Source organism: Hyperoodon ampullatus, assembly GCF_949752795.1.
Source record: "Hyperoodon ampullatus genome assembly, chromosome: 12".
NCBI lineage: Eukaryota > Metazoa > Chordata > Mammalia > Artiodactyla > Ziphiidae > Hyperoodon > Hyperoodon ampullatus.
Genome location: NC_136925.1, coordinates 46,868,754 through 46,985,801, shown reverse-complemented (window position 1 = coordinate 46,985,801; position 117,048 = coordinate 46,868,754). Strand labels below are relative to the sequence as shown.

The window sequence follows — 117,048 nt, the reverse complement described above, 5'->3', positions numbered from 1 at the left end:
GTACATTGTACATTTTAGGTTTTTTAGAAGAAATGCAGATGAGTGTAAAATATCTGTTCTCAATTATGTTGATCTTGTGTGCATGGTATTGGAATATTACGTTATTAATGTTTAGTCACAAATGCTTTTTTTCTGGAATCCACAAAAGACAGTTTTATACATTTTGAGTTGTTCATAATGTTTGTCTTATGATAGTCCTGGCACTTAAAGATACATCTTTTCTGTCAGTAAAAGCTCAAATTTATTACCATATCAATGAGATACATTCCAAAGCAGTTTTCTCTGAAAGTACCTAACTGATTTGCCAATCATCCAAAAAGCTGAGGCACTGGAGGGTAAGATAAGGTGAACATGTTTTGATATGGTAATTGTTTTGGTTGGCTTTTCTTGTTTGTGTTTGTTTGACTAAAGTGCTTTTCATATGCAAACTAGATTTGCTACTTTGCTTATCCCAGGAATAAGCATGGAGTGCCTGCTCTCTACTGTTCCGAAGGCCACTGTACTGGGCAGGGGAAAGTGAAAACATTGCATTTAAAGAGATGATAGTTTTGCCAGTCTCATTGTTTTAAAGGACATACGTTGAAGGGAATATTGATTGGGAGAAGGCTTTTAGAGTATTATCAGTATCTCTTTCTAATATTCAAATGTTATGTGATATAAAACATGTTCTTTTATCTTTCCTAGATGCACTGTATATTTGTTCATAGGTAAATCTATAAAATGTATATACTTTATTTGGTGGTTTTGCTATTTATAAACTTTATGTTTTAACTGTTGCTCATTTATGGTTTGTTTTGGGTGGTTTTGTTCATCTGTATATCACCCTGTTAATTTGTAATAGAAATGCACTTCATAGTATATATGGTTACTGATATTAAAATACCTTGTAGCATAGCGTTGCCTCTAAGCAGAAGCTAGTATTTAATTGTATAATTGAATAAGCAAGCTACATGTTATTGTTTGCTCCTGGCAGGCTAGGCCTCTTAAAAGAAAAAAAGTCTTCTCCTTATGCATCCCCTACTCTAACACATGCCCCCATGCATGACATGAGATCTGCAAACTGGATTTTAGCCAGTGTATTTATTCATTTAGTCAAAAAAATTTCCATTGTCACGTATCTGAAAACTTTTTGTTTTGACTTGAAACCATGTTATCTTACCTTTTTAAAACACAGCCTGGGATGGGATGGCCATGGCAGTTTTTCAGAGAGTATCCTTCATCTACTAAGACTGATTCCTTAGGAAATATTAGCTAACACCTTTTGATTTTCAAGAACTAATATGTCTATAAAGGGTTTTTTTTTTAGAGCCTTGAATTGGCATTTCTATGAGGACGCCGTGTAATATGAAGAATTGTATGAGATGGTTGTGATACAAACTTTCTTGGGCTGGTAAGCAGAATGAAAAATTTCCCAGGTAGTTTAAAATTGCAAAGGTCAGTTCCCATTTCATTCCTGCCTCACCTTGGTTTTGCAGGCCTATGTGAGAGCACTGTTGCTCAGATGCTACTATGAGATTCCCATCAGGTGTTTAGAAAGTACTCAGTTAAAAGTTCATTTTAGAATATGTAGTCTTTGGGGGATGAACTAAGAATTACAGACTTTTCCCAAAGGACTGAATGAGAAAGTTTTTATGTTTTCACATTTACAGGAAAGAAACTCATAACGAGTTTCAAGGACAAAACCAAACAGATAAGGAGAGAACTGTTGCAAAGCCATTACAATTAAAAAGGAAAAAGAAGAATATACATATGCACACACAAACAGAATAGCTGAGAAAAATTTTCAAGAGTGTGAGGGTTGTATGTATGTGTGTATATATTTACATTTAACTTCTAAAATTCTAAGTGTCTGTTGTGAATATGATGGCAGACAACATTTGGGTTATGAGACTTAAAATAGATTGAAAAGAGATGATAATTTTTTGATCCTTGGTAATATAACTGAATGGTTTTAGCTGAACAGTTGTCAGAAGTTAGCCCAGCTTGTCATTGGTGCTGGTTCTGTTCCCTCCACCGTGGACTTATTTTGTTTTCATGTTTAGAAACAATATATTGATTTCATGTGTAAGTTGCACATTTCTGACATCCTTATTACGTAATCACTATCCCACCTATCCAGTCTTCCACATAGGGTCCGCCTCAAATCTATAGGATTTTTGACAAATGTATTATATCTAGTTGTGATGAATTTAGTATTTTTTTATTAGCCTGTAAATAAAGATGGCCTCTCCTACATTAAAATGGTATTAACTGCATTAAAAAAATAAACATTTTGCAATTCTTTCATGTTATATATTTTACTTATTATTTATTTCTAGTAGCTTCTGTTATTTGTACCAGCAAGTCATAAAGTCCATGCAAAGGCTGAATCTAGTTACTATGGTGGAACAGGTTTTTTTTAGTAGGAATTAACTGTTTGATTTTAGGAACTATTTAATCTGAATTAGTTAAAAGCATATTGGTTGGAAGGAGCTGCCAGAGCAGCTGTGGGGCCAGTTTTCTGTCGAATCGTAGCAGATGCAAAAACTCTAGTCTCCTTGGGTGAGTTTTATGTTACAAATATTGATGGCGAATGTTGCCTTTGAGGATAACATTGATAAAAATTAGAAAACAAATCCTATTAGATACTATGTAAGAAGGTATTTATCCATTTTATCATCTAAGCATATATGATTTAGAAGTTCCCAAATTGTATATAAAATAATTTTAGAAATATCTATAAACATTGTTCAGTTTGTTTGCCTCAGAAGTTCTACATGTGGCCATTTATAGTCAACCTAAGAACTAGGTGTAGAATGTGTAGGAATGCTTTTTCTTTATCAAGGGTATCTGAGGTCAGTCAGGAGGAAGAACTCACAAATGGTATTTTACTCTAAGTATTAATTAATGTAAACCATATTTCAGAAAATTACTTGAGTTATGAACAGTTAGAAGTATTTATTTTTTTGTCATTGAGTAACTTTGATTTAGTCCTAATACAATATGCTGTGTGTCAGCTTCCAATTCACCAAGCAATTTGGAAAAGTCTTTTCCCCAGAATTCACCCACATAGGATATTGTTCTTTTTATTAAATTAAAAAGATTATTTTATTTAAGGGGTTTTATAATTAACCTTTTTAAAAAATTTTTAGCTGAAAGGTATTATTGCAAATTACCATGTGTTGTTGGTGCTAAATATTTGTCTGATCACAAATCTTTTTCAGGTGTATTTTGAGAGCTACAGTCATGGTCGTGGCAGCCAGGAAAATGCACCCCTCAGCTCTCCAGCAGGAAGGAACATAAGGGACTGAAGGCTCTCCAGCCTCTGCACTCTGGTCATCCCCACATTAATGCACAGGCTCTGCCTCATGCTGCTGCCAACCAGGGACTGAGCATGGCAGAGAGTTGACTCCTTCACTTTGGCTTGAAGACTACCTGACAGTCTTGCCAGACTCCTTTAGGATTGCGTTATAGTCTCTAAGTCACTTTCACCCAACCTTCCTTCTTTCATTTACCTGGGGTCATGCCTGCATCAGGGGCTGGTTGCCTCCCAGCCTCCCACCAACCCCAGCTCTCACCCTGCTTTTCCTCACCAGCACTGCCCCTAGTAAGTCTGTTCTGTAGCTGATCCCTTCTTGGTCTTGGTGTCTGCTTCTTGGAGGACCCAGACTATCACAAGTGGACCAGGAGTGAGATCTGAGAAAACAGGTTAATAGGATTTTAGGAGCTGGTTCATCTCCCTCCCAAAGGATGAAGAGGATGACATCCTGGCCGGTAAGTGGTGTACATATAGGCCTTGGCACAAGGTTATGGCTCAATTACTAGATATTTCACAGATGGTGTGCAGAAAAGAGTTACCAAAGCAGGCCTGAACCTGTTATCCTTAGAAAGGCCTGCTTTTGAGGTTCACCTGTGGCTACTGTCTAGCAGTTTGGATTTCACGGGTGTTCCCCCCATTCCCTAATAAGAGTGGTTTACTGTGCCTGAAATGTTTGTACAGACAATAGGGTTTATGTTGAACACCTGCTTTCCTTCTGGGAATCATGAATTTGGTACATGCTAGGCAAAGAGTGCCTACTTGACTGGGCACAATAAAAACCCTGGACTCCTCCTATGCCCAGGCTCAGGCCAGCTTCCTGGTGGACAGTACTTTATACATATTATACATCATTGCTGGAGGAATTAAGCTCATCCTGTGTGACTCCATTGGGAGAAGACTCCTGGAGCTCATGCTCATTTCATCTGGACTTTGTTCATGTGCCTTTTCCCTTTGCTGATTTTGCTTGGTGTTCTTTCTCTGTAATAAATCACAGTTGTGAGTACAGGTCTATGCTTAGTCCTGTGGGCCCTTCTAGCAAGTCGCTCAACCTGGGGGCAGTCTTAGAGACCCCAGAAACAGGTGGTAACTTAGGCAAATATCCCCATGGAGAGGAATTCTCTAGAAGTTCAATGAGGCAGGCGTTTGATAAATACAGAAAGGACAGTGTCTACAAAAACAGAATTGGCTGGTTACTGCTTGGTTGTATTGATGACCTAGAGAAGGATAATGAGAGACTGAGGGATGTTATCAAGCTGTTAATACTGAAATGTGAGAGCCAAAAGACCTCTGGGGAGCTTATAAGGAGGCCTTTTCTCCTGCAATGGAAGGATTGAAACAGCCGAGATTCAGGCTGAGGATCTAATTGTTACAGTCACAAAGCTTCAGAGACTTGACTTAAGTGTTCAGCCATATTATACTTTGTGAAATTCAAGGTGTTTGTAGGGAAAACCTAGAACCTTGAAACATGCCATGGGGACACCTGGATGGATGCCCCTGAAGATGTTGACTCTGCAGTCCCTACTGCATCCTATAGTCTTGCAGAAGCAGCCCAGCCTTCCCTAATAAGTCACCTCTGCTTATGCTGGAAGATGCTGCAGAGGTTGCTACCCACCCCTCCTCCTCCCACCCTTTTCCCTCTCTCCCCCACAGCCCAAGACAGTAACTGCCCCTCTCCTCTTTGTTTGCTCCTAGGCCTATAACTAGGGTTAAATCCTAGCAAATCCTGGCTGCAGATGTGCTGGGCCTGGTAAGGGAGAAGAAAGACCACACATCAAAAAAGGTAAGATTTGGCTAGTGTATCCTGGCAGAAGCCAAGGAAGTGCTACTGGGATTAGATTTTTGACAGTGCTTGATAAAGGGCTAAACTCTCCAGTTGAAAGAAAGGATTCAAACTGGAAAAAAATCCAGCAAAAAGTTATTTATGAGGAACATACCTAAGGATACAGAAAGTTTGAAAGTGAAAAGATAAAGAAGATACACTAGGCATATATTCTCCAAAGGCAAGCTGAGATAGTTATATTCATATCAAAGAGAATAGACTTCAAGGGAAAAAAAAAGCATTATCAGGCATGGAGAAAGCTACTTATATATATATATATATATATATATATATATATATATATTTTTTTTTTTTTTTAATTAAAGTAGGTTTACAATATTGTTTTAGTTTCAGGTGTACAACAAAGTGATTCAGTTATATATATTTTTTCTTCCGATTATTTCCTATTACAGGTTGTTACAAGATACTGAATATAGTTCCCTCTGCTATACAATAAATCCTTGTTGTTTATCTGTTTTATGTATAGTAACTTGTATCTGTTAATTCCATACTTCTAATTTATCTCTCCCCACTCCTTTCCCCTTTGATTACCATAAGTTTGTTTTCTATGTCTTTGAGTCTGTTTCTGTTTTGTAGATAGATTGATTTGTATTATTTTTTAGATTTCATATTTAAGTGATATCATATATTTATCTTTCTATGTCTGACGTCACTTAATATAATATTCCCTAGGTTGTTTCATGTTGTTGCAAATAGCAATATTTCATTCTTTTTTATGGCTGGGTAGTATTCCATTGTATACATATACCACATCTTCTCAAACCAGTCATCTGTTGATGGGCCTTGGGTTGTTTCCATGTCTTGGCTATTGTAAATAATGCCACTATGAACATTGGGGTGCATGTATCTTTTCAGATTAGAGTTTTCATCTTTTCTGGATACATGCCCATGAGTGGGATTGCTGGATCATATGGTAGCTCTACTTTTCGTTTTTGTTTTTTTGTGTGGTTTTTTTTTTGCGGTACGCAGGCCTCTCACTGCTGTGGCCTCTCCCGTTGCAGAGCACAGGCTCCGGACACACAGGCTCAAAGGCCACGGCTCATGGGCCCAGCCGCTCCGCGGCATGCGGGATCCTCCCAGACCAGGGCATGAACCTGTGTCCCCTGCATCGGCAGGCGGACTCTCAACCACCGCGCCACCAGGGAAGCCCTACTTTTAGTTTTTTAAGGAACCTCCATACAGTTTTCCATAGTGGCTGCACCAATTTACATTTCTACCAAGAGTGTAGGAGGGTTTCCTTTTCTCCACGCCCTCCAGCATTTATTATTTGTACACTTTTTGACGACATCCATTCCGACTGGTGTGAAGTGATACCTCATTGTGGCTTTAATTTGCATTTCTCTAATAATTAGCAGAGTTGAGCATCTTTTCATGTGTCTGTTGGCCATCTGAATGTCTTTGGGGAACTGTCTATATCTTCTTTGGAGCAATGTCTACTTACTTCTGTGCATTTCTTGATTGGGTTGTTCGTTTTTTTGACACTGAGTTGTATGAGCTGTTTGTATGTATTTTGGATATTAATGTCAGTCGTATTGTTCGCAAATATTTTCTCCCATTCCATATGTTGTCTTTTGTTAATGGTTTCGTTTGCTGTGCAAAAGCTTTTAAGTTTGATTAGGTCCAGTTTGTTTATTTTTGCTTTTATTTCTTTTGCCTTGGGAAACTGATCTAAGAAAATACAGCTGCGATTTATGTCCGAGAATGTTTTGTCTATATTCTCTTCTAGGAGTTTTATGGTGTCATGACAAACCATTTTGAGCTTAGTTTTGCATGTGGTGTGATGAGAGGTTCTAATTTCACTGATTTACATGTACCTATCCTGCTTTCCTAGCACCACTTGTTGAACTGACTGTCTTTTCTTCGTTGTATATTCTTGCCTCCTTTATCATAGATCAATTGACCATAGGTGTGTGGGTTTATTTCTGGGCTCTGTTCTTTTCCATTGATCTATATGTCTGTTTTTGTACCAACACCACGCTGTTTTGATTACTGTAGCTTTGTAGTATTGTCTGAAGTCCGGAATGATTATGCCTCCAGCTTTGTTCTTTTTCCTCACAGTTGTTTTGACATTTCTGGGTCTTTTGTGGTTCCGTATAAATTTTAGTATTATTTATTCCAGTTCTTTGAGAAATGTCATGGGTATTTTGATAGGGATCGCGTTAAATCTGTAGATTGACTCCCTCTTGCAAGAGCACTGGAATCACAACTAACTGCTGAACAATCATCGTCAGGAAGACACTGGAACTCAGCAAAAAGATACCCCACATCCAAAGACAAAGGAAAAGCCACAATGAGACAGTAGGAGGGGCGCAATCACAATAAAATCAAATCCCATAACCGCTGGGTGGGTGACTCACAAACTGGAGAACAGTTATTCCACAGAGGTCCACCCACTGGAGTGAAGGTTCTGAGCCCCATTTCAGGCTTCCCAACCTGGGTGTCTGGCAATGGAGGAGGAACTTCCAGAGAATCAGACTTTGAAGGCTCACGGAATTTGATTGCAGGACTTTGACACGACTGGGAGAAACAGAGACTCCACTCTTGAAGGGCACACACAGGGTAGTGTGCACATTGGAACCCAGGGGGAAGGAGCACTGACCCCATAGGAGACAGAGCCAGGCCTGCCTGTTGGTGTTGGAGGGTCTCTTGCAGAGGCGGGGGGCAGCTCTGGCTCACTGTGAGGACAAGGACACTGGCAGCAGAAGTTCTGGGAAGTACTCCTTGGTGTGAGCTCTCCCAGAGTCGGCCAAGCAACAAACAGGGAGGGAATGCAGCCCCACGCATCAGCAGACAAGCAGATTAAAGTTTTACTGGGATCTTCCCAGCAGAGCAACACCCAGGTCTACCCACCACCAGTCCCTCCCATCAGGAAGCTGGCACAAGCCTCTTAGATAGCCTCATACACCAGAGGGCAGACATCAGAAGAAAGAAGAACTGCAGTCCTGCAGCCTGTGGAACAAAAACCACATTCACAGAAAGACAGACAAGATGAAAAGGCAGAGGACTATGTACCAGATGAAGGAACAAGATTAAAACCTCAGAAAAACAACTAAATGAAGTGGAGATAGGCAACCTCCCAGAAAAAGAATTCAGAATAATGATAGTGAAGATGATACAGGACCAAAGAAAAAGAAAGGAGGCAAAGATCGAGAAGATGAAAGAAATGTTTAACAAAGACCTAGAAGAATTAAAGAACAAACAAACAGAGATGAACAGTACAATAACTGAAATGAAAACTGCTCTAGAAGGAATCAATAGCAGAATAACTGAGGCAGAAGAACGGATAAGTGACCTGGAAGACAGAATGGTGGAATTCACTGCTACGGAACAGAATAAAGAAAAAAGAATGAAAAGAAAGGAAGACAGCGTAAGAGAACTCTGGGACAACATTAAACACACCAAGGTTCGCATTATAGGGGTCCCAGAAGGAGAAGAGAGAGAGAAAGACCTAAGAAAATATTGGAAGAGATTATAGTCGAAATCCTTCCTAACATGGGAAAGGAAATAGCCACCCAAGTCCAGGAAGCACAGAGAGTATGAGGCACGATAAACCCAAGGAGAAATGCACCAAGACACATAGTAATCAAATTGACAAAAATTAAAGACAAAGAAAAATTATTGAAAGCAGCAATGGAAAAATGACAAATAACATACAAGGGAACTCGCATAACGTTAACAGCTAATTTCTCAGCAGAAACTCTACAAGCCAGAAAGGAGTGGCATGATATATTTAAAGTGATAAAAGGAAAGAAACTACAACCAAGATTACTCTACCCGGCAAGGATCTCATTCAGACTCAGTGGAGAAATCAAAAGCTTTACTGACAAGCAAAAGCTAAGAGAATTCAGCACCACCAAACCAGCTCTACAACAAATGCTAAAGGAACTTCCCTAAGTGGGAAACACAAGAAAAGAAAAGGACCTACAAAAACAAACCCAAAACAATTCAGAAAATGGTAATAGGAGCATACATATTGATAATTACCTTAAATGTGAATGGACTAAATGCTCCAACCAAAAGGCACAGGCTAACTGAATGGATACAAAAACAAGACCCATATATATTGCCATCTATAAGAGACCCACTTCAGGCCTAGGGACAAATACAGACTGAAAGTGAGGGGATGGAAAAAGATATTCCGTGCAAATGGAAATCAAAAGAAAGCTGGAGTAGCACTACTCGTATCAGATAAAATAGACTTTAAAATAAAGAATGTTGCAAGAGACAAGGAAGGACACTACATAATGATGAAGGGATCAATCCAAGAAGAAGATATAACAATTATATATGCACCCAACGTAGGAGCACCTAAGGCAAATGCTAACAGCTATAAAAGAGGAAATTGGCCGTAACACAATAATAGTGGGGGACTTTAACACCTCACTTACATAAATGGACAGATCATCCAGACAGAAAATTAATAAGGAAACACAAGCTTTAAATGACACAATAGACCAGATAGATTTAATTGATATTTATAGGACATTCCATCTGAAATAGCAGATTACACTTTCTTCTCAAGTGCACATGGAACATTCTCCAGGATAGATCACATCTTGGGTCACAAATCAAGCCTTGGTAAATTTAAGGAAATTGAAATCATACTAAGCGTGTTTTCCGAGCACAACGCTATAAGATTAGAAATAAATTATGGGAAAAAAACCGTAAAAAACACAAACACATGCAGGCTAAACAATACATTACTAAATAACCAAGAGATCACTGAAGAAATCAAAGAGGAAATCACAAAATACCTAGAGACAAATGACAACGAAAACACAACAATCCAAAACTTATGGGATGCAGCAATAGCAGTTCTAAGAGAGAAGTTTATAGCAATACAATCCTACCTCAAGAAACAAGAAAAATCTCAAATAAACAATCTAACTTTACACCTAAAGGAACTAGAGAAAGAAGAACAAACAAAACTGAAAGTTAGTAGAAGGAAAGAAATCATAAAAGTCAAAGCAGAAATAAATAGAAATAAATAAAACAGTAGCAAAGATCAATAAAACTAAAAGCCGGTTCTTTGAGAAGATAAAATTGATAAACCTTTAGCCAGACTCATCAAGAAAAAGAGGGAGAGGACTCAAATCAATAAAATTAGAAATGAAAAAGGAGAAGTTACAACGGACACCACAGAAATACAAAGCATCACAAGACTACTACAAGCAACTCTATGCCAATAAAATGGACAACCTGGAAGAAATGGACAAATTTTAGAAAGGTATAACCTTCCAAGACTGAATCAGGAAGAAATAGAAAATATGAACAGACCCATCATCACAAGTAATGAAATTGAAACTGTGATTAAAAATCTTCCAACAAACAGAAGTCCAGGATCAGATGGCTTCACAGGTAAATTCTATCAAACATTTAGATAAGAGCTAACACCCATCCTTCTCAAACTCTTCCAAAAAATTGCAAGGGAAGGAACACTCCAAAACTCATTCTGTGAGGCCACCATCACTCTGATACCAAAACCAGACAAAGATACTACAAAAAAAGAAAATTACAGACTAATATCACTGATGAATATAGATGCAAAAGTCCTGAACAAAATACTAGCAAACAGAATCCAACAACACATTAAAAGGATCATACACCATGATCAAGTGAGATTTATCCCAGGGATGTGAGGATTCTTCAATATACGCAAATCAATCAATGTGATACACCATATTAACAAATTGAAGAATAAAAACCTTATAATCCCAATAGATGCAGAAAAAGCTTTTGACAAAATTCAATACCCATTTATGATAAAAACTCTCCAGAAAGTGGGCATAGAGGGAACCTACCTCAGCCTAATAAAGGCCATATACGACGAACCCACAGCAAACATCATTCTCAATGGTGAAGAACTGAAACCATTTCCACTAAGATCAGGAACAAGACAAGGATGTCCACTCTTGCCACTGTTATTCAACGTAGTTTTGGAAGCCCTGGCCACAACAATCAGAGAAGAAAAAGAAATACAAATTGGAAAAGAAGAAGTAAACCTGTCACTGTTGGCAGATGACATGATAGTATACATAGAGAATCCTAAATATGCCACCAGAAAACTACTAGATCAGTGAATTTGGTAAAGTTGCAGGATACAAACTTAATGCACAGAAATCTCTTGCATTCCTATACACTAACAACAAAAGGCCAGAAAGAGAAATTAAGGAAACAATCCCATTTACCATTGCAACAAAAAGAATGAATTACCTAGGAATAAACCTACCTAAGGAGACAAAAGACGTGTACTCAGAAAATTATACGACACTGATGAAAGAGATCAAAGATGACACAAACAGATGGAGAGATATACCATGTTCTTAGATTGGAAGAATCAATATTGTGAAAATGAATATACTACCCAAAGCAATCCACAGATCAGTGCAATCCCTATCAAATTACCAATGGCATTTTTCACAGAACCAGAACAAAAAATCTTAAAATTTGTATGGAAACACAAAAGACCCCGAATAGCCAAAGCAATCCTGAGGGAAAAAAACGGAACTAGAGGAATCAGGCTCCCTGACTTCAGACTATACTACAAAGCTACAGTAATCAAAACTGTATGGTACTGGCACAAAAACAGAAATATAGATCAGTGGAACAGGATAGAAAGCCCAGAGGTAAACCCACACACCTATGGTCAACTAATGACAAAGGAAGCAAGGATATACAATGGAGAAAAGACAGTCTCTTCAATAAGTGGTGCTGGGAAAACTGGACAGCTACATGTAAAAGAATGAAATTAGAACACTCCCTAACATCATACAGAAAAATAAACTCAAAATGGATTAAAGACCTAAATGTAAGACCAGACACTATAAAATTCTTAGAGGAAAACATAGGAGGAACACTCTTTGACATAAATCACAGCAAGATCTTTTTTGACCCACCTCCTAGCATAATGGAAATAAAAACAAAAATAAACAAATGGGACCTAATGAAACTTAAAAGCTTTTGCCCAGCAAAGGAAACTATAAACAAGACAACCCTCAGAATGGGAGAAAATATTTGCAAACGAATCAGCAAAGGAGTAATCTCCAAAATATTAAAACAGCTCATGCAGCTCAATATTAAAAAAACAAACAACCCAATCAAAAAATGGGCAGAAGGGCTTCCCTGGTGGCGCAGTGGTTGAGAGTCCGCCTGCTGATTCAGGGGACATGGGTTCGTGCCCCGTTCAGGGAAGATCCCACATGCCACAGAGTGGCTGGGCCCGTGAGCCATGGCTGCTGAGCCTGCGCGTCTGGAGCCTGTGCTCCGCAACGGGAGAGGCCACAACGGTTAGAGGCCCGCATACTGCAAAAAAAAAAAAAAAAAAGGGCAGAAGACCTAAATAGACATTTCTCCATAGAAGACATACAAATGGCCAAGGTGCACATGAAAAGCTGCTCAACATCACTAATTATTAGAGAAATGCAAATCAAAACTACAATGAGGTATCACTTCACACCAGTTAGAATAGTCATCATCAGAAAATCTACAAACAACAAATGCTGGAGAGGGTGTGGAGAAAAGGGAACTCTCTTGCACTGTTGGTGGGAATGTAAATTGATAGAGCCACTATGGAGAAGAGTATGGAGGTTCCTTAAGAAACTAAAAATAGAATTACCATATGATCCAGCAATCCCACTACTGGGCATATACACAGAGAAAACCATAATTCAAAAAGACACATGCACCCCATTGTTCATTGCAGCACTGTAGCCAGGTCCTGGAAGCATCCTAAATGCCCATCGACAGACAAATGGATAGAGAAGATATGGTACATATATACAATGGAATATTACTCAGCCATAAAAAGAAATGATATTGGGTCATTTGTAGAGACATGGATGGACCTAGATAGAGCCTGTCATACAGAGTGAAGTAAGTCAGAAAGAGATAAAGAAATATCGTATATTAACGCATATATGTGGAATCTAGAAAACTGGTACAGATGAACTGGTTTGCAGGGCAGAAATAGAGACACAGATGTAGAAAGCAAACGTGTGGACATCAAGGCGGGAAAGCGGTGGGGGGGTGGGGATGGTGGTGTGATGAATTGGGTGATTGGGATTGACATGTATACACTGATGTGTATAAAATTGATGACTAATAAGAACCTGCTGTATAAAAAAATAATAAACCTGTAGATTGCTTTGGGTAGTATAGCCATTTTAGCAATATTAATTATTCCAATCCAAGGGCATGGGATATCTTCCCATTTCTTTGAATCATCTTCAGTTTCCTTTATCAATGTTTTATAGTTTTCTGCTTATAGGTCTTTCACTTGCTTGGTTAAATTTATTCCTAGGTTTTGGGTTTTTTTGGTTTTTTTGATGTGATTTTAAATGGGATTTTTTTTTTTACTCCCTCTTTCTGATATTTCATTGTTAGTGTAAACAAATACAACAGATTTCTGTATATTAATTTTGTATCCTGCTACCTTCACATTCCGATGTGAAAATAATGCTAATCTTGTATATGCCAATTTAAACTAGCCTCAAAATTTATAAAGTAAAAATAGAACCATAAGAAAATTATAAAAGTCCCTCACAATAGTGGAGATTGCAAGAAAACTTTCAAAGAAACTAGGAGAGAAGGAAGATTTAAACAGCGAAAGTAACAAGATTGTTTTAAAGTTCAAGTTAAAGAGGGTATTTAGTTATCAAAGAAAGCCTTAGCCTTTAAGTAGGATGATAGATGAATGGACTATAAGAAGGAAAATTAGATACACAAAATGTAAAACAGACAACTAAACTTAGACTCCATGCTTTGGAAAGGTAAAATTTGCAATTTGCTAAAATGCCAGCAGGGGGCAGAAGATTCCAAATGTGATATTTTACTGCCACCTATTGTCAGAGCTGGAAGGCTTTATAAAGATTATCAAATAAAATACTGTTTATATGAGGATGAACAAACTGAGGACTAGGAAAGATATTACTTTCCAGGGTCACACAGCTAGTAAGTGTCAGAGGCAGAACTCAAATCCATCTCTTGGTTCATCTTTAATAGACCATATTCAAAGAGGGAAAAAGGAAATACAGATGAAATCGTTGGTTTTTCAGTCTTGGTCTCCCAATAATTATTTTTATTTTTCTTAAATGGTGCAAGGGTTGATGAAGCCTAGGATTGATTCTGTTTTGATTTTTTTTTAAATAATTAATTAATTAATTTTTTGGCTGCGTTGGGTCTTCATTGCTGCACGTGGGCTTTCTCTAGTTGTGGCCAGCAGGGGCTACTCTTTGTTGTAGTGCGTGGGCTTTTCATTGCGGTGGCTTCTCTTGTTGTGGAGCACGGGCTCTAGGCGTGCAGGCTTCAGTAGTTGTGGCATGTGGGCTCAGTAGTTGTGGCTCTCGGCTCTAGAGCACAGGCTTCAGTAGTTGTGGCACACGGGCTTAGTTGCTCTGCGGCATGTGGGATCTTCCCAGACCAGGGCTCGAACCCGTGTCCGCTGCATTGAAAGGTGGATTCTTAACCACTACGCCACCAGGGAAGTCCAACTGTTTTGATTTTTAAAAATGATGGTTGAGCTGGATCTGGATTTCAGTAGAAATAGTTTCTTTGTAGTTGAGTAACTGTTAGAATGCAAGAACTTCTCAAGTTACGAGTCCTCCATCCTTGAGACCGTAGCATTCCCCCTCCCCACACACACAAATTTTGTGTGTGTGTGTGTGTGTGTGTGTGCGCGCGCGCGCGCGCCTGCCTACGGTCCCCAATTCTTTAGTAAGCAATGTTCGTGACATTCAGGGAAGTGTCATTGTCACTAGGTGCCTTCCTATTGTCATCCTCACCATTGTTAAGGGCATTTTTACCTCTGCCTATGGCTGGTAACAAGTGGATTATCAGCTTCTGAAAGTGGGAAAATAGTAGAACTAAAAAAAAATTAAAAACTGATTTTTCAGGGGAAAAAGACAAACTGTTGGCTATACCAGTCATGAAGAGGCGAGTACTAAAGGCAAGTGCACAAAATAGGAAATAAGGGAGAAATAGCCATAAAAGCAGAGGGAACTAAAAGGATAATGAAAGACTGTTTTGTTCAATTCCATATGAATAAATTTGAAAACTTTTCTAAGAGAATACAATTTACCAAAACTGAAGTTTTAAAATCTCAACAGATTTCCCTAGGAAAAAAATAGAAAAAAATGGTCAGATCGCTGCGAACCCTGACAAATTACTCCAATATATAGTTTCACAGGGTAATACTACTAAACCTTTAAAGGGCAGATAATTCTAATGCCTAGCAAGCGAAGAACCTAGGAAGAGAAGAAAACTTCTAAATTGTTTTTGTCAAGCTAAAAAAACCTGATAAAGATTGGCACAAAGAAAAAAATGAAAGGGTATCTTGAAAAAGAATATTAATGCAAAAATTCTAAATAAAATATTATCACTGTGAATTCAGCAGCACTTTAATAGACTCATACACCATAACCAAATGTTTAACGTTAGGGCATCTGTTGGTATAATTAATCATTTGGCTGGGTCTAGAGAGGGATCCTAGGGAAGAAAAATCATTTGCTTCTAATTCCATAGATGCTGAAAAGGCATTGGTCAAATTCAATACCCATTCTTGGTGAGGGAAAAAAAGGGACATAATCTAATAACATATACCCCAACATAATCTATGCCCCAAAGCCAGCATCATGTTTAGTAGGGAGATACTAGAAGCATTTCATGTGGCACTGGAGGAATTAAATGTACATATAAGTATTATAAAGGAGGTTGCATCAGCACTATTTGCAGACATTATGATCACATTCCCAAAAAACTAAATCAAATAAAAACTACTAGAAATAAGGAATTTAGTAAAGGAACAGTATGTAAACAAATCAATCAGGACAAAAAATTAATTATATATTAAAATATATATGTCTGTAACTGCTAATACCAACATAGTGCTTATTATGGGTCACTGTTCTAAAGGTTTAAACATGTATTAACTCTTGCAGTGTTCACCATAACCCCATGAGGTATATACTATTATGACCTTCATTTAGAAATAAGGAAATGGAGTCAGAGAGAGGTAAAATAACATTTTCTTAGTCACACAACTAGAGGAGAATTTGAACCCAGGCAGGCTAGTCCCAGAATTCATGCTTTTTTCCACTAGGGCCATAGTGGTTCTTGATATATAAAAGGAGGGGTGTGGGATCATTTACAATGACAACAAAAAACACCTAAGCATAAATTAAACCAAAAATGTGTATTAGTTATATGAAGACCATTTAAAATGGCCTGAAGGGATGCAAAAGAAGGCTTGAACAAATGGAAAGGATTATTATAGAAAATAAAAATTCCATTAGAAAAAAGAATGGGAGATAAAGCATATGAAAATTCTAGGCTTAGATCGCTCTTGGAAGAAAGAGGACAGGTAATTAGAAGGGCTTGGGATATTAAGGGAGAATTCTTTACATTTGTGAGAGATCTGAACAAGTTTATAGGTCGAGAGGAAGATACCAGTTCAGAGGGAGAAGTTGAAAATAAGGGAAATGGAAATAATTGGAGGGAAATCAGAGGTGAGGGGGAGGCAGTGGCTGAAGGTTTCAAACACCTTTTCCATCGACACAGGAGGGAAGGATTGGAGGAGATACAGCTTTTTGTGGGAAGGGGGATGGACAGGTAGTTGTAGGATCTGATTTTAATGACTTTCCCAGGTGAAGGAGGTGGCAAGATCTCAGAGTAAAGGGAAACTGTGCAGAGCGGCATTGCTTTGGAATAGCTGCTGAGAGAGATGGAAAAAGAAGTGGATCCAAGATAAGTGAAGGGGCTGAGGAGTAATGAGCCCCAGGTAAACTGGAAACTGGGAGTTGGTAAGAGCCCCTGTGTGAACAGTTACGCAGTGTTTTTCTGCTGCAGTGATGGAGATGTGAAGATGGTTTCCTGAAGGGCACTTACGTTGTCGGGGCCTCAGGTTTGGCAGTCCAGGAGAGATTACAGAGTGAAAATGCTCAGACAAAACAGTTCAAGTGACGGATGGGGAAGAAGAGGCAACTGAAAAAGCTTAGCAACCAGAGGAAAACGACGGGATCTAGGCATTAAAGAAATTAAATTAAATCTCTTAATGAGATCCGTGAATAAGTAGGATAAAAGGGGAGGCATCAGAAGAATTGGAGGTTTTGAGCAGAGACAGAATTATTATTAAGATTTCAGAGCTGGAGTTCTTGCTGATAACAAGTGTGGACGTGTGTGGAGCTGGTTTAAGTGAACTGCAGGTTTCTAGAGTAAATGTCAAAAAATCATACAAGTGACCATGTTGGACACTGAACTGTTCAACATGATTAACAGAGGAAAAACGGAGAAGAATTGAGCTAGGTGACAGTCCTCAGTCAATGGGGAAAATGGCTTGGAAGATATTAGGTGACACACGGAGAAGAAAAGGTGGTAGAGCTAGCTGGCACGAGTATCATAAAGGCAGAGAGTTCTGCATGGGGCTGAAGGAGAGAGTGGATGGGGAAGTGGGACTCGGGAGGAGGGTGTGCATTGTGGGATGGTTGAAGAGAAAAGGCAGCCTCCACTTGAAAAGGACTAAAAGAAATGGTGTTGGTAGACAATTTAGACTTCAGATTGGGCAGAAAGAAAAGGAGGCAGTATTTATTGATCACCTCTTTATGCAAAACACTGATATAATTAGTCTTCACAACAGCCCCTTTTTGTTTTTTTGTTTTTTTTTGCGGTACCCAGGCCTCTCACTGTTGTGGCCTCTCCCATTGCGGAGCACAGGCTCTGGACGCACAGGCTCAGCGGCCATGGCTTATGGGCCCAGCCGCTCCGCGGCACGTGGGATCCTCCCGGACCGGGGCACGAACCCGTGTCCCCTCCATCGGCAGACGGACTCTCAACCACTGTGCCACCAGGGAAGCCCCCACAACAGCCCTTTTATAATCCTTTCCACTTTAGGGATTAAGAAGTGGGTTTAGAAATCACCAGTGTTAAAAGGTACACTGAGGCATATTAAAATTTTTAAGAGTTTATTTGAGCATTTTTGGATTCTCATTGGGTAGAGACAAGCTGTAAGTAGTTAGGAGCACTCCACCAAAGGAGCCAGAAGAAAGACTTAGAGAAAGTATGAAAAGTATGGAAGCAAAGAAAGGAAATTATTTGATTGGCTAGAGCATAAAGACTAGTTCGCTATTTGTGACTGGTTGTCCTTAGCTTTCCATTTCATAACCTTGAGTTATTTACAGGCTTGGATTTTGGTTTGCTTACCTAGGCTGCCATGGCATTAGAGCCACATTAGTCTCATATCCTCCTTGTTTAACTAATTTAACACCAGTATAATGTGCCTGAAATCATGTATTTAAAAAGATTAAATCCCAGGTTAAACCTGAGTTCTATATGGTTCTAAAGCCTGTGCTATGTGCAATAAATATGATCTCTTCTGTCTGTTGGGGAGGTATCATTCCAAGATAAGAAAAACTGTCTATGAATTCCTGGGTAAAATAAAATCAGAATTCTTTAAAAGGCCCAGCTAATCTTAAGAAATAAAGGGAAATACCCAGGTATCAGAATCAAAGAAACTGACAAGTAGAGTGACAAGCACTGACTGGAGCTGAGGCTCTGGGCATCCTGGGGTTGGGGAGGGTTTCAGTTCCTTAGATGCTGGGTATTTAACCTCCAGGAAGGGATAGGAAACAAGATTTGGGGTTAGGCATGGCAGGAACAGTGAAAGACTGAACCTAAAAAAATCTGTCCAGTAAGACAACAAAGGATGAATGAATGACCCTGGGTGACAAGGGCAGTCTCCCCTGAGGAATTAAAACCAGGGGGCTGTGCTGCACACAGGCTTGGGTCTAGACTTTCAGTATAGTCTAGGAACCACCAATCCAATTAAAATACAAACCAGTGCAGGGTGGGTGATACTCCTGGTATTAGGGTTGCCAGATTTAGCAAATAAAAATTAAAGGACATGAATACTTTTTTAGTATAAATCTGTCCCATTGCACAGAACATACTTGAACTAAAGAATTATTTGTTTTTTATCTGAAATTCAAACTTAACTGGGTATCCTGTATTTTATCTGGCAGACTTACCTGGTGTACCTGACAGATACAAATTCGAAACCCCTCAGAAAGGACATTGTCATGAAGTTTTCACAAGGAGGAAAAAGCCCTGCTGAGGGATGGCTCACAATCAAAAGTCTGAGACCACACAAAGACACAAACCATCACAAACAAGAGTCGGTAGAAACAACAAACAGGACAGAGCCTCAAGAACTTCTGCTTGTTCATTCACTGAGCAAATACTTCTTGAACACTGTCCTAAGTGCTGGGAGTATGCAGGAAACAAAACAGACAAAAGTCATTCCCCTCATGGGATATGGTCTAGTGGGAGAGTCAGATAATAAGCAAGAAAATAAAACTGTGCTGGATCAGCGACACACATTAAGGAGAAAAGTAAAGTAGGAAAGGAGATAGAAAATGTGTTAGAGGAGAAATGTGCAGTTTTCTGCCAGGGAGAGGAAGGAAGAGGTCGTGGAGGTTTCAGTGGAGTACAGACCTGAGAGAGGTAAACGAACAAGCCGTGCAGCTATCTAGGGGAAGAGCTTCCCAGGAAGAGAACAGCAAGTGCGGAGTGTGTCCCTGGCATGTGTAGGTGACAGCCAGAGGGCCCACGTGGCTGGCATGGGGTAAACAAGGTGGGAGAAGTGGGAGATGAGGTCAGAGAGGTGACAGCACGATGGGGGGTGCAGATCACAGATTTGTCCTGTCCAACACAGTAGCCACATGTGGCCATCTACATTTAAATAAATGAAAATTCAACAAAATTAAAAATTTATTCCTCAGTCACTCCAGCCACATTTGAAGTGCTCCATAGCCACATGTGGCTGGTGGCTACCCTACTGAGCAGCTCAGAGAGTATTTCCATTCTTGCAAAAGTTTTACTGGACAGTGTTGACAGAGCCTTATAAATCACTGCACAGACTTTGGCTTTTACTCTAAATGAGATGAAGATAACAGAAAAATCAAAGAGAATGTAAAATTAGTAGGTTTCAAATGATTAGAAGGAATCAAAGCCAAAGAAAATACCAAGACAGTGTAGAAAAAGGAAGACTTGAAAAAGAATCAGTAGACCGTCCAGAAATTTTTTTATAATTGACATTAAAACCTCAATGATTAAACAGCCGATTAGATAGCAGAATTGGGAATTAGTAAACTGGAGTGTAATATGTAACCTTATACAGTGCTTCATGTGGGCCAGACGGCGCTCTGAAAGCTTCATTTAATCTTTATAACAGCCATAGGTAGGGGGAGAGTATTTTTTTCCCCCAGGTAACAAGCAAAGAAACAGGTGCAGAGAAGTTCTGGTGCCTTGTCCACCATGCACTCAACAACTGTGCCATGTTGTCTTTCAGGAATTTACCTAGAATGCAGCACAGAACGATAAAGAGATGGAAAATAAGAGGGAGGAAGAGACATGGGAGATAGAATGAGAAGGTCCAATGAGCATCCAACAGGAATTCCAGGACTGAATAAAGAAAACAGCAAAGAGGCAAGTAGTATTGGAAAAATGGGGCTGAGACTTTTTCACAGTTGATAAAGATGAATCCTAAGATTCTAGAAGCACAAGTCCCAAGTGAATACAAATGAATTTATAGCCCAACACAAAGTGGTAAAATTGCAGAATACCAAAAAGCAGAGTGAAAAATCTTTAAAGCCTCTAGGGGAATTTATTCCCAGAATAGGGAGAGGCTAGGCGAGAGACCCATAGTGGGAGATGAGAGATGTGTAGCGGGCCATGAACACAGCAGTGTGGCTTTGAGAAGGGCACTGGGTGACAGGATGGGCTGTGTTTTGGGGAGGGACTGCTAGCTGGACTGTATTCAACCCTAGCTTCTCATTGGTGGGACTCAGCTCCTCCCCGTTCCTGGCAAGAGCCTAGGCATGTGCTCTCTCTTAACTCAGGTAAGTACAGGGTGAGCACTGCTCTCAGAACCTTAATAAATATTTGGTGCATGAATGAATGCAACAGAAGCATTTTGAGAATAGTGAGGCCAAGCTGTTGGCTATACTTGGATTGCTGAACTGATGTATGTATTTATGAAAGGCCTTGTGGTGATGTCTTTATGAAAGGCTATTCATGGTGTCTATAGTTGTGCATATAATATAAATTTGATTTTAGTTTCTACTAAGAATCTAAAGCAGTGTAAGATAAACACAGAAAAATCTCTAGCATCCTTTCCAGAGGTTTTCTACGCTGATTATAAATATTGGTGCAAGTGTAAATCATAGTAGTAGAACCCAGAGCACTTTCAGCAGCCTCTGTGGACAGCATAGTCTTGTCTGTCAGAGCAGTTGTGTTTCCACCACAATTGTAAAAAGTGACAGAATGCAATCTTTGCCTCCCAATAGGATTTGATAACAGAAAAAAAACAGACAATTGTCTAATCTTATGTGCTAATGTTGCAAAACAATGGAAAAGAAAAACATAGTATTTTCCTGCTCTTATCCTCTAGTTTAGGCTTGGCTGTGTTGGGTGTATCAGACAGACTTTTCCACTGCCCATCCTGGGCTACACAGTAGGCCATTCTGAGGAAGTGGTGTTCCAAAACAAAGTCCTGTTCTCCCACTTTCTGTCATGATTAGATCATGTATACAGGGAAGAAATGTGATAGATGGACACAGCCCCACTGTAAAGAAGGCTGTTTTTATGGACTAATATTTTAATGTTAAAAATATATACAGCCCAAATGTTGTCACAATTCTTACCTGTAAGCCTTGGAGGAAGGCACATTCACATCCTTGTTACACATGAGGAAACTGAGGCTCAGGGTTATGTAATGACCAACTGAATATACAAATGGATCATGGCCATACCATAAGTAAAAACGGAACTCTGGCTGGTAGTGCATAGCAGTAAGCATGGGAAACCAACTCATCATCCATAGTCACCAGACCAGAACCCGGCGGCCTGCTGTAAGTCAGACTTGTAGGAAGTCTGCAAGTTGTAGACTGGATTGTTACTTTTTGTAAAAATCCAGGAAGCCAAACTAAAATGCATGAAACAATCGACCCCAAATCGCTAAGATTTTATTAATAACTGACAGCGTCCATAATTTTTGTCCCCAGTTCCAACTTAGGACCAACCAGAGGAAGCCAGATATGCTCCTTCCACTGCACCACCTGCACTTTTATGGAGGCTGAGCCTCAAGTGCCTTCAGTAGCCCAGCAAGCAGGACACCAGTGAGAGACTGAGGTACGTACGTTGGTTTGGCATAGTTTATTGCAATTAGTATTTGTAGAAAACCATGTAAACTCACAAGGTAAATGGTTTAACCTCCACAATAACCACAGATAGTCTGCTGTGACCTTCCAGCACCTCAGTATTCTAAAATTTATGTTTCACAGAAAGTCAGTCATGCAAATAGGATTAAAATACATTTTTAGGGAAAGGATCTTTTTGGTCCACATAAACAAACATACACTTTCCTCTTTGGCAAAAGAGGTTAAATCCCCCCACAGTGAACTCACAAAGCAAACTCAGATAAAAACCACTGAACATGAGGTACAGCTGAAGTCTGGGCTAATCTGGAATTACAGACACATACTCGAGGGGAAATTTTTTCTTACAAAATTAGTTCAGTTTCCAACCATCTCAGTAGAAAAGCTCTATGTAGATTTGGCCTCAGTCACTTTTGTAAGAACACATGTCAAGTAACTTTTTTGTGTTTCAGAGTACAATGTGCTATTTCTGAAGAAAGTCATGAAAAGTGTGGGTGTCTGACCTCAGCAATATTTTTAATCTGAGGTGCAAAAGCATCTGACACAGTAATTTACAGCGTAATTGCTGTGCCACCTTCATTCAGTTTGTTGAGAGAGCAGTTTTGGTTGCCGTTAAGTCTCAGCATTTGGCTTTGCAGACAGTTTGAAAAGGCAGACTTGCATGTGAAAGCAAGTATCTGCCAGGCCTGAGGTGAGCGAGAAGCAGTGTGAAGGCCAGCTGCTCAGGAGCCTGGTCGCACAGGCTGCGGGCAGCGAGGCCCCTGCAGGCTCCAGAGACCGCCTGCACCTTGCACACCTTCATAGGCGCTGCGCGTCCCCACCTGAAGTGGAGTCTAAGGGACTGGCAGCTGCTGAGGTGGTATATTTTGTTTGTTTGTTCTTTTTCATCTACAGTCATAACTGCAAACAAACAACCACCCTGGTGTGCTTTTCTTGCTTCAAGTAATTTCATTCCTTCCAGGAGAAGAATGTTAACAATGCTTTTAGTTCTCGATATCAAAGGAAAGGAAATGAGCCATAATAACAACAAGATAAAGTTTAAACAGACCTGCTGCTAACACACTATCAGATAAAATATCTTTAAAAAGTGAACATACTATTATATACGTTTTTGCAACAGCTGCATTCTCCTACATAACCTCCGTGTAGAACCAAAATCTGCGCAAACTTAAGTTACTTTAATTCTTGTTAAATACAACTCTGTACAGATTGCACATTTTACACCGAAGCAGCTTGGTATCACAGTTAGAGAAATGAAAAATGCCATCTGAAAACTTTCATTTTTCTAGCCCCACAAAACCCAACAGACGCTCGCCCTAAGGGTCAGAACGAAACCAGCTGCACAATTCTGTAAACATTGGGGGGGGCACCTCTACGACTCCACCGCAGGATCCTGTTAAACCACACACGTGCGCGCGCGCACACATACTCACTCACTCTCTCGCGCGCGCGCATCTCGCAGCTTCCAGGGCCGCGCACAGCCCGGCGCTCAGTACCACAGCAGCTTTCATTCACAGTGTGTTCACAGCAGAGCGGTCATGGCCGTCTGGTTGAGGGGTCTGAGGCAGTCTCTGGGGGCCAAGTAGGCAGCGTTGGTCGCGGGGTTGACCTGTGGCTTCTGATAGGCGGGATCGGCACGCCCCGCGGCTGAGCCGCCGCCGCTGCCCTTGGGCTTGTCGTAGCCCGGGTCCGCGGGCGCGGGGCTCGGCGGCAGCTGGTAGCCGGCGGCCGGGGAGAAGGCGCCGGAGGAGAGGGAGTGCTTGTGCGCCGGCCCGGGCCCCGGCACGCGGTAGCCGCTCCGCGCCGAGAAGGTGTGAGCCCGGGCCAGGTGCCGCTCCACGATGGGCGTGGCGTACTCGGGCTCAGGGTTGGTTAAGGGCAGGGCGTACTCGTGGCGGCCGGCCGGGAGGGGGCAGTCGTAGTGGCCGCCAGCCTCGGCGTCCGGCCCCGCCTCGTCGGCCTCGGTGTCCATCGGCCGGAAGGTAGAGCCCTTCCTGGCGACCGTTCCGGTGCCAATCATGAGAGGCTGCTGGTAATCTGAAACCCAAAGGGCAGACGTTTGTGCACCGCCCCCGTACACCCACAGACCGGCTGTCTGTAGAGGGGGTGCTCTGCTGAGGGCCTGACATGTACCGGGCAGGAAGAGAAAGATTAAGATGTAAAAGGCACAGACGCCACACTTAGGGGTTTACATAACTACACAGGTGCTTTAGGAAGCCTCAAGGCTCCGAGGAACCTAGCGAGGCGGAGCTAACCTCTAACCACACCTAGGGATAGGAGGGAACAACTTCACGGGGAGCTCTTAGGCTGACTCCTGAAAGGCCACTCCTGGAGGTGGAGGTAACACTGTCAGGAAAGGGAAAAGTGATTGAACAACCTGTTAAACAACCATGAACATAGAGTGTGATGTGGCCAGAGCATGAGGGACATGGAGGAATTTAATAGGATATGAAGACCAAAGTAATAGGTTGGGGGCTAATGATAAGGATAAAGCTCAAATAAAGCTTTACTGAGTCTTTACTTGGTGCCAGGCACTATTCTAATGACATTAAGATATCAATTAGTTAAATCCTCTGGAAAAAAAGTACTATGAGGTAGGGACTCTCTCTTTTACAAATGGAAAACTGAAGCAGAGAGAGATTAATTTTTCCAAGATTATACAGGTAGCAGCCAGTGGGGCAAGAATTTGAACACGTGTCCCAAGTGCGAGCTATTATCCATGTGCTAGATCATGGAGGGCACTGAGTGCCTTGCTAGGAAGTTTGGTTTAACGCTGTAGAAACCTACAAAGATTCTAAATTTAGAGACTGGCAGAAGAGGTAACCGTGGAGGGAGACTGAAGAGGGAAAGATAAACCAAAAAGCAGAGAAATGAGACATATAAGTCATAAATTAGGGGACTGGCAGCAGCTCTGGAAAGGCCACACTTTGGGGACAGGTATCTGAGGAATTTGTCACCAATGATGTAGGGAGGGTATGACCAAAGAGGACACCTCCCAGATATTAAGCCCTGAGAACTGGGATGCCCATTCAGAAGCCACTTAGAAAAGGAACGCACAGAGCACACAGGTTAAGGGTTAGGAACGATGGGTTCAATTCCGGATGCCCTGAGGACCCGGTGACGCTTGCAGGAGATGACGTCCAGCAGGCAAGAATCACTGACTTACTGGGGAGCGGGAGGGGAGTCTGGATGTGAGCTGCAGAAAGAAAGGAAAGGAATGGCTCTGCCGGGAGCTCTGGAGTGTAGTGCGTGAGACTGCAGATGAGTGGAGGCAAGAGCGGGGCCTTGCATGTTTCAGGTGCCCAGAAGGACCACGCAGTGAGGAAGGAGAAGAGGCTGGACCAGAAGCTGAAGGAGAGTGAAAGGAGAGGGGTTCTGCACTCTCCTCGCCTCACCCCCAAGGCAGAGCTTGAACTGTCCGAGGAAAGGAACAAGAAGATGGATTCTGATTGGAGAATTGCTCCCTTTGCCCCTGAAGCAGGTCAAGCAACCTTCCCATTGGTACCTTTCTGACTTTCATATATAACACACACCACCTGGGAACTTCTGGTTCAGTAGCCCTGGGGCATGGCCTGAAAGCCCACATTTCTAGCCAGCTCCCAGATGCTGCTGCTGGTCCTCAGAATACAGTCTGAGTAGCAAAAAGGTAGAGCAGTGCTACTCACAGTGGTCTGTGGATGCCTACCTGTCTGAGAACTGTTTGTGACAGATCTGTAAAGAGATAAGTGCACAAATGGATAGAAAGTGTTCAGATCTTGCAGCAATTTGAGAGTGATTTTATGTCCCTTGAATCTAATTAAAAAGTTAGAGCTTTGTATTTTATGTCTTTTTAAACATTTACTGATTTATACTGTATTTTACAAAAATTTTAGTCCTTGATGGATTAAAGAAATAAAAGGCAAAAAGTGGATCCTTCCTCACAAATTGTTTGAGAAGCTTGACTCTCAACAATGGCTTGTCAGGGACCTTGAGGCCATTCTAACAGATTCCTTCATCTCCTACCTCCAATTCGTCAAGGGCAGGAGCTATGCTCAATTCATCTTTCTAGTCCCTTTTTCCTAGTGCCTTAATCAAAACCTTAGTAACAAAAACAGATTAGTTAAGGGCTTCCAGACTTCATTGGTACTTCAGGACCATTGCTCTGGGTGTCATTAGAGGCCCTGCAGGTGTAAGAGCCTTGGCTGAATGGGGCTTTTGGGAAATATTTCCGTGTCACTTTGTAACTCTTTGCAGAGCACAGAGAGAAAACGCCACACATTACTGATTTACTAGACCCCATCTAAACAAAAGATTTTGGTCTTATTTCTCTCCCTGGTCTCTCCTCTCCCATAAGCAGCACCTCCTGGCTAACAGCATGGTCACGGAGACTTGGTACCTACCTGCCATATCACTCGTGATGAGATCCAACTTTTGTGTCATCTCCTTTTCATTATCGTAGCTGATGGTAAACTCAGCTGACTGATGCCTGGCAAAGGGATATTTGATCTGCTTCCAACAGTCTGGAATAAAGATAACATGAAACAAACTAATCTCTCAGAAGTGTAACATATTTACTTCACCACAGGTTCCTGGTTAAGTCAGAGGTCAGGCTGCCTTTTGCCAGCTGACTGTGACAGATGCACAACCACAGCTCTCCAGGTATGTGTGGTGGACACAGCATGATGAGGTCACAACAACAACAGCACACACCATCCCAACCATGCTTTCTGCTCTGCAGGTAAAATGTATTTGTGTACCCATCAGGTCCCAGATTATCCCTAGGTTAGACCACCTGGGCAAGGTTTTCCCTAATCGGCACTGACATGGTGTTTGTGACCGTGAGGGGTCAATGCAGCTGGCTGTTTAGAGCCTATGGAGGTGGAGTCCCAGGTGGTCCTTGAGATGCTCAGGGGTCCTGCCCTGCTGCTCGCTCGCTCGCTCTCTCTCTCTCTCTCTCGCTCGCGCTCTCTCTCTCTCTCTCTCTCTCTCTCTCTCTCTCTCTCTCTCTCTCTCTCTCTCTCTCTCTCTCGACTGCAGCTGACTCATTGCTTGGGCATCCCGTGTCCTAAGGATTTTCTGAAACCCGCCCTGCCTAGTCCTTTCCTAGAGTGAAAAATACAATGGAGGCCTGAAGATGCTGGGAGTGCCGGGCAATGTCCAGTTCACAGATGGGGATTTTATAACTTCTCCTTGGTGACAGGCAGCGTGGTGATGTAAATTCCAGTTGCCAAAAAAAAAATAATTAATTTTGATAAATGATGGGATGATGTTGAACAAAAGTAAAAACTAAACTGGCTATGAAGATTCTGAATTAAGAGACAGGATACAATATATTCCTTCCTGGTAGATTTGTTAACTTAAAGCTATTAGATCTTATTTCTTAAACCATATAAGTGTGGGTTTTAATCAGGATCTGCTGATTAAAAGCGCCTAATCATGCTTTTAATCAGCGATTCTGTCCCTTTCTCAAGGACAGAATAAAACTGTAGATAGTTTTTTCAACCAACCTGGTTTCTGAGCCTTAGCTGGTCCATAAGGATTTCCTTTCTTCTTCCTCCTATCAAGACAAAAAATCCCATTGAAAAGATTTCTAAATGATAAGTACTGTTCATAAAATAATACATGATATTTTCTACCTCTATCCAACTTGTTTTTAAAATAGAAGTTCACATTTTATCTTGGGAGAAGTAATGCTGCTTTCTACACATGAACATACGAAGAGTAAACTTTTGTGATTGTTTACATAATTAGAGAAAAAAAATTTTTTAATGTGAAGTCACATACTTTCTAAGGACTACGAAGATTCCCACTCCAGCAACCAGCAGGACGAGGAGAACCAGTGGAGTAACAATAGTTATGACGTTTAACCCTAAGAAGGGGAAAAGACATCGTAATACAGCAGAAATGAACAGCAACCAAATTTCATGATCTAAAACTGAATACCGATTTGAAAGGTCCTCAGTGGTTTAACATGTGGGGGACAAGAATACATGCTAGGCATTTACTGATATTGGAAAGCAAAAAGAGAGGATTCAGGGCTTCCCTGGTGGCGCAGTGGTTGAGAGTCCGCCTGCCGATGCAGGGGACACAGGTTTGTGCCCCGGTCCGGGAAGATCCCACGTGCCATGGAGCGGCTGGGCCCGTGAGCCACGGCCGCTGAGCCTGCGCATCCGGAGCCTGTGCTCCGCAATGGGAGAGGCCACAACAGTGAGAGGCCCACGTACCGCAAAGGAAAAAATATATATATATAAAGGTATGGAATGGAATGTCTCCCTTCCACCTGTTCTTCCTCTATGTGAAATTATATTTCTTAACATTTTTCCAGGTATACTGGGATGAATATATATATATATATATATATATATATAGTGATGCTGTATCACCCCCCCTTTTACACACATGGTTGAGTGCTATGTAAACTGTTCTGTACCATGCTTATTTTTTTAAGTTGTCAGTGTGTCTCAGAGAACTTTATATATTACTAACACACTCCTTTTTTATGGCTGTAGAGTATTCCATGGTATGGATGGCTATTGTTTTATTTTTCTATAAAAGATTTACATAGTGTTTGAAGGGTGCAAATGTTTGTTTCCCGTCTTTTTCTACTTACAATAGTGTAATGAAAAGTGTGGACATATATTATTTTACACATGCGCAGATATCTCTGGACCATCTGCCCCAGACACTTATATGACACAGAAAAAAAGAATGCTGTTGAAGCTACCGTATTATTGGCTGGAGTACAAGTTATTCCTTAAGAAACCGCAAAACGATAACTGCCCTACCTTTGGGCATTTCTTCAGAGGGGATGGGCTTTAAGATTGTCTCATCTTCTCTGTTAGTTGAACCAACAGTATTTAGACTTGTTTTGCTCCACACCAATGAGTCATTACCTGAGCGAGAAGAGATGTTAGAGAAACCACATTAATAACAACAATTTGTGAAAGGAGGTGACCAGAATCCAGTAACTCACTGACTCACCCTGAGTCCTACTTGGTGCAATCTGGCAGCCAAGGAGCTCCACTTTCAAGGCTATCCTCTGGTGCCACGTCTGGGGGATAACACGCACATATCTGGCCACAATGGGAGGGATGAAATTGTTCCGCACAGGGTCCCGAAAATTAGAGTTGCCCTGAAACACCTGTAGGAACAGATAACCTTTACCTGAAGATTCTATTAGTTTCTAGGTCTTTATCAATCCACTCACACCTGGTTATATGAAATCAAAGCAAGGATTCTATGTCTTTTGCTTTTTTATAGACATGCTTGATATTGAAGATACAAGGCTTTACACTCAAAGGCTACGTAATCTGGTGCTGTGCATCTGTTTTTGGAAACACACTGATGAACTGATGAAAATATTTGGAGGCCCACTCTCCTACTCAGTTCCTTCCTCCAGAGTGTCTCTTACCTTTTCTTCATTAGTCACAATTCCTTTATAGGTCTCCCACTTGGAGTTGTTGTTTCTGAAGTTCATTACAAAACTCTTTACATAAAAGTTGAAATTTGACTGTGTGGATCCAGTGGTCCTAATTCCTTGTAAGAAAATATTATTTATGGGTTAGTTTTAAAAATATGTTATACAACATGTATTATAACTTCAGGTTTCTTTTCTTTTTTTCCCTCTCATTTGAAATTGCAAATCATTTTACAGGCCTGCTTTTCTTATCTGCATTTAGAAATGTGATGACAGATGAGTGTTTTCACACTGACAATATGCCATAAAAAGGTTTCAGCACGGAGATATCAGCTCTCTCACCCACACATCCATCCTTACCCCCTGCATACAGGTTCTTCCCACAGAGACAATGTGAAGATTGTTACTTTTAAAAAAGACATGGCAACTGACAAAGGATTAATCTCCAAAATATACAAGCAGCTTATGCAGCTCAATATCAAAAAACAAACAACCCAATTCAAAAATGGGCAAAAGACCTAAACAGACATTTCTCCAAAGAAGATATATAGATTGCTAACAAACACATGAAAAGATGTTCAACATCACTAATCATTAGAGAAATGCAAATCAAAACTACAATGAAATATCATCTCACACCAGTCAGAATGGGCATCATCAAAAACTCTAGAAACAATAAATGCTGGAGAGAGTGTGGAGAAAAGGGAACCCTCCTGCCCTGTTGGTGGGAATGTAAATTGATACAGCCACTATGGAGAACAGTATGGAGGTTCCTTAAAAAACTAAAAATTGAACTACCATATGACCCAGCAATCCCACTACTGGGCATATACCCTGAGAAAACCATAATTCAAAAAGATATATGCACCCCAATGTTCAGTGCAGCACTATTTACAATAGCCAGGACACGGAAGCAACCTAAATGTCCATCAACAGATGAATGGATAAAGGTGTGGCACATATATACAATGGAATATTACTTAGCCATAAAAAGGAACGAAACTGACTTATTTGTAGTGAGGTGGATGGACCTAGAGTCTGTCATACAGATTGAAGTAAGTCAGAAGGAGAAAAACAAATACCGTATGCTAACACATATATATGGAATCTAAGAAAACGGTACTGATGAACTTAGTGGCAGGGCAAGAATAAAGACACAGATGTAGAGAACGGACTTGAGGACACAGGGTGGGAAGGGGAAGCTGGGGCGAAGTGAGAGAGTGACACTGACAATATACACACTACCAAATGTAAAATCGATAGCTAGTGGGAAGCAGCCACATAGCACAGGGAGATCAGCTCGGTGCTTTGTGACCACCTAGAGGGGTGGGATAGGGAGGGTGGGAGGGAGACGGAAGAGGGAGGGGATATAGGGATATATGTATGCATATAGCTGATTCACTTTGTTGTACAGCAGAAACTAACACAACACTGTAAAGCAATTATACTCCAATAAAGATTTTTAAAAAAAGACATGGAGTACTCTGAGGTGGGGGCACCTGTGCAAATTCAAAACATAATTTCAACTGCAAGTCATCTTGTTTTGTGAAACTGCCCTCGTTTCAGTACCTGTTATTTTCTTTTTCTCTCCCAAATCTATCCTCAGCCACTCTCGTTTGTGGTTCTTGCTCCTGTCCCCCGAAGCCCATGACGGGCCTTGGTCCTGAAGTCGGGCTTGGCCAGGAGACCAACGGACCTGATCTCCAGTCTCATTGATCCACTCCCAAGAAGAAGAAGCTCTGATTTGCCGGTCAGGTTCCAAACTCAAGGATCTGCTGCAACCTAGTAAAAAAGGTCAGGGAAATATTTCAGATATAGACACAAAATGAAAACCAAAAAAAAAAAAAAAAAAAAGCACCCCATTTCACCTAGAATTATTCAGTTGATTTACTTCCATTCTGATATTGAATCAACTGTTTAATTACTAGTTTTTTAATGATTCAGACTTGCATTTGACTCGCTGGTGCTGTGGTATCTTGATACTATTGCTGCTTTTCTTAATAGACCTTATATCCCCTATAAGTGACATATCTGTCCCCACTGTAGATTTTCCTTTCTAATCTAAATTCACCATGATTTCAACGAAGTACAAGGTGTCCTAAAAGCTGAAAATGCTGAGGTTCTTCTCACTTGATCAGAGGGAGGACTCCACGCTCTCTACCCTTGAAGAGCAGGTACGTCAGGTGCTCTGAAGATCAGTTAATTGTACCCAACATCACCCCTGGGAGCTTAACTATACCATGTCCAAGACAATGTGGAGGTTACAGATTAAGGCCAGTCCTCCTCCTGGGCAGAGAAGACATGTTTGTATTGTTCTCCTTGAAATATGTTATTTTATGTGAGGGAGAATACTTCCCCAGAACATATTCCATGACAGAGGGGCTAAAAAGCCTTTATGCTATTCATTTTCAATAACTTCATTCCAGATATACACAAATCAAATTGCACTGCTCAAAAGGTTTTTCTGTTAAAATCTAACATAAAGGAATTTATCTTAACTGTCATTTCAGATTTTCATTTTTTCTGGCAGAAGTTTTAGATTATAAAGAAAAATATTTTTTTCCTAATGTTAACTAGGTTTATTGTCTGATATATTTTTAAGTCACAGCATACTTGGTGCTACATGACCTGAGGGGAAAGGAAAAAATTAATCTTTTAAACTATATCATCTGAGGAGTATGGAAGAATAAACTACCCCTGAAGATTTTAAAATATCAAATTCTTAAGGAAAGCATGATCCTTACCATTGGAGGTAAACAGAAATCGCTTGTCTGACAGGGAACCACTGAAATAATAAACACAAAGATGAGGACGTGAGTTGCTTAACTGCATCTTAATGACTGGTACAGCGCTATAGGGTGGGGCTCAGAGCCTTCCCACACCTCATGTGGTCCTCAGAGCACCCGGCAAGGCTACTGTTATTATCTCTGTCATTGGTATTTCATAGACAAAGAAACTCAGGCCCTTCGAAGGTAAGCAACTTTCCTAAATTCATAGAGGTGACAAGCAGCCAGGACTCTTGAGATACTGCTTTTGAATCACAATCCTGTGCTGTTTCCATCACGCCACATTGTATTGGGAAGGAACAGGCACATATACAGTCTCCAGGACACGCTTAAATCCCAATTAATGAATATGTAGTGATGGAGACAGAAAGGATGACTGCCCTGCACACTCCCTTTGCTTCAGAAGGCACCCCTACAGCGCCCCACTCGCTTTAACAATCAAGGACCACTGACACATGAAGATGCCTGATCTCATTCATTCATTCATTCATTCATTTAGCTGTACGCGGGCCTCCCACTGCCGTGGCCCCTCCTGCTGCGGAGCACAGGCTCTGGACGTGCAGGCTCAGCAGCCATGGCTCAGGGGCCCAGCCGCTCCGCGGCGCGTGGGATCCTCCCGGACCGGGGCACGAACCCACGTCCCCTTCATCGGCAGGCAGACTCTCAACCACTGTGCCACCAGGGATGCCCGCCTGATCACTTTTAAAAGAACGAGCATGTCAGTTGCTAGCTGCCTTCCCTACAGACTTCTCCACTCCTTCCCTGAGGGGTCCTGCCCCAGCAGCGTGCCTCCGCCCGGGTCTCTCTCTCTCCAGTCACACTCCTACCTACTGCAGCAAGGACACCAAACCATGAACCAGCTCCTGCTTCTGGATGACAAGGTGCAGCTGGAGCACCTCACTGACAGGTCCTGAACTGCTACAAGACAGGCCTGCACATCTGGCATTGATCCCTGGGCCTCTGGACCCCCCAGTTCTGTACCTTGTATTACTCTCCTGGTGAACTTATCAAATCAGCCTTGCTCGGCAGTTGTCTCCTTCTGTGGAAAAGGGGTTCCTAAGGCCTGAGATCACATGTATCTTTTTGTAAATCCCTCACCAACTCAATGCTGTAACAATATGTAGAATGAATAGAAAACTTGCAATTCTCAAGATTAATCTTATATGCATCGTACTTACTACATTAGATATTACAGGTAAACAAAAAAAGGTAGATGTCGCTGTCATGTTCAGTTATTTTACAATCTGAGAGTACTCCTATTTTAAATGTTTAACTCTGAATTATTGTGGCAATAATGGACAGAGAGGGTGCTGAAATGTGAAATCCACAGAGAACCCAAAACTAGTCTGGACAGAAGCACCTTCACAGCAACATTTTGTTTTTGTTTTAAGTAACAGGTTTTTCTTTCATATTCTTTGTCCACTCTCAGGCAGAGACTCTGTAAGCCCTGGTTTTCCACATAAAGATTCTATTATAATCTGTGCTGAATATAACGCAGACACCAATCATTTCGTACAGGAGAAAATGCAGACCCACTTGGGTCATGGGACCTTCTTCAGTTCACAGTTAGTGGCCAAGCAGGGGTGAGGACCCAGCTCTCCTAACCTTTAAAGAAAGGTGCACACTGTTGCAATTTGTATTTAAATTTGTTAAGATTTTAGAGCCTCTCTTTGACTGATTTTTGCATTTTCTCTAACGTTCCTGCACGAAGTATTACACTTGAAGTTTGGCCCAGATAAGCCCAAATAATACTGCTGCAACCCTGATCACCTAAACGCACTCCCACTACCATGAAACATTAAAATATTTACTTTGTTGTTGTTGAAAAAGAGACGTTAAGGAAAGAAGGTCAGCTTTGGAGTTCATCCTGAGAAGAAAATGCTGGGTAACGTTCTGCTTCTAAGATCTCTCTGCCTGGCTTTCCTCTATTATCAGCTGGAATATGTTTTTCCATTTCACCCAATTAAGCTAATTAAATACAACCACTAGAGAATTCTATAGGTAAATAAGCTTCCTCTTTGAAAACCCCCTAGGGAAAATGGGGTTCTAAGGCATTCACGCATTAGGGTGAATGAATTCGATCAGATTCCAGGAACTGCCAGCCTTCCCAGAGGGCTGTAGAAGCAATCAGGAAGAGCCTGAGGTAAACAAAGAAAAGCCTTCCCTGCAGATGGTTGGAGCCATCATCCTCTGTGTGAGGTCAATCGCTCTTCCTGATTCCATTCTGGTCTCCTCAGATCAAGGAAGTGACATGACCCGGGATGAATCCCAGAAGAACCCTAGATATTTACTTTAGGGACCACTTCTTCCTCAGCTGCAATGCTTCCTTCTGTGTTTCTTCCTGAACGCCAAACAATCATGTGTGGGAACAGAAGTTCAATGACCGCATGTACAGTGCTTCCCCAACAGCGAAACAGCACAGATCAAAACAACTGCTCCCTGAAGATCTGGGAATGGAAACGAGTGGAAGAGACTATATGAGCACACAGTTTACTCTTTTCTGTTCAGTACAAAAAGATGGTGCCAAACCAGAGCCAGAAGGGAGAAGGGGCCTTGATATAATTCTAGACATTCTGTCTACTTCCACCAAAACAAAAATCGGACAATTAGTTCAAATAACTATATGGAATGTGGAGCAAATTTTTTCCTAATTCATTAATGGTTTAGATTTCTGGACTCTTATTTTTGTATCAAAGTTTAATATCAAATTATATAAAGTGACTTCATATGTATTAAGTCCAGTTGATGTAGCAGAATCGAGAAAATTATGTCTACTTTTACTTAATAGTTTAAATAACTTTTCTTCAAAAGTAAAATAAAATCCAAGTAGTACAAGTTAAACTTTTTACTATCCTGTTTTTCTACAAAAGAAGCATTCAAATGTATTCAAACGTAGGCAAGAGAGTCCAAAAACAGATTTAAAGCCAAAGGCCAGTTCTTCGTTCCTATTTGGAGATAGCAGCACCTAACAAATCTAGGCCACAGCTTGATACCTTCCTGAAACAGCACCTTATTATCCATAGAGCAAACACTAAAACACATAAAAAGAAATAGATCCTCCCAATGTTCATTGCAGCACTATTTACAACAGCCAAGACATGGAAGCAACCTAAATGCCCATTGACAGAGGAATGGATAAAGATGTGGTACATATATACAGTGGAATATTACTCAGCCATAAAAAAGAATGAGATAATGCTATTTGCAGCAATATGGATGGACCTAGAGATTATCATACTAAGTGAAGTAAGTCAGAAAAAGACAAATTATATGATATCACTCATATGTGGGATCTGATTTGAAAAAATGATACAAATGAACTTATTTACAAAACAGAAACAAACTTACAGATATCTGAAACAAACTTATAGTTACAAAGGGGAAACTTGGGGGGTAGGGATAATTCAGAAGCTTGGGATGAACATACACACACTACTGTACATAAGATAGATAACCAACAAGGACCTACTGTATAACACAGGGAACTCTATTCTGTGATAACCTATATGAGAAAAGTATCTAAAAAAGAATGACTATATGTATAACTGAATCACTTTGCTGTAGACCTGAAACTAACACAACATTGTAAATCAACTATACTCCAATAAAATTAAAAAAAAAAAGAAACGCCCTCAAAAGTCAAAGTTAAGCAGACATTTAAAGCTTACTGTGCATAAGCAATCACTCTTACTATAAATCAGGACATAAATATATAAATCAGGATATAAATTTTAATGTCCCAAAGAGTTTGAGGCAAGTACCTAAGTGAAAAAAATGTAGGGCTTCCCTGGTGCGCAGTGGTTAAGAATCCGCCTGCCAATGCAGGGCACACAGGTTCGAGCCCTGGTCCAGGAAGATCCCACATGCCGTGGAGCAACTAAGCCCGTGTGCCACAACTACTGAGCCTGAGCTCTAGAGCCTGCGAGCCACAGCTACTGAGCCCGTGTGTCACAACTACTGAAGCCCGTGCGCCTAGAGCCCGTGCTCTGCAACAAGAGAAGCCACTGCAGTGAGAAGTCCATGCACCGCAACGAAGAGTAGCCCCTGCTCGCTGCAACTAGAGAAAGCTGGCACGCAGCAACAAAGACGCAATGCAACCAAAAATAAATAAATAAAAAAATTTTAAATGTATATACATATGTGTGCATATATGTAAGTATATATATGTATATTATAAAATTTTATGTAAATACTACATGTGTGTGTACACATACATGTGCATATATGTCAGCCGTATCTGCAGATTCTGCATCCCCAGATTCAACCAACCACAGAGTGAAAATATTCAGAAAAAAAAAATTCCAGAAAATTCCAATAAGTAAAATTGGAATTTGCCACATGCTGGCACCTATTTACACAACATTTACATTGTATTTACAACTATTTACATAACATTTACATTGTATTAGGTATAAATAATCTAGAGATGATTTAAAATACATGGGAGGATGTGCACAGTTACATGTAAAGATTATGCCATTTTATATAAGGGACTTGAGCATCCGTGGATTTTGGTATCCACGGGGGTCCTGGAACCAATCCCCAAGGACACCAACTGTAAGTGGCTCAAGGAGCACTGTTCCCTCAATAGGCAGCCATCCATTCCAAAGCAAGTGTCCCTCTGGACCATTCCAAGCTGCCTGTTTATACTGGTGGACAGCTGGATCACAAGGCTGGCCTATTTTAGTTCAAACAGCTCTAGTTTTCCACTCTAGAAGCTGAGGAAACCTGAAAGCATTAAAAGCTGAGGTTGAGTGTTTAAAGCAATTGACATACTTTTTTCTTATGAAGCTAAAAGATCAGAGGATAACACAGAACAGAGAAGTTAACAATGTTAAAAAAAAAAAAAAAAGCCACCTTTTTTCTCTTCCCAACTATTATTCATCCTTAAGAGACTGTCTCTAGGGATCCTCTAGGGAGTTCAGTGGTTCTGCTGGGTTTATGTCAGTCCCTTATCTCCTTCAGTATCTTTGGTGATATTGGTGATGATCAGTAATCAGGAAAAACTAGAGAGGAATAAGCTTTATCCCCTCCCCCTAGAGCACCTGAGAGTAGAATGCTCCTCTGCCTGGGGCTTCAGATGTGTGCTATTCTAACTTACTTGTCAGTTAGCTTTTTTATTGCTGCATTTGTCTTCCACACTGACAGCATAAATGCTGCTCTAAGCAGTCACACACATTTTTCCCAGTTGACATGCCCTTGGTATCACATGCCTGCAGCCCTTTCCAGACTGTGAGCTGATGACTTGTGCCTGCGGGGTTACCTTCCACTCGGAACAAAAGACAAAGTACTTACTGCCTTGAGAGCACACCATTGGCCAGGATCCCTTCGTATCGACTCATGCCTCTGCGCAGAAGCACACCAATCTGACCGCCCACTTCATCTGCAATTACTCCTGCATGGATGGCGGCTTTGCATAGTAAAGAGGTCTGAAACACAGCAACATCTCACTTACAAATGGCTCAACAATACATCTAAAATATAGCGGGAGCTTTTACATTTTGTTTCAACTTGTGCTCAGGATCCCTATTTGACCCCTGACATGGCTAAATTATAATTCATTTAAATAAAAAGTAGAAGGGGTGGAAAAAATTATTGGCTAATTATCTCAGAATGACATCAGAGTCATTCTATTTATGGTGATGAACCTGGGAACCCTTCCACTAGGGAGGAAGGAAGGGAGATAATTCACAGTATTCATGGCTCCCCAGTGAATAACGCCTCCTGGTGGTGTGGTCATCTCCCACACCGACTCTGAACTGGGCCCCGGCGCGTGCTTTGTTCTGCAGGTAACGTGGCCCGGCAAACTGCCACACATGTCAGTGAGGCCACCTTAGACTCCCACCCCCAGATGACCTGCCACACGACTGCAGCTGCAGGCGCAATTCTAGGTAAAGGAAGCTTAAGAACCAACCAGCCCACACTGCCGACCCACAAACTCATCAGCAAAGAAAATGGCTGTCATTCTAAGCCACTAAGTTTTGGGATGACTTGTTCAGCAAGAATAGGTAACATTAGTTTCTTACATTCGCTTTACTAAATATACATACTGAGGATCATTTGAAAAGGTGAACCTTCCATACCATAGCTTCATTTTAAAATTAGAGATTTAACAAGGCATCAAAACCAAGATGGTAGTGTCAGCCACAGAACACTGAATAAAACAGAAAACTTCATGAAGGTCTCAGAGTGATGACGAGCAACCCAGGGCCCAAGGCCTCCATCTCAATTCCTGAATCTCCTCTGAGAGGGTCAAACAGCTGGCACCTGCTCAGCCCTCCAAGGCTGCTGGCTGGTGTGACAAACCCAGCAGGGGTACTTGGCAGGCTCTGACTAGCAGGGGACCCTGTGGTTGAAAGTGGGACTGCAGGAAGAAGTGGAACTGTTCCACGGGGTGCCCAGGCCCGTACGTCCCCTCGAGCACAGACCCATGGGGGAGGGTGATTAGGTATCTAGGCCAGGACTGAGGGGCCGAGAGGATCTTTTCCTCAATAAATTTTAGCAATGCCCTGCTTCTCTGCAATGGCTAGTGCCGAAAAGCGAAAAGCAGCTCATGAAATTGTGTTTCAATAACTGAACTTGGGAGTTTATCTTTGTGTTAATGACAACAGTTTACCTTATTGCAGTGGAAAGTCTTCCTTAGATTTAGGTTACAGTATTAGGAGGACCAGTGAGACCAACTGTATTTTGCAACTAGTGTGGTTGCAATAAAATTGAGAGCTTTTGTGATCTTTAACGTGGAGAGCTCATACTTTCCAAACTAGATTAGGTTTGGCAAAGGGAGTCAGTTTTGCAATGACTGCTATCATAGTGAAAAAAGGGGGAGGATTTCATGACAGAGAAGAAATATGAGAATGCTGAAACTGATGCAGATACTACCCTTCTTGATTTTGGGGAAAAAAAGAAGAATTAGAAGAGAAAGATAATACTCTTTAAAGAGGCAGCTTGCATTTTCATTTTTTCTGAATTTTCTTAAAAAGGTTTCTTATTACTGTTTTAGACTCTTTGGGTACAAAATAGAGGAGCTAGCTGTAAAAGTCCTGGATTTAAATTCAGCAATTTAGTGCATCATGCTGACTCTGCCTCTAACTCACCAGGTGTGCTTAAGTCACCTCCCTGCTCTGGACCCGGCTTCCCAATTCATCTTCACAATGACAAGGCTGGACTGGGTGATGTCTAGAATCACCTTGTGATTCTAAAGGGCACCCTATGTACCTCTTATAGGGTCCATGCAGGCCTGCCTCCCTCTCTCAGCCCCAAATGAAAAACAAAGTGGTCGGCTGGGCAGCTATTCCCTTGTCCCTAGGATCACCTGGCTTCCTTGGAATTCAGTCTGGGGATGGGATGGTCTTCATCCCAGCATCCCTGCCTTGTGTGTAGAGCTCTCACTGGACTTGGCATGTACAAGGGCCTCCTTGGTAACAAGAGGACAGATTCACAGGCCAACAAGCAACACGACCTATCAGCTTCATTGCCCAACAGATATTCGCATTTCCCACAGTCCCCAGCATTGAGGGAACCCAGTGGTATGTGCCCCTTTTATGGAGTTTATTTCATTGCATTATTGCATGTTAAATTACACGTATTTATTTAATATTTTTTCATAATATTAAATGCAGGCCATAGGATACATCCCCAAGAGAATAACCACCAGATCTGGCTATCATATTATTATAATAAAATTATCAGCCCTTTCCTGAGTTATTTCCGTAAAAAAAATCACCCGCTCACCCACTAACTTAAATAAAATTGATGTTTTCTAAAGTTGGGGATTTTTTGGTATCAATTTTTAAAATTCACACTCACTGAACCTGCTTTTTAAGAATTTCCTTTTGAACAGTAGATTTGTATTTTATTTTCTAGCTATTTTGAGGTTGAAGCCTCACTGAAATGTAAATATAGGAAAGCCTAAGTTATTTAGTGATTACCTTAAACAAACGAAATAATTTAAATGTAATTCTTCAGGGAAGGGAATGCAATGGACAGTTGAGGAGAACACATGCAAGACTCATGAACTTGAAGGTTGATGGAACTAAACATCCCTGAAGTTCACTGAGCCACAAAAGATGGCCAAGCAGATAAGCATGAGAAGACTTAACTCTCAAAGCAGTTATCAAATCATCCCAGAATTGGAGTATTTTCTTAAGTCTTCCTTTAGGAAAAATCAACTTGTACGAAAAAGTATTGACAAAGTATTAAAATAAAATGTAATATAAACATTTTAGGTGGAAGGTGCCTCCGCTAACCTGATAGTTGAGCTGCTGAATTGCCTGGGTCCACGTCTCCGTCCAACCAGTATGTCCTCTCCATGACCTCCTCCAGCTGGATTTTAGCCTGGACAAACCACTCTCCCTGACCCACTGTTGGTCCACCATGTGAAAGAATGATTACCGTGTGGCTGGCAGGGTCCTGGTGCTCTGGCCGTGTGTCAAGCCTGAGCCTCTGACATGGGAGAGCCGAGTTCAGGACACTGGTCCACAAGAGACCCCCCTGCCCCTCGTAATATCAAACAGCAAAAGCTGTCACAAAGAGTTCCTTCTCAACGCTAAGACCCAGCTCCACTCAAGGACCAGCAAGCTACAGTGCTGGACACCCTATGCCCAACAACTAGCAAGATAGGAACACAACCCCACCCATTAGCAGAGAGGATGCCTAAAATCATAAGAAGGTCACAGACACCCCAAAACACACCACCAGATATGGACCAGCCCACCAGAAAGACAAGATCCAGCCTCATCCACCAGAACACAGACACCAGTCCCCTCCACCAGGAAGCCTACAAAACCCACTGAATCAACCTTAACCACTGGGGGCAGACACCAAAAACAATGGGAACTACGAACCTGCAGCCTGGGAAAAGGAGACCCCAAACACAGTAAGGTAAGCAAAATGAGAAGACAGAGAAACACATAGCAGATGAAGGAGCAAGGTAAAAACCCACCAGACCAAACAAAGGAAGAGGAAATAGGCAGTCTACCTGAAAAAGAATTCAGAGTAATGATAGTAAAGATGATCCAAAATCTTGGAAATAGAATGGAGAAAATACAAGAAAGGTTTAACAAGGACCTAGAAGAACTAAAGAGCAAACAAACAATGATGAACAACACAATAAATGAAATTTAAAATTCTCTAGAAGGGATCAATAGCAGAATAACTGAGGCAGAAGACCAGATAAGTGACCTGGAAGATAAAATAGTGGAAATAACTACTGCAGAGCAGAATAAAGAAAAAAGAATGAAAAGAATTGAGGACAGTCTCAGAGACCTCTGGGACAACATTAAATGCACCAGTATTTGAATTATAGGGGTCCCAGAAGAAGAAGAGAAAAGAAAGGGACTGAGAAATATTTGAAGAGATTATAGTTGAAAACTTCCCTAATGTGGAGGAGATTTTTTTTTTTTTTTTTTGCAGTACGTGGGCCTCTCACTGTTGTGGCCTCTCCCATTGCAAAGCACAGGCTCTGGACATGCAGGCTCAGCAGCCATGGCTCACAGGCCTAGCCACTCTGCAGCATATGGGATCCTCCCAGACCGGGGCAGGAACCCGTGTCCCCTGCATCGGCAGGAGGGCTCCCAACCACTGCGCCACCAGGGAAGCCCGAAAACTTCCCTAATATGGGAAAGGAAATAGACAATCAAGTCCAGGAAGTGCAGAGAGTCCCATACAGTATAAATCCAAGGAGAAACACACCAAGACACATATTAATCAAACTATCAAAAATTAAATTCAAAGAAAATATATTAAAAGCAGTGAGGGAAAAGCAACAAATAACATACAATGGAATCCCCATAAGGTTAACAGCTGATCTTTCAGCAGAAACTCTGCAAGCCAGAAGGGAGTGGCTGGACATATTTAAAGTGATGAAAGGGAAAAACCTAACACCAAGATTACTCTACTCAGCAAGGATCTCATTCAGATTCGATGAAGAAATTAAAACGTTCACAGACAAACAAAAGTTAAAAGAATTCAGCACCACCAAACCAGTTTTACAACAAATGCTAAAGGAACTTCTCTAGGAAGGAAACACAGGAGAAGGAAAAGACCTACAATAACAAACCCAAAACAATTAAGAAAATGGTAATAGGAACATGCATATCAATAATTACCTTAAATGGAAATGGATTAAATGCTCCAACCAAAAGACATAGACTGGCTGAATGTATGCAAAAACAAGACCTGTATATATGCTGTCTACAAGAGACCCGCTTCAGACCTAGGGACACATACAGACTGAAAGCGAGGGGATGGAAAAAGATATTCCATGCAAATGGAAATCAAAAGAAAGCTGGAGTAGCAATTCTCATATCAGACAAAATAGACTTTAAAATAAAGACTATTACAAGAGACAAAGAAGGACACTACATAATGCTCAAGGGATCAATCCAAGAAGAAGATATAACAATTGTAAATATTTATGCACCCAACATAGGAGCACCTGAATACATAAGGCAAATGCTAACAGCCATAAAATGGGAAATCAACATTAACACAATCATAGTAGGGGACTTTAACACCCCACTTTCACCAATGGACAGATGAAATGAAAAAAATAAGGAAACACAAGCTTTAAATGACACATTAAACAAGATGGACTTAATTGATATTTATATGACATTCCATCCCAAAACAGCAGAATACACTTTCTTCTCAAGTGCTCATGGAACATTCTCCAGAATAGATCATATCTTGGGTCACAAATCAAGCCATGGTAAATTTAAGAAAACTGAAATCGTATCAAGTATCTTTTCCAACCACAATGCTATGAGACTAGTTATCAATTACAGGAAAAAAACTGTAAAACATAAAAACACATGCAGGCTAAACAATATGCTACTAAATAACCAAGAGATCACTGAAGAAATCAAAGAGGAAATCAAAAAATACCTAGAAACAAATGACAATGAAAACATGATGGCCCAAAACCTATGGGATGCAGCAAAAACAGTTCTAAGGTGGAAGTTTATAGCAATACAATCCTACCTTAAGAAACAGGAAACATCTCGAATAAACAACCTAACCTTGCACCTAAAGCAATTAGAGAAAGAAGGAAAAAAAAAAACCCCAAAGTTAGCAAAAGGAAAGCAATCATAAAGATCAGACCAGAAATAAATGAAAAAGAAATGAAGGAAACGATAGCAAAGATCAATAAAACTAAAAGTTTGTTCTTTGAGAAGATAAACAAAATTGATCACCCATTAGCCAGACTCATCAAGAAAAAAAAGGGAGAAGACTCAAAGCAGTAGAATTAGAAATGAAAAAGGAGAAGTAACAACTGACACTACAGAAATACAAGGGATCATGAGAGATTACCTCAAGCAACTATATGCCAATAAAATGGACAACCTGGAAGAAATGGAAAAATCCTTAGAAAAGCACAACCTTCCACGGCTGAACCAGGAAGAAACAGAAAATATAAACAGACCAATCACAAGCAATGAAATTGAAACTGTGATTAAAAGTCTTCCAACAAACAAAACCCCAGGACCAGATGGCTTCACACACGAATTCTATCAAACATTTAGAGAAGAGCTAACACCTATCCTTCTCAAACTCTTCCAAAATATAGCAGAGGGAGGAACACTCCCAAACTCATTCTACAAAGCCACCATCACCCTGATAGCAAAACCAGACAACGATGCCACAAAGAAAGAAAACTACAGGCCAATATCACTGATGAACACAGATGCAAAAATCCTCAACAAAATACTAGCAAACAGAATCCAGCAGCACATTAAGAGGATCATATACCATTATTAAGTGGGGTTTATCCCTGGATTGCAAGGATTCTTCAATATACACAAATCAATCAATGTGATAAACCATACTAACAAACTGAAGGATAAAAACCATATGATCATCTCAATAGATGCAGAGAAAGCTTTCAACAAAATTCAACACCCATTTATGATAAACACCCTGCAGAAAGTAGGCATAGAGGGAACTTACCTCAACATAATAAACGCCATATATGACAAACCCACAGCCAACACTGTTCTCAATGGTGAAAAACTGAAACCATTTCCACTAAGATCAGGAACAAGACAAGGCTGCCCACTCTCACCACTATTATTCAACATAGTTTTGGAAGTTTTAGCCACAGCAATCAGAGAAGAAAAAGAAATAAAGGGAATCCAAATTGGAAAAGAAGAAGTAAAGCTGTCACTGTTTGCAGATGACATGATACTATACATAGAGAATCCTAAAGATGCTACCAGAAAACTACTAGAGCTAATCAATGAATTTGTTAAAGTAGCAGGATACAAACTTCATACACAGAAGTCTCTTGAATTCCTATACACCAATGATGAAAAATCTGAAAGAGAAATTAAGGAAACACTCCCATTTATCACTGCAACAAAAAGAGTAAAATACCTAGGAATAAACCTACCTAAGGAGACAAAAGACCTGTATGCAGAAAATTATAAGACACTGATGAAAGAAATTAAAGATGATACCAACAGATGGAGAGATATACCATGTTCTTAGATTGGAAGTATCAACATTGTGAAAATGACTATACTACCCAAAGCAATCTACAGATTCAATGCAATCCCTATCAAACTACCACTGGCATTTTTCACAGAAACAGAACAAAAAATTTCACAATTTGTATGGAAACACAAAGAACCCCAAATAGCCAAAGCAATCTTGAGAAAGAAAAATGGAGCTAGAGGAATCAGGCATCCTGACTTCAGACTATACTACAAAGCTACAGTAATCAACACAGTATGGTACTGGCACAAAACAGAAATATAGATCAGTGGAACAGGATAGAAAGCCCATAGATAAACCTGCACACCCATGGTCACCTTATCTTTGATAAAAGAGGCAAGAATATACAAAGGGGAAAAGAGAGCCTCTTCAATAAGTGGTGCTGGGAAAACTGGACAGCTACATGTAAAAGAATGAAATTAGAACGCTCCCTAATAGCATACACAAAAATATACTCAAAATGGATTACAGACCTATTGTAAGGCCAGACACTGTAAAACTCTTAGAGGAAAACATAGGCAGAACACTCTATGACATAAATCACAGAAAGGTGCTTTGGACCCACCTCCTAGAGAAAGGGAAATAAAACCAAAAATAAACAAATGGGACGTAATGAAACTTAAAAGCTTTTGCACAGCTAAGGAAACCATAAACAAGATGAAAAGACAACCCTCAGAATGGGAGAAAATATTTGCAAACAAAGCAACTGACAAAGGATTAATCTCTAAAATATATAAACAGCTCATGCAGCTCAATATCAAAAAAACAAACAACCCAATCGAAAAATGGGCAGAAGACCTAAACAGACATTTCTCCAAAGAAGAGATACAGATGGCCGAGAAGCATATGAAAAGCTGATCAACATCACTAATCATTGGAGAACTGCAAGTCAAAACTACAATGAAGTATCACCTCACACCAGCCATAATGGGCATCAACAAAAAATCTACAAACCATAAATGCTGGAGAGTGTGTGGAGAAAAGGGAACCCTCTTGTACTGTTGGTGGGAATGTAAATTGATACAGCCACTATGGAGAACAGTATGGCGGTTCCTTCAAAAACTAAAAATAGAACTACCATACCACCCAGTAATCCCACTACTGGGCATATACCCTGAGAAAACCATAACTATTTACAACAGCCAGGACATGGAAGCAACCTAAGTGTTCATCAACAGACGAATGCATAAAGATGTGGCACATATATACAATGGAATATTACTCAGCCATAAAAAGAAACGAAATTGAGTTATTTGTAGTGAGGTGGATCGACCTAGAGTCTGTCATACAGAGTGAAGTAAGTCAGAAAGAGAAAAACAAATACCGTATGCTAACACATATATATGGAATCTAAGAAAAAAATGGTCATGAAGAACCTAGGGGGCAAGACAGCAATAAAGACAGAGACCTACTAGAGAATGGACTTGAGGATATGGGGAGGGGGAAGGGTAAGCTGGGACAAAGTGAGAGAGTGGCATGGACATATATCCACTACCAAATGTAAAACAGATAGCTAGTGGGAAGCAACCGCATAGCACAGGGAGATCAGCTCAGTGCTTTGTGACCACCTAGAGGGGTGGGATAAGGAGTGGGGGAGGGAGACCCAAGAGGGTGGGATATGGAGATATATGTATAGCTGATTCACTTGTTATACAGCAGCAACTAACACAACTATGTAAAGCACTTATCAATAAAGACGTTAAAAAAAAGTAAACGTTTTAGATTGACTTTAATAAAACATGAAGAAAGCACATGTTTAAAATGTTGTCAGAGGGCTTCCCTGGTAGTGCAGTGGTTAAGAATCCACCTGCTAATGCAGCGGACATGGGTTCGAGCCCTAGTCCAGGAAAATCCCACCTGCTGCAGAGCAACTAAGCTCGTGCACCATAACTACTGAGCCTGCGCTCTAGAGGCCACGAGCCACAACCACTGAAGCCCACATGCCTAGAGCCTGCGCTCAGCAACAAGAGAAGCCACCGCAATGCGAAGCCCGTGCACTGCAATGAAGAGTAGCCCCCGCTCACGGCAACTAGAGAAAGCCCGCGTGCAGCAACGAAGACCCAACGCAGCCAAAAATAAATAAATAAATTAAAATGTTGGTGGGATGATGGTCAAATGTTAAATAATAAAAATATATTCCTCATTCTATCCTATGAATTGTTTCAGTGTTGCTGCAGTCTTCATAATTACCATGATGATAACATTTTCTTTAGGAAAGCAATACATTCATTATAGAAATTTTGGAAAATAGGAAAAAAATAAAATCACTCCTATTGTCATCAGTCAGAGACAATCACTCACCAACACAGTGTACTTACCTCTGGCTTGTTGTGGGTGTAGGCGATGGACTGGGTTTCTCCCTTTCTCCCCTAAACCAGGAGCACACTTTTTGCACTGTCTGCCTTTAATTTACAACAGTCCTTGAACATTTTTGGGGAATGAGGAATTACTGAAACGAGTGAGTTAAGGGATGTGGTCCACTTAAAAGCAGGTGGTACAGTCAGCAGGCTTGGGAGAAGGTGCCAAGAGAAACACTGTTCTGGGGGCTTTTTATTTCCAGTTTCCAGGTGAGGCAGAGCTTAAAGAGAAGCCCGTGGTTCTTAAGCGGCAATGGTAAGCCTGCACCGTAAGATGCCTTAATTCAGCAGTCAAGGAGACAGAATCACAGCGTCTTCCGAACTCTAAAAGACCTTTAAAGTTTTCTGCTGACACCTCCCGACAGACTGTCCCACTCTCCACCCACAGCACCTTCCATACACATACAGGCTACCCTGACGAATGGCTGTAACCTCTACACTGGACACTTCCAGCGATTAGGGCCTTTCTTGAGACATCCTATCCTGTTTTGCATTGTTCAGCTATTCCTTATATGCCACAGAAATTGGCCTCCCTGATCCTGGTTCTGCCTTTTGAAACAACACAGAATGAACCAATTCTTTTTCTCTAATTACTCTTTAATTCATCCCATTTCTTCCCTGTGACAGAGCATCTGCTTCTTCAACAGCTTCTCTAGTAACTTGTTTTACAGATTCTGTCATCCTGACCAAGAGGATATGCTTAGGTTTTGCAAAGACCCTTCCAGAAAAGACTTGTTACAACTGAACATATTCCCTAAGAGGAAGACACCCTCGAGGAGAGACTCTAAGATAACCCGCATGATCTCTGCCTACTGGTATTCTCCCCTTGAGTAATCCCCTTAGGCGGGGGTGGGAGCTGTGGCTTTCTCCTAACTAATAGGATATGGCAAAGGTGAGAGGACAGCACTCTCATGATAACATTACATAAGATTGTAACCTGTCTTGCTGGGAGACTCCCTGGTTAGGAAACTCTCCATTGCTGGCTTTGGTTAAAAAGCAAAAGCCTAAAAGCCTAAGCAATTGAAACTTGATCCTGTAGGTGGTAGTGACACCTTCAAAGCTTCTGAATAGGGAGAATAAGAACCTATCTAAATGAATCTAAGGGGAGGGGCAATATAGGGGTGGGGAATTAAGAGGTACAAACTATTAGGTATAAAATAAGCTACAAGGATATTTTGTACAACATGGGGGATATAGCCAATATTTTACAATAACTATAAATGTAGTATAACCTTTAAAAATTGTGAGTCACCAATATAAAAAAAACAAACAACCCAATCCAAAAATGGGCAGAAGACCTAAATAGACATTTCTCCAAAGAAGATATACAGACAGCCAACAAACACATGAAAGAATGCTCAATATCATTAATCATTAGAGAAATGCAAATCAAAACTACAATGAGATATCATCTCACACCAGTCAGAATGGCCATCATCAAAAAATCTACAAACAATAAATGCTGCAGAGAGTGTGAAGAAAAGGGAACCCTCTTGCACTGTTGGTAGGAATGTAAATTGATACAGCCACTATGGAGAACAGAATGGAGCTTCCTTAAAAAACTACAAATAGAACTACCATACCACCCAGTAATCCCACTACTGGGCATATACCCTGAGAAAACCATAATTCAAAAAGAGTCATGTACCAAAATGTTCATTGCAGCTCTATTTACAATAGCCAGGACATGGAAGCAACCTAAGTGTCCATCGACAGATAAATGGATAAAGAAGACGTGGCACATATACACAAGGGAGTATTACTCAGCCATAAAAAGAAACGAAATTGAGTTATTTGTAGTGAGGTGGATCGACCTAGAGTCTGTCATACAGAGTGAAGTAAGTCAGAAAGAGAAAAACAAATACCGTATGCTAACACATATATATGAAATCTAAGAAAAAAAAATGGTCATGAAGAACCTACGGGCAAGACTGGAATAAAGACACAGACCTACTAGAGAATGGACTTGAGGACATGGGGAGGGGGAAGGGTAAGCTGTGACAAAGTGAGAGAGTAGCATGGACATATATACACTACCAAACGTAAAATAGATAGCTAGTGGGAAGCAGCTGCATAGCACAGGGAGAACAGCTCGGTGCTTTGTGACCACCTAGAGGGGTGGGATAGGGAGGGTGGGAGGGAGGGAGACGCAAGAGGGAAGAGATATGGGAACATATGTATATGTATAACTGATTCACTTTGTCATAAAGCAGAAACTAACACACCACTGTAAAGCAATTATACTCCAATAAAGATGTTAAAAAAATTGTGGGGGGGCCGGAGGAAGATGGCGGAAGAGTAAGACGCGGAGATCACCTTCCTCCCCACAGATACATCAGAAATTCATCTACACGTGGAACAACTCCAACAGAACACCTACTGAACGCTGACAGAAGACCTCAGACCCCCCAAAAGGCAAGAAACTCCCCACATACCTGGGTAGGTCAAAAGAAAAAAAGAATAAACAGAGACAATAGGATATGGACGGGACCTGTACCAGTGGGAGGGAGCCGTGAAGGAGGGAAGGTTTCTACACACTACAAGCCCCTTCGCGGGCGGAGACTGCAGGTGGCGGAGGGGGAAAGCTTCGGAGTAGCGGAGGAGAGCACAGCAACAGGGGTGCGGAGGGCAAAGCAGAGAGATTTTGGCACAGAGGATCGGTGCCCTCAGGCACACACCAGCCCGAGAGACTTGTCTGCTCGGCCGCCAGGGCGGGCGGGGCTGGGAGCTGAGGCTCGGGTATCGGCTTTCAGTCGGAGCGCAGGGAGAGGTCTGGGGCTGGCGGCAGGAAGAGACCCTGAAGGGGTTAGTGCTAGCCCGGAGGGAGTCCGGGGAAAGGGTCTGGAGCTACCGGAGAGGCAAGAGACTTTTTTCCCTTTTGTTGCCTGGTGCGCGAGGAGAGGGCATTCCCCTCCCTCCCCTCTGCCTGAGTGAGCCAGAGCCCCCGAATCAGCGGCCCCTTTAAACCCGTCCTGTCTGAGCGAAGAACGGACGCCCTCCGGCGACCTACGCGCAGAGGCGGGGCCAGGTCCAAGGCTGAGACCCGGGAGCTGTGAGAGCAGAGACAGGGAAATCTCTCTGTGCAGCCTCGGAGGCAGTGGATTAAAGCTCCACGGTCCATTTGATGTGCCCTGCGTCTGTGGAGTGCATGAATGGACAGCGAATCATCCCAAATTGAGGAAGTGGACCTTGAGGACAAGATTTAAGACTTTCCCCCCCTTTTTTTTTCCTCTTTTTACAACGAATTATCTCAAATTAAGGAGGTGGACTTAGCAAGATTTCAGACTTTTCGCCCTTTTCCTCTTTTTACAACGAATTATCCCAAATCGAGGAGGTGGACTTGGAGAGCAAGATTTTTGATTTTTCCCCCTGCTCTCTTTTTGTGAATGTGTATGTGTAATCTTCTGTGTAAGATTCTCTCTGTATAGCTTTGCTTCCACCATATGTCCCAGGGTTCTTTCGGTCCGGGTTTTTTTTCAATAATTACTTTTTAATTTTAATAACGCTACTATATTTCATACTTTATTCTATTTTACTTTACCTGCTCTTTCTTTTTTTCCTCCCTTCCCTTCCTCCCTCCCTCCCTCCGCTCCTCCTTTCCTTCTTTCTTTTTCTTTCCTCCATCCCTCCCTCCCTCCCACCCTTCTTCTTTCCACTTTCTTTTTCTTTCCTTCCTCCCTCCCTCCCTCCCTCCTGTCTTTCTTTCTTTCTTTCCTTCCTCCCTCCCTCCCTCTCTTCTTCCATTCACTCTTCCTTTTGCTTTCATTCCTCCCTCCCTCCCTCCTTTCTTTCCTTCTTTCTTTCCATCCTTCCTCCCTCCCTCCTTTCTTTCTTTCTTCCTTCCTTCCTTTCTTCCCTTCTTCCTTTCTTTCAATCTCTCTTTCTTTCTTCTACTAATTATTTCTCTCTACTTTTTCTCACTGTTATTCTGAGCCGGGTGGATGAAAGGCTCTTGGTGCTGCAGCCAGGAGTTAGTGCTGTGTCTCTGAAGTGGGAGAGCCAACTTCAGGACACGGGTCCACAAGAGACCTCCCAGCTCCACATAATATCAAGCAGCGAAAATCTCCCAGGGATCTCCATCTCAACACCAGCACCCAGCTTCAGTCAACGACCAGCAAGCTACAGTGCTGGTCACCCTATGCCAAGCAACTAGCAAGGCAGGAACACAACCCCACCCATTAGCAGAGAGGCTACCTAAAAACATAATAAGGCCACAGACACCCCAAAACACACCACCAGACGTGGACCTGTCCACCAGAAAGACAAGATCGAGCTTCAACCACCAGAACACAGGCATTAGTCCCCCCCACCAGGAAGCCTACACAACTTACTGAAACAACCTTAGCCACGGGGGACAGACACCAAAAACAACGGGAACTACGAATCTGCAGCCTGCAAAAAGGAGACCCCAAACACAGTAACATAAGCAAAATGAGAAAGCAGAAAAACACACAGCAGGTGAAGGAGCAAGATAAAAACCTACCAGACCTAACAAATGAAGACGTAATAGGCAGTCTACCTGAAAAAGAATTCAGAATAATGATAGTAAAGCTGATCCAAGATTCTATTTCCCAGATCCAAAATCTTGGAAATAGAATAGACAATATGCAAGAAACAGTTAACAAGGACCTAGAAGAACTAAAGATGAATCAAGCATCGATTAAAAACACAATAAATGAAATGAAAAATACTCTAGATGGGATCAATAGCAGAATAACTGAGGCAGAAGAACGGATAAGTGAGGTGGAAGATAAAATAGTGGAAATAACTGATGCAGAGCAAAATAAAGAAAAAAGAATGAAAAGAACAGAGGACAGTCTCAGAGACCTCTGGGACAACATTAAACGCACCAACATTCGAATTATAGGGGTTCCAGAAGAAGAAGAGAAAAAGAAAGGGACTGAGAAAATATTTGAAGAGATTATAGTTGAAAACTTCCCTAATATGGGAAAGGAAATAGTTAATCAAGTCCAGGAGGCACAGAGAGTCCCATACAGAATAAATCCAAGAAGAAATACGCCAAGACACATATTAATCAAACTGTCAAAAATTAAACACAAAGAAATCATATTAAAAGCAGCAAGGGAAAAACAACAAATAACACACAAGGGAATCCCCATCAGGTTAACAGCTGATCTCTCAGCAGAAACTCTACAAGCCAGAAGGGAGTGGCAGGACATAATTAAAGTGATGAAGGAGAGAAACCTGCAACCAAGATTACTCTACCCAGCAAGGATCTCATTCAGATTTGATGGAGAAATTAAAACGTTTACAGACAAGCAAAAGTTGAGAGAGTTCAGCACCACCAAACCAGCTTTACAACAAATGCTAAAGGAACCTCTCTAGGCAAGAAACACAACAGAAGGACTATACCTACAATAACGAACCCAAAGCCATTAAGGAAATGGGAATAGGAACATACATATCAATAATTACCTTAAATGTAAATGGACTAAATGCTCCCACCAAAAGACACAGAGTGGCTGAATGGATACAAAAACAAGACCCATATATATGCTGTCTACAAGAGACCCACTTCAGACCTAGAGACACATACAGATTGAAAGTAAGGGGATGGAAAAAGATATTCCATGCAAATGGAAATCAAAAGAAAGCTGGAGTAGCAATTCTTATATCAGACAAAATAGACTTTAAAATAAAGACTATTAGAAGAGACAAAGAAGGACACTACATAACGATAAAGGGATCGATCCAAGAAGAAGATATAACAATTGTAAATATTTATGCACCCAACATAGGAGCACCTCAATACATAAGGCAAATACTAACAGCCATAAAAGGGGAAATCGACAGTAACACAATCATAGTAGGGGACTTTAACAACCCACTTTCACCAATGGACAGATCATCCAAAATGAAAATAAATAAGGAAACACAAGCTTTAAATGATACATTAAACAAGATGGACTTAATTGATATTTATAGGACATTCCACCCAAAAACAACAGAATACACATTTTTCTCAAGTGCTCATGGAACATTCTCCAGGATAGATCATATCTTGGGTCACAAATCAAGCCTTGGTAAATTTAAGAAAATTGAAATTGTATCAAGTATCTTTTCCGACCACAATGCTATGAGACTAGACATCAATTACAGGAAAAGATCTGTAAAAAATACAAACACATGGAGGCTAAACAATACACTACTCAATAATGAAGTGATCACTGAAGAAATCAAAGAGGAAATTAAGAAATACTTAGAAACAAATGACAATGGAGACACGACGACCCAAAACCTATGGGACGCAGCAAAAGCAGTTCTAAGGGGGAAGTTTATAGCAATACAATCCCACCTTAAGAAACAGGAAACATTTCGAGTAAACAACCTGACCCTGCACCTAAAGCAATTAGAGAAAGAAGAACAAAAAACCCCCAAAGTTAGCAGAAGGAAAGAAATCATAAAGATCAGATCAGAAATAAATGAAAAAGAAATGAAGGAAACGATAGCAAAGATCAACCAAACTAAAAGCTGGTTCTTTGAGAAGATAAATAAAATTGACAAACCATTAGCCAGACTCATCAAGAAAAGAAGGGAGAAGACTCAAATCAGTAGAATTAGAAATGAAAAAGGAGAAGTAACAACTGACACTGCAGAAATACAAAAGATCATGAGAGATTACTATAAGCAACTCTATGCCAATAAAATGGACAACCTGGAAGAAATGGACAAATTCTTAGAAATGCACAACCTACCAAGACTGACTCAGGAAGAAATAGAAAATATGAATAGACCAATCACAAGCACTGAAATTGAAACTGTGATTAAAAATCTTCCATCAAACAAAAGCCCAGGACCAGATGGCCTCACAGGCGAATTCTATCAAACATTTAGAGAAGAGCTAACACCTATCCTTCTCAAACTCTTCCAAACAATATCAGAGGAAGGAACACTCCCAAACTCATTCTACGAGGCCACCATCACCTTGATACCAAAACCAGGCAAGGATGTCACAAAGAAAGAAAACTACAGGCCAATATCACTGATGAACATAGATGCAAAAATCCTCAACAAAATACTAGCAAACAGAATCCAACAGCACATTAAAAGGATCATACACCATGATCAAGTGGGGTTTATTCCAGGAATGCAAGGATTCTTCAATATACGCAAATCAATCAATGTGATACACCATATTAACAAGTTGAAGGAGAAAAACCATATGATCATCTCAATAGATGCAGAGAAAGCTTTCGACAAAATTCAACACCCATTTATGATAAAAACCCTGCAGAAAGCAGGCATAGAGGGAACTTTCCTCAACATAATAAAGGCCATATATGACAAACCCACAGCCAACATTGTCCTCAATGGTGAAAAACTGAAACCATTTCCACTAAGATCAGGAACAAGACAAGGCTGCCCACTCTCACCACTCTTATTCAACATAGTTTTGGAAGTTTTAGCCACAGCAATCAGAGAAGAAAAGGAAATAAAAGGAATCCAAATTGGAAAAGAAGAAGTAAAGCTGTCACTGTTTGCAGATGACATGATACTATACACAGAGAATCCTAAAGATGCTACCGAAAAACTACTAGAGCTAATCAATGAATTTGGTAAAGTAGCAGGATACAAAATTAATGCACAGAAATCTCTGGCATTCCTGTACACTAATGATGAAAAATCTGAAAATGAAATCAAGAAAACACTCCCATTTACCATTGCAACAAAAAGAATAAAATATCTAGGAATAAACCTACCTAAGGAGACAAAAGACCTGTATGCAGAAAATTATAAGACACTGATGAAAGAAATTAAAGATGATATAAATAGATGGAGAGATATACCATGCTCCTGGATTGGAAGAATCAATATTGTGAAAATGACTCTACTACCCAAAGCAATCTACAGATTCAATGCAATCCCTATCAAACTACCACTGGCATTTTTCACAGAAGTAGAACAAAAAATTTCAAAATTTGTTTGGAAAAACAAAAGACCCCGAATAGCCAAAGCAATCTTGAGAACGAAAAACGGAGCTGGAGGAATCAGGCTGCCTGACTTCAGACTATACTACAAAGCTACAGTAATTAAGACAGTGTGGTACTGGCATAAAAGCAGAAAGATAGATCAGTGGATCAGGATAGAAAGCCCAGAGATAAACCCACGCACATATGGCCAACTTATCTTTGATAAAGGAGGCAGGAATGTACAGTGGAGAAAGGACAGCCTCTTCAATAAGTGGTGCTGGGAAAACTGGACAGGGACATGTAAAAGTATGAGATTAGATCATTCCCTAACACCATACACAAAAATAAGCTCAAAATGGATTAAAGACCTAAATGTAAGGCCAGAAACTATCAAACTCTTAGAGGAAAACATAGGTAGAACACTCTATGACATAAATCACAGCAAGATCCTTTTGGACCCACCTCCTAGAGAAATGGAAATAAAAACAAAGATAAACAAATGGGACCTAATGAAACTTCAAAGTTTTTGCACAGCAAAGGAAACCATAAACAAGACCAAAAGACAACCCTCAGAATGGGAGAAAATATTTGCAAATGAAGCAACTGACAAAGGATTAATCTCCAAAATTTATAAACAGCTCATGCAGCTCAATAGCAAAAAAACAAACAACCCAATCCAAAAATGGGCAGAAGACTTAAATAGGCATTTCTCCAAAGAAGATATACAGACTGCCAACAAACACATGAAAGAATGCTCAACATCATTAATCATTAGAGAAATGCAAATCAAAACTACAATGAGATATCATCTCACACCAGTCAGAATGGCCATCATCAAGAAATCTAGAAACAATAAATGCTGGAGAGGGTGTGGAGAAAAGGGAACACTCTTGCACTGCTGGTGGGAATGTGAATTGGTACAGCCACTATGGAGAACAGTATGGAGGTTCCTTAAAAAACTACAAATAGAACTACCATATGACCCAGCAATCCCACTACTAGGCATATACCCTGAGAAAACCATAATTCAAAAAGAGACATGTACCAAAATGTTCATTGCAGCTCTATTCACAATAGCCCGGAGCTGGAAACAACCTAAGTGTCCATCATCGGATGAATGGATAAAGAAGATGTGGCACATATATACAATGGAATATTACTCAGCCATAAAAAGAAACGAAACTGAGCTATTTGTAATGAGGTGGATAGACCTAGAGTCTGTCATACAGAGTGAAGTAAGTCAGAAAGAGAAAGACAAATACCGTATGCTAACACATATATATGGAATTAAAAAAAAAAAAAAAATGTCATGAAGAACCTAGTGGTAAAACGGGAATAAAGACACAGACCTACTTGAGAATGGACTTGAGGATATGGGGAAGGGGAAGGGGAAGCTGTGACAAAGGGAAAGAGAGGCATGGACATATATACACTACCAAACGTAAGGTAGATAGATAGTGGGAAGCAGCCGCAGAGCACAGGGAGATCAGCTCGGTGCTTTGTGACCGCCTGGAGGGGTGGGATGGGGAGGGTGGGAGGGAGGGAGATGCATGAGGGAAGGGATGTGGGAACAGATGTATATGTATGACTGATTCACTTTGTTATAAAGCAGAAACTAATAAAAAAAAATAAAAAAATAAAAATAAAAAAAAATAAATGATATAAAAAAAAAAATTGTGAGTCACTATATTGTACACCTGTAACATATAATATTATACAGTAACTATACATCAATAAAATTAAAAAAAATAAAGATGGTACACAGACGGAGGAGAGAAAATAATCAGAGAGAGAAAGAAAAAAAAAAGCAAGTAGCCATGTTGGGGAGGCCCACATGTAAGGAGCTGAGGACAGCCTCCAACCAAAATCCAGGAAGAAACTGAGGTCCTCAATCCAACAACCCATCAGTAACTGAATGCTGCCAACACCATGTGAGCTTAGAAACAAATATTTTCCTAGTCAAGCCTCAGATGAAACTGCAGCCCCACTGACACCCTGTGTCACCTTGGATACACCCTTGTGAGTGTTCCTCACTCAAACTCAGCAGGCCACGCTCAAACTTCTGACCCACAGAATATGAGAGAGAATACATGTGTTGTTTCAAGCTTCTAAGTTTTTGGTAATAGTCATGTAGCAATAGATATCTAATATACACACAGTATCAATATATACCACAAAAAGACACTAATCAGACTTCTTTGAAGAGATTAGTTTTCAAAATACAAATTTTCCCTCCAGATGAAATCATACTGGAAGCAAATGGTGTAAAACCAGTTGGTGCGTCAAATAGGAAACCTGTTTGTTAGCACTTCCAGATCAGGTACTGAGGCCTACCACCCAGGAAACCATTAACCTGTTACTCTGAGAAAGAGAGCTCTGTCAAGAGGAGGTGAGATCAACAAATAAAGCAAGAAAGAAACAATGCTATTTCTCTTTCTGCATATAATTCTTAAGTTTCTTACACAGGACAGGAAAATAATAAATTAAAACTTTATATTGCTAGGGGGAGAAAACTATACCTCAACATTTTAGTTCTTTTGGTTAATTTCCTGAAGTCATCTAGGACTTCAGCCTGTGTCGAGTATATTTTCAAATTGAGGTAGTGTAAATCATTTTAAGATTCAGTTTCTAGGCCAAGTAAATATCCTGTGTCAATCTTGTAAATTAAGACAACACAAGAAAAAGGAAACAAAGAGCAAAATCACAAAACCTGATGCTTCCAGAATCAGGATGTACTGAAAGCAAAATTAAAGCCAAGTTTTTTCCCTCCTGCTGGAGATATATGATCAATCTCCTAGAACGTGTATGTTTTCCCCGTGCATAAAGAACTCTTAGAAAAGTTCCATCACTATATAGATTTTCACATTTCTAATAACTCAAGCCCCTTCCCGTAAGCTATAAACCCAACTATTTTGAATAGCAAATTTTTAAAAATCAGGTATCAGATTTCCAGGATAGAAATCTGTAAATAGTAAGAAACAAAGGATTGTATATCTGGATATAAGATATATACTTTAGAAAAATGATTTCTTGTGAATTTATTTTTTTCTGGGAACAATTTATATCACCCAGAGAGTTTCAATAGGCATTAGAAATTGGAGTGCAAGGAGGGAGGGGAATAATATATATGAGCAGGGCATACAGCTTTGCTGGTCCTAGATATAATGTCACTATTCTGTGATGTAAAATGTTCATGTCCTTGGCTGTATTACATGAATCAATTGGAGCATTAAAATAAAGAAATAAATTATAACAAAAGGATGATCTCTTATAAAAATTGGATGGAATTATACCCTTAGGTATAATTAATATAAATATAAATAATATAAAGGGTTTTGTTTACCATTTCATTTATAGTATGCTTAACTGGAAATGCTAAAAATAGGAATGAATGCATGAATAACCTTGGTTTTTATACTTATTTCATCTATCCTCAGAAAAGAGAACTGTGCATCTACCTACAAAGTTTTATATCTTATTTGACTTTACTTTGTAAAGAATTCAGGCAGAGCAACAAGCACTAACTCTTTTTCATTTCCTCACTGCCATAAAATTACCCTCAATTACTTACATCTCTATATCCATGCACCACATTCCCAGAAATATCTCCTGCTATGTCTCTACAACCAGCCGGGCAGAACTTGCTGGAAAAAAAATAAAGAGTTTATATTTTATTAGGTCGTACTGAAATTAAAAAGTGTGAAATTATACTTAAAAGTATTTTCTCTCCTCTGTACAACATGCAGGAATATCTTTCTTTAATGACAAATCAGAAACCTGATTTGTGAAAACACAGACTTATCTAAAATGTTCATCTGAAGGCAAGTTTCACACAATTGTTTGTTTTATATCAAAATTCATTATAAACTCTATTAAACAATGAGCTTCCCTAAAGCATCTTAATTGATTTTAAGAGGTCCAAGAAATGTTAAGTAAAAAGGTAAATATTCGGGGCTTCCCTGGTGGCGCAGTGGTTGAGAGTCTGCCTGCTGATGCAGGGGACACGGGTTCGTGCCCCGGTCCGGGAAGATCCTACATGCCGTGGAGCGGCTGGGCCCGTGAGCCATGGCTGCTGAGCCTGCGCGTCTGGAGCCTGTGCTCCGCAATGGGAGAGGCCACAACAGTGAGAGGCCCCCGTACCGCAAAAAAAAAAAAAAAAAAAAGGTAAAGTTTCTAAATACAGTATATATAGCATACTCTTGTTTTTATAAAAAGAAATGTTTAAATAACAATTTATGTTTTCTATGGATAAAAAGAAAACAAGGAAGAATATCTCTGGATTCTCTCTAAGTGTAGGAGTTTGAGAAACTATCACTTTCTGTGTTACTAACTCTGTAAATTTGGATTCACTCTACTAGCATTACCCAATTGGACCACAATGGAAGCCATACATGTTAATTTAAATATTCTAGTAGCCACATTAAAAAAATCAAAAGAAACAGGCAAAATTAATATTAATATTACTCATATATTCTGTTTAACCTAATATATTCAAAATGTATCATTTCCACATGTAATGAACAGAAAAATTATCAAGATATTTCCAGTCTTTTTTTTTAAAATAAGTTTTCAAAATCTGCCGTATATTTTATACTTACAGCATACCTCAATTTTAATTAGTCAAGTTTAAATGCCTGGAGAGTGATGGTCTACATTAGTTATAAATTACTTTTGCAATCAGAAAAAAAGGTGTATATTTTTTTCAGCTTTACTGGGGTATAGTTGACAAACAAAATTGTAAAATATTTAAAGTGTACATCACGATGATTTGATATACGTATACACTGAAAGAATTTCTTCCATCTAGTTAGTTAAACACAGCCATCACCTCACACACACACACACACACACACACACACGTACGTATATATATTTTTTTGGTGAGAATATTTAAGCTCTACTCTGTTAACAAATTTCAATTACACAATATGGTGTTATCAGCTATAGTCACCACGTTATACATTAGATCCTCAGACCTTATTCATCTCTACAGCTGAAAGTTTATACCCTTTTATCAACCTTTCCCTATTTCCCCTAACCTTCAGCCCCCAGGAACTACTTTCTGTTTCTATGAGTTTGACTAAAAGAGGTATATTTAAAATTAGGATTTCATTTACTTAAGAGTCATTTTTCAAGAAACTTTTCAGAAACATGTCATGGCATATGGTATGGTTGGGTGTGGCTTAGGGTGTGTTGACCCAGGCTCTGTTACTACCTAACTAGCTATGTGACCCCAAATATTGCATATAATCCCCCTTAAATTCAGTTTCCTCTTCTGTAGTTCCTTCAAGCATCAACATTTCAATAGGCCATGAGAGACAACCATACATCTAAAAAGACGTGCAAAAGGAAACTCAAAATATTATGTGAACATTGACAGCTTTAAAGATGAATGCCATAGGCCCTTGTTTCTATATATACCATATTACAATAATGTTTGCTTTGTTTGTTCAAGAAGAATGTACCAGCCCAAGCAGATTCCAAAATAGCAGTTGCTTTTATTTCATTTCCTCTCAGTTTCCTCCTGCTGACTTAGCAAATTAGATGTGTAACAGAATCTAATTATCAAAACTACCCAAATAAATGGTTCATAATTCTTCCCCATTGACCTAATGGAATCCAGCACTACAGCAATAATCAAGGAATTAAGAAACAGAAATAATGGAAATCCTATTACAGGTTTACAGTTCCTTATCCTAGCCCTTAGAGCCAGATGTATTTCAGAATTCAGAATTTTGGGGACTTTAGAAAAGTAAAACAGTGCCAATAATGTATATGATGCACGACTCCACTGAGGTCTGCAAATATTAATCAAAACATTAATATCTCTGTATCAAATATATGGATAGTCAAATTAGGTCAAATACATAAAGACAAAACAGCCTCATTTTAATTTAGTCCAATTTTGCTGTCAGGTGAATTTAAGGTCACATTAATCAGGTACTGCCACCAAATGAGTTACAAAAATCTTTTGACTTTTAAAGCTTTCTGCATTTCACAATTATGGATGAAGGATTATGGCCCTGTACTAGTCATCATACCTCATCTTTAACTAAACACTACAAATAGGCTGGGCTACAGCTTAGATGATCTGACACCATAACATCACACTGTAGGGTTGAATATATTCCTTTCTCTAAAAGGATAGGAAATGACTATTGATGCCCAGAGGCCCTGTCACCACTGGGACTGTACACGTATGGCTGGAAAGAAAATGCTGCTGAATGTCTGCATTGGATGAACAGCAACTTTAAGGGCAACATTTAATTACTGGTCATTTTCATTTTTGTCTTTTCTCAACTGGCCTTCATATTAGTAAACACTAGAGTTGATTCTGCATATAAAAGAATCTCATTTATTAGAGTATCAGATGGATAGGACCATGGACTCTTAAGCTTGACTTTTGGGGTATTCTTATTTATTGTGTAGCCCTAAGCAGGTTATTTAATTGCTTTGTGCCTCTGTTTTTGGGGTAAAATAGAACCTGCCTCATCGGCGTACTGGAACATTCACATGAGCTATCTATATGCTAACTCCAGAGAGCTGTACCTGGTACTAAGAAAACACTCTAATGAGTTAGAGTTGTTGTTAGTGTTTTTGTTGACAATGACCTATAGACCTGTGGTTCTCAACTAGGGGTGATTTCTGCCCACCAGTAGACCTCTGGAAACGTCTGGAGACATTTATCATGACTGGGTCATACAGACCAGGGATGCTGCTAAATACCCACAATGCACACAACAGCAAATCATCCAATCCAAAATATCAATAGTGCCAAGGCTGAGAAATCCCCCTCTAGACTTTTACTTTACAGATGAGAAAACGTACATCTAAGAGATTAAGTCATTTTTCCAGTTAAAGTAAAGCTGGGATGAAAATTTTCATCTCCTATTCTCAGTAAGTCTCTTTTTTGTGGGAAAGAGAAAATGAACCCCTCCAGAATTACAAAAGTCACTCCCAAATGCTGGCCCGGTAAAAAAAAATGCACTCTAGACTCCATTTTGGCTCATTGGTACTACAGTAGAACTCAAGGGTCAGCAAACTGTGACCCATGGGCCAAATCCAGTCAGAGTCTTTTTTTTTTTTTTTAAATAAAGAAAGTTTTTTTGGAACACAGCCATGCTCATTCGTTCACATATATACTGTCTATGGCTGCTTCTGCACTACAAAGGCAACAGAAACTGTATGAACAAATGCAAAAGAGACTGCACGGCCTGCAAAACCTAAAGTATTTACTATCTGGACTTTGACGGAAAGTTTGCTGATCTCTGCTGTATAAGAAACCATTTCAAGTATTCCTAATTAGTTACAACATAGATGTTTTTTTTAATTAAATTAAGTACAAATAAGGTACTTTATCTGGTTTAATGTCAAGGAAAACAAAATATTCAGCAACAAATGACTGCAGCACAGCTAGGACATTGTATTTACCTGTATTCTGTCTTCAAATAATGGTTAGCTCGTTCCAAACACGTTATTAAATCTGTCATAAATAAAGATAATTGCAATCAGCTCTAAAGATTTCTTTTAAAATGAAACAGTTTTTGAAAAGTATTTACTCGTTATCTAGTTATCTGAACTTTTCTGTTTAAAAATAAATAAAAACTGACACACTATCCCCAGGATTTCATCAGTTCCCTTCATTTTTCTTTTCTACCATCAATGATGGTTCTTCAGTATTTATCCACTGAATGACAACAGAATCTATTTCCAACAAAAAACCCAACACTGGTTAGTTACCATTCACTACATACCTACAAAGGTCATGTGTATAACCTCCCCTGGCAGGAGGAAAACAATTTCAAGAGCTCAATGTGGTTCACAGAGAAGGTTCAGGAACACCTTAATTTAACAATTTAGCTAGTGGCAATCGAGCGACCACAGGGCCAGGAGTTTAGCGAGAACACAAAGAGCCTATCAGCTTTGATCAATGAGGACCAAGGACTTAAAAGAAGCGTGCTCTCTGGAGCAATTTATAGAACTGAACTAATACTCAGCAATGGAAACTCTAAGATACTGTGGATTTTGGTGCTTTTAGATGGACCTAGTATAGTTTCCAAAATATTCCACACCTGCTGCAGAAGTTCTTTCTTTCCTTAATCATTTCAGTAGTTCTTAGGGAGAAACATATGCTGAACACCGGCCATGCAGGGGCCTGCTAGGATATTGCACAGATCTGACTGGCTGAGCGAGAAATGAATGGGGTACCCCCTTCCCAGAGTATTTCTGCAGGAGGGGCCTGAAGCAGGAACTCTGGGCACCTCTGTGGTCCTGGCAGACCCTGGGCTGCATGGAAATTACTCTGGAGTTCGAGGCCTGGGTGGGAGGCCACACTTTCCTTTCCCATCAATATTCATGCTCCCCTTCTCCCCCCCCACACGCTAGCTGGATGGGTAGGGCACTTGGTGACAGTGACTTCCCCCTCCTCATACTCGCATGCTCCCACGCTGGTGCACTGGTGTGAATGGAGTGGGGGGGTGTCGCTGGTTAAAAGGCTTGTCCCCTAAGCTAACAAAGGGGTTGGTGGAGAGCTCCAGAGAATAGCCAGACCTTAGGAGGGTCAGGAGGGTAGCCCCAAAGATACACAATCCATGATTTCTAGGAAAATGAGATCAACCCTCTCCCACATAAGTCAGCGGATCAATCTAACATGGGCTATGAAAGTATTCAGTTCAGACCTAACTACTTACAAAGACACTGCATTCCTCTCTTCCCTCACATCTTAATTCTGGATCTGAGGTCACAGTTCTCTCCAGAGATGGTGACTAGCAAGAGGAATTCTAAGACAGATAAAGGTTTACAGATTTATGTTGGTCCTTCTGCTATACCTGGATGGTCGCTGCTGGCATAGGTTAGCAAAAAACCCCGCCCAGAAATGTGGGATCCACTCTCAAAGCGAACAGTTACTTCACTGGTGTTCAGCAAAAGTTCTTTGGGCACAGTCATGCTTCCACAATACGGACCTAAAAACAAAGCACACTTGTAGCTCATTTCAAAATTTAGACCAGTACAAAGAAGTGGTATATACATTTTTTTCCCCTTAAATGTCAAATTTACCAGACAACACATACACATAAGATTATAATCTTTACCCAACTGAAATTTTGCTTCATACTGAGACTAAGAATTAGTGACTGATTGTAAACTTGATTATACAGAGAAACAAGATGGGGGAAGTGGCCAATTCTAGATAAGCAATAGCTTGGAACTAGTTAATTGTGAACAACACAAGAGATAGGTTTTGACTTTTATAAGAAGGTGACTAACAAACAAAAATCAAATATATTTAGTTAAGAAAATGTTATCACAAAAGTGATATTCTAGGGACCTCCTAAATTTGCTTAAAGTATGGTCTAAATGCTTGTGTCCCAACCAAATTCATATGTTAAAATCCTAATGCCCAATGTGACAGTATTAGGAGGTGGGGCCTTTGGGAGGTACTTAGTTTCACAAGGGCAGAGCCCTCATGAATGGGATCAGTGCCTTTATAAAGGAGGCCCCAGTGAGCTTGCTTGCCCCTTCCAGCATGTGCAGACACAGGGAGATGGCTATGAACCAGGAAGGGGGCTCTCACCATCCACTACACCGTATCTGGCAGCACCATGATCTTGAACTTCCCAGCCTCCAGACTGTAAGAAATAAATGTCTGTTGTTCATAAGTTACCCAGTCTGTGATATTTTGTTATAGCAGCCTGGAGATACTAAGACAGGTAGTAAAGAAAATGTTATCACAAAAATGATATTCTCCTAAATTTGCTCAAAGAAACTCACAAATTCCCTTTTTCCAAGAAAGTCCCACTACTGTATAGCACAGGGAACTATACTCAGTATTTTGTAATAACCTATAAGGGAAAAGAATCTGAAAAATATATATATATGTATAACTAAACCACTTTGCTGTACACCTGAAACTAACACAACATTGTAAATCAACTATACTTCAATTTTTTTAAAAAGTGTAAAGAAAAAGAAAGTTCTAGAATTAAAAGACTGTCCAATACAGGGTAAAAATCTTATTCTCATGCAATTTGCACATTTCTCTTTCTCTTCTTTACCGCTCTTAACAGCAACTTCTGGTTAACTCATATAATTTATTTTGATTTATAAAATGAAGTTTATAAGAAAGCAGAATAATTTCTAAAGGCTTTTGAAATACCACAGTATAAATTATACAATTAAGAGTATAACAGGGGACTTCCGGGTAAGATGGCGGAAGAGTAAGACGCGGAGATCACCTTCCTCCTCACGGATACACCAGAAATACAGCTACACGTGGAACAACTCCTACAGAACACCTACTGAACGCTGGCAGAAGACCCCAGACCTCCCAAAAGGCAAGAAACTCCCCACATACCTGGGTAGGGCAAAGCGGAGAGATTCCCGCACAGAGGATCGGTGCCGAGCGGCACTCACCAGCCCGAGAGGCTTGTCTGCTCGCCCGCCGGGGCGGGCGGCGCTGGAAGCTGAGGCTCGGGCTTCGGTCAGAGCGCAGGGAGAGGACTGGGGCTGGCGGCGAGAACTCAGCCTGAAGGGGGCTAATGTGCCACAGCTAGCCGGGAGGGAGTCCGGGAAAACTCTGGAGCTGCCGAAGAGGCAAGAGACTTGTTCTTCCCTCTTGGTTTCCTGCTGCGCGAGGAGAGGGGATTAAGAGCGCTGCTTAAAGGGGCTCCACAGACGGGCGCGAGTCGCGACTGAAAGCGCGGAGCCCAGTGACGGGCGTGGGACGCTGGGGCTGCTGCTGCCGCCGCCAAGAAGCCCGTGTGCGAGCGCAGGTCACTGTCCACACCGCCCTTCCGGGAGCCTGAGCAGCCCGCCACTGCCGGGGTCCCGGGATCCAGGGGCGGCTTCCCTGGGAGAACGCACGGCGCGCCTCGGGCTGGTGCAACGTCACGCCGACCTCTGCCGCTGCAGGCTCGCCCCGCACTCCGTGCCCCTCCCTCCCGCCCGGCCTGAGTGAGCCAGAGTTCCCGAAGAGGCTGCTCCTTTAACCCTTTCCTGTCTGAGCGAAGAACAGACGCCCTCCGGCGACCTACACGCAGAGGCGGGGCCAAATCCAAAGCTGAGACCCGGGAGCTGTGAGAACAAAGAAGAGAAAGGGAAACCTCTCCCAGCAGCCTCAGAAGCAGCGGATTAAAGCTCCACAATCAACTTGATGTACCCTGCATCTGTGGAATACATGAATAGACAACAAATCATCCCAAATTGAGGAGCCAGGAGTCAGTACTGTGCCTCTGAGGTGGGAGAGCCAACTTCAGGACACTGGTCCACAAGAGACCTCCCAGCTCCACATAATATCAAACGGCGAAAATCTTCCAGAGATCTCCATCTCAACACCAGCACCCAGCTTCACTCAACGACCAGCAAGCTACAGTGCTGGACACCCTATGCCAAACAACTAGCAAGACAGGAACACAACGCCACCCATTAGCAGAGAGGTGGCCTAAAATCATAAAAAGTCTGCAGACACCCCAAAACACACCACCAGACGTGGACCTGCCCACCAGAAAGACAAGATCCAGCCTCATCCACCAGAACACAGGCACTAGTCCCCTCGACCAGGAAACCTACACAACCCACTAAACCAACCTTAGCCACTGGGGACAGACACCAAAAACAACAGGAACTACGAACCTGCAGCCGGCAAAAAGGAGACCCCAAACACAGTAACATAAGCAAAATGAGAAGACAGAAAAACACACAGCAGGAGAAGGAGCAAGATAAAAACCCACCAGACCTAACAAATGAAGAGGTAATAGGCAGTCTATCTGAAAAAGAATTCAGAATAATGATAGTAAAGATGATCCAAAATCTTGGAAATAGAATAGACAAAATGCAAGAAACAGTTAACAAGGACCTAGTAGAACTAAAGATGAATCAAGCATCGATTAAAAACACAATAAATGAAATGAAAAATACTCTAGATGGGATCAATAGCAGAATAACTGAGGCAGAAGAACGGATAAGTGAGGTGGAAGATAAAATAGTGGAAATAACTAATGCAGAGCAAAATAAAGAGAAAAGAATGAAAAGAACAGAGGACAATATCAGAGACCTCTGGGACAACATTAAACGCACCAACATTCGAATTATAGGGGTTCCAGAAGAAGAAGAGAAAAAGAAAGGGACTGAGAAAATATTTGAAGAGATTATAGTTGAAAACTTCCCTAATATGGGAAAGGAAATAGTTAATCAAGTCCAAGAAGCACAGAGAGTCCCATACAGAATAAATCCAAGGAGAAATACGCCAAGACACATATTAATCAAACTGTCAAAAATTAAACACAAAGAAATCATATTAAAAGCAGCAAGGCAAAAACAACAAATAACACACAAGGGAATCCCCATCAGGATAACAGCTGATCTCTCAGCAGAAACTCTACAAGCCAGAAGGGAGTGGCAGGACATAATTAAAGTGATGAAGGAGAGAAACCTGCAACCAAGATTACTCTACCCAGCAAGGATCTCATTCAGATTTGATGGAGAAATTAAAACGTTTACAGACAAGCAAAAGCTGAGAGAGTTCAGCACCACCAAACCAGCTTTACAACAAATGCTAAAGGAACTTCTCTAGGCAAGAAACACAACAGAAGGAAAAGACCTACAATAACGAACCCAAAACAATTAAGAAAATGGGAATAGGAACATACATATCGATAATTACCTTAAATGTAAATGGACTAAACGCTCCCACCAAAAGACACAGATTGGCTGAATGGATACAAAAACAAGACCCATATATATGCTGTCTACAAGAGACCCACTTCAGACCTAGAGACACATACAGACTGAAAGTAAGGGGATGGAAAAAGATATTCCATGCAAATGGAAACCAAAAGAAAGCTGGAGTAGCAATTCTCATATCAGACAAAATAGACTTTAAAATAAAGACTACTAGAAGAGACAAAGAAGGACACTACATAATGATCAAGGGATCGATCCAAGAAGAAGATATAACAATTGTAAATATTTATGCACCCAACATAGGAGCACCTCAATACATAAGGCAAACACTAACAGCCATAAAAGGAGAAATCGACAGTAACACAATCATAGTAGGGGACTTTAACACCCCACTTTCACCAATGGACAGATCATCCAAAATGAAAATAAATAAGGAAACACAAGCTTTAAATGATACATTAAACAAGATGGACTTAATTGATATTTATAGGACATTCCATCCAAAAACAACAGAATACACATTTTTCTCAAGTGCTCATGGAACATTCTCCAGGATAGATCATATCTTGGGTCACAAATCAAGCCTTGGTAAATTTAAGAAAATTGAAATTGTATCAAGTATCTTTTCCGACCACAATGCTATGAGACTAGATATCAATTACAGGAAAAGAGCTATAAAAAATACAAACACATGGAGGCTAAACAATACATTACTTAATAACGAAGTGATCACTGAAGAAATCAAAGAGGAAATAAAAAAATACCTAGAAACAAATGACAATGGAGACACGACGACCCAAAACCTATGGGATGCAGCAAAAGCAGTTCTAAGAGGGAAGTTTATAGCAATACAATCCCACCTTAAGAAACAGGAAATATCTCGACTAAACAACCTAACCTTGCACCTAAAGCAATTAGAGAAAGAAGAACAAAAACATCCCAAAGTTAGCAGAAGGAAAGAAATCATAAAAATCAGATCAGAAATAAATGAAAAAGAAATGAAGGAAACAATAGCAAAGATCAATAAAACTAAAAGCTGGTTCTTTGAGAAGATAAACAAAATTGATAAACCATTAGCCAGACTCATCAAGAAAAAAAGGGAGAAGACTCAAATCAATACAATTAGAAATGAAAAAGGAGAAGTAACAACTGACACTGCAGAAATACAAAAGATCGTGAGAGATTACTATAAGCAACTCTATGCCAATAAAATGGACAACCTGGAAGAAATGGACAAATTCTTAGAAATGCACAACCTGCCAAGACTGAATCAGGAAGAAATAGAACATATGAACAGACCAATCACAAGCACTGAAATTGAAACTGTGATAAAAAATCTTCCAACAAACAAAAGCCCAGGACCAGATGGCTTCACAGGCGAATTCTATCAAGCATTTAGAGAAGAGCTAACGCCTATCCTTCTCAAACTCTTCCAAAATATAGCAGAGGGAGGAACACTCCCAAACTCATTCTACGAGGCCACCATCACCTTGATACCAAAACCAGACAAGGATGTCACAAAGAAAGAAAACTACAGGCCAATATCACTGATGAACATAGATGCAAAAATCCTCAACAAAATACTAGCAAACAGAATCCAACAGCACATTAAAAGGATCATACACCATGATCAAGTGGGGTTTATCCCAGGAATGCAAGGATTCTTCAATATACGCAAATCAATCAACGTGATACACCATATTAACAAATTGAAGGAGAAAAACCATATGATCATCTCAATAGATGCAGAGAAAGCTTTCGACAAAATTCAACACCCATTCATGATAAAAACCCTGCAGAAAGTAGGCATAGAGGGAACTTTCCTCAACATAATAAAGGCCATATATGACAAACCCACAGCCAGCATCGTCCTCAATGGTGAAAAACTGAAACCATTTCCACTAAGATCAGGAACAAGACAAGGTTGCCCACTCTCACCACTCTTATTCAACATAGTTTTGGAAGTTTTAGCCACAGCAATCAGAGAAGAAAAGCAAATAAAAGGAATCCAAATTGGAAAAGAAGAAGTAAAGCTGTCACTGTTTGCAGATGACATGATACTATACATAGAGAATCCTAAAGATGCTACCAGAAAACTACTAGAGCTAATCAATGAATTTGGTAAAGTTGCAGGATACAAAATTAATGCACAGAAATCTCTGGCATTCCTATATACTAATGATGAAAAATCTGAAAGTGAAATCAAGGAAACACTCCCATTTACCATTGCAACAAAAAGAATAAAATATCTAGGAATAAACCTACCTAAGGAGACAAAAGACCTGTATGCAGAAAATTATAAGACACTGATGAAAGAAATTAAAGATGATACAAATAGATGGAGAGATGTACCATGTTCTTGGATTGGAAGAATCAACATTGTGAAAATGACTCTACTACCCAAAGCAATCTACAGATTCAATGCAATCCCTATCAAAATACCACTGGCATTTTTCACAGAACTAGAACAAAAAATTTCACAATTTGTATGGAAACACAAAAGACCCCGAATAGCCAAAGCAATCTTGAGAACGAAAAATGGAGCTGGAGGAATCAGGCTCCCTGACTTCAGACTATACTACAAAGCTGCAGTAATCAAGACAGTATGGTACTGGCACAGAAACAGAAAGATAGATCAATGGAACAGGATAGAAAGCCCAGAGATAAACCCACGGACATATGGTCACCTTATCTTTGATAAAGGAGGCAGGAATGTACAGTGGAGAAAGGACAGTCTCTTCAATAAGTGGTGTTGGGAAAACTGGAGAGGGACATGTAAAAGTATGAGATTCGATCACTCCCTAACACCATACACAAAAATAAGCTCAAAATGGATTAAAGACCTAAATGTAAGGCCAGACACTATCAAACTCTTAGAGGACAACATAGGCAGAACACTCTATGACATAAATCACAGCAAGATCCTTTTTGACCCACCTCCTAGAGAAATGGAAATAAAGACAAAAATAAACACATGGGACCTAATGAAACTTCAAAGCTTTTGCACAGCAAAGGAAACCATAAACAAGACCAAAAGACAACCCTCAGAATGGGAGAAAATATTTGCAAATGAAGCAACTGACAAAGGATTAATCTCCAAAATTTATAAGCAGCTCATGCAGCTCAATAACAAAAAAACAAACAACCCAATCCAAAAATGGGCAGAAGACCTAAATAGACATTTCTCCACAGAAGATATACAGACTGCCAACAAACACATGAAAGGATGCTCAACATCTTTACTAATTAGAGAAATGCAAATCAAAACTACAATGAGATATCATCTCACACCAGTCAGAATGGCCATCATCAAAAAATCTAGAAACAATAAATGCTGGAGAGGGTGTGGAAAAAAGGGAACACTCTTGCACTGCTGGTGGGAATGTGAATTGGTACAGCCACTATGGAGAACGGTATGGAGGTTCCTTAAAAAACTACAAATAGAACTACCATATGACCCTGCAATCCCACTACTGGGCATATACCCTGAGAAAACCATAATTCAAAAAGAGACATGTACCAAAATGTTCATAGCAGCCCTATTTACAATAGCCCGGAGATGGAAACAACCTAAGTGTCCATCATCGGATGAATGGGTAAAGAAGATGTGGCACATACATACAATGGAATATTACTCAGCCATAAAAAGAAATGAAATTGAACTATTTGTAATGAGGTGGATGGACCTAGAGTCTGTCATACAGAGTGAAGTAAGTCAGAAAGAGAAAGACAAATACTGTATGCTGACACATATATATGGAATTTAAGAAAAAAAAAAGGTCATGAAGAACATAGGGGTAAGACAGGAATAAAGACACAGACCTACTAGAGAATGGACTTGAGGATATGGGGAGGGGGAAGGGTAAGCTGTGACAAAGTGAAAGAGCGGCATGGACATATATACACTACCAAACGTAAGGTAGATAGCTAGTGGGAAGCAGCCGCATAGCACAGGGAGATCAGCTCGGTGCTTTGTGACCGCCTGGAGGGGTGGGATAGGGAGGGTGGGAGGGAGACGCAAAAGGGAGGGGATATGGGAACATATGTATACATATAACTGATTAAATTTGTGATAAAGCAAAAAATAAAAAAAATAAAAAAAAAAAAAAAAAAAGTATAACATATTGTTTCTAGAATACATTGCTTGAAAAGCAATAGGAAGCTCTATGAACTTTCAAAAGACAAAATTAGGGCTTCCCTGGGGGCGCAGTGGTTGAGAATCTGCCTGCCAATGCAGGAGACACGGGTTCGACCCCGGTCTGGGAAGATCCCACATGCCGCGGAGCAACTAGGCCCGTGAGCCACAACTACTGAGCCTGCGCGTCTGGAGCCTGTGCTCCGCAACAAGAGAGGCCGCGAAAGTGAGAGGCCCGCGCACCGCGATGAAGAGTGGCCCCTGCTTGCCGCAACTAGAGAAAGCCCTCACACAGAAACGAAGACCCAACACTGCCAAAAATAAATAATAAATAAATTTTTTTAAAAAAGACAAAATTAGATATGGAGCTTAAAAAAAAAAGACCTTCCTAAGAATACTCAAGTTGAAGTTTAGTTTGTAAACTGTCATCTTGAAAGTCAAGTATGCAAGACATGATAATTTCTCTAAAAATAGGGGTTAGCAAGCCAATTTTGAAGAGAGGTATTCTTCATCAACTTCTCCCAAAATAGAACAGTATAGAAAGAGTCAATGGAACAGCAATGACAACGTCAGGTCAAGGGAAGAAAAAGATCACTCCAAGTCAATGTGAGTACAACTAGTCACACCAGCCAAAGCCAACATAGGGACCAAACTGCTAAAAGATGCAGAAGATCATGAACCCAACTCAGCCTTCCCGTCCTGATATAAGGGATCGTATTTCTCTTCGGTCCTGTCCAGGTGTCACATTCTGAAGATGTGATAAAATGAGAGAAATGCTGTGTGTTTACATGCCCCAGATCTCAGTTGTTGCCTATTATTAAATTATAATGAAATCCAAATAAAAAGGATCATCTCTCTCTTTAGAAACACTCATCATATACAATTACTTACATGAGTTAATACCTGCAAATTATTTAGAACGGTACCTAGGATATAAAGTGTTAAATACTCGTTAAATAAATAAATATATTAAAACAAACAAACAAACAAATAATGCCTGTTATCCTTTTAGACAGTGTTCCATGGGGTTAGGGAATTTTCTATATCCATCACTATCTCAAATACCTTGTACGTGTGACAGTTTTCCAAATATTGTTTGAATCAAAATGAAGTTAAATGTTCTTCTATTTGCAACAGCTGGTTTTTAAAAACCAAACATGATTATAAAGATACATAAAATATTTAATCCTGTCATTACAAAATAGCATGGAGTAAGCAAGAAAAGTGTGGAAAAGCAAGAAAGGAAAAGAAGGGCTTCCCTGGTGGCGCAGTGGTTGAGAGTCCGCCTGCCATTCAGGGGACACGGGTTCGTGCCCCGATCCGGGAAGATCCCACATGCCGCGGAGCGGCTGGGCCCGTGAGCCATGGCCGCTGAGCCTGCGCGTCTGGAGCCTGTGCCCCGCAATGGGAGAGGCCACAACAGCGAGAGGCCCACATACAGCAAAAAAAAAGAAAGGAAAAGAAAATCATTAGTGTGGTAGATATATGGATTTTTTAATCTTTAAGAGTGCTCACAAGCATGGAAGATAGGCAATTAATACTACATCCATTTTTGTATAATAAAGTAGAATGATAAGCATTTTTGCAAAATTAAAGTGAGTCAGATTACTGTGCTTGACTTATGCAACTGATTCTCAGTCTGTTTTAAATAAGTTTCAAATTCATTTGTTCTTTGCACAGGTGAGATACTTACTTTGCAAACTTAAGAACAAAGATGAAATAACTAGTAACTTGTTGCTATTAATAAATCAGAATATTTTTCTAATCATACTTATTTCTTCCAAGAAGAAATAACAACATATATACTCTTCTCCAAATCATGATGACGATACCATACCAATCTCTCCTTAAACTTCTATTTGCATTCCAATGAGTTCTCACAAAAACAGTGAGGAAAAGTCTAAACTGATAATCAGTGAGAACTTGTTTGAAATTTTTTTAGTTGAAACATATTTGACATATAACACTATAATGTAAGGTATACAACATGTTAATTTGATACATTTATATATTTTAATATGACTGTCATTGTAGGGATAATTAGCACCTCTATCACATTACATAATTATCATTTCTTCTTAGGGGTTGGAATAATTAAGTTCTAGTCTCTTGTTTGATGATTATAATATAATATTGTTGTCTATATTCACTATACTGTGCATTAAATCTCTAGGGCTTCTTTGTTACCCAATTCAAGTTTGTACCCTTAAACAACATGTGTCCTATTCTGCCACCCTCCATCCCCTTGTGACCACCATTTCATTCTTTGTTTTTACTAACTTGTCTTTTTTAGATTCCATATGTAAGTGGAGATCATACAGTACTTGTCTTTCTCTGCCTGGCTTATCTCACTTAGCGTAAGTGCTCAAGGTCCATCCATGTTGTTGCAAATGACAGGATGCTCTTCTTTCTCATGGTGGAATAACTGGAATTGCTTTTAAAGATTTTTATGGAACAGTTGAAAGGAAAGGTTGCAAAATTATAAATATTTTACACAAATAGATAAGAATGTATGCCATTACACTAAGTTGTTGTACAATACATACAATTTCCTAGATCAAAACCACATAAATATAGTAAAACTCTAATTTGGTTGCATCCTCCCAAAGTCATGGTAGGCATGGTAGGTAAACATTTCTGGAAGAAGTTCAAAGAAAGAAAATGGAAACACACACACACTTTAATCACCGTTACCCCACAGGCACCATCCCTCTCACATTTTCATTGATGTGCTGCAAAAACGTAACTAAACCCTAGCAGGGACAGGGTATGCCATGTATATACAAATGCCGTCATTAAAAGTTATTTGACAGGTTCATCAGGGCACAGCCATCACAACAGCAGGAGGCAGCTGTAGCCCTGGGTGGGGAACTGAAGCTGAGGGTTGGCTGCGGTATCACCTTTGGCAAAACACCCAAATTACTGCCTGTCTGAAGGTCTGACAAAGATTCCTTTTCACAGACTAGAAGTTAATAACTGCATTCCTAGAATTAAAAGGGAAAAAGAGATGAAAATAGAAAAATGTGAGTGGCAGTGAGAGGGAAAAATAATTACTGGGAAACCATGAAAGGAGCTTGTCCTAAGCAATGCTCTCAGTTTTCAGCAGACTCCCTGGAGGATGATATCTTTTCTTATGAAAGCCTTTCACCACCCACACCTGCCCCAAAGATATTTTTTACTGTTAGTACTCTCTGTCCCAATTTTTTAAAAGGCTCTACACCTGTATTTGAACATGCACAATGCCACTGGAAACACAAATAAGAGCTCAGAGGTGACTTCTAGCTTTGACCATGGTTATATTTGCCATCCTGTGCAGTGTTCCTAGATTGGTAAACCTGTTTCAATTCACAGTCAGACTGAACCCCAAACCTTCTTCAGTGGTTCTGAAGACCTCTAGCAGACCTAGAAGTAAGACTCACAGTCTGCATAGATGTTTGCTTCACAACTAGCAGTGCTGTGTTTCATAGAACTTGGACTTGCTGTCTAACAATGACCTTCCTCCTCACCTCTATCCTTGTCTGGGAAGCAGGTTCCATCTTTGTAGTCTCAAATTCCCACCAGATTGGGAGACAGCAGAAAGGCAGTTCATCAAGTAGGCAGAAAAATCAAAAAAATAAATCCTCTACCTTTTGTGGAATGCAGTGAGTCACCCTGGATTGTGGGAAAAGCCATCAATGATACCAAATGGAATAGCATGTGGCATTTGGCACCAGACATGAGACCAAGAGCTAGCAGACAATGGACTGATTCCTTGGACAAAAGGAATAAAGGGCCAGGAACCCTAGGAGCTGCCTGCTTTGAGCACAGTAGGCCAGTTCCTCTCAACACATCCCCTGTTCCATGAGCAGCTGAGAAGGGAAACCCTTTATCTTCCCACGTGTGAATAAAAGCAAACTGTCCTACAAGGAAGAATGAACTGCCTGCCTGGAGCCAGTCCTCTGGATTCTCTGGCAATCTGACAATCTGTGCAGCAATTTATCCTTCTGCTGCATTCTCCATGGCCTGTCTGCCTAAGTCTCCAGACATTACAAGGTAATATTTTATTTAGTAACTGTTCCAAGTCATTACAGATGGGTCTATGCTTTTGATCTTAAAACTGACAACACTAAGTTATTGTTTCATCTGTGAAAAAGATGTGTTTAAAAAATGGTATGCATGCTGTTAAAAGAAATCAAAGAGACCCATCCCTCTCCATAACCAGGGGTGAAAAACAGAGAGCAAATAAAAAACTTAAGTCTTGACAGATCTGTCATAAATCAAATTGAACAACAACAAAAAACTCCTAAAAACCTTCATTAGCACACATTTAATTTCTCATGACAGATAAGAACATGTCAATGAGATGAAGTGATGCTCCCTGGGAGAGCCACTGGCAGAGCCAACCACTTGGCACACCATCAGCCAGCTGCCAGGAAAGTGGTACCTGGCACGGCCCAGATCTGGGTGCAGAGGTGTGCTGATAAAACAGTCTCCAGAAATGTTGAAGCTGCAAACGCCACTGGACTCGTGTCCATTTTCCTTTTTTTTTTTTCTATGCAGTCAAATGGCAGGGTTTGTCCTTGCTTGCTAATTGCAATAGGTCACTGTACAAAATTACAGAATTTTCAGGGCCATTTTCTTTGAAAAGGAGGGAAATTAGCATAAAAAAGGGATATTCCTGGACTGTGTCATTAAAACCATAGTCACGTAAGAATGTAAGTGGTATCCCTGGAGAGTTTTGGTCTCTGGTTCCCAGACAAAAATCAGTGACAGATGATAAATGAACCAGGCGGATTCCTAGACAAAGGTGCGGCTTTACTTGGGGCTAGGGACTCAGGTCAAGAAGCGCTTTCACAGCAGAACTCACCTAGGCCATTACTTCTCTCCCAACAAAAGATGGCAATTTGCTGAAATGAATCACAGTGCATCTCTGGGAAAGTGTTTGAGGAAAAGGAGGAGGTGGAGGCCAATACTTCTTCTCCTTGAGGATTATGGTTATGTTAATGAGACATCTAGCATGGAACTTTCTGGCTGATATAACCTTTTTTATAAGTTTACGATTCTTTCTGTATTCTACCTTGGCATAAAAGGCAAAACAAAGCAAAACAAAAATCAGTCCTTCTCAAGCATTTCCACCAAAGTAGCCTCAGTCATAGAGGAGAACGCACCTCTGGGGTGCTTGAGGCCCAAAACAACTTTCCATAAGCTTCTTCAAAGGCTTTTGCTTTATCATTAAAAGTCCTAAGAATTTTGCATTCTCCATAATATGGCTGTGAGACATAAACCATGTATAAAATAGAGGCTGCCAATCTTGCATTTTTCTCTATTTGGAATTTTTTAAAAGAATCAACAGGCAAGGCATAATGATTAGATCTTACTGCAATATGCCAGATATTGCATATTGCAATAAGTATCATTATAAACTATTATCACAGAAATCTTGTTGCAATTATGAGTCAAAACACTTAGTATTATTTCCTACTTTTCCCATTTCTCTTGTTCCTGGTGTAATATAACTATTAACGGTTGACTTCATATTGTTGTACTTCTAAGTCACTGACAATGGTTAAAAAAATACTGGGGGTGGAGATGGAAGTACAGGAAGTGTTAGAGAACAATTCTGGAACTTCCTGGCTTTTCTATAGTGCAAATGATTTAGCACAACACAGCTAATTTAACTGACTACAATTAGGTTCACTGACCATGATGTCTCCCTTAATTTTTTGACTAAGATGCATTTTTTTAAACCTTGAATTCATACTAGCACTCTGCGTGTGAGTGACTTCTCAGAACTCCATTTGGTTCTCATACCCCTACGGGAAGGCCTGCAGAGGTCTCCATTTCTTGTTCATCATTCAGCAAATAACGAACAAGAACTACAGCTCACTTCTTCTGCACAAGCCACAGGATCAGATGGCTTTTGTCACCCTGAATGGGAATGGCACGGTGCTTAAAAGTGGGGTCCCTGGAGTCAAATGCCCAGACTTGAATCCCAGATCTAGTTAAGTGATTGTAAGCAAGTTACTTGACCTCTTTGAGCTTCAGTTTCCTTATGTGTGGAGGCTAATAATAGGCCCCCTCTTACAGGGCTATTACGAGGGTTAAGTGGTAACTCTGGAGTGCCAAAGCACAGTGTACGGCACAGATGAACGCTCCACTGCAGGCACCTTCTTTACTGTTTCATGGTCTTTTCTATATGATAAGTAGAGTCCGAAAATTTTAGGTAAATCAAGTCTTTCTTTAAATGAGGAAGGGATATTTATTGATAGAGGAATCTTACTGTAAATCTTCCTACAGTGTGAAAAAAGACACTCAAATTTATAAGCTTATAGATTTTTAAATATATAAAGTTTGCCAAGATCAAGCTACATGCAGTCAGACTCATTAAACGTTGATTGAGCATCTGCCAGTGTAAGACTACGCTAAGCAACAGAGGATAAGCGAAGGATGAATAAAATGCAATTCCTTCCTCAGGAAACCCCCTATCTGGTAGAGAAGCTAAAATAATGATCTCAACCTGAGATTGGTGCTGCACTGAAGGCTTAGAAAAACAACTGAGTCCAGATGAGGGACCGACTGGAGCTGCTGGACATCAGAGGAGGTTCTAGGGTAAGTGGCATTGGATTTGCTTTGTCTTTGTGTGTGTGTGTGTGTGTGTGTGTTTGTGTGTGTGTGTTAGAAGGAGCAGAAAAGCAGGGGAAGAAATAGAGGAAGAAATAACACATGGAAGAAATAACATCATCAAATGTACTGAACATGAAACTGTGTGATGTGTTTAGAAAAAGGCATAGGAGATGCGGAGACTCAGAGATGTGGCTGGAGGACTTCCCTGGTGGTGCAGTGGTTAAGAATCCGCCTGCCAATATAGGGGACACGGGTTCAAGCCCTGGTCCAGGAAGACCCCACATGCCACGGAGCAACTAAGTCCGTGCACCACAACTACTGAGTCTGTGCTCTAGAGTCCGCAAGCCACCACTACTGAACCCGCGAGCCTAGAGCCTGTGCTCCGCAACAAGAGAAGCCACCGCAACGAGAAGTCCGCACATGGCAACAAAGAGTAGCCCCCGGTCGCCGCACGAGAGGAAGCCCATGCACACCAACGAAGACCCAATGCAGCCAAAATTAAATAAATAAATAAATTAATTTTTTAAAAAGATGTGGCTGGAAATGTGGGTGGGAAGAGAGTGAGCGAGCGAGCCTTGAACCATGCTAACAAGTGTCTACGGACAGTGGGACACAATTAACAATTTTTGAAATAAGAAAGAAATTATTACAACAATATTTAACAAGATAATCTTAGATGGTCCAGAGGGAATGGAGACTGGTGAAAGGAGAGAGGGGAAAATCGGGAAGCTCTTTCAATAAGAAACAGATACAAAGATGTGGACTGGTGGTGGCAGTGAAAATAAAAAGCCAAACTGAATGCACTATGGGCTTAGGGAACATGGGTTCTCGGCTCATCTCATGAAGCTGGATGGAGAAAATCTGTCCACGAAGCTCTTTCTGGCTCAGGGAACCCCTGCCACAGGCTTGGACTGATTTGGGTAACTTTAGGTCACCAGGAACGCACCAGGAGGGGTAGGGTGGGGTGTGCTGCCGCAGCTCAGCCTCTGCTGGGTGGAAGGAGCGTGCTCGGGGTATTGAGAGGGACCGATGTGTTCTCCGCTCTTAGACATCTTAGACAAAGAATAAACTGTGTGCAAGGCCACTGGGGAGGAAGAGTGGGTGGAAAGGGGGGAAGGGCAAGAGGAGGAAGGGGAGTAGGGAGGGAGTGATGATGGTGGCTAACGTTTACTGAATGCGTATTATGTGCCAGACATCATTCTTGTAAGTTATATACACATGTGCCTCAATCACCCATATGTGGCAGATACTATCATTTTGCCCATTTTAAAGATGGGGATACGGAGATACAGAAAGTTAAGTAATTTGCTCAAGGTCATGTAATTAAAAAATGAGTAGTAAGGGAGGAATTTGGAGCCAGGCAGTTTAATTCCAGAGTCTGCACTCTTAAGCCCAAGTGAAAACTCTGCACAGAAACAGAAGTGCTCATCTCAATCCATGCTGAAGGCCAGCCTGGTGTTATTGATCCACAGTGACCTAGGCGGGGAAGTCTCTGAAACTACATGAGAACAAGGTCCTCTGAGATCCCAAGGAACCAGTATCTGGCTCCCACCAAGGTTCCTCCAGCAGGTCCTTCAGGGGGTCTAGGAATAGCCCTAAACTCTGCCCACTGGGGGAAGATCAACTTTCATGGAAAACTGGGACCTAGTTAATCTCCTTGAAATATCAGGAAACAGAAATGACAGTTTCTCTGGGATCCCCACAAGCAGTCGTGACAGAAACAAACCTCTGGGTGAATTCTTTGCGGTCAGTAAGACTGGAAATGGAACTTAACCAGTAAAGGTTAGAGGGTCCCTAACAAGTTTTAAAGTTGAGAATAATGATCTTCAGTATGAATTCATAGCCTTCCCTCTTCAGTGTCATAAATAAAACAATGTGAGACGTTTCATACTTTAAATGTAGGTATACTGGTATGACACAATGCCTGAATCAGCACCTACTCTTCCCCCAAGTTCAAGATATTTTAATATTTTATATAACTAACCTCTTATTATTTTACATCACAAATATAAAAGCGAGGAGATTAAGAATCAGTACCAAAGCAGCAATCTGAACTGTACGATACAACAGCTAAGTGCTTCACAATCCTGATTGGATTCTAGACCAGAAAAGGGACATCAGTGTTTCTTTTGAAGAGAGGCTGTTACTTTGGTCTCTTAAACAAAAATGCAGAATACCCTTAGTTATAGTGAAAACAATCTCTACTAATCAAAGTGTGATACTTCTTAAACATTTTTTTTGGCCAGGATATTAGTACACATGATCTTAAAAGTCAGTATATATGTTTACAGCCAAAAATTTTTATACGTTTAAAAGTTTATGTTTAAAAGTATCTTTAAAATCTTATTTTGTTCTTAAACGACATATATTCTAAAGTGAGGTTGATCTAGTTTATCAACTTTGCTGCATCCTGGCTGTTTCCAGAGTATTTTAAAAGGGAGAGTCAGTGTCTTAACTCAGCCATAGATATGTAAGTACATTCTTTTAACTGATGTTTGAATCTGAAATATCAGCCCTCATTATAATATATGACAAACAGAAGAATAATAACCCCATCTTATTTGTATTAGGTCTCTTAACAATCAGTGAGATCAGGTGCATATTTTGCTTGATCACTGTGAAAGCTGGTACGGGTCACACTTGTTTATAGTATTATACGTTTTGCTACCATGACTGAAAGCACCCAAAGTATATGAACCAAACATTTAAAACAAAATCGGCATGGGGGGTGAACCATTACAAATGAACTGCATAAGGATTAAAACTATATAACTTCAGCATATTCACAATGGTTAATGCAATCACATTCCAACTATGTCCACTCTTGGCAGAGCTTATAAACAGGGATGCCAGAAAACATTACTCTTTTTCCAAACATTAACTCCACATTCAAAAGTCCGATAGTGTTGAGTCTTAAAATCTCTTGGCAACGGGCTTTAGCAACTAATTGAAAAAAACTGAGCTGGATAAACCAAAACTATTCAGCTGTTTCAGCCACACATGTAACCTTTAGAGCCCTGTATACTGGAATTGCAGGAGGTATTCTAGAACATATGTTCCCTGCGGGGCAAACTGCAGTGGGCACTTCCCTTGACTGCTGGCCCAGGCAACAGTGCTTTGGATCCCAGAGACCCTCCCTCCACAGTCCTGTGGCCACACTGGCTGCAGAGGGGCATTCCCCACTCCAGGGAGCTGGGCGACAGTCCCAAAGGAAGGCCCACTCACTGAGCTCGCACAGGCCAACAAAGCACAGGCCCCTCTTCCTTCTCTTTCTCCTCTGCAGATGATACACTCCTCCAGGAGGTTCAAACTGACCAGGGGACTGTTTTAACTAAATTAAAATATGGGTCTAGGGCCTCCCTGGTGGCGCAGTGGTTGAGAGTCCGCCTGCCGATGCAGGGGATACGGGTTCGTGCCCCGGTCTGGGAAGATTCCACATGCCGCGGAGAGGCTGGACCCGTGAGCCATGGCCGCTGGGCCTGTGCGTCCGGAGCCTGTGCTCCGCAATGGGGGAGGCCACAACAGTGAGAGGCCCGCATACAGCAAAAAAAAAAAAATATATATATATATATATATATATAGGTCTAAAGTTAGTGTTCTTGGTCAAAGAAAATCTACTTTTTTAAGAAACGTATGTTTATTAGAGAAAAAAATAGAGAGTAGAGAGAAAATATAACAATACCCAGAGTTGAACCTTTTAAAGTCCTCCTTCTAACATTTTGCTACAATTACGTTCTGTCTTACTTTATTCAGAGGCTTTTTTCTATTATTAGGACATTACTGTGTATTCATATTTTACCTAACACTATATCCTAAGCAGCTTTCTATGTTAACAGTCTTTACAACAAGTAGGGGCTTAATATTGCAGGTATTACATGTTTTACTGAACTGGTTCCTCGCCATTGAATTTGCCAATTCACCTTTTTTTTTTTTTTTTTTTTTTTTTGCGGTATGCGGGCCTCTCACTGTTGTGGCCTCTCCCGTTGCGGAGCACAGGCTCCGGATGCGCAGGCCCAGCGGCCATGGCTCACGGGCCCAGCCGCTCCGCGGCATGTGGGATCCTTCCGGACCGGGGCACGAACCCGTGTCCCCTGCATTGGCAGGCGGACTCTCAACCACTGCGTCACCAGGGAAGCCCGCCAATTCACTTTTAAAACCATTTATTCACGGAGTATCTACTACGTTCAATTCACTGGATTAAATATTGTAAGTATACATATATGAATAAGTGGCTCCTCCCAGAATGCTCTTCAAAACTATGAAAGACACAAAATATATATATGCAGCATACACACTTATGCGTGTGTACACCTGCTATACCTGGCCCTAAGCCACTTAATTTTTTTTTTAAGGGCACATTAATTTTACTCAGAATGAGATAGAACTTTTTCAGCCTATATGTAATAAAGATTTTCCTAACAAAGAAAATCTGTAGTTCTGACTACAAGAAAATTTAGAATGTAATTCTTTTTAAATATGCTTATAGGATTGAAATATTCTAATTTCCTTTCCATGTATTCCTTTTATTGCTAATTTCTGTTATTCTTGTCTGCTGGATTTGCCTTAACATGACTGATCAGGGAATCTTTTACATAGCCTCAAAAGAAAGAAATTCTGAGCATCGTTAAATATTTTATCTTAAGAACATCCCCAACCCAAAGTATTAACTACACCTGTGTTTTAGGCAAAACTGCTGTATGATGTAATACTGGGCTGGTCCACCTGGGAAGGGTGATAATGCACTGAGTTTTTCTTTGGGTGTTGGTACTGGGAGAGGAACAGACATCTGGAAACAGATGTTTTGGAGCCACAAAGACATAGATATAAATTTTCCTTTCAGCCCTTAACTAGCTTTGTGACCTTCAGCATGTTCCTAAAATAAAATAAAATAAAATACTCACCGTGCCTCAGTTTCCCTGTTTGTAAAAAGGAGTTAATAATATTTACCTTGCAGGGTGGATGTAAGGATTCCAGAAAATCTACGTGAGGACAAGCATGTGCCTGACATACAATGAGTATGCTTATTTCTATAATGAGTATATATTTTGTTTTTAAAAGACAAACATAACTATGTAGGAAAAAATTTAAAGAGAAAAACGAATTTACTGGGCTTTACTGAAATGAATTGCAATTCATTACTCACTTCCTAGTGAAGAGTCTAAATCTTGAAAATTCAAGAAGCTGGAAATGTGGACTAGAGTGCCCTGAGGCCAACCATGATCACCTTGTAACCCAGCTCCTAAAATGTAGTTAATCCCAGGCCTTTCCTCCTTTTTGTGTATTTGTGAATATACATCAAAGACAATGGAGTAAACGCCTTGGTGTGGGAAAGCCACATCCAGTCTCCAATCCTGTTTCAGGACGATTTGCTCCCCTTTCTAGTTCTCACCGCAGCCCCCAAGCTGAGAGAGACCCAAAGCAACAGAGATGATTAGCTGCTGCTCTGGCAGCAGGTGGAATTAACTGCTCATCTTCCGGAAAAGTAGATGCTTCCCCACAGAGACTAGTGTGGAAAAGCCGTTTCTGGCACTGCAGCACTTTCCCTCGCATTTTACACGGGAGCTCTGACACTCAATGCCCTCTGAATCTGAAGGAAATTTCCTGGCTAATGAAGGATTCCCTGAAGAGTGACTCCATAAATTACCACACATTCGATTACCAGAGCTAACAGAACAGTAAGTGTTCCCAGGGGCCGTAAGCATCCCTGGAATTCTCATTTTTCCCATTTGAGTCAAACTGGAGTTAAAAAGTTGCAACTGATTATATGAAATCAACCATCTTTACTCTGTCAGAGTAATTCAACCAACATTAAAATACAGATAATATTCCCAGGGATAAAAAAAATAAATCTTAAGTTTTTTCCTCCATGGGGGCTAGATAGGTTTAGACCTCTGAACAGTCTCAGGACTGGTCTGGGCTTCCACCCTAGGAGGAGTAAGGAAGCTCTGGATGCAAAGATAAAGACAGCCTTGAAAGCTGTGTGTTTGAGAGAAATTACCTATAGAACTAGCAGGAGGACAGGGTTTTGCTTAAAACCTGTATCATTTTTGGAGCTGTAACACACAGAGAATTTCAAAAAATCTCTAATCTCAGAAGAATCTGTATGTAAGTTCTGTCTTTCTTTTCTAATCCATGAAACCCAAGTTGTTTCCTTGGGCTAAGGACTGTAGGGTCTGTGCTAATGGTGGTTTCAGACACCACTGTGCTAACAGCACACCCCAAACCACAAAAAGCTTAATTCCAGAAGGTTACTCTGAAAACTGTCCTTGGCACTTGCCCTTCCCCTACCCAGAAAACTGACCCCAGACAAATGTGTACAGTCCCTTCACTCACTCCATTTGGGTCTCTGTTCAAATGTCTTCTTATTGGAGAAGCCTTCCTGACCATCCCATTTGAACACAAACACACTCAGAATCAGACTTGGTATCACCTTAGGATGACTCCATTTTCTTATTCCTTATTTTTCTTTCTCACTGCCTCTCATATTATAGATGTATTTGTTTGTTTTCCACCCGCCCCCCTACCAGTGTGAGCACAATGAAAGGAGAAACTTTGTTTTTTCACTGCTGTTTCCCACCCAGTCCTCCACAAAGCACTTGAACACATGACCACTCTTCAATAAATATTTGTCACACGGGGCTCCCCTGGTGGCACAGTGGTTGAGAGTCCGCCTGCCGATGCAGGGGATACGGGTTCGTGCCCCGGTCCGGGAAGATCCCACATGCCGCGGAAAGGCTAGGCCCGTAAGCCATGGCCGCTGAGCCTGTGCGTCCGGAGCCTGTGCTCCGCAATGGGAGAGGCCACAACAGTGAGAGGCCTGTGTACCGCAAAAAAAAAAAAAAAAAAAAAAAATATTTGTCACACGAATGAACTGTAGGTGTTTTAGCCAAATGCTATATATCTCCAATTGTCTTCCCGACAAGATATAAACTAACTAAGCTCCTGAGACCCACCCAAGGCTACTATCTCCCCAGATGTCTTTGTGCAGCTTATGAAACAAGTGTATCCATGTGAGCTACCCTGAGAGTGTACAAAGAGCAAGTTCCTCTTCTGATCTTCCCAGGCTGTAGCACTGATGAGCGTGCCATGTGCCTCCTCCATGCATCTCAAATTTTCCCATGCTCAGTGAAACCTAGATCTCTTTTCTTACCATATTGATCTGAAGAGCTAGTGAAGAGAAGGTAGTCAGAAGCACAGGTCTGGGATTCAATATCCAAATCTCCCAACCTCAGGATCAATCTCTTCCCCTTCGGTACTGTGATCGTCTTTTCACAAATAGTGTGATTGGGGTAAGTCCCTGGATAATTCTTAGATGTCATGGTGCCACTGTCCTTGTAGGTCACTATGTGCCCACAGCCATCACCTGTTAAAGAAAAAAGAATACAAAAAGTAAGTGAAATTAATTTTTACTGAGGACTGAAAACGTCCGGTATAATCTTCATCTTAGGTATCTACTCCTTCTATGGAGAGAGAGGGAAAAGCTAAAAAAAAAAAAAAGGGATTGAATTATTAAACAGTATTTATTATTCCAGGTCATTTCATCTCTTATTTCTCAGTTTAATCTTCTGAACATTGTTGATCAAAATGTTTCATGTATTAGCATGGTAAGCCCTTTGCAAACACATCATTTAGTCAAATTACTTGTTCTAATCATCTATCCAGATATCTACCCATCCACACTTGCACAGTGGGCCCTTGGCATTCGCAGATTTGCCATTTGTGGTTTTGTCTACTAGCAAGCCAATGCCATGAAATAATTTGCAACCAAGAAAATACTACTACTCATTTCAGGGGTTACTGTCCTGATTAAATGGGATCATGTATGCAAAATGCTCCTGGTAGAATCTGAGGCTTATGCTGAGAGGACTTTGTTTAAGAGCCTGTCATTCAACTGGGGACTAACAAGCATCTGACACGCACATCTCAATTAGTAACAGTCACAGATTTGGAAGTTCCTGATAGACTCAAGATGTATCATGAGTGTCAAGGATCTACCTTACTGAGTGCTTACCACCTGCCAGACATGGAGACACATAAAAGCAGCAATGGGTACTCAGGGCTCAGAGTGAAATGGGAGAGTTCCATGTTCAGATAACTATAACACTAGGTGCCCCTGCCATAGCAGGAGCTTAAACAAAGGGCCAAAGAGGGCAAGAGAGAATCTATTTCAGTGAATTCTCACTACTTCACTAAAACAAGGAATTCTCTTAAGCCTTTCTGAACAGGGAAGTTAATCAACTGACCAACAAGTTGTTCCAGTATATTAAAGTGACCAATAATCACCCAAACATCTAACAGCATGCACAACTGGGTGGGCTGCAAGGTTAGGAGCAAACCCTGCATGCAAAGTACGAAGTACAAATGCCTGTGGTTACTACGGCTTCAAAGAAACAAAGCCAGAATTTTTGCCCTTCACCAGAGGGAGAGAAAGTAGAAGTCTGTTGGAGGAGGAACTCTCTGAGGTGGTAACAGAAGGCATCCCAAAACCTCCTATGGACAAGCCCCAACTTGGGCATCCAGGGAATCTGAAGCCCAAGGCAGCCTTTTTCCTTCTCCAGGCTAGTCCCTGCTAGAGGATTCATCTGGGGTCTTCCTTTATTCTACCTCCTCCTTGCCCTGAGGCTTGCAGCCCAAATGACATGGGGGCCTAGTTAAAATAAGGGGTTGGGGAAAACTGCAGAATCTATTCCACATCAGCAGTCAAGCTCCAGGCAAGGACCCAACCATTATGCAGAAACTCTCACAAGATTCCAAGCAGGGAGGTTGCATTGGGGGCGTTGACCTATAGAAGCAATGAGTTAGTACCAGAGGGAAATGGAGATAGACAGCTAAGATAAAACTACTCTGAAACCTGGAGGTCCAGGTAGAAGTTGTGGAATTTATACAGTAGGCAGTAGGGGTCCACAGAGGTTTTTTGAGAAGGGAGATAATGAAAGAGGTATTAGAAAAAGTTTCAATACAGGAACTAGAATTCAGGAGAATCTGCCTCAGAAGAGCAGTAGGAGGGCTAGGAATGGGGTGGCTGGAATGGAAAGGGAAAGAAAAACAGGGGGAAGTTCACAAGAAAAAAATCAACAGGCTCGGGTTTTGGTTAATTATAGTGGGAAAGACAAGAGGAGAAAAAAATTTTAAAACGTTGAGATGTTGAGTTCAGAAATGATTGGAACACTGAGGCTAATATGACAGAAAGGGAAGCCCAGAGGGCAAGCAGGTTTGGGGACAAAGGTTGTAAGTTTGGTTCTTAAGTCTGAGGTGATAGCTATATTCTTTGGGCTCTCCGGCAGTAAGTACAAAATTGTTGAGAATTAAATGAAAATTATACTAGAGTAAAGCATACGGTGCAGAAGCACATAGGGGTTTTGATTTAAATTTAGAATTATTTACCTGCTCTTAAAGGCTTTTGTAAAAAAAAAAAAAAAAAAATCCAATTGACAATTTCTCTTGGAAACCAGAAGACAGGGCAATCATACCAGCAGGTGTTCTCTCAGGGCTGAAGGCGGTGGCTGCCCCTTTAAAGGAGACAAACGCCCTAGCTCCCCACAAGGTCCTGTAACTCGTTTCTAAGACCCGCCCACCTTACGAGGCAGTGACTTTGAGCGCCCTGATGAAACAACACTAGGGTAACTAGTGTACAACTATGTATATAAACATACACATAACTAACCCCCTCTAAGCCACCAAGATATCACTGGTGAAACCTTTAAATGTCTCGTTTCTTAGTGCTATGAAATTCTGCTTTTATAAGAGAAAAGAAAGTGAAATCTTTTCCTAGAAAACATTCCTAGACATAAAATGAGGCTCAGTTACAGGTGAATCAGCCCACACATGATTACTGTATTCGAAGTTTTAAGCGACATGTCATGACAAAGGAAAATTCCAGGGTGTCACTTTTATTCAAGCCTGTAATTATGCTTCTTTTCAATGCCTTCTACTCTAACGCCCAAGAGGAAACTCATCTCACCCAGCGACACTGGCAGAATGTGAGCAGGTTTCAGTCTTCAACACTCCCATACTTACTTTACGTGGGGGACTCTGACTCAGACGTGGAGAAGCTTCCCTTTTGCATTAACTATCAGAATGAAACTAGGTCTTTCTTCTGGCAAAAAACCTGAAAGGAACGGCTGAGTCCTAATCTATTACAAAGCAAACTGTCATCAGAAGTTGTAATTTCACTCCAGCCTATGGAAGACTTCTTATGGAGTCTTCTGTGGCAAGCACTAATAGAATAAACTTATTCCCTGGGTACTAATGACATCAGGAATTTTCAACCTACTGTCTTTCCACAGTTTTGATGACTTCAAAGGACTAGATATAGTTAACGATATTATAGTTTATAATTGGAAGTTGTTAGGAGAGTAGATCTTAGATGTTCTCACCACAAAAAGGAAACAGTAATTATGTGAGGTGACAGCAGTGTTAGCAAATGCTACAGTGTTAAATAACTTTGAAATACATAAATGTATAAAACCAATGCACTGTAGACTTAAACTTACACAACGTCATATGTCAATTATATCTCAATAAAGCTGAGGGAAAAAAAGAACTAGAAACATGCCAAAGAGCAAATGGAAAATGCCTAGGGAGAGAAAATGCCTATGGTATCGTAAATTGAATAAGGCATATGCATGCAATTGAAAACAACAGAGAAGCACTATTTCCACGACCTCATCCTAACACTTTTGTAGCTTAACTCAGAGCCCAACTCTAATTAAGAAACATTGACAAGAAAGACGACAAGAGTTATTTAAAAATCTACCAGTTCACGTTCCATATGTAATGTATCAACATCAATATCATGGTTGTAATATTATACTATAGCTTTGCAAGATGCTATCACAGGGGAAACCACGTAAAGGTACACAACATCTCTCTGTATTATTTCTTACAACTGCATGTGATCTATGATTATCTCAGAATAAAAAATTTAATTAAAATTTTTTGAAAAAATCTGTCAGTCTGGTTAAGTTTTCCTGGCAGGGGTTGAAAATGAAGGGGCTTTTTCTATTTTATACTTTTTATACTATTTGGATTTTGTGATCTTCTACTTAAATTATTTTTAATTAAAGAATTTATACAAGCTTGCATTAAAAAGATCACCATGGAATGACAACAAATAAAGAAGGCCACTTTTATTCTAAAATCTCTAAATCTAAATCCATTAACCAAGTTCTCACATTTGTCTAAAGAGCATAGGGTGTTGTGTCTGGGGAGGTTCATAATATATGCCCCAGTTTACAGATGAGAAGACAAGATGTATATGACTTTCCTTAAGGCTACTCAACCAGTGGTACATACCAGATGACAATTCCAAGATGATCTAGTTCTAGGATTTTAAAAACACTTTTGTCACCTCTTTATTTGATTTTGTAACACAAGTGTATTCGTGTTTAATTTTGGAAAACCACCTGCACTGATGCCCTACCAGACCCCTTTTTAGATACTTTCACAACATCTGTCTATTAAAATGAACAGCTCCCTAATAAGATGTAGCTTATCTGGCAATGGTCACAAATAGATGGAAAACCTTTGGGTAAAAGGTTGATGAAGAACTTTATTTTTTAAATTAATTTTTATTGGAGTATATTTGCTTTACAAGAGGAAAAACTTTAAAATGAAAGGATCAGGCAGTTCACCACCTAAACTTATTAATGGATCTCAGCATGACTACAAGTAAGAAAATCAGATATTACAAGTCTCCTGCTAGGATAAAATGTGCTCTGCATACCAACACCTATGAAGCACTCTTGCCAAAAAGCAAAACATTTGAATTGATAATTGACTCTGAATCTCATCAAGCCTTTACGTCTAACTTCAGTTTATAGGAAACACAAGAGGTAGAAACACAAGTGTATTGACACCACAAGGAAGTCATTAGCTGAATCCAGGTGATATGCTAGGTGCAACTGACCCAGTTTCTTCAACAACGAATTGTATTGACACCACAAGGAAGTCATTAGCTGAATCCAGGTGATATTCTAGGTGCAACTGACCCAGTTTCTTCAACAACGAACTGTATAAAGAAACGTTTTTAAAAGTGTTTATTTTAACTAAAAATAGAATTACCATATGATCCAGCAATCCCACTACTGGGCATATACCCAGAGAAAACCATAATTCAAAAAGATACATGCACCCCAATGTTCATTGCAGCACTATTTACAATAGCCAGGTCATGGAAGCAACCTAAATGCCCATAAACAGACGAATGGATAAAGAAGTTGTGGTGCGTATATACAATGGAGTATTACTCAGCCATAAAAAGGAACAAAATTGAGTCATCTGTTGACACGTGGATGGATCTAGAGACTGTCATAGAGTGAAGTAAGTCAGAAAGAGAAAAACAAATATCGTATATTAACGCATGTATGTGGAAAAACAAATATCGTATATTAATGCATGTATGTGGAACCTAGAAAAATGGTACAGATGAACCGGTTTGTAGAAGTTGAGACACAGATGTAGAGAACAAACGTATGGACACCAAGGGGGGAAAAGTGCGGTGGGGTGGGGATGGTGGTGTGCTGAATTGGGTGATTGGGATTGACATGTATACACTGATGTGTATAAAACTGATGACTAATAAGAACCTGCAGTGTAAACAAACAAACAAACAAACAAAAGAACAACTAATACTAAACTTTCTTTGGGTTATTTGTATGGAAATATGTTAATATAAATGTTTCAGACATTACATGAAATTTCTAAAACTCTTATATGATCTGGTATAATGTTATAAGTCATAATTCTAGTTATTACTTTAAAATGTATATCTCAGAAATAACTAAATTTCCTTATCAATTGCATCATTATGAACTTTCATCAAATCTTTAACCGTGGTCATTTTTAAGTCTTTTGTCATTTACAGACAGTTCTGGGTGTACTCTGATGCTTTTGCAAAAATGTTCCTATAAAAGGGTTTCATCTTCAAGGAATTCATGGAAAAGACTCTGACAAGTACAGGTTTCTGGTAACTGATTATACTGCTGAACTGAATGAATAAGCATTTTCAGAACTCTAATGGAAAACTGATGAATTCATAAAAGTGCTAACAAAAGATCAAGATAAAAAAAATTAATTACATGGGACTGAGTGAACTGATGAGGATGATTATAATTTTTGTGACTTTTTGTTTGAATAAAAAACTAAATCCCACAAGGACTCAGAGGCAAAAAATATACAAATCAATTTTCACTGCAAAGTAAAGGAGCTGTTACAGTGGAGGATTACTGGACTGAATGTCAATATTATGACATAGTATGAGTGTGTTTCGTGTTTGGTAATTGCAATTATTGTTGCTTTTGTTGTGGTCATCCATTTACAATGCTTGGTGTCAGTTTATTTATCTCTTGTAAAAATAAAATACAGTGTGTGTGTGTGTGTAAAAAAAAAAAAGTGTGTATTTTAGATTAAAGGAAACTTAAACACCACAACAACCACATGAATCTTATTTGGACCATGACTTGAAAAACCAATCTTACAAAACCATTTAAAAAAGATAACTGGGGGCAATCTACAGATTCAGTGCAATCCCTATCAAATTACCAGTAGCATTTTTCACAGAACTGGAACAAAAAATTTGTATGTTTAAAATTTTAAAACACCAAAGACTCTGAATAGCCAAAACAATCCTAAGAAATAAGTATGGAGCTGGAGGAATCACATTCCCTGACTTCAGACTATATTAAAATGCTACAGTAATCAAAACAGTATGGTACTGGCACAAAAACAGACACATAGATTAATGGAACAGGATAGAAAGCCCAGAAATAAACCCACACACTTATGGTCAATTAATCTATGACAAAAGAGGCAGGAATATACAATGCAGAAAAGACAGTCTCTTCAATAAGTGGTACTGGGAAAACTGGACAGCTACATGTAAAAGAATGAAATTAGAACATTCTCTAACACCGTATACAAAAATAAACTCAAATTGGATTAAAGACTTAAATGTAAGACCACTCCTAGAGGAAAACATAGGTAGAACATTCTTTGACATAAATCGCAGTAATATTTTTTTTTGATCCATCTCTTAGAGTAATGGAAACAAAGGCAAAAATAAACAAATGGTACCTACTTAAACTAAAAAGCTTTTGCACAGCAAAGGAGACCATCAACAAAATGAAAAGACAACCTACGGAATGGGAGAAAATATTTGCAAATGATGTGACCCACAAGGGTTTAATTTTCAAAATATACAAACAGTTTATACAGCTCAATATCAAAACAAACAAACAAACAAAAAAGCAGCCCAGTCAAAAAATGGGCAGAAGACCTAAATAGACATTTCTCCAAAGAAGACATATAGATGGACAACAGGCACATGCAAATATGTTCAACTTAGCTAATTATTAGAGAAATACAAATCAAAACTACAATGAGGTACCACCTAACACCTGTCAGAATGGCCATCATTATAAAGTCTACAAATAATAAATGCTGGAGATAGTGTGGAGAAAAGGGAACCCTCCTACATTGTTGGTGGGAATGTAAATTGGTACAGCCACTATGGAGAAGAGTATGGAGGTTCCTCAAAAAACTAAAAATAGAGTTACCACATAATCCCGTAATCCTAGTCCTGGGCATACATCCTGAAAAGACGAGAATGCCAGTTCAAAAAGACACAGGCACCCCAATGTTCATAGCAGCACTGTTTACAATAACCAAGACATGGAAGCAACTTAAATGTCCATCAACACATGAATGGATAAAGAAGATGTGGTGTGTGTATGTAAACATATATATAATGGAATATCACTAGTCATAAAAAATAAGTAAATAATGTCATTTGCAGCACCATGGATGGACCTAGAGATTATCATACTAAGTGAAGCCAAAGACAAATACTATATGGTATCACTTACATGTGGAAACTAAAAAAATGATACCTATGAACTTATTTACAGAACAGAAATAAACTCACAAACATAGAAAACAAACTTATGGTTACCAAAGGGGAAGGTGGTGGGGGAGGGATAAATTAGGGGTTTGGGATTATCAGATACACACTACTATATATAAAACAGATAAACAACAAGGTCGTACTGTATAGCACAGGGAATTATATTCAATATCTTGTAATAACCTATAATGGAAAAGAATTTGAAAGAGAATATGTAACAATCACTTTGCTGCACACCTGAAACATTGTAAATCAACTATACCTCAATTTAAAAAAAGGTGGATTTTCAAATGCAATATATTTACAGTAATAAATACCAATGCTAATTTTAAAAAAGATATTGGGGTATTAAATAATATCAGGGGAGTATTATTCACTTTTTTAGGTGTGATAATGGTATTGAGGTTATGTGAGAAAATGTCTTTACTTTTAGGGATGCCTACTGACATATGTAGGGCTGAAATGACACAACGACATGTGGTCTGGGATTTGCCATAAAATACCTCAGCAAAAAAGGGAGAGAGGAAAATAAGTAAAAAAGACGGGGAAATGTTGATGGTTACCATAGCTGGATGATGAGGGTTCCCAGGTTTTTTGTTTTTTAATTAAAATGAAAAGAAATAAAGGTCAATCTTGAAGGCAAAAAAATACAATCTTGGTTTTACGGTTAAGCTCCACATGGTGTTGGGAGGACTCAAGGGCAGTGAGCCGCGGTGACGCAGTAGTGGGAGGCGACAGGGACACTGAACTGTCACCACCTACCACCAAGGGGGGACCATGGGAAGAAGGGGGCTGGAGGAAGTTTGGCCACAGGGAACTTGTCTACTCTTCACAAGTGGCTACCACGCAGCATTTATTGTCTTCTTCCTTTGAACTGTAATTTAATTGCCAAAGCACATGATGACTAAACTGTGTATCATTTCCTCCTCTCCTCACACTGGAAGCTTCTCCCCTTGTAGAACAGTTGAAGGGTCCACGATGGGCCTAAACCCTGGGGTTTGCTCGGAGCCATAGCTGGTTTGTGAGACTGACCCACCACCTCCTCAAAACAACTTACAGAAATTAAACTGGATGGAGGAAGTTTAGATTTTGGAAAAAGCTGCAAGTACTCATTAATGTTTTATAACTCCCCAAGTGATCTCTACCCCAAAGTTAAGCATTTTAATTCTGAGCATTTGGAAACAATCTAAATTAGAAAAGAGTCAGACTATGACACCTCCAAGCAGATTGATTTTAAGGAAAAGTTAAGGCCATGTTTTAGAAAACGATTTAATTTTAAAACAGAATATAGACCACATACATAGATATGAAGGAAAAAAGGTTTAAACTGTATATTTTTATGGTGTGGGATTAGAATTGATTTCCATGTTATTTATATTAGTTTTCTAAATGTTCTACAGTATGAATACATTATACATAAACCAGAAAAATAATATAATTAAAACTACCAAATCCACCTAATGTGCTTTGTAACATTAAAGGCTACTTTCAGCATTGGTCTTAAGGTATGTCTTAAGGTATGGTCTTAAGAAGTCTCTAAACCAACATACCCAAACTGGCATTAAAAACTTACTCAACAAACAGCTCGGAATTTAGGATAATGTAGTTCCCATTTGAAGGAGATCACAGTCAAAGGGAGAGAGATGTAAGTTAACAAGTAATTCCTGAGAGTAAAGTGACAGGTCCAATGGACTCATTATCTGTTCCCCCAAATGCCTGAAATGAATGGATATGCATTTATCTTTCAGACTTTTACATCAGCTATTTAGGAAGTATGGATATACAAGGTATTTTCTAAATAAGCTTAAAACAAATCCCCAGATGCTTGTCTACACGAGTCAACCATTTATTTAGTCTACTCAAATTCCAGCCATTAAGAAAGGAAAACAATAACTTCCTTAAAAGACTACTTCCCTTTGATAAGTAGTCACATTCCACTAACAGCAAAGTGAAATTAAGATATATTTGATATGGACTAAGTTCTGCAATACTACAAAGAATGATTTAGGCTTTGAAAATTTTTTTTAACTTAATTGCACTTGGAAAATTATTTGAAGTAAAACAACTAGTACAAAAAATATATTTAAGATTAATTATTAACTAGTCCACAGAACAAGACAGCAACCTTCAAACTTGTTGAAGACCCATAGTTAGAATATAGATTTCTCATCACAACCTAAGCAAGCACACATGCATACTCCCACATAAATAACAAACAAAAATCTAATGTTATAATACTTTTTTTTTTTTTTTTGCGGTACGCGGGCCTCTCACTGTTGTGGCCTCTCCGGTTGCAGAGCACAGGCTCTGGACGCGCAGGCTCAGTGGCCACGGCTCACGGTCCTAGACGCTCCGCGGCATGTGGGATCTTCCCAGACCAGGGCACGAACCTGTGTCCCCTGCATTGGCAGGCGGACTCTCAACCACTGCGCTACCAGGGAAGCCCAATACTTTTTATTATCTGTAATGCACTGTGATATTTTCTGTTCTATCCCATTTCATTTTTAAGTTAAAAGCGTGCTGGCTGTGCCAGATGAACTGACTGCCTACAAATGGGTCACAAGCTGCAATTTGGAAAATAGTGCTCTAAAATATCACGAGTGAAACCACTTCTAGAAACATGATTTCATTACAGTTGTATCCTTGCTCTTCCTAATATTCAAGTTACAACAGGTCTCAACACATACACCATTACCCATGTGTGGGTGTGAGAAAATTTCTTCCCATTTCTGAGATCAAGTGAGCTCTTGATGACTACAATCTTTTCAACCACAAAAGGGAGCTTGCAATTATTACAGAGCTCTTTGTCTGATGGTAAGGCGAACAGCTTTCCCAAGCTATTACTAATTTCACTGTCAGCCATCCTCTCTTATAAATGTTGCTCTTCTCAAAAGCACAAAAGTTAAGTTGCGCTTAACTTTTTCACTGCCTGGAAAGGAATGGAAGCACAAGGGCAGGAGAGCCTTTTTATTCTATGTGAGAATAAAACGAGTAAAACAGAAGTTATGATGGTAAAACTTCAATTATTCAAAATCTTTAGTCTTCCTGAAAGGAAAATGGATAATAGTCACAGCTATAGACTAGAAGCACATGATCAACTTCTGAAAAACTTAGAATCTCTTTAAACCTTATTCTCACCGTGTATAAAATAGATGCTACAACAGTGTTTCCTATCAGCTAAAAAAGTCACTTAAAACAAATCAATTTGAATGCATGAAAATTAAACAAATCATTTCAAGAGGTCCTATCCAAGAGTCCCTACATAATGAGAGACTATTTCCATCAGTGTGCAAAGACATCAATAATTTTAATATTAACATATTAAAAAGCATCATTTATGCCCAATGGAGATAAAAATCTCAAAACCTAGTTTAATGCTATTCTTTAATGTGCTATAAGTAAAATCAGTGAAAACTCTATAGTTCTTGGTCACTCTCCAGTCTATGAAAAGGAAAAACGATCACTGAAAGGGCTGTGGATGTGGGGGAAGAGGGTTGCACACATGTCGGCTTCTAACTTCATAAACTATTTCCATATACTTGGGAGGTGACAGAGCACAATGGTTATGACACTGGGTTCCTGTGTCTTTGGGAGCTGTGTGGGCTTGGGTGAGTCCCTTTACCTCTCTAATCGTCAATTCATCATCTGTAATATAGAGATAATGATAGTACTCAACTCACAGGAGCATTAAATAATATAATGCTAGTAAAGCACTGAGCATAGAGGCTAGCATACAGTGAGATTCAATACATTTTAACTACTGTATTTCTATTTTAAAAATACTACATGGGCTTCCCTGGTGGCGCAGTGGTTGAGAGTCCGCCTGCCGATGCAGGGGACACGGGTTCGTGCCCCGGTCCGGGAAGATCCCACATGCCGCAGAGCGGCTAGGCCTGTGAGCCATGGCTGCTGAGCCTGCGCGTCCGGAGCCTGTGCTCCGCAACGGGAGAGAGGCCACAACAGTGAGAGGCCCGTGTACCGCAAAAAATAAAATAAAATAAAATAAAAATAAAAATACTACACATATTAAAGTATCAAGAATATTGCTTTGAATTAGCTGACTTCTTCCAAATTCCATCACTCATTGGCTCTACGATTCTAAGAAGTTACCTATTTTGTATCAATCTTCCCCATCTTCAAAATGACCACCCAAAACTGGGTGTGGTAAAGATGAATGAGGCTGTGTGTGTTAAGTGCTCAAAACTGCTGGGAAGTCTAACCAAAATTCATTCCCCCAGATTTATCTAGGGCCACTAGCTGCTAGCTCAGCATCTCTCAAAATAGGCACTGGATCCCTCAGTCCTTAGAAGGCTTACAAAGAGATCACACCCTTGTTGCCAAAAAAGGCAAATAAGCTTCCAGAATCCCGCCTTTTTCTTCACCACAGGACATCTCAAAGCCCTTGCAGTGCATGTGAAACTTTAAAGGAGGATGCATGCTCAATGGGCATCTCCTGGGAGCAGTGTTCTGTGGGACACACTGGCCAACTCCTGGGCTGGGCTCACAAAAGGGGGGTGCACAGAGATATCCCAAAACAGGGCTTCTGGGATCAAAGATCAGATGTGGAGAGGTGGATTTCGGTCTTTAGAGCTCTAAAAAATGGACACTGAAATTGTAACCTGTCACTGATATTCAAAAGCAAGACTTGCCACTGTTGTTATTAACTTACAAGTGCTTAAGTTACAAGGGGAACTGGCAACGAACTGGACACGTTGTTTGAGAGAAGTGTCCTAATTTCACAGATAAAAATGTAAAACAAAACAAAACAAACCCCTTGTTTGTAAAGCAAAACAAGTCTAAGATGACTGTTATCCCTGTTGAATAGATGCTCAGGATACGGAAGTTGGAGAAAAGTGGCTGCTGACATTTATTAATAATGTCAGGATGTTGATGTCATGTCTACGTTGCAACTGCTGAAGCTGAGGATAAATGCGAGCAATCCTTCCTGTCTCTACAATGTGCTGTATTTTCTAACCTTGGTTCCATGTTAAATATGCATATCACCAATATTCACATATGTGTAACTGGATGTTGACTTTTCTCTTGGCGTCCAAAAATTCCAACATTACCAAGTACAAAGTTCATCTGAGTTTTAGAAGTTAAAACTGTGGATAAACAACAAGGTCCTACTGTAAAGCACAGGGAACTATATTCAATATCTTGTGATAAACCATAATGAAAAGAATATGAAAAAGAATGTATATATATGTATAACCAAATCACTTTGCTGTACAGCAGAAATTAACATAACATTGTAAATCAACTATACTTCAATAAATTTTTTTTAAAAGTAAAACTTTAAATGTTTCTCTCTTGCTCCCTCATATACACAGATATTTTCACTTTGACAGATTTTTTTAAATTAATAAGAACCAAAAAGTTATTGGAACAGGAAAAAATCATAAAATTAATTGTGAAAGTGCTCTTACTAACTAACCAACCATTTGTTGTAAAAGGTGACAGATACTGAGTGTTCTAAGGGACTTTATATTATCTTATTTAATCTCCAGGACAATCATATTTGATGGATATTATTAGTTTCCTTTTTAAAAATTATGAAACATTTCATACACACATGCGGATATACAGATAGCTGTGTATAGAGTACTATCTCAAACATCCAAGTATATACCCCATAGCTTATAAGACAGGACATTTCCAATACAGCCCAAGAAGCCCACAGCACCCTTTCTTTACCACATGTCCTTCCTATTGTCCTTGTTCTATGTGTGAAGAAGTTGAGGCTCTGAGAAGCTGAGTAATCAGCCCTGGTGGCGGACCTGGCATCTGAACCTCACCTATCTGACTCCAGACACCATGAAACTCAAGCACTGAGGTGGCAATTGCTGAAGTCACTCATTTCAGAAGTGAGGACACTGAGCAGAGAGATTTCAGAAACTGCCCAAGATCACACTACCAGGGTTTTAATGCCAGCACAAACGGCATTAAAACCCACATTACGATTATTTATTTATAGTCCTACTCTTTTGGTCTTGAAATTGAACACGAGGAAGAGAGCCATATTTAATTCAGGGTTTCTTGTAAAACTTATGAGGAATTCCACCACTCTTTTGTTTTTTTTTTTTTCTTCTTTGCGGTATGCGGGCCTCTCACTGTTGTGGCCTCTCCCGTTGCGGAGCCCAGGCTCCGGACGCGCAGGCTCAGCGGCCGTGGCTCACGGGCCCACCCGCTCCACGGCATGTGGGATCTTCCCGGACCGGGGCACGAACCCGTGTCCCCTGCATCGGCAGGCGGGCTCTCAACCACTGCGCCACCAGGGAAGCCCCAGCACGCTGTGTTTTTAATCATTTAAGTAAGTGCTTTTTACTAGCCTGTTAAAGGAATAGTCTGAAAGGCAGCTAGTTTACTTCCCACAAAGGCTGTTCTCTTTGCTTCGCACCAATGGAGCTCCTAAAAGCTGCTCTGTAAATGAAGGGTGAGTAGGTTCAAGTGCTGCTTCTCAAACTTCAGTGGGTACAGCAGCCACCCGGGGATCTTGCTAATGTGCAGGGTCTGAGATTTCTGCATGTCCAAAAGTCTCTTTGTGATGACTCTTCTGCTAGTCTTTTTAAGGTATACCCTGAGTAGCAGGAGACTAAAGGGCCCTCATTATTAGGAGGGATCTTGCAGTGAATTTTCTTAAAAATGAAAAATCCTTGAGATACCAGTTTTGTATGGTTTTACTTTAATATCTATTCCTAAAACTGGAACACATCTATATTTTCAATTCTCTGACACATTTTTACTCTCGATTTCATTTATACATCCAGGACAGAAAATAATAAATTTCAGGATCTATATTTAAGCCAGAGTGACGTTTCTGACACCTGGACAAGAGCGTCAATTTAGGAATTATCTGAGCACAGAATGAAAAATACACAAAGAAATAGGATGAGAAGGTTTGCGGGAACATACATGTACGTACCACATGTAAGGAAAAAGCAATCAATGTTGACTAACCAGAAAACAAATCTCAGTTGGGAAAGAGATGGCATTTTATCATTCACTGAATGAGGTATGAAACGTAAGAGTTGAGAGAAAAATAAATAAATCATAAAATTTATATCACGTTGCATGGTCCTGAAAATTGTATAGCCTTTGCACATTCTGTATTCTGCACTGCTAAATGTATCACAGTGGATTAAAGCACAATAGCTACTAACTGGGAGTTTTAAAAGTCTTAATATTTCTGTAGCAAGTGTAATCATCTCTAAGAGAAGCCAAAGGCTATTAATTTAAAACTTTATTGCATAAATAACCCCCTGAAATTGTGTTCCTCCAAGGCTTCTTTTCTTGAACTTGATCTTATCTGGATGAGCGCCCCTTGAAGATGAGGAGCAGAAGACGATCATAAGGCATTTAGAATTGTAGGACGTGCACCTGAGCCCCTCTTTAGGCACATAAAGTGAATGCGCCTGGGGTAAATGATTCAATCTCTCTGAATCTCAGTTCCTTCAGCAGCTCTCAGAATTGTTGGGATTCAATTCAATTCAATTAGACGCAAAAACAAACAAACAAACAAACAAAAACCCAAAAAACAAAAAACCACCTGATAAAAAAAATATATATGAAGGTAAGGTTTTAAAATGTTATTTACATAAAATGTATCTGATTGGGCAGACAACAATGATCAATAGATGCTTCAACCATTGAGTGAAATGTTGATGGGGAAGAGTAGTCTGAGGGAGCGAGAGACTATCATCCCACAGACCACTTCCAGGTCATATAGGAAAAGGCAACTTTATAAAGGGTGGATTGAGTTGTCACTTCCTGAAGTCACTGATCATTCTCAACATCACTGAAATGGGGGGCAAGAATAATAACAATAATAATTATGCATCTTGTTGTGATACAATTAGCAGTACATGGCACCTTGAGGTACTTTTACCAAAAACCCTTAGCCTGAATCTAATCAAACCTGTAGGTCTAATTCAGGTTTATACTTTAGGGGATGGTGCACATAAAAGAAAGACACACCACTCAGAAGCAGTAAGTCAATTTAGGATGTGAGCTGTGTCACCAGACAATTGAATCTGACTTCCTTGCAGGAAAATAAAATGTATGTGGGTGGGGATCAGTGGTAGATCAAAAGTGACTTAAAGAGACGTAATAACTAACTGCCATGTGTGGATTTTGTTTGAACAAACCAATAGCCAAAAGACATGTTAAGGTTAACTGGGGAAATATGACTTGATTATTAGATATTAGGGGAGAAATGCCATGAAGTCTTCAACATATTTTAAATATCTCAGGGGAAAAGCAGTGTGTTTGTTAAGATCTTAATAATATAGCACAGTAACTGTAGCAAAGAGGATGAAAAAGGAAAAGGAAGAAGAAAGATGGGCGGAAAAAGAATTTCCTACCCAAAAGGCAAGAGGGTCTCAAAGAGTTTTAGACCCTTTTGAGCTAGCACTAACAGCAGGTACAGCACCATTTCTCTATCTGTAGAGTTAGCTATCTTCTATTTTAGACTCTTGGCAAAGCAGGGGCTTCCTAGGGGGAAAAACGGCAAATCTTGGTCCGTGTAATTCTCACAATAAGCAGCCTCCATTCTAAACTCCTCGGAGTGGGAGCAATTCAATAAACAGCTCTCATGTCCCAGCGGGCCCATGGGCTATTAAGTCACAAAAGTTTCCTCCTTCGGACTGAAATCAACCACATTTCAATCTGCTTTTGTGAAGCAATAAAAAAAGCTGAATTAAATCCACTCAGCCTGTTAAAAATTAAGTGAGACCCACTAAGATGTTTACCACCTTCCCTGTAGGAAATTTTATGCACTGGCACTTTGAATTTAACTGGACTTCTGATCTCTGTCAGAAATAATAGTGAAATAAAGGGGTTTTTTTCCCTTTTTCTTTTTTCAAGAATAGCGTGCTGGGCTTCCCTGGTGGCGCAGTGGTTAAGAATCCGCCTGCCAATGCAGGAGACATGGGTTCGAGCCCTGGTCCGGGAAGATCCCACATGCCGCGGAGCAACTAAGCCCGTGCGCCACAACTACTGAAGCACACGTGCCTAGAGCCCAGTGCTCCACAACAAAACAAGCCACCGCACTGAGAAGTCCGCGCACCGCAACAAAGAGTAGCCCCCGCTCGCCGCAACTAGAGAAAGCCCGTGCGCAGCAACAAAGACCCAACGCAGCCCAAAAAAAAAAAAAAAAGAGTGCTCCATAAAAATCATTTACACACAACCTCTAGGTACATTCACTAAACACTCTCAGTCATGAAATGGAGCCATATAAAATTAAAATGACCATATGTAAGCATATATCAATATAAGACAAAGACATTTCTGCAAATATGGGGTATTAGAACACCCAAGGAGATAGTTTATGAAAACTAGATTAACAGATTAAACAGAAATGGCATTAAACAGTCAAGGCATACAGGACTATATGGCTCAACACAGTGCTAATGTCACAAATGCCTAAACATTGTCCCAAAGTGATCTTCAAGGTAAAGCAGGGCCCTGCTGCCCTCAATGTATAAGCACCTGCAGATCTTAGGGAACCAAAGACCACCTGCTCCTCTATTTTCAAGACGGCCAGCACCTAACTTATGGCAGCTTTGCTGGTATTACCTGGAAAGGAGTCTCTGAGATTCCCAACTCTTTTCAGAGTTGAATTTAGTTATTTTCTTGAATACATGTACGGTGTGTCTAAAGACATCAATAGTCATGTATGCAATTTCTGTTTAAAACACTTTAGCGACTACTACCCTTCACCTCATTCTCTCAAACCTCAGCCACAAGCATTCATGCACCGACTCAGGAAATAGTTATCTGGAGCCTGTTATCAGCCAGGCACTATAACCGGTGCTGGTGGTGAATAAAAAAGCTCTGTTTCATTTTGCTCTCACGAAGCTTAGACTTTCCTTCTATTTTCCTCCCATTCCCCGGCCCCCCCCCAAAAAAACAAACCCTATCCTCTTCAACTGCCACTGAAAGGCAAGTTTGGCAGCTGGTTCCGGATCCAGCATACTAGGGGTCATAGTTAGAATTTATTTCCACACTGGGTTAAAAATCACCATGTGTTTTTTTTTCCTCATCAGTTAAGTCTCTCCCATTCCTGCACCCCCAAGACAAAAAACTATTTTTTAAAATTTTATATACAAAGCAGAGAATGAACATCTGGAAGATGATATCAACACAACTCTTCAGTTGCAAAAAGGCAAAATTACTCCGTAGTCTAAGGAAAAAGAATCTGAAAATCTGGCAATATTTTTCCTTTCATCTTCAATGCCAGACTTTGAATATACCAGAATGAGTTCCTCTATTTTAAATCCATATTTTCAGACTTTTTATTTACAAACAACACTTGGACTAGACATACAACTTCATTACTTTGTCTTGTTCCGGTTGTGATTCTCAACTAGAGTCAGCGCTGAGTCTTTAACAACAGGGCAGGAGCTGTGTTTTCATTGCCTTCTCCCCCCATCCTCACTGAGCACCCATCATGTGCTGGCCACTGTTCAAGGCACATAGCTTCTCATGGACCTTAACTTCTCACAATGGGGAGACAGACAAGAAAGAAAAGTATAAATTATAGACTCTGTTGGAAGGTGGTAAATGCCCTAGAGAAAACTGCAAGCAGGGAGGGGGAATGTGGAGTTCTGGGGAAGGTGAGAGGGTTCCAGGTGGTTAGGGCCATTCTCCCTGTGAAGGCAATATTTGAACAAAGATCGAAGGAGAAGGGAGTCACATGGACATTTGGGGTAAGCCTGTTCCAGGCAGAGGGAACAGCACATGCGAAGGCTCTGAGGTAGAAGGGTTCCTGATACCACTGAGAAACAGCAAGAAAGTCAGTATGCCTGGGGACGCGGGGAAGTGTGGTAGAGAATGAGGTCCGAGAGGCAGTCGGGGAGGCAGAATAAAGGGGTCCCCGTGTTTGTCAAATTAAGAGTAATAATTAGGTAATAATTAAGAAGAGTGTAATAATTAGGTAATTAGGTAATAATTAGGTAATAATTAGGAAGAGAGCTGGCATTTATTGAGTTCTTTGTGCTAAATGCAATTCCAATAGGTACCATGTATTATCTCCTTACAAATTCAAAGCAACTGGTCGCTCTAATAGGCACAGAGTTGCCTTTATGATTTAGGACACGCATGGCAGTAAGTGCAAAACTCTATAGGAAGTATTTCCCTTAACAAGCCCTCACCCCACCCCTGCCTTAACAGGACTAAAACCTTCACTAAACGCTGCAATTAATCTCCCCTTGCATCTTAAAAATACAAACATCGTTCCTTATAAATGTCAAATGTCTTGCTTATTTCCAAGTTGTGGTTTTTTATATGATTTTCAAGTCTGTTCCAGTACCTGAAGGTGAAAGGGTTCAACTTATGAAAAGTTAATAAGTACAGTTTGAGACACTATTCAGAGTTCAACTCCTGCTTTAATAACATCCTATGATGTGTTTAATGAATCCTTTAGCACAACTTTTTTTTCCCCTGTAATACTGTATATGGTATAACTTCATGTTTCAGAGTGTTAGTTACAAATTACATCTAATAGAGCCAAAAGACATGGTACATATTGTTCTGCTGGCCACGTTCCCTTCTTTCTGCTGCACTTGCCTTTAAAAGGCATCCTGACATATAGAAATAAGCATGCCAAGAGAGCTGGGCTTGCTAAACAAAGTTAATTAGTGGAAGTACCAGATGTACCTTTATAAAGAACTTCAGTAGACTATTACTTAGTTTCCACTAATTAGGACATAATTTGAAAATATCTCCTAATACAAAAAGATTGTTCAGTTCAACTCAAGAAACATTTATTGGTCAGGTGCTATGAAGATAAAGACAATCCAGTGGCTGCCCTCAGGAATTTACAGTCTCCCAGGCTGACCGAATCGCAGGCCTTCAAGATGAAGGAAAATCTGGGGTGAGGGCAAGCACTGATGCAGAAGGTGCCAGAACAAACTTGTGACTACTTTTAAAAAAGCCACTCACCCCAAACATCAGACATCAGCTGTTCCCTGTTGAACCAAATATAAAGGAGTGATGGCTTAAAAACAGAACTTCCGAAAGTAAGAAGTTAGAGTTGGGCAGAATTTTTTAATCCATTTTTCTGTGTCTAATTCTATGCTTAGAAGTTTCCTCAGAGATTAACTGCTTATTTTTATTCTCCTAATACTTAAATTAGAAGGAGGAAATTTTTAATATCCATTTCCAAATATTTTGGTGAAGAAAGAATCAGGGATTTTTAGTTAACACAAATTCCTCACATGAATTAAGGGTATTTTATTCCACAAAACTTATAATCAAGGGAATAAGACCTAAGCCCAAGCCTATGGATTTATACAAATCGAATCAATGCTAATGATCAATTTACATGTGATATTATGTAAAGTCAAAATCATGTGAAACAATCTGTGTAAATATCTAACTTTAGTTAAGTGGATCCAGAGGCGCAAGAAGGAGCTAAAATCAGCCCATATTCTGCTCATCGTGCCCTAATGCCTGGGGCCTGGCCGGCTATGAATACAGGAAGAATGGACCTTTTTTTTTTTTTTTTTTTTTTTTGCGGTACGCGGGCCTCTCACTGTTGTGGCCTCTTCCGTTGCGGAGCACAGGCTCCGGACGCGCAGGCTCAGCGGCCATGGCTCACGGGCCCAGCCGCTCCGCGGCATGTGGGATCTTCCTGGACCGGGGCACGAACCCGTGTCCCCTGCATCGGCAGGCAGACTCTCAACCACTGCGCCACCAGGGAAGCCCTGGACCTTTTTTAAAATAAATTGAGCAAAAATACCACATAGGCAAGGAGCAGCCTTAAAAAGGAACTAGTATAGCTTCAGGGGTCACCAGACTCTGACTTTAAAATTTTGAATGATTTCATTGACTAGGCTTACAAATATTCAGATTAATGTATCACATTTGTTCCCGAAACATAACACAATGAATAAAAGTCTAATATTAAATTGTCTATGACACAGACAGCAGTAGCACTTTACTATAACCCTAACATTATCAGATGTTTCCACCATCTCAAAGCTGATTTGAATCAGAATTACCTGTGGGAACTTTTTAAAATCTCGTATTCTCAGGCCCCACCCATTGGATGGTGTGATTCACAGTATGGGTCTGGGGCTTTATAAAGCTCCTGGGGAGAGCAGTGATCACGTAGGCTGGGGAGCCACGAAGCAGCAGACTAAGCTGACAAGGACAATGGAGGTAAAATGTAGTAGATGGTATCTTCTCACCAAAACCAGATTGTTATGCTAAGGCTACCCTCTTGCCTTCTAAACATTGAGAGCACTAATATCACTGATGACCACCATCCAACTGTATATCCAGTAGCATATTTCAAAACCTAAAATGGGTTTGCATGCTTAAATTTATGAAAACTTGAAAAATAAGTGACCAAGGGCTAATTGGGAAAATCACAGACGTGAGAAGTACTCAAAAAACACTGATTATGCCTCTTCACTCATGAGGTATCGGAACTCGAGTTCGTAGATTTTTTTCAGTAAATGTGCCAAATCTAAGTTTTACTTCTTTTGCGATTGGTTCTTTTAACATCCTAAATATATAGGATGCTTCACCGAAACATGACATCTTCTTCCATCAATCGTGTGCCGTAAAGTCTCAAATTTGAAGCTCTAAGAATCTAAGCAATCACACGTCTTCCCAGAGAACTGCTCTATAAAGTTAACAGCCTGGATGCCATATAACATCTAAAACTTCATTTGGAAAGATAGGTGACAGCTTTGGTCAGATTAGTACAGCGACACATTGTTGGATCTATTCATAGATGTACAGTATTGAAGGTGCCTCTTCAAACAATGACCTGAGAAACATTTAAGTGCTTAAAACACCCATGATCAAAATCGTACATTTTAAATAAAAGCATACATATTTATATTTTACCATATTCCTAGGATTCCGCTACCGTGCCAAGATACAGTCTGTCTAAACTTTAGCTTTTTTTTCTTTCCTAACAAATCGGTATGTACGCAAACTTAGGAACCACTACCAACATCTTGAGTATCAATGTTTCAGACCGGGAATACATGGTTCAGTGAAAAAAAATGCCAGCACTTGGCTTAGTTTTGATTCTTGTCTCATTAGAAAACACGGGGCGGGGGCACGGGGGCAGTCAAAATATTCTGGCTAGATGCACTGCCATTAAGTAACCTCAGTCGTAGAGGGTCAAAAGTAAGGGAGGAGGGAAACAAGAACTGAAAAAATCCGCAGAAAGCTGCCCCTTGCGATCCATAAAGAACTAAATTACAAGGATTTGCCTACAGCTGGTAAAACGGCTTACTGCTCTCACCTGGTGGCTATGCCGCAGTAAATTCGGTTGTGGGCTAATTAGGTCCAACTTGAAGCCAAGGACCAGGTCCAGAGAAAGATCAGCCTGGTCGGGAGTCGACTGGCTCCAACACCCAAGAAGGAGCCGAGCCACAGGGTTCCAAGTCGGAGAGCAAGCAGCTCACTCGTGACGAGAGGCGCGGTGGGACTGCCGGCTTCCCAGGGGGACCTCAGGGAAACCCTTCCCGACCATCCGTGCAAACCACAAACTCACACGCTACGATTCCAGCCGCGCAGGGAAGCGAGGCGACCGGGAGGGCCCGGCCGCCCAAATGCCGGGCAGCTCTGTCAAAAGGAGGCTTAAGAGGGGCCTCCCCGCATAGGACTCTCCCCTAAGGCTGGGGTCGTCAGCTCGCGACCCCTGGGCCATGTCACTTCAGGAAGGAAGTCTGGAAACTAAGTGAGCGGGGCTGCGGAGAGAGAAAGTGGGGAGGCGCCAAGCTGGTCCTCTTGTTTGGGGGCGAAGGAAGGAGTCTGGTGGGGGGAGCGAACAGAACGCAGTTAACTTATTTTACACTCGAGCCGCCATCGGCCAGAGAAAGCCGGACTCTGCAGGGCGCAGGCTGCGACCCAGACCTCCTCCCGCGCGCGGTCCCCTCCAGGCCCAGTGCGCCGCCCGCCGGACGCGCTCCACTCACCCAGCTCCTCCGCCTGCAGCCAGAGCGGCGCGGAGACAGCGAGCAGCAGGGCCAGGAGGCCGCGCCGAGCAGCCCCTGCCTGCGCGCAGCCGCCGCGGGCGCCGGCCACCATGGCCCCGCCGGGCGCCAGCTTGGCAGGCTCGGCTTCCCCTTGGCGCGCGCAGCGCCGCCGCCGCCCCGGCCGCCCACCTCCTCCGCGGCCGAGCGCGGCGCCGGGACTGGGCATAGTCGCGGCCCGGCACCGAATCTCATTGGGGCGGCCCGGGGCCCAGCCCGGCGGGGGCGTCTCCCGCCCCGCCCCGCCCCGCCCCGCCCCGCCCCGCGCGCCGGCCCCCAAGGAGGAAGTCGCTCCCGGGCGGCGGCTGGCCGCGGGGTTGTAGGTGTACCGGGCGCGGCCCGCGCTCTCCTTAGGTATCCTGCGCTCCCCGCTCACGCTATCCTTTTCCTCCGCCCCTCCTCCCCCAGTGCACGTGAACCTGGGAGCCCGGAGGACTCCTGGCCTTGAGACCTGCCCCCAGCCGCGCTGTGCCCGGGTCTTCCCCCCGGAGAGTGCCTGAGAGAGTGGTGGGAGCGCCAGAAAGCCTACTCTCCTCCAGGGCTTTGCCAACCCTACAGGGGTGGGCATGCCATTGACAGTAGCACTGGGGGACTCGAAATATTGTCACGGTAGGATGATGGTGGTGACAACATCCAGTTCAAGTTCCTTCCTTCATTCATTCAAAAGTTAGTAGGTTCCAAAAGTGTGCCTCCCAGGCACAGTGCTAAACCCTTGTGACACTTGCAGACATTAAAAATAATAAGGCAAGTATGCAAACGCAAATCGCAGGCGGCGACGAACAGTGCTAGCGGAGCCCATTCAGGAAGATCTAATTAGATGGCGGGTGACGAGACTGCAGGTAGGAATCAGACGGGAAAGGCCGCACTTAAAAAGTGGCATCTCAGCTGAGACTCGGAGAGTGAATGGGACTTGGGAAAGCGGAAGGCGGGGGACAAGAGAACGGACAAGGTGTGCAAACGAGCTGAGGGAGGAAAGGGCCAGGGTGTGGGGAGTTAGGCGAACAGGTGGGTTCATGGCCGGAGGTGGAAGCCGGAGCGCTGAGCACGGTCCGGAACGTGGAGGGCCTGCAAGGTCGCGTAAAGGATGTTTTTAAACTTTATCCTCGGAGCTAGGCGCAGCCAAGACGTTGTTCAGACGGAGGAATGACACGATCCGATTATCTGGGGGGTGGAGAAGGGCTTGGGGGAAGGGAGAATTACAAGACTATTAGCGAGTAGCTGGATGGGGAAGTGGCAGTGGAAATAAATGAGGACAGGTTAGATACATATTTTAAAGACTGACGTCTCCAGATCGCTAGTCCTCCGCTCACTGCCATAACCTTCGCGCTACCGTTCGGCGCCCTGCAGTTTTCCTGGGTAACACTCAGCGACGGTGAACACCTGCAGATGCCGAGAAGGGAAAGTGTTAGAGGCGGGAGGAAACAACAGCCCCTCCAAGGTCCAATATTGGCCTGTCACGTGCTCTTTAGATACCCACGATAGTCTCTGTTCACACATACATTCCTTTTTTCCTCTGTCTTTATTTTTTAACTAATACAAACGCTGTTGAAACTTCCAATGAGATATCCTTGGGGCTTTGCTTTCTCGAAGGCGGCAGAACTTAGAGGAAAGAACTTGGGCTTTAGAAATGAGGCTGATCCAACTCTGCATCTAGGATCAACCACTGACTGGGACTGATTCTCTCTGGGACTCTCTTCGTTGGGGACTATAATACCTAACTTTCCTGGCTGTCACAGAGACAAAATAAAATATGTATAAGAAGTTCTAGCACATAAGAGGTAATCAATAAATAACAGGTTTAGCATATTTGTATTGAAAGCAAAGGTCACACCCATGAAAATATTAACTATTCTGACACAAAACATAAAAAGATACTTTGACACATTGAATCATTTCCTAACTCCAGCTTGCCCTATTTCTTCTTTTCATTCTTTCTAAGAAGGTGAGTATTGGCAGCTGCTGGCCTCTAACAGGTGTGGCTCTGTGAGCAATGAATGAAGAAAGACAATGGGAGCGTTGTTCACGGTGAGGAATGCATAGGGTGGGGCAGGTGAGCTCCCAGGGGGGACCTTTTCCATCTCAGGTAGTACCTTGATGGGAATCCAGGGGTTTATTCTACACCAGAGTCCTGAGCCAGATCAGGAGAGAGATTTAGGATCTGGTAACAATGAGAAAAACAAAAGGCCAGGTGGATCCTAGTGCTTCGTATGCCATTCCTTCCTTGAAAAAAAAAAAGAAAATCTCTAGTCAAGAAAAGCATAGTGAAAGAAAAATGTGAAAATACAACAGATTATCAATTATACTTTTGTATATAATACAATAAATAAGCCTCATTGAATTGATATACTTCGACCACACAGACTTTTGTGTTAGGCATGTGTACCTGTTTTATTCTTGAGTTGATACCATTTTGATCTTTTTTTTAAAATAATGCATTGTGGAATCTCAGAAGTTAATGTAAAGTTCCAAGGGAATCTCAGAAGTTAATGTAAAGTTCCAAGATTCCATTAAAAATTATATTTGTTAGAATCCATCTGCAACATCTCACAAACTAAGATTTAAAAACTGCTTGGCATATGAAACATCTCTCGGAAGGGGCTTTTACAAGGCTATCTAACCCCAACCCCTAATTACCATTTAGTCTTTCCGTATTTTGCATATCTAACTACAATTTATGCTTACATCTGTAGCCATTCTGTAAAAATAGAGAACAGCTGGTCAGGGCTGCCTAGTTTTATATATAAAATATGTATTCTGTATTGCTTAGGCAAGACAGAATTTAAACAGAACTGCAAGCCTAGTATTATTCTAAAGTAGCTACAAAGCTTCAGATTGCAGTTTAATTTGACAACCTAATCAATTTTGTCCTTAACATTTAGTAACCCCGATTGTGACTCTGTGAAGTAGACAAAATGAGAAACGCTTACAGGCTTCCGCTTCCTCAACACTCTCCCTTTTCTGGTTCAACTCAATAAACATATTTTAAATATTTTCTATACATGAGACAATGTAATGGAGATACAATGAAAACAAATACAGGTACCTCTCTCCCTCATTCATGATCTAATGGTAGGAATTTGAGAAAAGTAATGATATAGGTTGACAAGTACAATAAATGCAAGAGGCTCAGGGTGTTATAGAATCACAGAGGAGAGGTACATAAATGGATTTCAAAAGCCTGGGAGGGCGTGGGAGGGGTGAAGATGGGAAATAGAAGAAAAATGTTTGTCAGATGAGAAGAACTTGTGAGAAAGCAGAGTAGAGATGGCAAGTTGCTTATAGGAATCGAGCCTAATTCATCGGGGCTGGAACAGTGGGCTTGAGACAGGAGGGAGAGCCTGAAGGTCGGGTAGGAGGCAGGATCTGAGGGCTCTAAGGGCAAAGGGAAGCAGGGCAACTGGCAGAACTTGTTCAGATTTGCATTTTTCAAAGACCATACTGGCTGCAGGGTGGGGAATGGATTGGAAAGGGAGGCAGGGAGACCAATTAGGAGTTTGCGGCAATACTCCAGACTAGAGATGACGACACCTCACCTCTTGTGCTCAAAGGGGGCGTCCCCCAGACCACCAGCATCTGCAACACTTGGGAGCTTTCTAGAAAGGCAGACTCCTGTCCCCACTCCCACCAGGAACTCTGAACCAGAATCTGCATTTTAATAATATCCCCAGGCCAGGATAAAGCCATGGGCAAATCTGAGCAATAAAGGATAAAAACACAAGACACATATTGAGTCTTAGAATGTAAACAGTGAGAAAGAAGAAAGATTAAATTTTGAATGCAGTGGCCAAAATAATTTGTATCACCCACATTATTTCCTCATCTGTAACTCCCTATTGACTTTTTTTAAAATTTATTTATTTTATTTATTTATTTTGGCTGCATTAGGTCTTTGTTGCTGTGCACAGGCTTTCTCTAGTTGTGGCGAGCGGAGGCTACTCTTCGTTGCGGTGCGCAGGCTTCTCATTGCAGTGGCTTCTCTTGTTGTGGAGCACGGGCTCCAGGTGTGTGGACTTCAGTAGCTGTGGCACGCGGGCTTGGTAGTTGTGGCTTGTGGGCTCTAGAGTGCAGGCTCGGTAGTTGTGGCTCACGGGCTTAGTTGCTCCGCGGCATGTGGGATCTTCCCGGACCAGGGCTTGAAACCGTGTTCCCTGCATTAGCAGGAGGATTCTTAAACACTGTGCCACCAGGGAAGTCCCTCCCTATCGACTTTTCAAAAACTTTGGTGCCGATGTTCACTAGGAAGCTATGTCATCTAAGATCCAGCAAGAATTAAATGCTGTAGCTCATGGTGGCCAGGTCTCACCTTCTGGTCCTCTCTTATGTGGGCCCAGAAACTTGATTTCTGTCAGTGTGCTTGACCTTGGGGATACTGCTCCATGATTAACTTAGTCACAGAAGTATACAAACCAGCATCAGTGCCAATTTATTAATTAACAGTGAGAACTATAAAACGGTGAGGGACATTCTCTTCAGCCTGAAAACAACTTTGGAAGCTAGACTCCATCAGAGGTTGTTAGGTGAACATAAAAGAAAAGCAAGGCTGATTATTTGAGGGGTTCTAATGTTTGAAGGCAACACAGTAAGAATACTTATCCTGGGCTTCCCTGGTGGCGCAGTGGTTGAGAGTCCGCCTGCCGATGAAGGGGACACGGGTTCGTGCCCCGGTCCAGGAAGATCCCACATGCCGCGGAGCAGCTGGGCCCATGAGCCATGGCTGCTGAGCCTGCGCGTCCGGAGCCTGTGCTCCGCAACGGGAGAGGCCACAACAGTGAAAGGCCCGCGTACCGCAAAAAAAAAAAAAAAAAAGAATACTTATCCTTCACACCTCTCACCTCTATTAAAGTAAAAACTTATTCTGACACATTAAAACTGTAGGGAAGACTTTGTTCAGGGATATCTCAGTAGGGGTTAAGACCATGCCAATAAAGGGAGAGATCAGGTTTACCTCTGAATATGGCAAAGACAGCTGGGGATTTCCAGCCAGGGAGCAGAGTGACAGGGGAGTGGATAGGACATGAGTAAGAGGAGACATGAAGGGTAGGAGGATACTTGTTAAACCCACTTAACCCACTTCAGCAGGATTCCTGCTGAAGGCAGGTCAAGGATTTATATATCAACAGTGGGGAATGAGGAACTCGATCAGCTATCAAGGGTAATCAGATATCAAGGGTGGGAGAGTCTCTCTAAACTGACTTAACAGGAATCTTACTAAAACCTAACTATGCAGGCCAGAGAGGGCCCAAAGATGAGGCCTAATCACAAAGGGGGCTCAGAGGAGCTTGACTTTATTTTGGTCAAGGAGACTCTTTGTTACACATGTGTGTGTATTTCTGCCACCAGCACTAAACAGCTAGAATAAGCAGGTCAAACCCTCTCCCACTGCAGAGCTTAGCAGAGAACTGACCTTTCTCTAATTTCCGTTTCTTCTTTAGATATTAATGTGAGTCAGGCTTTCTCCTGCCTAGACTTTCTCCCATGTTCCCTCATTCTGTTTCCAGTGCACTATCTATTGATTTATGGTGTTCACTTTCAAGGAATAACCCTGTTTTCAAGTTCTAGTTGCCTGCAATACATTTGTGTAATTTTACTTATTTATTTATTTTTAAGTTGGTTTTCCAGTTTTATTGAGAAATAATTGTCTACATCATTGTATAAGTTTGAGGCATACAGCATGATGATTTGACTTACATATACTACTGTAGAATGATTATCACAATAGGTCCAGCTAACATCCATCATTTCATACAGATACAATATAAAGAAAAGAAAAAAAAAACTAAAGAATTTTTCTCCTTGTGATGAGAACCCTTAAGATTTACCCTCTTAACAACTTGTCTATATATTACACAGCAGTGTTAACTACAGTCATCGTGTTGTACATTACATCCCTAGTACTTATTTACATTTGTGTAATTTTAAGATATAGTTTTTGAAGAATGTTCATATACTTGATCTGAATGGGTTCTTAGCTCTGGGGTGGCTGTTACCTAATTGCGGGATGCTCCCAGAGCCCGCTGAGGCTGGAAAAGCTGTGAAGCCAAGAAACTTATTTATTGAAACTATTGTTTCCCAAATGGATCTGAAATTTCGTTTTTGTTTTCTGTGGTGTGTTGGGTGGGATTTAGGGTAACTGCACAGTTTCTATTTTGTTTTGTCTTTTTCCAAACACATTCAGAAGAGGCACAGTGGGGCAGCTTCATCCCCCAGGCTTAAAAGAGCCCATCACTAACCAGTGGCTCATTCCCAGTCTCTCATGGGAGATTGAGATGGAGGGGATAGACCAGTGTGGATTGCTGGAGGAGAGCTCTAGGCTCTGCTGTCTTCACAGTTGCCACCTTCAGTCCAGAGACCTGGGCCGTTTGCCTGGATGACGAGGGGAGGGAGGAGGCACTTTGAGGCTCACTTCTGCGAGCAGGCTGAGCCAGGGTCCTCGTACTTCTCCTGGAATTACACGTCTTTAACAGCTGTCATTCAGAACCCCAAGGTAAAGGAGAGCCCTCCACTTCACTCATAACAGCCACAAACTGTTGATATGAGTGTTGGGATTGGGCCTGGGAGCTGAGTGTCCGGCTCAGCTAACAGGCTCCAGTGCCTCCCCCTTTCTCCTCTGACCTCTCCATCTGAGCCTAGAACCCAGGGAGGAAGAACTGGACAGGAAGCTTGGGGAGCAAGGGCTTAACAGGGAGACGACAGCAGGAAGCAGAGGGTACCAAACTGGGGAGCCCTGGGTGTGGGACTGTAGGGTATCCGAATTCTGAAGCTGAAACTGACTTTTAGACCTTCAGGCTGTGACCTCTGAGATTAAATCCAACGTGCTCAGAGCTGGGGAAGTAAGAGGAAGGGCTAGGGGAACTGAGCAGCCCCTAGCACAGCCCCACCCCTGCCCGCTGCTCTTATGCTCTTGTGATACAGGGGGCAGGGGGAAAGGGAGTCAGGGAGAACTGGGTCTAGTCCTGGCTCCATGGACTCTGTGACCTGTGCAAGTCGCTCCCCCCTCTTGGGGCCTCATGTCTACAGGGAGGAGGCTGGACTGACTAGAGAATCTGTGATACTTCCTGCTTGGACATCCGGGATGCTGTCCTGATGCTAATGTGAGCCACTGGGGAAGTGAGGGTGATCCTCTGTGATCTCTGGAAGGCATAGTTGGAAGCTTAAAACATTGAACAAGCAAATGAAAACTTTCAAGGAGAGGTAGCTCCCATCCTCTGGCCTCCCCCCTGTAACTCTCAGATATTCAGACCTGAGGACTGAGAGTTTCAAAGAACAGGTATCTGTTGTGGAGGGGGTGAGAGCAGAACATCTATGAAAACATGCCTGACCACCTCACAGTGCCTACAGCGAGAGAAATCATGAAGCTGGGGACAAATGAGGGCTCTCCGTTCAAAAGCCTGGGCCATTTCTATAAACTTCTGCTAAGAGATTGGGTCTGATTTCTTTTTTTCCTTCTCCCTACATTCCAACACATGATTTGACTTTATAGTTTGAAGAAAACAAAGACCATTAGTAGCCACCAGTCCATTTAAACAGGAGATGCATTTCTTTTAAGAGGATGAAAGGATGCGTTCCAGCAGGAAGACCTCAGCGGCGGTGTCTGGTCTTTCTCAAGATCCCTTCTGCCCTGTCCCCACAAAGTAGTTTGTAATTTCCATGCACATTACCAATTCTTATCCTGATAAACATCTTGAATGCAGAAACTCAATGAGGTTTAAAATAAAAAGTCCTAGTGATGAGTAAGAAATCGGACTATTCCTATTAAAAACTATTGTCCACCTTTTTTTTCTAAAGCCTTATATCTCCTACCTTCACATGCTTTATCTCAAGAAAGATCCTCATTTAGTAAATATGTGAAGGATTGAATTCCAGCTTGTTTGTCAAACAGCTTTGCCTTTTCAAAGAGGATGTTTTCCATTTTCTCTAAAAATCTTAATGTTTGTGCCATATGACTTTAAAAAATTCGTGTCTCCATACCACATGGAGATGATCATAGGTCAGAAAACAGAGAGATAAAAATCTTAAAATCAAGAAGTTTGAGTAATTAGCATAGAGGTTCCTAAATAAACAGAGAGCACTTTATGGGTTTGATTCTGAAATCTTCATTTAGACAACAATTCTCTTTGTTAATGGAATTTTTGTTTGAATAGAAACACAGAATTAGGAGATTGAGAGGCAGGTTATAAGGACTTCAGAAGGCTTGATAGTCTGTGAGCAGAGCCACTATGAGAAGCCAGGCAGTCTGACACCAGTCTCTCCTCACCCCCTCCCTGCACTTGACTACTCTGTGCCAGCTTCTTAAGCTCACCAAACGAGATCTTTAAGGATACAAGGTTGGCAGTCCATGGTTAAAATATGAGCTAAGATTGGGATTGACATATATACACTAATATGTATAAAATAGATAAGAATCTGCTGTATAAAAAATAAATA

At 40.8% G+C, this 117,048-nt stretch overlaps 1 protein-coding gene across 3 annotated transcripts; it reads right to left on the bottom strand.

Annotated features, from left to right (window-relative positions):
* Window positions 1–23,864: 23,864 nt before the first annotated feature.
* Window positions 23,865–108,771, bottom strand: DCBLD1 (discoidin, CUB and LCCL domain containing 1; the record flags this gene model as incomplete). Of its 3 annotated transcripts, XM_079716341.1 has the most annotated exons (15): window positions 108,568–108,771; window positions 85,874–86,086; window positions 64,133–64,267; window positions 62,736–62,787; window positions 58,876–58,948; window positions 37,820–37,953; window positions 32,483–32,523; window positions 31,308–31,520; window positions 29,733–29,857; window positions 29,315–29,462; window positions 29,107–29,214; window positions 28,106–28,190; window positions 27,829–27,878; window positions 26,722–26,841; window positions 23,865–24,379 (listed from the first exon to the last, which is right to left on the bottom strand). In XM_079716341.1, the coding sequence occupies exons 1-15, from the start codon at window positions 108,677–108,679 to the stop codon at window positions 23,865–23,867; spliced, it is 2,124 nt and encodes a 707-aa protein (XP_079572467.1). In that variant the 5' UTR covers window positions 108,680–108,771. The 3 variants fall into 3 exon arrangements, with proteins under 3 accessions (XP_079572467.1, XP_079572468.1, XP_079572469.1); XM_079716342.1 differs by lacking the exon at window positions 23,865–24,379 and having other exon boundaries at window positions 26,758–26,841; window positions 27,829–27,871; XM_079716343.1 differs by lacking the exons at window positions 23,865–24,379; window positions 28,106–28,190 and having other exon boundaries at window positions 26,758–26,841.
* Window positions 108,772–117,048: the final 8,277 nt, after the last annotated feature.